The sequence below is a fragment of the Oenanthe melanoleuca genome, chromosome 2, assembly GCF_029582105.1.
Source record: "Oenanthe melanoleuca isolate GR-GAL-2019-014 chromosome 2, OMel1.0, whole genome shotgun sequence".
Lineage (NCBI taxonomy): Eukaryota > Metazoa > Chordata > Aves > Passeriformes > Muscicapidae > Oenanthe > Oenanthe melanoleuca.
The window spans coordinates 95,692,145-95,836,323 of NC_079335.1; the positions used below are offsets into that span (position 1 = coordinate 95,692,145).

A 144,179-nucleotide genomic window follows, 5' to 3' on the forward strand; every position below is an offset into this window, starting at 1 on the left:
CTCCTCCTACCAACAGCCTCTTTGTCTATTTTTCCTACATATAGATATACAAGCTTCTCTAACTTTTCACAGAACTATAGCTGTAGAAATATTTGTGTGTTCAATGATTTTATTGATCTTGGTAGCCTCAGATTGCACAGTGCCTTAGCACAACTGGAGTTTATGGACTACTGCCATGAGGTATATATTTCAGAGTTCTCCTTAGAAGCTAGAGAAAAAATGAGGGCCATATTATTCCTTCTACAGCTTTTATGGTAGAAAAAAGTGCATTGTAGACAATGATTACACAGTATGTTGTGCAAAAATCATTGCCAGGCACCAAAAAATCACTTCCTATACAGTGTTGTTGGCAGCACAACAAACATTCTACACCAGGCTTTTTATAAGCAATATTAATCTTTTCTGCTGGAGTTACCTGCTGCTAATGCACTGTCATAGTACAGTCGTATGTTTAAGTCATTCAGAAGTCCTCACATTTTTAATAAACTGTTTTTCAAGTATATTCTGGCCAAACCAAATGTAAGGACTTTTCCTATCTGCAACTTCTAGAGCCTTTCAGAAGAGATTTGCCAGGTATGCTCATGTGAATACAGAGTCACACAAATGCTAATGTTTATGTGAATACATGCATTTCTGTATTTATATTTGCACACACAAACATCCCATAGACATGGAGTCATATGCATAAAACTTTTCATCTGCAGCTATTGTGGACACATTTGAAGTGACCATTGCTGAACAAATGGTTGACCCATTTAATCTTTGTCTAAAGAAATGCCCTGCTATGTTATTTTTAGTTTCAGTTGCATTTTAAACCACTCACTCCAAAATTAGAACTGGGGAGGTTTCAGGCTTCATAAAAAGGCTAACATTTACTTCTCTCCAGAACAAGAGCAGCCTGTACCCCAAAATAAACCTTCCTAACTATTTTTCTTAATGTGTCTGGTTATTTTAAGGGCTCAGCAGTAGTAGTAGCAGCAGCAGCAGGAGGAGAAAAAGTCAAGTATTTTTGATGATTCCATTCCTTGTACCACACAGCTAATTATTTTGGAAGAGGTTTTTTTTCTTTTCATCTTTTCATTCTGCACAAATATGGATTGATTTTTTTTTTCCTTCTGCCATTGCCTGCAGCAAAGTGAAATGCACACATAAAATAATCATAAAAAAGTCTAACAATTTTTTTCAAAGTGTTTTCTTACACACCTTCCTGGAAGAAAAATCACAGAGATTTGTTGTCAGGGGTGTGTGGGGTGTTGAAAGAGGAGAGGGGATAGGATATTTGTACATCTGCCTAGATTCAGAAGTTTAAAATTAATAAAATTTCTTATGTTTTGTGAAAATAGATTATTAGTAGTTTCAATGGAAGGAAACAACAAGGGGGACTTAAATGAAAACTAGGAAAAAATATTTGTTTGCATACTTGTTGGAACTCGTTAGTGAATTTTGTTTAGTGACCTTTCTGTGTTTGCTTTCTAAAGACATTTGGGGATTTTTGCTGCAGTGCCATCTTTATTGTCCAAGTTTAAACTCAGTCACACTAAGTCTTCAGTGGCAGATTCACTGTCTTCATGAGTTACCTTGAGAGATGCTGCATAAAGCATAAATAAGATAATTAGTGGAAGCATCGTTCTGGGATGTAAAAGAAGCCAGAGGCATATTTAGACTTTTAATTCAGGTGGGGTCTAAGTTCCTTTCAGATGGAGGGGAAGAGTCCAGCTCAGTAGTGAACTGCAAGTTATGATATGAAATGGATAAAATTCAAACATAAATTATCCTGTCAAGACAGTCTGTAACTACTAGAAATTACTCGAAGAAATCTGCACTGGTTCTGAATGATACAGACTGATGGCTTTTCTCCACTACCCAATACAATCTAAAACAATAGAAACATGAAAAGTACATAAATTACTTAGCTATAGAAACATTGAAATTTTTCATCCAAACAGCCACTTGGAAGGTTGCACAGAAGCATTTAAACTCTTTTTGTTTGCATCTGGCAGGGCACTCCTGGACAAAGGCTCATGTACCTGCTCCACCCTTGCTTCCCAGAAGGTCAGATTGCCCTGTTATCTTTCCTCAAAAGCCTTGGCAACAGCTTCCTTGCCACCTGTCTGAACAGGCCAGAACAGGGCACACCTCTGCAGCACTCTCACACAACAATCTCCACCAAGAGCACCATGACTGCAGACCCCTCCAATTATCTCCAGGCATTTAGTTTCCCCCCTCTCTTCCCAAGGGCAGAAGTCACTATAATCTTGGGCCAGATGGCTCCTCCTGGCACCACGAATAACATTCAGATGAACACAAAGCGAGCTGAAACAGGTCTTCAGGGGCTGAATGTCTGACAAACCAAAGCATGCATCTGCTGATTGTCTTTGTCAGCTCTCAGTAGACAATGTTTTAACATTTACAGGTAACTGAACGCTGCCATTTCCAATACATTTACAGAAAGAATCTCTCTCATCATTAATTCTACAGACTTCTATAGATGTTAAAATGGTGCTGACATTTAAAGCATGACAACTCTAATATATGCAACCAACATAGATGTCTACATAGTAAAAAATTAGGTTTCACACTGCTGACAATTACTCTGATATCTTGCAATTAGCATTTGTCTTGGTATGTAACATGCACACACAGAAAACTGAAGAACCAATTTTAAAGTTACTTTACTGCAATTTCTGGGCAACAAAGAGTTTTGAAAACTAGTACCTGTCTCAGGAGGTCTCCAGGAGCAAGGATGGACCCTCCTGGAGAAAACCTACAGGATTGGCAAGATGGCAGGTTGGGGTTTAGGCAACTGGGCATTCTTTCTTCAAGGGGGAAAAATTATGGCTGCATTTTGAGGGTTTATCAACTTGATTTGGGGGTTTTTTTTTCAAGGACGTGGACTTGTGCAGAGACCAGTACAGGTAATGCCCCAATGGCACCAACAGACCCTACTGTCCCTGCCCCTGTCCACAAGCCCATTTTATTGCAGCTGGGGCCATCAGTCCCTGTCTCAGGAGTGCTGACATCCAGCTCCCCACAGTCCTCTCCTGGCTGATGTCCTGAGCTGGCCAATGTCCTGGCTTGGCCTCATATCTCTTATCATCATGAACCTGCCAGACAATCTGATATGAACCCAGTTTCCCAGCCTCCCTAAGCTCGCCCTGCTCACACCTCCCAGGAATGATGGGACCAATTCCTGGCCAGCAAATTCCCCTTCCAGTCTCTTAAGAACCTGCTATGGCTGCCCCCCCCCGACAGGTGCTATGCAATGTTAGCTTTGCTTTGAGAGCTTTGGTGTTTTCTCTCCCTATGACAGAAGCAGTTTGCAAATGTTTCGCCTGGCTCTTGCAGACTGAAACCACCTGAATTGAGGTGCTCATTTTACAGTCAAGGGCAAGAAACCTTTGCTTTAACAGGCTTGTCCTGGTTGTATACTCAGAAATACCTATAGTGTTATACCCAGAAATAGGACTAAGCAAGAAGGCTTAATAACTCACTGGATGCTGACAGAACAGTAACTTTGGAGTGCATATTCCCAGTCTACTAAAAATATGAAATCATCATTAGCACAGCCCTCTGTTATGGAGATCATGGGCAGACCCCAGCAGGAAGAATTGCAGCAGCTTAAGATCCTGATTGCCCAAGAACTGATTCACACCACCTTTTTGCATGCTTTCTCTTTTGTGTTGCACACACCACATCACCACCAAAGGAAAAAAAATGTTTCAGCAATCACATAGCCCATGACTCTGGGTTTAAGTGTACGGTAAGGCAATACCAGCTGAGCACCTCTGAGAGCTTACAGCTTCTAAAAAGGGCTCACTTCTCCCATCTCTACTACCTCCAGTACCTTCCCCTGGCTGTTCAGTCCTTCACTCTGTTTGTTACCAGCTCTGATGCTCATCTAACTGCCCTCCACTCACCCAGATCACTGATCAGTTCAGTGGATCAAGGCTACCTCAGTCAGTTTTCCACTGAATTAGTAAATTGAATTTGGCTAACTATGGTGCCAGAGAAGTATCACAGCCAAAACAAAGCACAAGGGAAATGGGACTAGTCTCTTTTTGTAGCTGCAAACTTCTGGAAAGCTGCTATACATTGTCTAATTACACATAAAGATGCCAGACCTACCACTGGTATGACTAGGGTGTAAGTTCATATTATATACTTCTAAGGGCCTCCAATAAAGGAGATGGAAATAGGCAGCTTGGTGCAATTAACTATTAAAATATCCCAACAAACTTCACAGGATTTTAGTGTACTCTGACCTTTCAATCATGCTAGGATGAATCTAGTGTGTTTTATTCCATCTTTGGTACAAACTTAATGCCAGTCCCAAGCCAGCAGTGCTGATGGCAAACAAGGATTTGTGCCTGCATTCCTGAACCCACAGCTGTGGTATATTGAGTCATGAGAAACAATCATTCTTGCTCTGCAGAAAGTAGCTCTCAAGACAAGGGAATGACAATGAACTGGGTAAATAAAAGGATAAAATGTGAGATAAAAGAGAATAGCAGGAGAAGTCAGAAGGGAGACTAAACATTTGGAGATGTTTGGCAGCCTGTTTTTGAAATTCTTTGTTTTGCTTACACTGTGAGGACTTAAGTTACAGGTTAGTAATGTTAATGAGCAACCAGAGTTTTTAATAAGTTAGCTTGAATTGCTAGAGTACATAGGAGTTAGGATAAATTGCAAGGCAATTGTAGAATTATGCCACACCATAGCTTTACTAAACTGACAATGACCACTTCACTTTTCCACAATATTTTCTTTACATGTATCATGTCATTAATTATTCCATTGCAATTATTTCTTCCATATATGATGCCATGCCACAATTCTTTGGCAAGAATAGAATACCACAGTGCAATTCAGAGTGCCTTTTAGCTGCAAATTGACTTCAACTTGTTAAATAGATATTCTTCTAAATAAATGGCTCACTTTTGGTGTGACACAAAGCAAGAAAGGAAAATTGAAAGGATGCATACAAGAAAGTGTACTCTATTTTTTTGATCTTTTCCCTAACTGGCCACTGTATGGGATATGTCTCATGGTATCTTATATAGAGCATATCTTATGCTTTTTGTATCCTTACAAAGGAGTGATTGATAATAAATTAGAGCACTTAATTTAAGCTCTGAAATCCAAATGCAGGTGTCATACTGCAGCTTCTATGTGAAAGTGAAAAGCAGCTGGTCCTTCACAACTCATTTCAAAAGGAGTTATTAGGGACTCAACCTGCTTTTAAATTAGTTTAAAGTAAGGGTCCTAAATGTGGTTTAATATTTAGCAACACCTTGCTCCCCTTATCATAAAGATTGATGCTAGTTGAACATTCTAGGTGCTGTGTGCAATACCCTGAATAAACACATGGCTGCTTGAAGTAAAGAATGTTAGACTACTGACTCTGAGGTGTCAGATTTTTTTCCTAAGTGTCTGGACTGCACAGATACATTTCTAGATTAAAATCTGAAAACAAGTAAGAACTCTTCACATAATACATAATCGTGCCCACACTTCAAAGTGCAGCAGCAGGAGGCTAAGAAATTACAAAGATAGTAATTCTGTTGAAAAATAATTTTTTTTCCTGTTAAGCTTTGTTAATTTTTCAGAGTTAGAGAAGATCTTGCCTTCTATTAATTGTATAGAGGTCAAGGAACTATTATCAGTAGTCATATTTTGAGAACTGGGAGACTTCAATTTTGATATTATCTCTTCCTGTACCTGCAGCATTCCTTCTCTGTCAGCGACATAGATCCTCATACTGTTGATTCCAAGTTTATGTAGAGGAGATTTTGTCCATGTGGAAGCATCCATACACCATTGAGGCCATAGTACAGGCCTACTGTAGAAATTACATCAGGGGCTCATGTATAACATGTTACTCTGCTTCAAGCACTATTGCTACCCTTGTCAATCAAAGCAAGACAATAACTAGAATATGCTGGTAGCACATGGCTGTGTCCTGACACAGGCCCATAAGCAAATGATAATACAAATAAATAGTAGTGGACAGGAGGCTTCTGAAAAAGAAGACTCACCTTTTAAGGGACTAGAAACCTGAAGAAAACAAGAGGTCACTTCATGGATAGATATTTAAAATTTTAATAGTATTTTGATGGTTTGGGATGTGATAGATTTTTCATTTTATTTGTCCTCTTTCCATTAGCTTTTTATCAGAATGAAATCTAATCATAGTCAGTTGCCAGAGCTCGGCTGACAGATGGTAACTTGTTAAGGCATGGTTGTGTGATTGTGTTCATCATTTGCCCCAGTCTGTACCAGAGCCAGTAGTCCTCATCTGGTCTCAAAGGCTTTATTAATGTAACTCAATTTGTCTCAGAAATCACCCTGGCCACTTCTTTACCCCCACAGTGAGAAATCATCTTCTTTCTGCTTAAGTTAATAACTGACCAACTAAATGGCACTCCTTAAGCTATTTAAGTTTTGTCTTGAAGGATGAAAGATAAATTAGTTTAGAAATAGTTTTGTTACACTGGCACTAAGCAAATCACTATACTTTTCTGTGTGTATAAAGTTTAAGTACACGAAGAACTGTCAAGTTCTAGTGGTTCAAAATTGTATTGTCCTTCGATCAAGCCACAGCAACAGGCTGAGTGCATGCTCCTGTAAAGTAAAATACAACAGCTTAAATCTCTCTTTGCTAGTTAACCTACAGATTAAACTATTTCGTTAAAATGTAAACCACTGTGTGTTACTTGAAGTCAGACTGACCTAAGACTGTCTGTGGTCAGTTGGCACTTCTCAGCAGATAGGGATAATTGGTTAAACCCCTCACTCTTTCAAAGTGGTTTCACATGCTAAGTGCATTAACCATTTCCATATTTTAACCACTTGAAGATTGAAAGGCATTTCAATTTGAAAATTTCTCATGGCTCTAATAAGCTTGATTCTTTTTTAGTCTGTCTGAAAGCACTAGAATTCACCTTTTGGAAGAGATGCACAAATGGATGTGTCTTTGATGTGTTTAGAGCTGCAAAAGTTTGATGTTTTCAATTAAAACAAGTGCTATTTACTTCTATACTTATGGATAATAGAGCACTTTTGACATTTACAAAGTGCGTGTTATTAAAGCACTTCACTAATGTACAAAGGCACTTTCATAAAACAAGGAAGAAAAGAAGCAGTCCTCTTTCAAAGTGTCTCTGGAAAATGAGATGAAAGTAGAAAAAAAACTTGCAAGAAAAGAGTTCTTTAACAATAAGAGACCTATCTTCAACTGTTCCTGTGTATGATTTCAGCCATCATCTTTATGCCTAGGAGCACTTTTATAAACATCTGTAACAATTTAAACATATTCTATCACTCAAAACTTTTCACACAAGGGTTCTTCACCCTAACCTTTTTGATGAGGCCAGAAAACACTTATCTTGTGGTTTCCAAGGTATTCCTGAAATAGTACAATGGAGAAATAATATGCTATTGTTAGTGTTCAGGAACAGCTATTACTGATTTATTACTTAATATCATTACTGAAATTGTATATGGACCTCTTATTTCTGTGTACCTCACTTTATGTATTTTCCACTAACATTTTCTGTATTATGTTCTGGAACCACAGTTTTCAGGAATTTAGGTGCTGATTCAGCCAGGCAGTCTCTTCTAAAGACATTTTCCTCTTCTACACTTTTTGTCCCCTTTTGAATTTAGAACTGACAACAACAGAGGTCCATCGATCAGAAATTTGCACAGTCAGATCTGTCACAAAGTACTATGTGGAATGAAATGTCTAAAACTGTAATTATTATATTATAGTTTTGGTAGCCAAAGTGAAGGAAGAACTAGTGTGTTTTTTTCCAAACCTTTTCCCATTAGGCCAAGAAAAGTTTTTATATTTCTTTTAATCAAAGTAAAGCTGAATGGCTATTTTATAGAGGGGAAAAATTATTTCCAGCAAAATGACTCTCAAATTGTGATTGTCTCTGAAATACCAAAAGAAAAAAAAGTACTATTTTTCAGGTCATATAGCAATGTTTTCAGTAATGAAGCAGTTCTAATGAAGAAATCATCAGCAGAGATGTTGTTATTTTTCTGTAAAGATATTTGTGCAAGATGCTTAAAATCTCTGTTATTTCAGTTTCAGAATAAGGCAAAAGATTGAGCATCTTACCCACTTCTCTTAAATATATGTATTGCTTCTCATTTCTGAGAAAGAATTTTTAACTTGGCAACAATGATTACACTGCATTATTTCACTTCTGCAGTGGTACCTTCAAAAACAAAAACGGCCCATCTTTGTTTTCTGTTTAAAAACAACATCTTGTGGATTCTTCACCACTTGCTCCATCAATCCTCCTGTCTCTAAATGCTTTCTCACTTTTCACTGGGTTTTGTATTATCATTTCATAATGATAGACTTTTCATTTTTTCTTGTTGGTGTAAGTAGTCAAATAAATAGCACAAACAGCTAGGACAGAGTTCAGTAGAGAGCATGAAGAGAAACAGTTCTAAAGAAGCTTGTTTTATAGGAGAACTAAACAGCAAATCTTAGCTATTGGCAGCTGGATTTCTGAGCCTAGAGTCAGAAAACATCTTTTTGGTAAGGGAAGCATTTCTATGCTTCTATGTGTGCAATCTTCCTTTTTTTTTTTTTTTTTTTTTTTTTTAAGAGTAAAATGTCAACTCATAAAAGCATCAGGTGCAACTAGAGATGCTATTATAGTTTTTGTGTTATTAGCATCCAAGAGTGCTGGGGGTGAGAAAAAGGTGGAAGAGCAGCAGGGGACTGTTGCCATAAACAGGATTTCACAGAGTCATGCATCTTTCAGAGACATCTCCACTTACATTACTTCTAAAGTTAGCATTATTTCTCCATTCAAAATAATCAGAAATAAATCATCAGACAGTAAACACTCCCCCAGCGACTAACTTGTTGTTTGGGTCTTTTCTTTCCCCCGCTCCTCTCTCCCCCCACCCTCCACTACTTTGCAGAAAGAAAAGACACTAAAAGTTCCTTCTGTGAGTTGCCAAGGTGCTCCCAGCCCATTGTGCAGAATCATTGTCAGGTTAAATTAGGGAGTACAGACTCCATGAGTGTAAAAAAATCAATACTTGATGGAAGATTGCTCCCCGGAAAATCTGTTTTGATTCCAGGATTAATTCGCGACCAAAGGCTTCTGCAAAATGACATGCCATTAGTCAGAAAATGAACACATTCTACCCTTGAAATTGGATGGAAATATGTCAGGTGATTGACCTATTCATTCTCTTCGCTCTCTGGGCAGAGAGAGTAGGTGTGGTAGCTGTGAATTAGGCCCCCAAACCAGGTCCATTTTCCAAGCAGTAAAAAAAAAAAAAGAGAAAAAATAGTCCGATGTGAATTGCAAGTATTCTCTAGGCCATTGTTGTAAAGCTATTGCAAATGCATTCCGTCAAGGTAAATGCATTTGTCTGGAAGGCCTGACTCTCTTGTGTTTTCGAAATCTCAGAATAAACCATACTAAAAATCTTAAAATAAAGCAGGGATTTTTTTCTTCTGAAAAAAAGGCTTGCAATATTAATGACAGTGTAAATTGTTTGCCATATAGAAAGTAACATTCCACCTGCCTTGCTTTGCTTAGCAGTTTCTTCCACAAAAACTTTCATGAGGCAAACCCAGCACTTGAGCCACGCTGGCTGATCTATGCTCAGGGCCTTCTGAACATTCTCAGTTGCAATCACAGCATTCAGCCAGGGGCCATGCAAGTGTCCACTGCACTGGCCTCCTGGTGCTGTGCAGCCAGTGTGCTTCCTTGTCTCGCAAGGTGCCAAGCTCTAGGACAAAAGGGCATTTTAGTCTTTGTATTTATACATTCTGAGCCTGAACTATGTCTGCTTACACTGTTGAAACATGCTGAATATGTGGAACAGAAAGGTCATGACAGCAGATATTTGTATTTATTTATTTATCTTGTGTGGAATTGCCAAGGTGAATCTCACCTCTTGATAGACAGGGGGTTTCCAGTGGAGAAAGAAGCTATGGGTAGCATCATTAGACCTAGTACTTGGAGTGTGGGGAGCACTGTATCACTCTTGGTGATCAGTCTGGAGTGCACTGAGATTGGAGAAGTTTCTCCCAAACATATCAATGACTGCAAAATTTCCATGGAGATGCAGCCATTCCAGAGAGAAATCACCACTAGAATTTTATTTTTGCAACCACTCCAAAAAACATTACCAGCATGTGCATTGTACTAGGATTCAAGTGATCTGGAGTTTCACTTGAAAATCTGGAGAACCATTTATCAGGAGAAAATGCATGCCTGAGCAGAATGGAAGCAACAAACAAAATCACCAAGAGATATGTTATCACTGACTGAATACTCATTAGCAGCCTAATCTATCAAACTTCCAACTGCTGACATACCAGAGAACTCATTCTCTAAAATATGGGCCCTCTTTGTCTGTATTCCCCCACCAAAAATGTCTCTAAAGTAATTTTTGAGAATTTTTGACTTGAAATTCTGCACCTTCTATCTTCCATTTTAATTGTGAACAGTGTATCTTTACTTTCTCATAAAGGCCTCACAGTAAGGGTTATGGTGTTTCTTTCATTCAAACCTTGAATAATACTTGCTGTGTAAATAGTAATATTTACAATTTACTATTGTGTGATTACATGGAGTTAGTGAGTAGGTAATTCTTCACCATCTAATTCTTCACAATCTAAGCTTTTCAACATGGCCATTAATATCTCCTTTCCAAGCAGTGCCACAGGATTAGCTAGGGATGATAATACCTGGAATGCCCAACTAATCTTTATTTCTTTAATGATTTCACAGTCTTCAAAGAAAACCATTTCGAATTCCCAAACTGAGTTTAAAATCAGCAGGAGATATTTCTCTCCCTGATTACCATGTTCCTCACTTTTCTATTATAAATGTGCACCAAACTAATACTGTAACTTTCTGGTCAAGAACAGAGGATCCTGTCAGATATATTACACAGAATTAATAGTTATTTCTATTTGGTGGGAACCCTGAAGATCTAAAGCCATCAAAACAACAAAAGAGAACGATGATTTATGTTAATATTATAGAAAAATACCAACTCCCCCAGAATCTTGTCTAATCCAAAAGTCAACGCAGACACCATTTCATTTAAAGAAATAATAGTATCTGCCTTTTTCTCATTTAAAAGCAAGATGTCGTGTTTCCTTGTCTCAGAGAGATAGCAACCTCACAGAAACTGTCATGCCTTGCTAAGACAGGAATGGTGTGAACCATTCTCCAAAGTTCCCTTCCTCTGCCTATTAGTTTCAGGAGGGATTTTACGAGATTATTTTAGACCAAATGCCAAAGAGCCATTCTTCAGGCCCATATCCACACACATGTAGAAGAAATAAAAAAGTGACCATCTCTTGGATGAGACATTGAGACGTTTTCCTAATTAAAGACAGTGTCCTGCTCTCAGTGTCAAAAGTGATTTCAGGAGCAAGACATTAAGTGCTCTGAGCCCAGTGGATGCAGGTTAAAAATGTCTGGGAGGAAATCTGGTCACAGGCTCAACCTGCAGCAAACAGATTAAATTGGATGTTATGCGAAAAAAACTTTCAGGGCAAGTCACATGGACATCCATGAATAAGAGCCTATCTAAGCAATCAGGAATTATTTCAATGCATATGATTTTGTTTCCAAACAAGAAATTTTTATAATTCTGTCATAGTTTTAAAACTCTCTTTTGTTCATTGGGATAGTAGGGGTGTTATCTAGAAATTTATTATTGCAGAAGATAAATCATTGCAGGCATAGAAGGTGTGCAACATGATTACAAGTTTCAGTAGCACAAGCTGTCAGATGTTATGAAGATAGCATAACTTTTGGGATGCTACTACATTGTGGATGCATCTTTCCAGACATCTGCTTACACCCCAGTTTCTTAATTATTATGTTCTTCTTTTCTCTAAAGCCATTTTTGCTTTCTCACCCATTTCCAACTCCCAGTTCTCTCGTCTGTATTGCCTGAGCGTTTTACTGATATTTTGTACATTTTGGGCATCTAGTCTCAACTCTAAGAACATCTGATATAGGCTGATAATCAACTAATCTTCGTGAACTATTATGTGAATAAAAGGTTGCAGGAATGAGGAGCTTTGCCCAAACATTTTCATGTTCTTTTGAACTATTCTTCAGTGGACAAAACATAATATGAGCCAAATGAGGTAAGGTTTTTATTTTTTCTTATGAGAAGGGGACCATGACTAGGTTGTACATGAACTAAAAGAGAATAAAAGACTTGCATATGCAGTTCTGTGTCTGCCTGTATTCATCTCCTGTGTTAATGTGTCAGTAGAGTAGCTCCTCCTATTTCAACTGTTGTTAGCCAAGGTTCAGACTTAATGGATCTAGAACTTGAGATAAATTGACAAATTATTCTAAGCCTGTTGGTGGAGCTTGTCCTTCACAGTAAGAACAAAAATTGCTCCTGACAGCATGGAAAAATACATCCAAATTCTGAGTCTAAACTTGATTTATTATTTATTTAATAATTAACAAAATTCTAGACCTACAGCATTTAAGTACATACTCTAAAGAACCCTGAACTACCTCATTTTCCCGTGCACCCTAAATATTGGTGATGGCTTGTGGTCCATCTTTTGATCGTTCCTATAAATGGCAACAGCTATATACTTGTAAGTGTGGTCATTAACCCAAATTTTTTGATGTACTGTCCTGTTTTAGGAATGGTACTCCCCAAGTTAGTGCTCATACTGAGACCCTTCAAACCATGTGCCTCTCACTCACTTCCCCTCTGTCCCTTGCTGAGGTCTGGAGAGGAGAATTGGAGGCACAAAAGGTGAAAGACGATGGACTGAGATAGAAGCAGTTTACTGGAAACACAGCCACCCCACCACTCCCTCTAACAAGCTACCCCATCCAGAAGGAACCCCTTCCCCCAGGAAGACTCTCTTCTTCCCACTCTGGCAGTGTGAGGTTGTATAGAACAACCTTTGTGTCCTAGCCAGGCCCATCCTGGCTACTGCAAAAATTAACCCTGTCCTGGCCAGAACCAAGATATGTACAAATTCAATGAAACACTCCTGTTCCTCCACTGTGAATATCTTTGCTTCTTGTTCTCATCTGGATCTGGCATCTTTTCCACAACACAGTAATAACCCTCCCTTAGGACAATACCTGTCCATGTCAGAATTGTGGTAACCACCTGCATTCAATCCAAAATACAAATTCATCCCTAGCAGGCACTGAGTAGTCCTTCTATCTCCCTCCACCCATATGTCTTCCATGTGCCTGATAATGAAGTCTTGACTTCTCTGGACAAGCACAGGTGAATATGTGACACAATGATCTTTCAATCACAGGAAATTTAGGGGGAAAGAAATTAAACTTTTCTAATGTATATGGCTGAAAAGAGAGGTAAAGCTGGATTTAGCCTGTGAAGGTATCACCTTATTAAAATACTATTAAAGATGCAGACATTTCTTCCAAAAGACTGAAAATAAACCTTGATGCCAATGATCAGCAGAAGAGCAAAAACCCTGTAAAGCCAGAAAATTGACTGTACATTGCAATCAAGTTTCTTTGTGAAGTTCTAAATGCTTTCTTAGAAAAATCCCTATATATTAGTGACTTTACCAGAAAATCTGGAGGAAGGTGAACTCTTGGTATGGCTTCCAATCACAGTTTGCACATATAGTTCATAAGAGTTAATGACATTTTTCTTCTCTTCAATTTCACATAAAAAGATAAAAAGGAAAGCTGTGAGAATTTGTCTATAGCATGATGACTGTGGTCAATATCTTACTATTTGCTCTGCCAATGCCATCAAAATATTGTTTAATAATTTAGAAGCAACCATGTAATTTTCTTCCCCAGTAGCAGCAAATTAGGCACTTACTAAATAATTGACAAAAATACTTAATTCTAGGGATGCTTTGAGGAACATACTATTAGCTGACAGCTTTTAAAACTTTTCCTTGCATTAGTAATTATATTTTAAAATTATTTTCATGTCAATTCTTACCAGTGTAGGAAACAGCATAGCTTGATAGTTCAACCTTTTCATTTTTAATAACTAACAACATTCTCTGACAAAAATAGAGAGAGAATCATGCAGAGGATTAATGAAATACGCATAGAATTCACACAGGTGGGGGTATGCACTCTCAGGCTTCAAATCATAATGTATTAAGTATACACACCTGTTTCTATGAAGATATTGCAAAAATTAGAATTTGAAGGAGAAATTACAACAGTTTAAAACAACAAGTAAAGTTTTCCAAGCAGCTTGAAAAAGACAGTTTTAAATAATGCAGAAAATTATACTTAAAAATCTTTGTAAGAAAAGCATGTCCATTGTTTCACAGAGCTGCCTTATTCAGACAAAGAATCTGAAATACTGGTATCAATATGCATTAAAAACACCTGTATCAGGGAAATGCAAGTTCCACATTCTCAAAAACCAAAGGAGTAATTCCATTATGAAGCAATATCTGATAATTGAGAGTGGTTCATGTAAGATTCTTCTTTCAGGAGGGAAAAACATAACATTTAGATTAATTCAGCTGGGTCCCACCAACAATACTGAAGGATTGCCACCTCCTTTCATTTTGGGTGACTGTTCATTCTGAGGAAACAGCAAGGGAAATTTTATACCATTGTCTAATTGCATTAATGGCAAGTATTTCAGTGAAAAGACTTGTGTAAATGAGTTAGGCAGATTTGCTCAGAAGTAGAAGGCTCATCAGTTATGTTGGACAAATGTTTGATATCTTGCCCATATTTTTGACAAAATCTCTAGGAAGACACTTTAACTATGGTCTCTGTAACTGAGTTGATGATTCCCAGTTAGTCTACAGTTCTTCTTCAGGGAAAGAGATATTGCTGAAGTATTTATTATATGGACTCCAAGGACTGCCAAGAGGGGCTGCAGTGCTGGCATAACCAGCAATGAAACACTCTAGTGTGGTGCACAGGGCAGGTTCCCAAACTGGGGAAAACTCAGGAGAAGATGAGACAGCCACCAGGAGCCCATAACTTGTATGATAGCAACAGAAATCACCTAAGAGGGGCCAGGAGCAATGGCAGCCAAGCCTCCACACAGCTCAGCCAGGGAGTCCTGCTATCCACCCAGCAGAAAGCCATGGTCTCTCTAAGCTCAGCATCCACCAGAGCTGACCCAGCTCCCAGACAGACCGCAGTGAGAACATGCTGCCACCCAGGTGTCAGCTGCTCTGACAGCAATACTGGCCAGCAGCAGTGAGCACCTCTGTGGGACAGGTAGAGGGACCCCTTCACTTAGTGGAAGAGCTCTGAGAGGGGGTCAGTAAGTTGAGGAGTACCTGGGAATGATAAACAGACTACCTTCCCTGAGACAGGCTTGACAGCAGACAGGATACATGCACAGAGGATTCCCTGTCCTCTTTCCACCTGGCTGGACACAGTGATGGAAGGTACAGGGGCAATGGCAGCAAGCTCCTGCCCAGCACAGCAGGCACACGTTCTCTGACTGTCCCACCATCCCACAGGGCCTGGAAAACAGGCAAGAGGCTCTGCAAGTGCAACCAAATAATAGAGGACGATGATTCACCTGGCATGGAGGTGTTGGCGAGGCTAAACTGGATCATGTCCTGCATCAAGCTTGCTTCTGTAAAGAAAAACAGCAGGGTTATGGTCATAGTCACAGTAGATGCCCTTCTGAAGGGAAAAGAGTGCCCAACATGTAGAGCAGGCTTCTTAGGGAAGTCTGTTGCCTCCCCAGGGACCCAGGGTTAAAGATGCAAAAAGAAAGTTCCCAACCTCGGTATGGCACTTAGGGTATTATTCATTATTGACTTTTCAGGTAGGCAGCAATGAAGTGGCAACAAGAAGCCAAGGAAAATCAAGAGAGATTTCAGCACCTTGGGATCCCTTAGTTAAGGGATCAGGACCACAAGCAACAGTCTCAGTTTCAGGGTATGATGAGGAAAGGAATAGGATGATCCAGCAGATCAATACCTGGCTCTGAGCCTGGTGTCACCGACAGAATTCTGGGATTTAAGATCATGGGTCAGTCTACGCAACACCAGGGCATGCTGATGACAAATGGATCTCAGTAGGGGAAAAGGATCTTTGTGGAGGAGTTAGCAGAGCTCATTGAAAGAGCTTTTAACTGGATCTGAAGGGGGAAACGGATAAATCCAGGCTCACTAGAGATAAGCCTGTGGGCAGCACACCAAAGTTTGAGGGATGGTATGATAGTGAGGTCCTTCAGTCTTCTGTATCAGTGGAGGTAGGGTGTGGTGATTCATTTAATAGTAAAGTCATAAGGGTCATTGATGTGTTAGAAACAGCAGAAATACATCTGTATTGTCACACAGGAACTAGAGTTTCTACCACAAAAAAAAGGCAGTGAGCTCAATAGCCCAACTGGACTGTACCTACAACAATGCATGGAGCATGGGCAAAATCCAGGAGCTGGAACTGCAGCAGGAAAATTATGTGCAGAGATGCAGTTGATTCACCTTCCCTGGAGGTATTTATAAGATATGTTTGTGTGGTGCTTAGGGACGTAGCTTAGTGGTGGACTTGGCAGTGCTGTGTTAATGGCTGGACTCCATGATTTTAAAGGTTTTGCCCAACCTAAATGATTCTATGATTCTGTAATTGAACTATTCACTTGGAAATTATTCATTTTCATTCTCATCATTCCATATCTTCTGTTTCATTTTGTTTAGTACATGTAGCATGGTTTTTTTCTGGTCAATGAACCTGTTTTTCTATAAATCGGTCAGTAGGTGAGAAATTATTGTCATAGCTAAGGCCTTCCAGTCTCTGGCTTCAAGTCCAAACACTGAAAAATATTTGAAGCAACTTTCTTCATAAAATTTGGCACTCAAGTGCCTTTGAGGATCTTGACTGGGTACACTAATTATTTTTGCTAGTGATTATTTCTAAGCAATCTTTGAAAAGAATCGGTTATCTACTCTGCAGAGACACTAATAGGAAATTCAAAGAATATTTGCTCAGAGTGGGAAAGAATAAATCAAAAACTCAGTTCCTTCCTGCTCTCAATTTCTCCTGATTTTTTTTCTAACGTAATGCAACTGAATTTATTAGCACAGTGTTGTGGTTTAACCCCAGCCAGAAGCCAAGCCCCACACTGCCACTGACTCACTTCCCACCATTAGGATAAGGGAGAGAATTGGAATGGTAGAAGCTGGAAAACTCATGGGTTGAGATAAAGACAATTTAATAGGGAAAGCAAAAGCCATGCACACAAACAAACCAAAAGAAGGAATTAATTCACTGCAGGCAGGTGTTCAGTCACCTCCAGGAGAACAGGACCACATCATATGCAACAGCTACTTTGGAAGATAAATGCAATCACTCCAAACATTCCTCCTTCTTCCTTCTTGCTCCCAGTTTATATACTGAGAATGATGTCATGTGATCTGGAATATCCCTCTGGTCAGTTGGGAGTCACCTGTCCTGGCTGTGTCTCCTCCCAGCCTCCCATGCACTCCCAGCTTCCTTGCCAGTGTGGCAGTAAGAGAAGCAGAAAAGGCCTCGGCTCTGTGTAAGCCCTACTAAGCAATAACAAAAACATCTCTGTATTACCAACCTTGTGTTCAGAACAAATCCAAAACACAGTGTCACACTAGGCACTGTGAAGAAAGTTAACTCTACCCCAGCCTAAACCAGTACACACAGTAATGAAATTACTTTTCTACTCATGTCACAGAGCTGAGTCCTGCCCTACATACTGTATGAAACCCAGGTAACCTGTGAAGCTCTACTGTTGAAAGCTCAGGTATTTGTATTTCTTCTGTTCATTGCTTTAGCTGTTCTGACCAACTGTCATAGAATTGAAGATGTGTTAGATGTTCCTATGTTTTTTAAAAAGAAATAAATTTCCTAGGCTTAAAAACAGTAGTATCTAAGTGGTACAAATTACCAGCCTTGCCATTCACACCTTACCGAGGTAATGAAGTGGAACCAGGGTAAGTTGCCATCTGCTACAGTTTGGCTCTAGACAGTTTTCTGCAAGACTAAGTTAACTGGTCAGCAGCACATCTGTTTTTCCTGTGATCCGTGATGCCTGTAATTGTCCCTTACAAAAATAGGAAAGCATTATTTTAAGACAACAATTGAGAATTTGCAGCAGATTACTGGAGTCAGTGAAAGCTGGCAGGTCATCTCTGAAACAACAATTTCCAAGGCTATATTATATGCCACCTTTGGCTGGTATCTTGGAATAACTGAGGGTCCATGTTTCAATAAGACATTGTGGTGTCAGCCTTATAGGCTGGAGAATTAAAATTTGTAGTGATTCTACAGCTTAACAGGGATAAGACAGAGGCAGTATTTCTTAGGTTTTTGTTTTTCCAATGAGCTAATTTAAGTGCTGGTGTTTGTCATAGCAGAGTTCAGTTTTAGTAGTGAACTAATAGCAACTTATTATCATAAAACATTCTCAGGAAGAAGCCAGAGCTATTATTAAGATTTAGAAATCTAAGCAGAGTCAGAAGAAATTTTTTTTTCATCTGCTTTTAATGTGGTTTTTTTAGAAAAGGCTTTACCTTATTAATAAAGCATCTTTCCGTGTAATGTTTCAAAGCCCCTCCCTGCTTTAAAAAAATCTGTGGCTATAATAGGGAATTCATTTTGACATAGGATTGGGTTTGGGGGGAATGTCTGCATTTGTTTGCTTGTTTTACCAATATGGATGGGGGAGGGGGAAATACAGCAAATGAGAAGTTTAAAGTAGTGAATTTTCAGGGATTTATGAAGTCCTCTTGAAGAAGAGGTATTATCTTTCATACTTACAGATTTATTTTTTTCCAAAGATAGGAAACAATCTTTTGCTTCACAGACAAAATGTATTTCCAGGAATCTCAGCAATGCTGATTTGAGCAGGTAAAGCTGAATCTATGAGAAAAATTATACATATTGACAACACAACTTTGCTCATCTACATAAGTAAGGTATCCATTTCTAGCAAAAGGAAAAAACTTGGACAAAAGCTGAGAATGAATGATTTCAGTATGGCTGTGTTACTAAAGAAAACATCATATAATAAATAATAATAATAAATACAATATTTGGTCTTTCTCACTGCAAAAAGTATGTACTATATTATACAGGTGTCTGTGACTAACCCACCTCTCTAAGATAAATATGTAGGCAATGTTTGTCTTATTCACTGTAACAACTGAGAACCAAGTAAGTTTGAAAATGGAAATAGCTACAGCCATTCCCTTAGATGTGTTTCTTGTAGGAAAGTAAAATGGCTAGCATATAAGTTTGTCTTTCACGAAAATTGCTAAGGGAAGTTAAACTGAGGGGATCAAATCATAGTCATTTTTATGTCTGCTTTAGACTGGTTTTCACAGGATAGGTCCAGTTGAGGTGTAAATTTCATCTGTCTTATAACTGGTGGAAATCAGAAATGTCAGATCACCGTTGGTCTGGGAAGCAGTGTATTTGTGAGGAGGCCTTGCTTAGAACACTGGGTTGAATAAGAAGGTAAAGCACATGCTAAGTAAAAATTTTCTGTCAAATAAATTATTTAGGAAGCTAGTAAAACACTTTTAAAAGACTTTCAATTAAAGTGTCAGTGAAAACCTATTTTTTTTTCCTAAAAAAGTAGGTTTCTTTTGACTTTTTAGAACCATAGCATAACTTCTGAAGGAAATAATCTGGTTCAATCACCCTGAACATCCCCAAAGCAAGGGCAGCTTCTAACTTTAAGAAGCAAAGTATACACCATTTTGTGACATTTTTAGAAGTACATTAAAAAAAAAAAAAAAAAGAAAAAGGATGTAAAGGAAAATCTAAGGCTCATCTCATTATTGTGACTGCAAAATTATACTTTTTATTATAGCTTATACATTTTATTTCATATTTTTGTTTTCCTCTGACTTTATCCCAAGGTTTTGTAGATAACTGAGCTAGTGGTGGTTTCAGCTGTTACAGTGCATGGGCTGTAGGCCAAATTATATTGACCATATTGGCACTCTTTGTTCTCCTTGCCACATTCTCTTACCCCTAAAAATGGAAATAAACAAGATAGAAAAAATTAAGTCTCCAACCTTTTAGGAATATAGCATATAGCTTGTTAATTGCAGAGAAGTTATTTCAGAATAGAAGGCTAGGAGGTCTGAGGAGTTCTTGATAATAAAGCCAGGAAAAGATAAAACCAATGGCAAAGTCTTCAGGGACACTTGTAACAGACAGGAGAGATGTAGCAGACAGTTATAGAGACCTTGCAAGTATGATGGAAATAGATAGAGAAAAATTAGGACAGACCAGAAGAAAAAAACCCAGTATTCCCTACCAAAAACAGCCAAAATATTTTAGAGGAAAAAATAGGCAAAAATTTCTGGGATTTGTCCACGAGGAAGACCTGAGTGACGGTTAGCAAGAGCTAGCTCCTATTGAGTGCTGGGCTCACAATTAAAAAGACACTAGTGAGATGAAAAATGGCAAAAATATCAAAGATTTAAGTGACTGATTAAAGAGGAAGGGTTGTATGAACATGGCTTGCAAAAACAGTGAATACTTTTAGGAAGGTGAAAACATTCATTTGTGAGATAATCTCTGTACCAGAATTGCCGAGCAGCTGCCTTATTTTCTTTGAAGCACAATGGCTCAAAGAAAGTAGAGTTTGCAGGACGGGAACTGGATAGAAACCACTAATTAAAGCAGATGTTAAGTGACAAGGGAACAAAAAACTTCTAAGGATTATTTAAACTTATGTAGAACATATGCTGTATCATGTATTTTGCAAATAGGTTTGTATGAATACCACAGAAGGATTTGTTTGACCACAAAAAGGAGAAACAGCACACTTAATTTCCAAGCAGATAGTGGCAGCATCAGAAGCCATACAGAGTACATCATCTTGTTACAATATAAATCTTTGCCCCCCACCCACTGATGCTCCTTGTTCCCGTAATCATTTGTAGTGAAATTCCAGGGAGAACAACTAATAGAGTCACAGCAGTACACCTGCATTATAACAGGAGGGGACTGCGATTACTGGAGAAGAATTTAAACAACTCAGGATTATGTGATGCCCTAGCTGTTCTAGTTCACAGAAAGACCTCAATGGACTTAGGTAATTTTTTCAAAATCACCCACCACCCACAGCATTCTTCAGTTCTCTGTGTAGAATAATGCACTGTTGGCTCATGAAAAAAAGGAAAATGATTGGTACTGTCCCAATTAGAGGGTCTCGCTGTCACTTTTGCTATCCACTGATATCCAGTATGACAAGAATATCAATATGACTTCAATTGAACTATCACACTGTATATCTGGGCAGATTAAGCAGTAATAAGAAACACACTGGATGACATCAGGTAAGGTTTGTTCTGCCTGTGCTGTGGAATACTGGAAGGAGGCAGCTCTTCAATCAATACTTGTTCTTTGCAGAACCTGTTGATTGGGAAAGTTGCAAGGGGCATTTTAAAGATATAAAATGTAGGGGCACAAGTATCTACACTTGCTACTTTTAATGTCCTGTTATGCACAGTTAAAGTTAGACTACTAGTGCCGCATATAAATGGACATTTCCACCTCTTCTTATGAATGCAAACAGCTATCTCAATAGACTACGACTAAAAATTCCCCTTTTCACTTCTCACACAAAAAGAAAAAAAGACCTTATTGGAATAGAAGACGAGCAGACTAATGCACCTGACATGAACATAGATATTAATAGGAATGTTCTCAGTACACTTCCCACAAGATCTGGTGAAAATTTTGTGAAAGGTTGAAAATTAAATCTATATTGCAGATATTCTTTTGAAGTGAAACACTATCACCTGCTAATATGATGCAAAATTGACATATTTATATTGTGGGCTGACTCTATAATTCAGCTTTAGTCTTGAGTTCTTTAGTGTATATTAATGGAAAGATCATGACCTAATGCTGAGCAATATATGTATAAATTGATTCATGTCTAATTTAAGTCTAGTGCAGTCTAAAAATCAAAGTTGGAAGGCAAAAAAAAAAAAAGTTTTATTAGGGGCAGAATGCAGAAGTTTAAATTTGTTAAATACACCAAAGTAGTTTGAAAAATGTACCAATAAAGCAGTGCAAGCAGAAAAATTAGACAGAATTAAGAACAGACAATACTAGCATGCCTGTATTTTCCTTTTAAATTTTATATTGAAATGAATGTAATAAGCAAATAATAAGCAAATTCTTGTCATGTCAAGCTAGATATACAATTGTGCCATCCAAATGTTCATAACAAGGTTTTATCCTGACTAAGGCAAAGCTGGATTTCTGACTGCTCATTTGGTAGCCATGAAAGGCCACGTCAGATACCAGTTTCTTCTGAGGCAGTTTTCTATCCAAAAAACTGACAAAGGAAACAAAAGCCAACTGATCCCACTTGCCAAGCCTCATAATTTGTCCATACATGTAAGACTTTCCAACTTAATGGCTCTATAATTTCTACAATGTCAAGGATATATCAGAATACTGTCTATACTGCGGCATTTTCTTCTTCCCTAGTAGCCTATCAAGAGCTACTGAAAGATCATGAACCATTTCTGTGTTGAGCTAGGAACAAAATGTCTAGAGGTGCCATAGCTTTCCAAATTCTTGAGTCTTTCTGTAGGGCTGTCAGATGAAAGAAGATTTGAAATCACACCATTTAAAAAACTTTTTTAAAATTAAAATTATTGTTATTATGAAGATTTGAAATCACACCATCTAAAAAACTTTTAAAAAATAAAAATAAAATAAAAATAAAAATAATAAAAATAATAAAAATAATAATAATAATAATAATAATAATAATAATAATAATAATAATAATAATAATAAATATTAATTGTTGTTGTTGTTGTTACTGAATTCTTAGAGATTTCCTGCCATTCCCACAACTTAACATTGTATTTCCTTAAACAATACTGTAGTCAGCAGAGATTTAGACCCAAAGAAAATCAGAAGCAAAAATATACCAAGGTTTTCTTCAGGTCAGTCTTCTTCTAGATGATCAAAGGAAATTATTATGTGGCAAACAAGCAGACAAGCCACCATTCAAGAAGAGACTATTTGGCAGCTTAAGACTGAACTGAATGTCTATGGTTATACACAGGTTGATGAAAACCATCCTGGAACCGTTCCCTAGCCACTTGCCTATCCTTTTTCCTCTGTTTCTGTTTATGAAGTTGCATGATAGCATTACACATATCAAATGTGCTTTAGTTTGCCATCGACATGATGACAACTGAGAACTCTTCTCTGATTAGCAAGATGGTTTGGGAATGCACTCATGTACCTGCTCTGTGCTGAAAGTCACAATATCATCTTGCAGGATCTATTTATGAACTGCTGCTGACTACATTTTTCCAACCCTTACTTAGGCTCTGTGTATCTAGCAGATTAGATGCAATTCTTCCTCCATAATTCAGCATTTCAAGGAATCTTTGCACCTTCTTATTTATCTCTCAGAGAGATGTTAGTTATACCTTCAGATTTATTGTGATCTACATGTACATTTTACATTTCTTCCACAATACAGGATTTAAGTTTTCTTTAGTTTAGTTCTGATTCTCTTTGTGCCTCCAGCTATGTTCAGCTAGCATTTTTCCCAGATCAAAACGTCATTCCATTAAACCTTCATGCCTTCCATCCCATCAAAATATTGATGAATTTTCCCAGAAAACACCCTGGGAGCTGAATACATGCCAGTTCCACTTGCTGTTTTTGCTGGACTGAAACTTTGAGCTCTGCATAACTTTCTGCCTCAGGTGGCTCTTAGTGATTTGGATTTTCTTATGTCTTCAAGTTCAGAGCACTAACCATCCTCCATAGTATTGTGAACTGGTTGATTTTCTTTGCCTGGTGAACTCAAAATGTTTCATGTGGATTTAATTCTGGTTTTTTTTTCTGTAGCAGCTCCCATAATTTTTTATTTTGCTCACAGGCTCACCTCCTGCTGGGAACATATCTGGTCCTTAAAAATTGCTCTTAGGTCTCAGTTCTGTCACAGACTATTCTCTGTTTTCATCTTCAGTTTGTATTTCTCATGGTTTGCAGCTGTCTGACAACGTACTCCTCAAATTTCCTTATAAGAGTTGTAGCATTTCTTTCCTTTTGTCTGAATGGCATCAAATTAGGCACATAGAGCACTTCAAATACAACTCTTCTAGAAATAGGGCAGCCTTCTAAATTATTTCCTCTGTTGCTGGCATCCTAATACAGATGCTTGCAAGCACAGCGTGACAGGCTATTTAAAACTTCCTGTGAGTTTTCCAAATCTCCAGAGAGTTTTGCCTCCAATGAAGCTTTTAGTTACTTTATTCTTTCACTCCAGCTCTTTTCTTGTTCCATTTTACAGGAGGTGATCAACAATCATTCAGAGCATACCATTCCCACTAGAGTTCTGCTTTATTTGATTGTTCTTGCCAGTTGCTTTGTGCACAGAGGGAGCAAAGAAGCAAGTACTCTTACCATATGCCATGAACGAGCACACAACTGCTGGCATGAAGGAAGAGCTGACAAAAGTTACTGTGAACCCTGAAGGGAAGCAAGCAAGGAATGGCAGCTCTCAGTGGGCAAGGAAGAGGGCAGGTGCTTAGCCCTGGCTCTGACACATGCCCTCAAGTCACTAAAGCATGCAGATCTTGGTGTCTCTTGTTTCATGTACATCAGCTCATTTCTTATCTGAACGACAAAAGATTTGCAGTTCATGCTCTCATCTCAATTCCAAAAGAGACAGACATCCAGCTGCTACCAGCAGGGTCCTGTGAGCTCTAATAGCCCTGATCAACCATTCTCTACATCTTTTGACCTTTGGTCCAGGAGCCTTTGTTCAGTTCAGCTCAGGACAATCACTTCTTGCTTAGGTTGAGTCACAGGAGTGCCTGTCTCTACCTTTGAGTCTGGCCTTGTTTCCTGGATGAAGCTAGGATGTGTGTTGTAGGTAGCTGCCATCTAGCCCTGTGCTCTGGATGACCTGGGACCCTCAGTGCAGCCTTGTTTGCAGCCCTTCTCCAGGCAAACCTGAGACATGGCTGATTTCCTCACAATGCCAGAGGCTGTTGATAATCCTCCAGCTGTTTCAAACCTCCAGCTTTTCTCCTTTAGTTGAGCCCTGTGGGATGGTACCCTGCCAGTGAGATGCTGCCCTGCTCTGGGGTGAGCCATTGTTCCTGGCTTGGCTCCTGCCATGCTGTAGCCCTACTCATATTGTTCCTCAACAGGTACAATCTCTCCTCTCCCTGCAGAGAAGAGCAACCTTACAAGATGAAGGCTCCTCATGAAACGGGTATAAATTGTACAGGTAAGTAAATGCAAGGTGTTTTATCTCTTATTACATACTTTATTTATCCTAGATCTATTCAGGTGCCATACAATGAAAATTTTCATCTGTGCTTTTTCAATAAAAAGATCTAAAGCTGCCACATTAAGTGACCCAGAGCCAGACTATCTGGCCTGTACTTTCCCCCAATTAAATTGGAGGGGAATATGTCCTAAACATATTCAGCTCAAACACTTCCCAGATTACATGTATTGAGTTGAGATATAACACAAATCAAATTAGCAGAATCAAGAAGGCAGGAGAAGTTCCGTGACAATTTTCGAAATCCAAAGCTGTATTCTGAATTACCTGGAGAAGACTGTCAAATCTCACTCCACAAGCATGGAAACAGAAGAAAGCAAGCTGCTATTCCTAATGTAATACCATCTGCAGAAGCTATGGGAACAGTTGAGAACAGCTGAGAGGAAAGTCACATCATATGTAACAGTTTCTTCTAAATGTAGTGGGGAATGATGTTGCAGTATACAGACCACCAATAACAGTGTCCTGTGTAAGGCTCCTGCAAGGAGATGGGTGTTGGCCCAGCAAGGAGAAGCCACAAGCAGTTAAAAAGCTGTGCAAGAAAGCAAGAAAATTACACTTCTCATTTAAAATATCACATCTGAGCATTTAGTTACAGAGCTACCAGAAATAACAGCACACATAGTAGCAGTGGAATTCTGCATTACACATAGTTTTTGGCTAATAGAGGTCTACAAGGAAGTTTCCTATGACATGTAAATAAAAGCAGTCAGACAGATAGACTGGTCTTCCAATTAAGCAATTTTACATTGAAGCCATGTGAAAAACTTCAATGAATGCCAACAAAATTCATAAATATTTTCCAGTTTGTTTCTAATGTCAGAATGAGTATGACTGATTACCTACACTGATGCATCAACATAGGGCAGAAGAATTTTCAGCTGATGGCAAAGCCTGTTAATACTTCTCTAAATTATTGGTTGATTCAGTCTTTTATCACACACAACAAAATTTGAGCAAAGAATGATATTGGTAGTTTTTGCTTGTGAAATTTCCCTGTGTGTTTGTTCTGTAGTTGAGAAGTTTATGAAATTCAAACTTTTCTGTTTCCTTTCTAAGTTAATACCCATTTGAAAGAAACTTTTAATTCAGACTTTGTAAAATAGACATTGAAATTTCTGTGACTGATTTTATTTAAGAACAGAATTATAAACAGTTCTGTCTTAGGGTAAAAGCAGTGAAAATGTTGCTGTACCTCTGTTTTGATTTACTTTTCAATACAAATAAAAACGGACAAAACCATCCCAATCACCACTAAAGCAACCTATGGATTACTTTTATTGGAGTCTACAGATGTTAAATAACAGTTAATAAATCAGTCTGTGTTTTACAGTTCTGCTCCTACAGGCAAATAAATGGAAGATAAAGCAGTGTAACTGTTGCACTAACTGAATGCATTTCTGAATTATTGAAGTTAAAGTTTCATGCCTTTCCCTGTCACTGCCTATGTTGATGATCTATTGAGTGCTACTATCAAAAGAGGAAAACTATTGACTTTTAATTGGCTTACCTATTTTAAGTTACTATGAAACAACATTGGCCAATTGGGTGGTATTCTCTCCTCCACTGCTTGTCTTTATAAAGAATTTCATCCTAATGTTTTGGATATAAATACACCAATTTTAGTATATAAAACTATTATTATGTATGTCCATATAGCATTACCTCTTAAGCAGTTACTAAATCTGCTTTTTTTTTTTCTGAGGTTTTTCTACTTTCTAGTCCACAGAAATAATCTCTGCCTTTTAAAATGTAACACAACATTATTCCACCCCATGTAAAGTCTGAGGGCTAGCTTCATTCCATGGGAACTTGGTGAGGAGCTCAGCAAAGGGTCCTCTGAAGTGCAAATTAAAACGTGATTTTTAATGTGGTCACACAAATTAAAAATCAAAGCATTACATTGTATTGTGAAACTGAGTAAAGGGCAAAACTATAATCTGTATTACACCAGAAATCAGGTGCCTGAAGAGACAGCAAATAACCTCTGTGCTAATAATGGTGAAACAGCAATACTTTTTATGATTGATTTGTTATTCTCCTATGTACCATGGATACAGACAGAAGAACATAAGAGATAGTACAGGAGACATGGAGATCAAAATTCCCATTTATTTTTCACCAGATTTTAAGGCAAGAAATTTCTAATTCTTGTCCATTTCTTTAAGTTTCAATTTCCTAAGTTAAGTTCAGGATTTTGTTTTGTTTGTTTTGTTTTGTTTTGTTTTGTTTTTGTTTTGTTTTGTTTTGTTTTGTTTGCTTGTTTGTTTCTTTTTTTCTGCAGGTAAAAATTCATCTTCAGACTGAGATTACTATTAAACTCAGAATGTCTCCCGGATGAAGTTTTAACACAAGACCAAAATCAGGGAGCAGAGAGGCCTTCTCCAAATTGGTCTGACCCTGTTAACACATTTTTCTGGAGCATTAAATAGACACATAAATTACTAGTGTAAAAGCATTAGCATTACCATTTCTTCAAATTTCTGAGTGCAATCATCCTAGTGTCTATAATATGAAATTATAGCTCTTTCTTATGCAGATAAGAGGAAAAGCTCAGCATCTTTTCCTCACTCTTCAGCAGCAATTGTAGAGAACTGGAGTCAGGAGAGAGCTTAATCCCAAGTCTTATAGCATCACCTACTGTTCAAAATATATATATCCAAAAAAATTCTGTGTAGTTTAGTAGGGGAAAGAGGCCCATACTTAAGGCCTGTATGAACAGGAGCTTGCATTATTGAGAGGCTGGAGTGCAGAAAGTTCAACACTTTTGATAGTCCAGGGTTTTGTTCCTTAGGCCAGCCTTCCAGCCTTGGGTAAGGCTAATGCACTGTGTAAACAAAAGTTCTTCATCCCTGAGCTGAAGGAATTCTAGTACCTGGTCCACTCTCTGCCTCCTCCATCATGTTACTGTGAGGGATGATCACTCAGATCTTTTTGTCCATGAAGTATTCAATGGGACAAAGCACTAGTCTAAGTATTAAAGTCTTGAGGTGCATTCTACTTGCCATGGTTGACTGTCCTCATGATCTAGATAAAAATCTTGGTTTCTTTTTGAGTTAATTCTCTCCTCCGTAAAATGTAGAGTAGGCAATGCTTGGACTTGGAAAATCTACAGTTCCTAGGTCCATCATTTACCAGCTGCTGGATTTTGGGCACTGTCTCATTCCCGAGTTTCCCTACCTGTAAGACATGACCAACAGTTCCTAGTTTGCTAAGAATAATTCAGCTATGCACTGGCCCTTTGCTAACTCTATGGGAGATACGAGATGTGAAAAAGACTCAGATGCTTAGGTAGCCAGGTGCTGAAAAAATCTATCTGCATTTGATAGAATCTATACAGTTGGATACATTTCAGCTTTGTCACTGCAGAAAGCCCTCCCTACACCCAGGATTCATGAAAGGCCTCAGACTACATTATGTTTCATGGCAGTCAAGGACGATGAACCCATGAGATGGGTGAGAAAGATCTGACATAATGAACACTGTAGAGGTTCTGTGAAAAAATGTTAAATGCAGTGGTTCTTATAATCTAATGAATGAATGTGTGTACCTGAGTGATTTTTTTTCTTTTTAAGATACATGTAGGAAAGAGTTAGACAAATAAGAAGTGCTACTTTTCTGCTTTCAAAGGCATTCTTTGCATCCTATTATATGAATTGTATTTTAGTAGGTTTCATTTCTTCATGGCATATGGGCAATGAGATTTTCCCATTAGTATACCCTGTTCAGTGTTTTTAAAATTAAATTAAGAGTCTGCATTTAGTAGCTACAGTAAGAGATGCTGGAAGGATATTTGTTAAAGAAAGAAGCTGTGAAGTCACTGTCTCTAATACTGCACAGTTTCATTTTATGATGGTGCTGGAGGTCAGGTAAACAGTGGCAGGACAACATACTGCATTACTGATTTGAGGGGAAGGGAACAAGACAACATGAGCTACCAAGCATTAGGCGTCTGTGGGGCATTAGTAAAAAAAAAAAAAAAAATCAGTTATAGATTCAAGCATCTTAGCTATCTCGATGATCTTTATTTCTGAAGCAGTATCCTGCTTTCATGAACACTGAAGGTATCAAACAAGACTATTATTTATTCACAGCTAGTTTAGTCAAAGGGTATTCACTTGAAAAGCTTCTTCACATTACTTTTTCTTAAGGCCAGCTTATGAGAGCCTACTACTGGGCTTTTTGCAGTTTTTTGTTGACCACTTAAATTTTCACTTTAATACTGCATTTGCTACCATACAAATACAGTTATGTAAATATTTTCTTGGGTCTCTAAATCCTGTATGGTACACTTGAATTGTCAAAGAGCTTAGCACTCTGCCATTGTCCCATGTCCTTGCCTCTTGATTTTCCTTCATGCACTTGTATTACATTGCTAAAACACAGGGCAGTCACTACTTCAGGTATATTGAAGGAGTGGGAAAAAATAATAATCTTACAACAAACAGATTAGGGCTCGTGACAGCACTATATATTGTGGCTTTTCTGCTGGGAAAAGGGACCCCTTAAGCAATGTTGATTCAGGGCACTCTCCTCTGTATGGCAGCCAGGGACAGGCCCCCGAGGCCAGGGCCCTGGGCAATGTAAAGCCAAAGAGCTGCAGATCCCTCTAGGTTACATGGATGAGCCCCATTTAGATCCTCTGGGGGGATAGAATTCCTGCCATTTGGTGACCTGCAACCAGAGGTCAGTCATTGCCTTAATATCAGTCCAAGTCCATTTTACTGCGATTTAACCCAAACCATGAAAACACACTTCATTTCTTGCAGCTTCACAGGCTCCCTGGCATTGTGTTCATGTACCTATTAATATTTTCTAAGTAATTAAAACAACCTTTGTTTCTCAAATGACAGCAGAAGACTTTGATTCTCTCCTTCCACCTGTGCACATAAAACAACACAAAATAGGGATGATTCTCTTACTCTACTGAAAATCATTATCTACAGACAATCACTCTTCAGTCATTCCCCACTCTTAATACAGCACTTGTCTCTATACAATCCAGCACCTGATCCCCAGCAGTACAGGATGCAATTTCATATTCCATACAGATTTCTTCCACTCTGCAAGTACATGTGCAGTACACATGTGTGGCTCACTGGTGTTTTCATATCAGGAATCCTCTCTTTTTTCAGCAGTAATGGATTCAAGCAAGCTCCTAGATCCAAATAACACAAGGTTCTCCTTTTGTCCTCATGAATTTCACCTAGTGTGTTGTTGCTTTGAACTTGAATAAAGAAACAGAGAAACAGAGCCACACACCAGCATACTTAAAACAGACCTGTCCTTTTGCACCTAAAGCAACAAAACTTTATTAGGAACCTGTCAGATATAGACAGACATATTCAGGAGATTACTGCTTCATAGGTCAGCAGGAGGGAGCAGAAGTAATAAAGAAGACAGATGACCTGTGATACTGCTGATAGTTGCTGCTATATCAACAGAGGTGCAAGTGTTTGTACCACATCTGGAAGGCTGATACCATTGTTCTGAAGGTGTTGCCTGAATGACGAGTGACACCGCCCTAGACAATGCACTGTGGGGTGTAGGTGGGGACAGATGCTCCCCCTAAAGTCTCTCTCTAACACACAGGGCTGCCCTATCCTTTGTGGTCCAGCAGGGACTTTTTTGCTGCTATAACCCTACATGTAAAAAAACGTGTTACAGCAAACATTATGCAGTCTCTTACTGATAAGACCAGTCCCTTTCATGCTCAGTTAGAACATTTTTGTTATGCCAAGAGTTCTGAGAGACACACTATAATCAAAGAGTCTTGCAGGAAACTTCTTCTGTAATAATGATCTTGCTTCCTTTTTTCTGCTCTCCTACAATGAAAGAAGTGACATTTTTCCTTAATAAGAAGGACTGGAGGCACTGAATACCACAGTGTGCTGCTGCTATTGCAGTGGAAGCTTTGTCTCATTGACAGTTGCTGTCACAGGCATCAATAATTTAAAGCCACAGACTGTGTGAAGTTGTAAATAATTTAAAAAATGTAATTCATGTCCATTTTTATTGCTGCATGTTAGTCAGGATCCAAACATTTTTATAGTGGTATTTATACCAAGGAGTAGACACAATAGCCAGCCTGCAGCAGTTCCCTCAAAATAGCTCCTATTACTTTTATTTAGTTAAAATTTCAATATTATGTACTTGAGAGCAGAGGCTCTAACATACTGTAGCACATTGAAACAGCAGGTTCTGAAGTTCATTCAAAGGTTTCTCAGAAGAATGGGAATATCACTAACTCATAGAAAACCCTTAAATAAACAATGATTTTAGACATGCATTCCAAAAACCCCACAATAAAGGCAAGTAAGAAAAAAAAAAAAAAAAAAAAAAAACAGAAATCCAAATTTAGAGTTCTCTTTGCTTGCCAGGGTGTGATACAAAAATATACCAAGTCAAAGGATGACTGAGATGTGCTGCACCTAATAATTCTTCCTCAAAGGAGCATTAAAATAAGCAAAACCTACAAAAACTACCCAAAAAACCCAACCCACAAACAACAACAAAAAAATAATTTTAAAGTTACCTGGCTCTTGAAAGAGCTACACAGAATTTTCCTCTTCACAGAATTAAGAAATACTGGTTGCAAAGACACTTCGTAAATTATGCTTAAGGAAAACTTCCTGACAAGGACTCTTTAGAACAAATTCAGATTCCTTTCCTGAAATGAAGCATTCATAAATTAGATTCTAATTACTTATTAGAATCTTATTACTAATTAAGGTTAAAAGTGCTGGGGCTAGGCAAATCTCCTGAGTGACATGTGCCTCTGAACCACAGGCATTACAGTATTATTGATATATATTGAGGGGTTGCTTCTTATTTGTAAAAGGAAACATCAAGAATAAGTGCAGTTACACTCATGAGAACATTCCTGTCACCAATGTAATTTGCATGCATTAATATTTTTGCCCATACATGTAAAGTTACTGAGTAAGGCTGTTGAACTCATTACTCAGTTACGCTTTTTTTTGAACGAAGATGATGGAAGTCTTCTAATGTGAGCCTCATACAGGGTTTGGGAAAGGTTTTTTGTGTTTATTTTTTTGTTTATCCTTTTCTTTTCTCTCATAAAAGGAAGAAAAAGTTGTGAACTTGTCTCAACATTGATGCTATTGCTTTAATTAAGTATCCTGGGGAGTGGGAAACCTTGTCTCTGGCAGAAAGTCTTTGGTGCATCTCTTTAGTAGCGACAGTTAACTTACTGTGTCAGCAAAAGAAAAAATTACTTGTGTGCTGACTAGCTATAAAAAAGGTAAACTAAAACAGTTACAAGGGGACAAGAAATACCTAGATTCAGAAAGAAAAAAAAAATTTTTCAAAGTTTTTAAAGAAGAAAAAAAGAAATTCAAGCTTTATTTTCTATAAACTTTTTCCAAGCTCTTTTCATTCCACTTGTTCTCCCAGCACCTTATGAAGAAAGCTTTCCCTATTCACCAGTAAGATCTCAATCCTAAAGAGGAGTTTCCATCAACCAGACTTAGTAGGATCTAATTAGATGATGGGGATGTTTTTCATCCTAATATAACTGATTGGTTTTGTTACATTTTTCAAGCAATCAGTCCTTGGTTGTTTTTACTGCCATTTAATCCGCAGCTTGGCCTACTCTAACCAGGCTCCTGTAATTCTTGCAGAAGTCAGTTATACTTTTAAGTACACAAAGATACACTAAGATTCCCATCATCCAATTATTTTTAATGCAGTCAGACTTCCCTGAAGTAAATTTTCCTAGTTATTTCATTGCTTGTGCCTAGATTTTGTTGTTCAGTTTAAGCGTGCAAAGGCAGTTTACCTCTGAGTTAATAGTCTTGATCACCTTTAGAGTCATGGAGGAAAATAGACACAATTTTGAAACAAAAATCTGTGTCAAAAATCATGCCTTTTAATAGTTTTATTTATACCCAATATCTACAAGGTGAGCAAATTATGATTTATTCAGATATCTAAATATCTACACAGAAGTTGTATGTTATATCTACGTAAAGTTGTATGTTGTGAGACATATGGTATCCCTGTTACTCTGAAAAACATGGAGATCTTTCATGGGGCAGAATAAGAAACATGCCTTAGATGTAGCCTTCAAATATAGGCAGAACCCAATATGATTCCTAATGTCACTCATATTTGTAGTTTAGCCAGTGAAACTTTGCATAACAAAGTCAAACACACTTCTACAGCAGATGGACAGGCAGGACCTCTTCATTCAGTCAATATTAGTTTGAGCAATAAGAAAAACTCTCTACAAATCTCAGACCTCTGTATACCATTATGATTTGCCAGCTTTGTGGGCGCATCCAGAACTGACCTCAGATTTCAAAAACTTAAACTGATATTCTTTCCTTTGGAAATTATGGGGTAGTAGCCTTACATCTTGACATTTTACAATTAAAGAGCTGACTTTAAGCACCTTTTTCTGCAACAGCAGTTCAAGCATGGTGACAGTGGCAAGTAAGTTTCAGCACCACTTTCTTACCAGGCTGTCCACCAACAGACTGAAATAAGAGACCACAAGGCAACCTCCCTTCCAGTCTCTTCTTAATAGCATATAGTGTCTGGCAGACACATCTAGTGTCTGGGATGGAGCTACCTTAGAAAACAGGGAAAACTCTCATAATCTTTCAGCACATGGTGCTCTTTGTGTTGCAGCTGACTTATGGGTAAACAGTCAGGAATAAAGTGCTTGGTGAAATGTTTCACTGTGCAATGTGATCAGCAATAAAATTGTTATAGAGCATCAGCTGCAAGCTTCAGTTAGACTACTTTAAGAAGGTTTCAAAATATTTGAATCAGGGTGGAAATATCCAACAATTGAAATTGGATTTGAAAATCTTCTGAAAACATCCATTATTCCTTCCAAATGCAGCCTTTAGCTCTTTATAGGTATGGAAATGCTAAATCCTTTATTCCAGGTAGTTGGAGTAATTAATAGCATTGAGATAAATGCATTCATCATTCCTGCACAAGATTGTACGATTATGTCAAAATACACAAAGAAATTAATTCAATAATAAGTTGATATACAAATCTACATGTCAAAGAAATATCTAGGGTTCTCAGTGTATGTTTGATGGGTGTTTGTTACTCAGGATTACTAAGGCCTGGTTTTATGCTGCAATAATTGGAAATCCTTAAGTTAGACCTTTCTATAAACGAAAATGTTTACAGAAATAAGCATGGAAATCCTTGACTGTGTTATCTAGTAAAGACGACTTCATGGTTCTTGCCAAGGATTCCATTTTTAACACCTTGGGTCCTACAACATAAGTCTGGTACTTTCCAAATGACATCAAATAATGCTTTACCGTTTCTTCTTGCCTTTGAGGAGAAAAGAAGGTTCAAAATAGCAAGTTGCCAATTCTAACTCATCACATGCCTAAATTGTCTTTAAATTAGAATCCTTGCACTGTGTGTGCAGGATATTAAGCTTTCGTTTCTAGCCCCATTTTTTTAGGTAGTTATTGAAGGGAGAGCTTTAAAATAACATTACCAAAATGGTTCCTAAGCATTAATTTTTATGTGTTTAACAAATATCCAAGGCTCCAACACCTTGACGAACAAGAATTCCCACAGAACCTTCTACTGCAGGAAATTATGTCCTTTCTCCAAATTGCAGGAGCTGAGCACTGGCCAATCAGAATAGCTGTTGTACTCCATTTCCAAAGTTGTTTGCATAGCAATTGTAGATTAAAAAACATTTATGTAAGCAGCCTCTTATTGTGTTATCAGATTCACTATATCTTATTGTCGATGTGACACTGGCTTAGCACTACTTCGTGTGACTTTGGGTGTCATGTTAGAAGTTCTCTGCTAGCTTTCCCTGCAGCTGGAGAGAACCTGACTGCTTGGATAGACAAATGCTTTCCTGCTGATGCTTGAATATTGCATCAATTACACACTGTGACAAGGTTTCCAATTTAGGTCTCCAGTGACGGGCTTGAACTTAGACCAGTTAAATTTGAGGCACCATGTCAACAACCAGTTAAATCTAAGGCACCACGTCAAAGGCCTTACAGAAATCTTGATAGATGACATCTGTTGGTCTTCTGTTGTTGACTGTTGCCATCACTCCATCATAGGATTCGTCCTGAACACTGCACTGGGCAGGCAACTTTCCCTAGTATTCACTGGTGCTTCATCCTGTGGCTTTATTACACCTACAGCCCAACACTCTATGCCTAGAATAGAACATGCTGCTCTTTAATATTTTCAGTCATTTCTATGGGTCTTAGCTGACTAAGATACTAAGATGCAAGGCTGAAAGGAAAAATTAACAAAAGAGTGGGATCAAGATAGGCAAGTTGGAGGCATCAGGTTAAGAATTCTAAGAAAAATGGTTTTTTACCTGAGAAACATGAGAAACTTCAACTTCAAAGGTAGAGAATGTGCAGTGAAATCTATTATATTGTATGCTTGTCTACGTACTAGAGTTGTTTCTCCAGTTCCAAAGCTTCAATAACAGTAACAGTACTTACCAAAAGTACATTACTTTTCAGAAAGTTATTTCAAGTATGTAGACTAATATTTATCTATTTCATCCATATTCTGACTATGACACCTACAGGCCAGAGGAGAGCTGTGCAAAAGAATGAAAGTTATTTTTAGGGGAAAAAAATTGTTGCCCATTACAAAACAAGAAAAAATATTTATGATTAAATATATACCATTCCTGTTATTGAGCTAATAACAGTGTTGAATTCACATGCTTTTTTAAATTTCTTTTAATTTGAAGGGGAGCAAACAACTGCTTTCCTAAATCTCGCCAAGGATATCTTTAATAGCATAGCTCTAGATTAGTGAGAAAGAACTTTACAAAAGGATTGTGCAATTCCTGAAAAGTCTACATTGTTCCATATAAGAAAGCACAGAATGTTAAATATAGTGCTTTTCACTAATGGCTATTGAAAAGTTACTGCCTGAAGAGAACTGTGGCAGTTTTTATCTTCAAATTGAAAGAGATCAGGAAAAAAGGAGTGCTTGCAACAGGGTCAGGGATGCTGTAATTTATGTTTGCCACTGGGTCCCACGAAAACAATGAATTTAAGTTGCCTTGGGCTGGTGAGGCATGGTGTTCAACCCAGGTGTGATTACAGCTTTGGTAGTGACTCTACAAAATGAAAATTTGTTCAGGAGAACTTGACAACATGGAGAGGAGGCAAGGTGTCAATACAAAATAAAGAAACAGAAAAGACCTGTTGAAATTTTTATCTGCTGAAGGACAGAAAGGTCACTAGTCTTTTTTTTTCCCTGTGATCTTAAATGTATCACATTATTAGGGAAACTACTTGGATAATACATTGCATATAAAAGAGTAACTTGAGTTAATACCAATCACTAATATATGGTTATCAGCTCTTTATAATGTACAGTACAGACACACAACAGACTTAATTAGGCATCGAGCTGCTGCCAACACTTTTGTTCTTTTTGTTGTACAAGGCAATTATCTGGTGTCTGTTTCCAGGTTTCCAGATCTTCCAGTCTTTGCTTTGTCCTCCCTGTCTTCCTTTCATAGAACAATTTCTGATTCTTCTTAGGTTTCCCTAATACCTCCCAATGGTAAAAAAACATTTCCTGGGAGAGAAAATAGGAAGTTTATATCAATCTACTCTGTGAAAGAAGTAGAGACTACAGTCAAAACTCTATTCATTACAGTAAGAGATTTCTAACCATGAATGCTGTTAATATTGCCATTACCAAAAGACATTTAATGATTGGATATCTTTCACCACCAACTTCATTTACCATCTTCTCTGGTTACCCTAGATTTAATTTTGTTTTCCAGAAAACAATTTTACTCTTCTAATCTACACCAAGTAATTTTTATTCACTGTTAAACTTTAACAAATCGCTCTACATTTAGACATAGCTAATTCCTGTTTGTATTGTCTCTTTTTGAGACAATGGTCTATGGCCTCAAACTCCATTTATTTTAGCTTTCCTTCAGCATCTTGTCTTGAGACTTACAGATTCACATTTGAAGAAAAAACCTCAGCTTTAAGACAGAAACAAAGGACTTTTGGAGCTAATATTTTTGTCTCCTGGGTTTACTAAGGCTATTATTTGCTTTTATTCTCACTATATATATTTACGTAGCTGTGTTAATTATATTTTGGATAGACTTTGCATGAAAGGCGTATCTCTGATTATTAGCTGAATTTTCCAAGACTAACAGACCCAGGAGTTTTTCATGTCAGTTTCCACATCTGTACATGGAAGGATTATCATTTCTAGCAAGGTGTCCTTTTGCTGGAAATTTGTCAAAAGCCCTTCCAGTATCCTCTGTGGGAAAAATATTTTTGAGAACATATGACCTGGCTTCAGTTCATAAAGGTTCAGCCACTAAAGACTGGAAAAGACTATTCCATTATCTGAAATGATGAAAGATTTCTCATGGATTCCAAAATTTCTGTTTGTCTTTCCTATTCCAGGAAGCAACTGGGAAAAGAAGGGGGAAGGGGTGGGGTGGAAAGATAATTATTGCCAAGGGAAACAATACTACAGATGCCAGTGTCCCCTCCTATAAATGAAGGGGTGAAATTTGTTTCTCATACAAGAAGCCACCTTGCTTCAACCAGTCCTCACCTCAACAGTGAGGGCTGAACCTTGGCTCAGTAGATCTAATATAAATCAGTCTACTGTTCTAAGATAGAGAGATTGAAGGAATTAGGCAGATATTGCTTTTTATACAGCTCCTGTATTATGCTTATAATTAGAAGTTATGCACTTAGGGCCTCTCTGTGTACATGTCTTGGGCAATGAGATTTCAAAGGCTTTTGAGGAAGAAAAGAAATCTTGCTATTAAAAAAAAAAAATATTAGAAAACTATTTACTTTAGCTTTTTTCCTAACTTTAAATCCCCAAATTCAACATTAGCATCATACTAAGGTATACATTTTGCTTGAGAATCTTATCCCTAGAGCCAAAATATAGATTATTTCAGGCTTTTCTCTTACACTATTATTTGCAATCATAATGTGCTCTCTTTACACTTAGCAATCACTTGTGTGTGATGTTTAATATTACTCAGTTTCTGCTTTCACATCTTCATCAAACAGACACTCAAACCTGAGATAGAAAAAATATTCCTATGAAATACTATGACAAATAAAGACCATCTGGTAGGCATAAATATAAATGAGATGCAAACTGAAAATCTCAATAAACATTGAATCAATCCAGTTTACATGCAGTCTCAAAACAGCAGAATTATTTTGCTGTGAGTAATGTGTACCAGTGTGGCACTATGCAGAGTGTAATTAATTTTCACAGTCTAATGAATTTCCTCACAAAAAAAAAAAAGCCAGTCCAAATTTATTTTGCAGTATCAGTCTTAAATTTCATTCATTCATTTCCTCTAAAGTACATTTGTTGTGATTTTTATTAATTACACTATACCAGGAAATATGTTCCATAAGCCTAAATATATTCTCATTATTTTAGCTTCAGAATCTGAAAAGTTCCTTTCTTTCTGTTACAGAGTGGGAAAATGCATACAGCAAGAAGACAGTAACATATTCAAGGTCAGGCCACCACTTCTGATCCAGCAAAGGAGTAACACATCAACTGCCCATAAAAATTTGACGGAAGGTTGTTATTTTTGTTGCAGACATAAAAAGCTACTGAGCAACTCCCACCTTAACATCGAGGACTACCCCATGTCCAGCATTTGGTTGGGGCAAATTTGGTTGGGTTGAAATCCTGCCTATTGAGTCAACTGTTCAATTAATGTCAGCAAAATTGCATCCAAGGCCCATGTCTCACTACTACACCTTGCAGCTCAAAAACAGGGCAGAAGAGGTAGCAAAGGGATGACTGGACTTTTTGCAAGTCTGCTAACAGCTAGGTGAAGGGAGGACCTCAGGTCACCTCATGTGTACTCTTCTCTCGAAAATAAAGTTTAGAAACCAGCAGCTAATCTGTCAAAGAAAGGGTTTATTCTCACTTTCAAGAATCTTTCTGGTTTCTATTCCTGATATTCATGTCAAATTATGGTCCATCCACTGATCTTCCATTTTCTCTTAATCAGTGCAAAGCAAAAAATAATTAAATCAAGCATTTAAAACAAAGAAAGCCTATAAAACTCCCCTTACAGGTCTATTAAAAAGAAAAGAAAAAAAGAAAAGAAAAGAAAAGAAAAGAAAAGAAAAGAAAAGAAAAGAAAAGAAAAGAAAAGAAAAGAAAAGAAAAGAAAACAAAACAAAACAAAACAAAACAAAACAAAACAAAACAAAAAAACACACCAAAAAAAAAAAAAAAAAAAAAAAACCACGAAAAACAGCAACAAAAAAAAAAAAAAAATGAAACCCAGGGGAACGGATATAATTTCAGGAGCATGCCAAATTACAGAAAATTTTAAATTATTTATTGATATTTAATGAATGAGTGATACACACTATTACATAATTTAGTAGCAGAGTGCTCTTTTGCAGCAGCTTTAGATTCTCTAGATATTTTCACATAGTATGTCTACTTTTCTTCCCCCCCACCCTGCCCCAAATACTTAGGAAACGTCCATTGAATGGAGTAGAAACAGAACACTTACAATCTCCCTCACTCTTTTGATTGGATTCAGCTACTTTGAATCTACTGATTTCTGGACATACAGCAACATGAGACCCAAGCCCACAGTGGTTATTGAGACTGTCTTTCCCCTCAGCTAGTGGTAACGTGGGCAATCAGGCCTTTCCTAAGTTCTCAGCTATAGAAGTCACAATGAACTTTTTGTTTTACAAATGGTTCTGCTCTCACCAGAAGTCCCCGTGCTCAATAGCATCTCTCAAAGCCACATCATATATGGCATCTGCTGTGAAAACCCACTGACAGAACTCCCTAGTTTTTACCGTGTTTTTGACGCATTTTAGAAATGTGGTAAGCTGTAAGTGTGGAATAAATTACTGGTTTCTTAGCGTTTATCCTAGAATTCATAATTGTCTTATTCCACAATACCATCCCTACCTCAGCTGAGCTCTAAGTCTACATGGTCCCCACAATTACAATCTTAGAAATATCAAAGATAGCTAAAGAAGAGGATGTGTCTTGTGAACAGGAAAGAGATACAAAAATGCCAGGTCTTGAGGAACCATTTGTCCACACAGTCTGCACTATGCTATAAAGAGCTTTCAGTTGTGTATTCAGTATGAAAAAACACCACCTGTACCACATAAAAATGTTACCACATCCTTCTCTTAACACTTTTCCCCATAAAATTGCATTTATCTGGAGTTTATGCATTCCATGTTCTATGCCCTCCCACATAATTGTTCGTGTGCCCTACAGGTAATATTTGCTTTTATTTCCCCAAGTGAAGCAAGATTTTTCCCAATCTGCTTTATTTTATGCCTCACCAGTTCTTCTGTACTAATTTCAAACACTTTTTGGTCCCCATTCTTATGGAAGAACCAGTGGGTACCAGTGGCCCTTTATAATTTTTTTCTTAATGTTTCCCAGTCTCTAGTTAAAGCTTATTGTATCATTCTTGCAAATGATGCATTACAGGAATTCTCCTCCTTTAGTATTAAAATAAATAATTCATGTTGTTTATAAAAACAAGTATTCCTGTTGCTGCTGATTAAATAATATGCCAAAAATACGTAGTTTGCAATATTTTTGCCCATCAACCATTCCATGAATTATTAAAAATTATTTGTATCAGGGTGTATCTGGAAATGGTTCTTTGGAGTCAGAGAGATAGATAAATATCCTCTTAACAGAGTCTTGGAGCTGTAGGTATTATGGGAAATACCTAAGAGCTACAAAAAAGAAAATATGCTTTTCTTGTAATTACAGGATGATTTCTTCTTTCCCTTTCCTTTCAGAGAGGGAAGGTGCTGCAGTTCAGTAATGAATTTGTTGTACGCTGAATCCAGACTGAATCTCCAGGAGAGGGAGACAATGAATAGGCCAGTAGAAAGGATTGAATGCTGATGTCAATTAGACCGAAACCATGAAATAAATGAGGGGTTTCAGGAGTTGTTCTTCATAGCCACTTCAGTTTAGTATGCAAGGGAATACTTCTCTTTTATTGCAACAGTAAATTTCAGAGCCCAGAGAAAGAGAGAATATTGGCGTTTCAATCAGGGCAGCTTCACACACGCAGCCCACTCAACTCAGTGTTGAAAGCTTTATGAAGGCAAGCCTGTAGGATATCCAAGAGATTACTTACAAGATTCTAAAGGATGGATTTTTACAAAATCCTTATAACACTGCCTGGTGCCCTTGTTGAAGTGAATTTGAAATACACTTGTGAGCTCCTCAGAGTCTGCAGACAATACTCATGTGTCAGTGTGTACATGCCTACCTACATTTAGCACAACAAACAGACAAATGCTTGCTTCAAATACAAAGATCAGGTGTCAATATTTGAGATTTTTTTTAAAAAATCAATGGCGTTTGTAAGGGCTACTAATAATTTTCATTACCTCATCAGTCAATCAGGAAGCAATCTTTGTCTCTGTTGTTTTAGCTTCTGAAAGGAAACTGGAAGTATTGTACAGGAATACGGCAGTAGGAATGAAAAACAAGACAAGGTTTTATGGTCTCAGGTAATCACAGACTACACCATCTTATGTCTTAATATATTCTGAGAGCCTTCTTGAGAAGCTAATATTGCATGAGGAGACAATGTAACTCTCAGCACTATATCCTCTTTCTTGCTAGAAAAAAAGGGAGCTATTCCACCTGTACTACGATGATTCTCATAGGACCTGCAGACTTTCCTTGGCCAAATTACTAAATTACAATCTCTTTAATAAACTGGAAATTACTTTGTCAAACATTGTGATAAAGGGTGCTCCTCAATGGAATTCAATAATACACCCAAAAAAAGTACTAATTAGTTGCTTTATGCAGAAAACTACTTTAATTGTGAAATTTTTATAGAGTCCAGGGAACAGAACTGACAGTTAATTTAAGTTTATACCATGTATATAAATAACAGGAATGGACCTTGATATTAATATTCCACAGACAGGTAATACTTTAAAACCTTGCAATATACAATGTGATCAGTTTACAACTGCTATGTAATTAAAATTATAGCACAGTTCCCATTTTGAGACGTATTTTTCACCTGAGTTGATGTATCTGAACAAAGCTTCTCAGAGAAATTGATGTCTGTATGGGAGTTAGAAAGAGAAATTACTGGAATCTGGGTGGAGGAAGAAATAAAACTATGTAACCCATTTCTATAGAGCGTTATTTTCATCTCTGAACACAAATTGCCTCAAATCAGTTTCCCTTACATTTTATCTCCTGTAACTTGGAGTTCCTGACATGTTACCATGGAATTTGATTCCTTGCCTTCACGTGATGCTGAATTAATTCTGTTTTTGCTTCTGTAATTGCTGCATTACTTGCAAAATTGTTTAGTTGCAATTAGTCAGCTGATGCATTGAGTCAATAGTAAAATACAATCCATAGTTTTGCAGATGGGACCTAATTTACTTCACAAAAAGCAAGTATAGTTCATAACTCTTTTTTCTAGTTCTTTGAAGAACTTTGAAGCTCCTTATTGCTATTTAAAATATGAGCCAAGCCTGCGTGGCATGCCTCACTGAGCCACTCATTGCTGGTTTTGGATGAGCAAAAAAAGGCAACTTCAGGCTTTGAATGTATCCTATGTTTACTCTTAAGTTGGGCCCAAGCTTGCAACACGAGCAATGACAGTTTTCAGTTTTCTTGATGAGCTAGCAAGTCTTTCACTGCAGAAGATTTGACGAGAAAGTTCATCTTCTCTGATTCTGCACGCTGAGAACTCTGTTTACCCTGAGTGCAAACCCACAGAAATCAGTAAGTACCTCACTAGCCTCAACAGTTCCTCTCAGTGTAAGTCAGGGTGACAGATACTGACTACAACAATTCAATGAAAAAAAGTTCCTGATGTTACTTGTTTACATGGGAGTTGATTATGGGGTCAAATTAACTGCACTTTTTTGTTCCTGAGCAAGATACTGTGGCAAAGTTTGGGCAGGTAACTGCATGTAAATTTCTCCAGTTAGATTCTGTGAAATAAATTTGGAGTAGCTTTGAGAAACCTTGCTCAGTCTCTTCCAGATTAGTAAGTAATGCTCAAGACATGCCCATGGAAGATTTCATCTTGTTTAAGTGACAAAGTCCCTGTCTATTTAGCTGCATGGCACCCGCACTTCTCTTCAAGATAGCAGCTTCCATGACACCAATAATAAGTGTAAAAGAGGAGCATACCTGTACTTGCAGGTCTGAGAAAATAACACATGGAAGTGATAAAATCCCATCCAAGGGAAGGCAGGAGAACAAATCCCTAATTAGCTTCTATTTGAATGCTATCATCTGCAGATAGTTGAGCATAACTCAGAGCCATAAGCATTCTTGCTCTTCCAGCATTGCTTAAGAGGACAGGACTAAGAATGGGAGAAGAAAAGGAGCTAAGAGAGGGGAAAGTCTCAATGCCAATGGCCCTGCCAGGGATGGTGCAGTAATGTCAAACACATCATTTGGCTGTGCCAGCATTTTTAAGGTAAAAAAGGGCAAAATGGGCACAAACATTTTTCCATGCCCAGCATTTTACTGTCCTGGACAATTGTTTTTTCTCAGCTAGAAGGGTCATCCTCTGAGACCTTAGGTAACCATTTACAGGTGACAATGGCTCTGCAGGAGGCTGTAGCTCCCTGCAGAAGGCAATCCCAAGAGGCCAGCAATGCCAACTCACTTTCTTCCTCAGCTGAGATGTGAACTGCCCAGAAGCTTTTGTGCAAGCACAGCCAGCCAACCAATTATATGCTGCAGATAAGGCATACATGCTGTACTGGAGTTGTTCACAATCCACATGAAAATCAAAAGCCACCATTTAACCACCCTTGTCATAACCTCAACCTTTCTGAAACTGTGCACTGCCACTGAAACAATTGTTTTCTCCAGGTTTCAGGTGCCAAGAAAATCAGTGCAATCCACTAGTTTTATGATTTCTAGCAGTTCTATTCATCTCAGACAATTGGATCAGCATTGTACAGATTCTATTCCTGCAGTTTGTCAGCATTTGCCTGAGTCTATACAAAGGATAACACAGAGAGAGCAATTTGTCTCTTTGCCAAAAGAAAAAAGCTGGAATTTCTATACTGTGGAAGAAATGAGGTGTGACAAAAATTCTTTGCAATTTGAATAGAGATGCAATTCACTGGGGAAATCTATAAGCAGAATAAAGCATTCTCCTTGGATCAATTTCATTTACAGTAAACATTTGCATACTATTTTCAAGTATTATACCAACAAAAAGAGGCAGCTCTGCACCAAAAAAATCTTATTTAAGGATATCTGAGTCAGAAAGCTTTGGAGTCCTGATTTATTGATGATACAAACCCAGTGAGACTCATCTCTAATATTACAATTTCAGCAGACACATCATTCAGTTACACAACTAAAATGTAGAAGTTATTTCATTTCCTTGCCCTTATTGACATAACCTTTTTCGTTCATGGGGAATTTCACATGGCAAAAAGCTCATTGTCAACAGATTGAAGACAATTAGGAATACTCCTTCCTTGCTTCTGTGTTGTATATTCTAAAAAAAATAGTGTTGTCCCACACTACACTCAGTTCTGTCAACATTAATTTTGAGCTGGGATGTGTATACAGCCCATTTTGATCTTAGCCACACTATCATTTTCGTAGTGTTAGAGCCGTTATCAAAGCTCCAGAATGAAAATATGGGTTACTTCTAGGAACAACAAACCTTTCTTACTTGAGGAGCAAACTAAGGAAAATGACAGAAGATAATTGTTTTGGTGTTAAAGTGTACCTTTTGCTCTGCTTAGTATGCAGCAGTGCAGAGCACAGTTTTCCAGACCTCAGGCCCTGAGGACATTCAAAGAAAGCCTGGGGAAAGCAGAGGGGAAAAAATATTCCTTTACTTAGCCACTCCCAGCTACAATTCAGTTTAAACCCAGCTGCTGGCAGTTCATGAAACAGACAGAAAAGGTTTCATTGCCAGGATGTGAAACAGTAGCGATTCTGCAAATAAGAAAACTGTCCTGTTATAATATGTAACTATCAAAGGTCTGTCCTTTGGTTATACAGGTGAAGGAAGAGGCAGAAGAAGTATCCTCTCCCTTCAAAACACTTGCGTAAGAAGTATGACAAAAGGGCTGTTAAGATTCCTGTGGTGCTTGGAAGTGAATATTAGACTTTTACCTTTGATACATTCTTTTCTATATTCTTCCATTTTCATCACACATTAAAAGTAACATTTTTGACCCAAAGAGTTGTTGTTGCAATATTATTGTATGCTATTAAAGAAGAGAGAAGTTATTTCACAAAAGCAGAGAATCAATTAATATGTATTAGTCAGCTTCCTCAGAAGAGGGTGCCAGGGCTTCACTAGTAAATTGTCCTAATGCCCTGTTTGAGAGCTATTACAGGAAAATACAGAAGTGTATGTTTGTTACCATACCCTAGTAATAATCATTGATCCTGGAAGTCTATTTTTAACCCTCTTGTTCAATTTAGGGGCATTATAGTCTCCTATGCTGTGAGCTGCAATATTTAAAACCTCATTAAGCCTATGACCTTGCACTTAACCTGTTTGCTCACTGTTTCCTTCTTTGTAGTAGCAAAGTGTTTATGTGTTGGAGGTCACTGTATTATTATTGAAATTCAGCCAGCAGTACACAACCCCACCACCCCGTGCATGAAGAAAGAAGGCACAGATCCAAGATCAGGACAGAGATGCCAACTGTATGCAAGTATGTCTTTCTTGATGCTGTTGTAGGCATGCCTCGTTATCATAATATTCAAGGAGAACAGCCTAGAATCTGACCAGGCAGTAGAGTCACATACCTGAAAAACACTACAGACTTGACCATTGAATATGTACACATTTTGGAAGAGACTTATGGTTAAGGGCTCTCTGGAAACAGTGCAATGTTTGGTGACAATATGCCATCTGTATTAAATATTGATGGTTTCCATTCTTCTCACATTTTGATAGCTTGCTCTTTTTCATTATGTTTTCGTCTTGTTTACTATAGAAGAAAAGTAAACTTTAAAATGTTTAAATTATTTAAATGTTGTTGAAATTTATTCAAATACCATTTAAGAGCTGTAATTTCTTAAAATGATTATATTACTCCCAAAGTTGGAGTCAATGAAACATGGCTCTGTCAGTCCATAAGCATTGCATGACTGGTGTAAAGCATTGCATTTATGGTGTAAATAGTCCTCTGCCCTGGGTTTTTCACAAGGCTTTACTCAATTCTGCCAGAGACAACAGAATACAGCAACAGAAATTGCTGTAGTGAGAATGAAAGGAACCTGCCCCACAGAGTGGCCCATATCTGAGTCCTGGCTAAGGTAATCAATGACCCATCAAAAAAGCTTGAAATCTTGAGGTGTCTGCATTATGACAAAATCCATTGGATGCTCCCATCCATTTCTGCTTGAGAGAACAAAATTGTATAACAATGATCTGAATAGGAGCAATGCTTTATCCAAAGCATTACATGGAGTAAAAATGGTGCAAAGCAACACCCTATGAAACTATGCTCATATATTTCACTTTTGGAGATCATGTGTGGCTGACTGCTTAATGGCAAACCTTACTGCTAAGATGAAGCTGATAGAATTCCTGTGAAATCTCTTGGTAGTACTAAGCTCTGACTGTGTACTGACCCCTCTAGAAGCACTCCCCAATATACCAGGAAAACAGGGAGTAACTACTGAGATATGTATGTTCATTTTCCAGAAGTACCTTTGGTACATCAGATACCCTAAGCCTAAAATTAGCCTGTTTTAAACTAAGATATGGCACAGGCAAAATTTACAATGGGTCACAAGCCAACTACTTTGTTTTTCACAATTTCAGGTAACTTTATTGAGCAAAAATATCAGAACTGTTTTTTTAGCCAGTGGACCCGTTTTGATCTTCTGGTATCTATCCTGACAGAGTGTCACAATAATATACAGACAATGCCCCATTTGGAACATACGTAAGTGTGGAAAGCATCCACACCCTGATGCACCTCACCTCACCCTCAATCCCAGCACCCCTGTCCAGGCCAACAATATAGGATCAAATTGTCTTCAAGTTGCAACTGTATTTCATATCCAAACAATGTTGCCCTAAGTATACAATGATTCACCTAATTATCCACTCAACTAATAACAGAAAAGGTTGGAAATAGAAGAGTTCTTCATTTTTTTTCTCACAATTATAAGGACTCAAACATCTGTGTGTGATGATCAACTTTTTAAATTTAAGACATTTAAATGATAGTGTGAATCTGGGAAATGCACAGTTTCCCTGAACCATTGTGATCTGTATATCCTCTCCAGAGGAGCAAGAGGCTGAGGAGACAGAGCAGAAGATGATAAGCAAACAATTAACCCAAGTTTAATGGTGTTGTTGCCAGATGAAGAATTGTTTCCACCTGGTGCATTTTTGCTAAAGTCATTATGACCAATTGAAGTTTTTGTTGCCAGAAGGGTTTTTTGTGATGGTGCATTTGTGTCAGTACTGTTATCGGTTTTTTTAAAAAATGGCAGAGGTAGCATCTGCCAGAAGGGAGTTGGAGGTGACAGAAGTGGGCTAGGAAATCAGCAGTCACTGACATGTGTAGTAACTGCTGAGGAACTCATATGCAGCTGTGGCCATCCAGAGGCACCAGTGTCATTTTGACACCTGACACACAAATTTCTTGAAAAATCTGGGCTACTTGGCTACCCACACCTTGGCATCCAACCACCAGCGAGCATCCAAGATGGGCCAGAAGCAGGAAGCCGGGCTGTCTGCAGAGCCCAAGGGAGGAGGGAAAGGGAGTGCAGTGGCTGCACAGTTCGCAGCACACGCGAACCATCTCTGGTACTGCAGAGCACAGACAGGCCCTGCTGCTGTCCGTGCAGCGTCCCAAGCCGTGCTGTGAGGAATGTCACCAGCCACTCCTGGGACAGGAGACGGGACAGCACCCGGCAGCGTCCGGGGCAGTGTGGTCCCAGGGGGAATTGCCTCTTGGATATTCCAGCTGCCAGGGCAGCCAGGGGCACTCAGCGCACGGCGGCGTTCACTGCACAGCCTCTGGAAACCCGAATTCCAGCTTGATGAATTGCGTGTCCATGAAGATTAACCAGCTTTAAACGTGTGCTCATAAGCCTAATGCATCATGCACCAACAGTGTTGTATTGATGTTTTATTTCTGTCAAACATAAATAGGATATTCCTGTTTTCTCTAGTCAAAGTCAGCAATGAAACACTTGACTCCCGCTAGCACCTTTTGTATTAAAAAGGATTTATCATTGTAATACCTGGTCTTGTAGAGAGAAGCTTAAGGGCATGCTTCACATAAAGTGCTTGACGATTCTAAAGTCAACAAGGTAGATTTTTTTTTTTTTTTTAATTCCACCGTTTATGACTGAAACGAGGATGAAAACCTTCGTGCCCCGAGGGACGCGTTTACCCCGAGGCTGTCCTGAGGTCACTGCGGGAGGCCGAGGCAGCCACAAGCCGCTCCCTCCATAGAAACCGGGAGGCGATGATAGGCTGAGGAGATCCCGACTGCGGCAGCAGCTCCCGCCCCGGTGTCCCCCAGTGTCCCCTGGTGTCCCCATGGCGGCCCCCGTGTCCCCCAGTGTCCCCGGTGTCCCCATGGCGGCCCCGGTGTCCCCATGGCGGCCCCGGTGTGCCCCGCTGTCCCCGGTGTCCCCATGGCCGCCCCGGTGTCCCCCGCTGTCCCCGGTGTCCCCATGGCGGCCCCGGTGTGCCCCGCTGTCCCCGGTGTCCCCATGGCCGCCCCGGTGTCCCCCGCTGTCCCCGGTGTCCCCAAGGCCGCCCCGCCCTCCGGAGGCGGCTGCGCCCTCACTCAAGATGGCGCCCCCCAGAGTCCCCGTTGGGCTCTGACGTCAGAGCGGCGGGGTGAAGATGGCGGCTGTTTATTTACCTGCGGCCCCCGCGGAACTTGCCCTTGTCCAACATGGCTGTCGCTGCCCGATTACTTCCGCCGGCAGCGGCGTGCGTTTGCCCTCAGTGGGGATGGCCGAGCGCAGCGCGGAGAGGGCGGGGTGTGCCGGTGGCTGCGGTGAGGATCGGTGTGCGGGGCCGGGCTGGCGGCGGCGGCTGTGCGAGGGGAAGGGAGGCGAGGCGAGGAGAGGGGAGGCAAGGCGAGGGGAGGCAGTGTGTGTGGCCGGGCGGGGAGGAGGGAGCTCCGGCGGCGCGGCCGCTTCTGCGGAGCTGTGCGTGTGCGCGGCCGTGAAATGGCGGCCGGGCCTGGGCGCTGCCTGCGGCCCGGGCCGGCTGCGGGGCCGGGGGATGCCGCGGTTCCCCGGCGCAGCCCGCAGGGTGTGTCCCAGCGCCCTGGGTACTCTGAGAGCCGCCGGTGTCTCCGCTAGGGACGGCGTCTGTGCGCTCTCACAGTTTACAGCGGTGCGAATGAATTAGTTGCGAGACGCTTCTCAAAAGTTTTGGTAGGAAAAGGTTAAATAGTCTGAAAACTTCTGCTTTCCACTGCAGCTAACTTGCTAATTCTTTATTCAAATTAGAAAGGACTGCTTCTGTTTTATGAGGTAGTTAACTATTTGGCATAACCAGAAAGCTGTAAATCAAAAGTGAAAGTACTTTCCAGTTGTTAACTTCTGTAGGTGTTAACCTGTGTGTAGTAAATTGTGTACGCAATACAAATATACAAAACTGTGTGCATACCTACAATCTGTGTGTGTAACTTAGGGCACCACATGGAGGCTGTAGGGACTGTTTGTCAGCTGCTCTTGGAATCAAGTCATAAAGTTGTTTCTGCCAGCTGTCCTTGTACGGGCAGTGTTCAGAAATGCTGCGTTGGCATCCATATGTGTGTCAGTGCCATAAGATGAGAAAGAACTATCATAAGTTGTCCTAGTAAATCTCAGAAGTTACTTCATGAATGATGATCTGACTGCCTTTTCTTGACAGATGCACCCCAATGGCACACAGCACCGAGTTCCCATGTACAGCTTGAATAATCAGCTCCACACCTGGCTTCTCTTTGGAACTCATGTTTTTTGCCAATACTTCTAAACTAACACTTCACCAGAGGCACTTCTGAGAGTTTCTCAGTGTTTTTTTTTACCACATAAACAGGAGTCATAGGCCACTGCTGTTATGTCCTGGGTACAAGTTGCAGTCCGCCAATCCAATGAGGATATATTTGATGAAGATGCAGATGAGATGTATCTACTGCAGAAGGAATGGAACAGCACTATGAAAAAAAGATTGAAGGTATTTCTATAAAAATTATTTTATATTCCTTTTAGCCATTTTACATTTAGTAACACATAACTTGATATATATGTGAATCATTTAAAGGGAAAAATAAAAGTAGTCCCTTAAAAGTTATTGTGGCGTACTTTCTTCTGAATATCATGAAAATAAGGCAGAAATTTGCATAAACTTCTTAGCAGTCACCAGAGCAAAGTACTGTTTTACCAAAATACATTGGCTCCCACTACACAACCATGTGCAATTATGAAAAGCAGTCCTGAATTGTGGTGCAAGCTGCTTGCTTTGTACTTGCAGGTATAGACCTAGTAAATGTAGGGCAACAGAGCTGAAGAGTGCTAATAAAGAAATGTGAGATGTTTGGGGTTTTGAGTAGAGTTACTCATCAGTCAAACTGTAAGATGTGTGACTCCATGTGCAACCACAATTAGGCGTTGTGGTCTGTGTAGGTCTTTGGCTGATTTGTTTTCTTAGTGAAATGTATATTTTATGAAAGCTGCTTTCCATAGCCCTTGCCTCTGCAATTCTGGAGGGAACAAAACAAGTTCAAAAACAGATTAGTTCGACAGATACTGTGTCATTCAGTAGGGGCCAGTAGGGCTCATCTGCTCCCAGCTGAGCAGCATTTGCCTGAAGAACATGGTTGGAAACGGTTGTGTAGGCAGTTGATAAGGAATGGTATTGCAGCAGACCTGGTGTAGTTTCCTTCATCTGAGTTCCATGAAAAGACTGGTTTTCTTAAGGAACTGCTTAGTGTTCTTACAGAAATCCCTCTGACATATTTGAGTAGATACTGCAAGATCATGAAGTATTATGGAAGTTAGAGTTGTATGTTGGGCGAAATAATTTTTTGTGTTCCAGGCTACTTTTCTAGCAAGACCATCATGAGCAAATAGGAGTTTTCACTTTCACAGCTTGCAATTTTGGTGTGAGAAAAGTTAAAAATTATTCTTTGTAATGTTGTTACATGGTTATAATATAAAGAAAGTAATTTGCATTACAATGATTAGCTGTATTTAAATAAAGTAGTCCCAATGTTGTGTATTTATATGTGACTCAGTCAATCACTGTCTCTTTTTCTGGTATGACTCTTAAATGGAATGAGAGCCAGCAAATAAAGGAGCAATGCTTAGCAGTTAGTTTTGTGAAAATAAATGGATTCCATGTAGATGGACTACAGACAGGAGAGTATGTCTGCTAAAGGGGAGGCTTGGCAGCCTGCATATCTTTTTAGATAGAAACACCACACAGACTTCTTTTTTCTAAGTCCATTTCTCACAAAGGAGTTGGTAATCACAAAAAGCAAACATGCTTTCTTTTTTTGATTTTTCTAAAAGAGGTTTCCCTATTTTTTGGCTTTCTGGGGATCCTTTTGGGAAAAGTAAACTGCATCTTTCAGGTCAGTAAATCATAATACACTGCAACAAGCATGTTTTGGTTTGGCAGTGGGGGTGTAGCTGTGAAGGATATTCACATAAAGAAGCTGTAACTTAAGAGAGTGAATACTTGATACTTGTTGAAACTTCCTTTTTATTATTGTTATGTATTTGTCAGAGGTCCACTTTGTCATGTTGTGAACAACCTGTTTTACTGCTCTTGTTACAGGAAGGCTATAGGGATGGAATTGAGGCTGGGAAAGAACTTGCACTCCAGACAGGCTTTAATCAAGGTTACAGACACGGTGCCAAGCTGATGATTACGTGTGGCCAGTTCAAAGGAACCCTGAAGTAGGTTACAAACTCCTTAAGGTCAAGTGTACATGGAGGGTGTGGAAAAGGGAAACACACATGCAGGTTTTTGTTTGTTTTAATTAAAAAACCAACTCAACCAACCAAAAAAACAAACAAAGAAAAAAAACCCAAACCCCAAACAAAACAAAAAAAAGCCCCACGTTTTAAACCTGTCCAAAGTGAGCAATCTGAGAATTCTCAGATCTTGAAAACAGGGAATGCCTACCTGGGTGTAGAAGTATAATTTCTAAAGTATCTCATTCAGTTGCTCTTCCAAAATTGTCTGAAGCTACATATTTAAGATTAATATTTAGTTCTACTGCCTGAATTTTCCATAAAATGTGAATTTTACATAAATTTATTTATGATTTGTAGATGCCTTGTCACATTGCTATCTACCTCCACCAAGTGGAGATCTACGTAGATGAATATAATCACTTTTGTTGTTCACTTTTCAGTGCTCTCCTATCCTGGTGTCATTTTAATGGACATGATTCTGCTTTAAGTACGATAAATAATCTTCTTGATGTGGTTGGAAAGCATGAAGATGATCTGCTTAAGAATCTGAATTCTACTGAAGAACAGAGACAGCCACATCTTGGACACATTTTAGACTCAGTTCAGGACATGGACCTTAATCACACAGCTGTGACAGAGTACAAGGAAGTTAAAGATGGAAAACATGAAGACTGTGGCAGCTCCAGTGAAAATATTTGTAGGAATAATGGTGAGGTTGGTTCCTTGCAATCTGAGTGCAGCAAGGCAAACCTCTGCACAGATCCTGAAAAGTCAACCCTTGCTTGGGTTAAAAAGCAGACTGTTTGGCTAGTAGAGCAGCTGGGCTTATCACTGGATGTACTCCATCATGTACAGCAACTGGAACATTAGTTTTTCTGTCTCATGGTACTTAAAACTATCACAGCTGGTTTTGATTATTAGTTTGTGGGCCATGTACAGGATGATGCATCACTTTTGTTTTAGGAAGATATGATTTTGGTGCTCTACAGTAGAAGTGATTTTAGTAAATTTTCATCATGATTTTGGCTCCTGGCAAAACCCTTCACTTTCAGTCTTAAAGGTAATATTTGGAGAAAGGGGCAATGACTTCAAAGCTTTACAAAGAGTTACTAAACATGTTACTGTTTTGTGTCAGGAGCTCCCATCTCACCCTTATTTTTTTCTTGGCAGCAGTTTGGAAATGAAGTGGGTCCATTAAATAGCCCCTCTAAGTTGGTCCCTTCCAATATCAAAAGAATAAATGCTTAGTGCTATGGAATTGGTCAATGTTTTTGCAGAATTAGCTGCTGTTGATGATATGCTGTGTGCAAAATAGAACATGATATGCTGCTGATTCCTGGAGTGCTGTGACTTTCTAGTCACCTTTTGTCAAATTCATTGTGTTATCTTTTGTACCCATGATGCAATGCACTTATATTGAAAAAAACTATTTTCCCTCCTTAGATTGTTACATTTGTTACTTTTGCTGAAAAAACACAATTTTTTTCAAATGCAGAATTGTTACAATTCCACTTTTTTACTCTTAGACATCTACTCTTACTATGTGAGACCACACTAAGCATGCTTTCAGTCTAATGAACGTCCTTGTGTTATTTTTGTATTTATTTTGTCAGGTCATCTAGCCTGAACACTTTACCACATTCCAATAATGTTTTTCTTAAATTCTTCAAGGAAGCCAAGCTTATTCACTACCTCTTAGAAACACATCAGCCACACATGCCTATTTTTGATTATTTCATATTTTGGTAACTTCTATATTTGACTTGCTTGCCCATTGCTTCCCTTAACTGTAGCTGTAAATTGCTCAGGAAGTTTTTTCTTTGTGAATGCCTGTTTTACATGAATTAAACTGATTTATAAGTTTACCGTAAGTAAGTTACCAGTTTACTTGTTGGAAGTTTCTTGTAATGCTTTCATATTGGAGACAAAGAAAGTCTAGACATAGGCAAAGTAAGATTTTGAACAGTAAACTAATTTAATAAAAAAAATCACAAAAACCATTTCATACTTTGGGCAAGAAAAACATCTAAGGCAAAAATTCCTTGCTTTTCAGATCTTTGAGTTTACAACATTCTTACTAAAGACTGTTACCTGTCAGAGTTGACAGACTAAGTTTGGTTCCTTTCAGTATCATTTCTGATTTAGGGGTAAGCAGAACTGCAGTTCAGAGTCTTGCATTGAATGCATTTATGAAATAGTGGACAAAGAGGAATATCTACGTTAATTATATCTATTAATTGTATGTATAAAAATCGTTCAAGTAACTTTTTCTCAATTTATTTAGCATAATATTGACATGGATAAACTTTACTTTTCTTCAAATGCCTGTGGTGTGTCATAGACTGTATCATGTATGTTAGACAGACTTTTTTTCCATATTCTGGTAGAAAAGGATGCAGTGTTGGAAGTTATATAACTTTCCTAACTAATTTTTAATTAGCTGTTTTAACAGTGCCCACTTTTAGCCAACACCATTAAAGTTTCTTCACACACCTACTTTGATCATTAAATCACTGAAACCTTAAGTTTATTAAAACTAAACCTGACAGTCTTCAATAAACAAAGCCAAAGGAATTTGAAGATTGGGCATTTGGGGTCTTACATTTATGGCCATTCGAAGACACTAGAGTAACCAGAAGATACTGAGGAAATCAAGGCCTGCAAAATTGGAGACTGTCTGAGAAAAAGATAAAAGAAGGAATAAAGGATATGGGATTAGCATGAAGAGAAATCAGTAATTATAGGCCATAGAATACTAATTAAGAGAATTATATAAATTAATGTCTTTGTTCACTAAAAATGCATAAATAAGCAAAAAAGTTTTGTATCAGGGTCAGCGTTGAGGCTGGAACTTTATCAGCCACGAACATCTCTTGACCAAGAATAAAGTAATGCCTTACCTTCTAACAATAAGAGTGTTGGAGGGAATCTTACTTACAAAAACGATTTTTGAGATTTTCAGTAACAAGACGAAGGTTAATAGAACAGTGTTAGACTTTACAGATTTGAGTGTTTAAAAATGTAGATTCAAGGGAATTACTTTCCCATATTTAAAATTTTGCAAAGAGGAGATACCATTCACAAATTACTACGTAGACTTTGTTTTTCCTTATAAAACCATCAGTTTCCTTGTATCAGCTTCTATACTGGCTGTGGAATTACTTTCCTCCACAAAATTTTGATGCATAGTGAGAAGTTACTTTTTTTCCATGTTATCACCCAGACTTTCCAGTTTGGCTGTAGAGATATTTTCTTCTGTGCTGTCTGTATTATTTTGCTTATTTGTCACTACCGAGTCTTGCTCACCAGCCCCAGAAGGGCTTTCTTTGACACTGTTAGAATCTTTAACGTGCTCTGATTGTGGCTCAGGTTGTTGTTCTGTGTCCATGTCTTGTGTTTCACTGTCAGCTTTCACCTTGGCAGCGTTCCTGAAAACAGCTCTCATGACAACTGGGACTGACATGCAACTGCAGGAGGAAATGACACTTTAGTCACTACTACAGACTTCATCCATTCTTTAAAGCAGTTCTGTTTTTTAAATTGGCTGACACCTGAATGAAAACCAGCATAACTTCTTTCTGTTTATGTCTTGTACAACCTGGTGTTACATGGTAACCATAATATAAACTATATGTGCTGTACCAGAAATACATGTTGACACATTGAAATCTAGTGCTGAATCTTTGAAGTTAAGTGTGCAAAGAAGCTTTAACTGAAAGAGTAGGAGGGTCTGGTAAAAAAAAAATTCCCAAAGGTGCTTCTAGTGAAAATCAAAACTAAGAATATTGAAATATATTCATTCTTGTTCAGTTTTATAATCGTAACCTTCATGTTTTGTGTACATAGCTAGGTATATAACATATATTTTCTACAACACTGTCTATACTGGAGTTTTTTTCACACTCTTAACCTTGTTCCAAAAATAGTACCTGGTTTAAAATCAGGTTGAAAATCCCACCTGCATTGAGTTTGTTGTCATCAAACAGACAATACTTGTATACTAGCTTACACCAAATCAATTAATGCTCTTAGACCATGTTCTGAATCAGTTTGTCCAGCTTATGTTCATATATCACAACAACTTGCTCTCTTGGAATTTGTTCAGAATACATGCCAGAGACAGTGTTGTAGACATGCCATATACAACTTACTTTCTGAAGAGAAGGACTGATTGCTATTAAGTAGATGTGTAAAAAGGCCTTTCCATGCTATTCTAAGTTATGCTAGACATGACACTGTCATCAGCTAGAGTCTTAAGAAAAACATCTTTATAAAACTCTTCACTCAATAGTCTTTCCCTGCTTTCACGTGCTTTCTACTAGAAACACTTAATCACTGTTTATGTTTAAAATTTTTGAAAGACATACTTAAGACACTAAAGTAACATATTCCCAGTATTGTATTACAGCATTTTACTAGAGTGAAGTTTTCCAGTTGCTGAGTTTATGGCACTATGAATGCACATGATATTTTCATTAAATGGACCTCTGATGTTCATTCCAACTCATAAAATTTAAGTACTTACCGTTTCACAACTCTCGCTATGAAGTCATCACTAGAATTTAGAGTTGGATCTTCAGGATTTAAATGAAGGTGACATTGGACTTCTCTAGAGGTTATAACATCTATTACCACTGAGAAAGAACAGAAAAATGTTCGTTTTTAAATACTTACAAACATTGAAAAGCATCCTTGCATTTTGATGCTTGAAGAGATGTAAGACTGAAGACAGTGGAAGGAGGTTTGCAGAAATATATTTGCATGACTTGCTTTTACTTAATATAGTCAAATCAGAAATAGTGGAAGTTAAAATTTTTTAATGAAATGCAGGCCAAGACAAAATAGGACTTAAAAATTTACTTTCTGTATTATTCTTGGGTGCAGAACACCTTCTAGTAAGCAGTTGATACATAAGTGTATACACTTTGTGTTTTTCATGGGCTGCACACTGTTGAGTGGCCCTTATAATGTTTGTAAATGAGAAGCATAGTGCAAGAGTCTAGATAGAAACAAGTCCTTTGTCAGCTCAAGTAAAGAGGACAGTAGCAATTATTCCACACATACCACAGGCTAAATTCTCTTTCACAGGATGAAGGAAAAAGACAGAAAAGCTGGTGTTCTTGTGTGGTACCACTTCAAAGTAAAGCAGTTCTGAATAATCTAGAAATAAAATTACTGTTTAGTTATATCCACCATTGAAGTTGGACTCTTTCTTGCTAAATTACATGCCAGAATTTAAAAAATATTGATACAATAGTCCAATTATTCATTACTTTGACAACTTAGTTTATGTTCATAGAATGAGCATAGAATTAAAAAAGAAACCAATACAGTGTTAAGTTTATCATAGTTAAGTTTGTCAATGTTAAGTTTATAATTTACAGTGCTCCACAAGTAATGACAGTTTTGGCAAGGGATCAGTAAAATCTGTCAATACCCAACTTAGAAACCAGTTTGTTTCTAATACTGTGCCATCACTTTCAGCCACACAACTTACCTTCATTTATATGCTTTTCAGAGACACAGCTGCCAATGAGAGTGTTATATGCCATTTGATGTCGAAGAATCTCTATTACACCAGGCACACACTTTGGATGGCTAAACGGGACTTTACTGACCAAGGCTCCTGCTAAATCTGATTTCGCTGAACCCTTGTTTATGAAGTAACAGTGCTTTGGGCAATCTGGAAGAGACTAAGGAACAAATACGGTGATATTTCAAGGACTGAAAACAGGAAAGTAAAGCTTGATATTATTAGGCACCTATCATCAGGCAATCTACAACAAAAATATTTTTAAAAGATACATTTCTAGCATGTCCATCATAATTCTGCATTTCTAATAGAATCCTTAGAGGAAACTAAATGAGATCCACTCTCCCTCCCAAATATATCCAAATTAGGCAGATACACCTAGAGCCAAGTGAACAGGAGTTCAAATATCACCAGCTCTTCCCAGTACTTTTCAGATCCCTATAGACTATAAAAATGTTAGTGACTAAGATAATATCATAGTAATGCTGCTGGATAGTTGCACAAACAGGATATCAATTTTGCTGGAAATCTCTTCTGGACATCAGATGTTGTTCCAGTCTCCATCACTACTACTTTTTCTTTGGAGAGATATGTTTGGCAGAGTATCTGCTGATGATTCACTTGAAGATGAGGAAATAGTAAGAAAAATTTACCACCTATGGTAATTTGTAATTCTATGACAAAATTAGAAGTGCACTATTATGTTATCCACTTCAGGAGGCCAAATGGGAACTGTCCCCTTAAGAACAGGGCAGGGCAGTTAATTAGGAGGATCTACATTGACAAAAGCTGAACAGCTTTTCCTTGTGTGTTCCTAGATCAAAAGGATTTTGCCTATACTCATTTCAAGGTTAGAATTCAATTTAGTAATGCTAGATATAAAATTTTAAACTCAGAAGTAAAATCTTCTCCCATCAAGTACAAATATTTTAGGGAATTGTTGAAAAGTTAAAGAGCCTTTCAGGTGCATCTAACAGAACTGAAAGATTAATTCCATCTTACAGAAGAGAAGAGCTTTGCCAAACATTATTTTAGCATGGTGTAAATTTACTACTACCTTCTGTACCACCACCTCAAGAACTAAGCAGGCAATGGGGTCTACGAACACTGCTAGTAGAACAGAAAAAATGTGCCCTCTTCTTTTGCTGCCATGAATTGCAAAATTAATGTTTCCTAGCAAAAAATCCAGTAGATCTTTGAAGCTTGTCTTGTAGATGTCCTGTACATAAGTCTGGGAGAAGGCATCTTAGCCACAACTTTCTATTCTAAAACTTTACTTCTAATGCAGCCTAAGCAACTGTATTTCAATAATGCAAAAGGAAAGGCTTCTTCAGTTAAACAACTTTGTCTCTAGATAGCAGTTGGCATCAATGTTGTGACACTATATTTTTCTTCCTGCCAGTCCCTTTAAAAGGAATCAATAATCTCAGTGTTACGTAATTAAGAAATCCCTTTTGTTAAAACAGTGTGACATGCAGCATGATAAAGATCTTCAAAAATACTTTATTGGGACTTGCTCCTCACACTAGTCAATAAGTTTCCTTCTTTTTAAGGCATTAATTATAAATTAGCAATTTTTAGGAGAGTTAATATTTGGGTTACACACAGACAAATTAGTATGACTTCAGCAGCCAAGCACACAGTGTTTCATTAATGAGGCTGAGGAGCTCGCTTACATGAAAGGATCTAATGCTGCTTTGTAAATTGTACTATTTCCTAAAGAGCACTTTTGTCGGAATTCTGGGAAACCTACATTGCTTGCTTATGGGGAAATGGTAATTCACTGTGTATCAAATGCACGCTATACTTACCACAAAGAAGCAGTATTCATTTGTAGACAAGTCTTCACTGCATTTTTCTTTAAGAGTAGACTGAACAATTAGCTCATACAGTGGAGCTTGTTTCAAGCAAGAAATCTGAATTCCTGAAATCAGGTCATTATTTTTATTAGCAATTAGGTTATGACAGTAGGTTATGAAAGCTACTATTAAAAACAAACTAAATGTTTTGAAAAGACAAAAATACTGATTTTCTTTCTTATTCCCCTATTTTTTGAGATAGAGTGTTTAACTTTGCCTGTAATTGTCGTATCTTTCTTAGACCTTTGTGTTTTGCACTGGTGGTTAAATGTTACACTTGGACTGGTAGAACAGAATATGTTCTGCCTCAGAAGCAACTTCTTACAACATTAACACAGGGAAGTAAAAGCAAATAAGCAATGCATAGTCACAGAGATACTTAGTCTTAAAAAGCAATTATAACATGCCTGTGAGCCTCTGTATCTCTTCAATACTGGATGAAGACATTGGAACAGGCTGATGAAACTTCAGAACAAAAAAAGCTGGCAAATCCATGCTGAGTTCATCAGTCAGTTGCAAAAAAGCAGGGCTGCTAGGAAAAAGAGTCAGAATGAAAGTTTTTTGACAGAAATTGTCATAACAAGGACTCTAAGTGCAAGACCACTTTCAGGTCCCTAGCATTTTGCTATGTTCCATACATTTTCTGACTTGAGAAATGTTTTGCTTTATAAATGCAACTTTAATAGTTTAAAACATGATTAATGTGAAAACTGACAGGAAAAGTGAGACATAGAAACTGAGTGATATTTTTTACTAATAATTCTAAAGTATTTCAGTTTGGAAAGTTGCTTCAGACTTTTCCTCCAGACAGTACTGAGGTAGAGAAGATGAGGTGTCAGTACCCATAGTGAGATGACAAACTATTTTGTGTATTTTTGGTGTAGTATCTTTCAGTATATGCTTTCTTTACTGTGAATCTATGAAGGACTTGCTTGTTGAATACTAGGAAGTTCAGTAATATTGTTCCAGTGGCTCTTTCTGGTTTCAAATCTATAAATAAACTCATACTTCAATGCAACTGACATAGTTAAATATGAACACAATACCATTGCAGTCAATTTGGGAAACCATAATAGCCACAGATTACAGAGGGTATAGCTCTGGAGCATAAAGCCATAAAAAACCCAGAACTTCCAGTTTCAGCAGAGGCTAAATGTAAGTTATGCTGAAGTCAGTGCCTTGTAAATACATTTCTGTGTTGACAAGTGTCAAGAGCCTTACTTGTTCTCTCCATCCTGAGGATCTACAACTAATGGAGACAGAGGCAGTTTGTGGAGTGTATCCGTGCCTTCAACAGTTACAACTGTTTTAGTTCCACATACCTGAGAACCTGAGGGAGAAGGAGAACGGCATTGTTTTCCTTATTTTAGAGCAAATTAATCATATGCATGCAACATATACAATGGAAAAGACTTGGAAGGTCAGGTCCAACTGACAGCCACAACAGTGTGGGCAGTGAAAAGCCTGCACTGACCACACCCAAAAGGCCAAAGTTGCCCAAAGATGATAGCAGCAATAGGTGAATCAACAACCAAGAAATGGAAAGTAGTTTCCTGATGGACATTAAAACTGCTAAAGTGCATCACATAAACTGTTCTTCTAAACTAGAATTTTACATTTTATTTCTGAGCTTTCAATAATTAACTTTGCTTAATGAAACGGGTGGTAATGAAAAACTTTTCATGTTAGCTATTTCTGCTGAAACAGTAATAGCTTTACCATGATTTAGTTCTGCTTCCAAAACTTGATAGGGAGAAATGTAAAATTCAATGTTCATTGGAGTTCCTGAGGAATAAAAAAATAATGGTTACTACACAGGTCAATAGAGGAAATGTGTTGGGTACCTTGACACAAAGGTGAAAAAAACAACACTGTAGATGGGCAGAGGGGATTCCTTGTAGAGTACATCTCTACTTAAAATATATGTTCAATATATGTTCTATATATTCTTAAAACATATATGTTCAATATATATTCTGGATATCTGTACATTATCTGAGAATACAAGAACTGTAAGCCCCTAGGGCAGGTTTTATTTATATAGAGGATCTTTCCTGTACATTAAGATCAACTCAGTAGTGTTATTTGATTACAATTGTTTGAATTCAAAAAAGGGAAAAGACAAAAATAAAAATGGAGAAAAAGAAAAAAGAAAAAAAAAATCACCTCCAGTTCTTGGCACCAGATGTCCTACTGTTCCATTAAGTACTTCAGTAACTCTGTTTAGATCCTGTGTTCTATTTCAAAACATATCTTAATTAGTGTTTCCTGCAGTTTCCTAGAATTGCAGTGTTAGCTAGGCTAATGTAATTTCTAATTTGCATCCTTAATCAAAAGAAGACAATGCTTTCTTGGAAGTAGATTATATGTCCAATATGTACACCACCAAAACACCACCAAGTCCTGGGACTTGGGCTTCCACTTTCCCTCTATCTGAGCTGTTTCATGTTGCAATTTGGTGTGCTATTCATGAGAAATGACAGGGATCAAAAATATTAGAGTGGCAACTAATTGAGCAAAAAATGAAGAAATAACCTGGATAAACTAACTTGAACAGAACCAGTCTCTGACTTCAAGTGTGTTCATATAGCTGAATACATATAGCCATATATTTACATAGCTGTGTACTAACTCTGCAGTTCATTAACTTACAGCATAGATGGCACAAATAATCTGTTTAATTTATAAATAATATTTACTGAGATATCAGTGACCAGCAAGGATACAGCACATTAGTTCATAGTGTTATTATCCTTCATAAGGGAAAACTGCAAAAATAATCCAAGAGGGTGTTTCAAATTACAGGAGGCCATACCTGCCAAGGTACATATGTATGTAACTTAATAGGCAAGATATCAGAGCAGATATTTCAATAATCCAGAAGGAAAGCACTACCTTCGACTCCAATTTATTTAAAATAATGAAAATCCTTGTAAAATTACCAGAAGGTTTAGGAAACTGCTCCCCATCTATCTGTAATCCTACTCTTTGAAAGGAGAAATGAGAAAAGGAAGAAGGAAAGCTGGCATCCACTACTCCTGATCTAAAACCTGAAGACAAAATGAGATACCCAAACAGCAGATTCCCAAAAGGTCTATTTTCTGCCACAGGGAGATCTGACTTTCAGACACACTGCTCCCAATGGGTGGTAAAGTGCACACACACCAAGCTCTGTAACCACCCAGCTTCCCAGGAAGTCCCTAAGTTAAAGCACAGGAGTTCAGTAGATAGTCTGGTTTGGCATGTCTGGGGCTGACAAAGGCTTCATGCTTCCCAGTGGGAGAAAACTCATTAGCCTTCCACATCCTGCTCTATAATTAGATCAGTTAACTTGTTTTTTAGTGAAACGAGTGGGTGTGGGTAGAGGTAAAAGGATAAAGACATAGACTGTAAATTACCTGTCTAGAAGAGACATTGAATAAAGGTCTTTTTCAAGGGCCTGCAAAGCAAGATATCCCTTAGCTTTCATTTCACTGGGAAAAAGAAAAGACATTTTTTTGTAAGTAAACAAAAGTTAGGCTGTGGATTTCAAAAGTTCTTGAGTAAAAATTAACTGCAACCTGTTTCCTGGAATTTGATACATATTTGACAGGTCTTCTAGAATCTTGCCAAAGGCATCATAGTTCTTCATCCTAACAAAAAGAAATAATGACTATCTCACTACTAAATGAGATTGAAAAGAATCTTTTATACATAACTTGCTAGAAAAGGCAACATTTCAGAGTGACAGTGGCTCCCTCCTTATCAGATCAAGTAGCATAATGACTTTAAATTATCTTAGCATTTTGGTTTTGTTGCAACAAGCACTGTAATTATAGCTGAAACTGGCACTGAAATAAGCATTGAAATTCTGAAAGCAATTAATGTACATGAAATACAAATATGACAGCTCATCAGCTGCAAAACACTTTTCCTGATGTTCCAATAAAACTAGTCATGTTCTACTACTTCCCTAAGTAGTAGTCTCTAAGACCATGCAAGTGTACATTGCTATTTTCATTAAAATATCAAAATTGTACTAATGCTGCACTTCACAGCACCATGTGAGACAGACCTTAAATCTTGCTGATAGATAGATCAATTTAAAAAAAAAAAAAAAAAAAGGGACAAGTGGCTTGGTTTGTAAATGAATGGTTCAGGGTGCTCAAACCCCAGAATTCCTGCAGATTTTGACTTGGTGTGACAGCCTTGAGCTGTGGTCAAACTCACCAGGTATTTACTCACTTGCTTAAGTAATTTTACATGAATTTTAGGAGTCTGACTAGACTCTGGTGCTGCAGTCACACAGACAGCTCATTGACTTTGATTCCTATGCAGATGTGGCTGCAACGTGAATCAGCAGAGACAAAATAAGCCTGCCTGAACTTTGACATTGGGACAAACTCTGTCAAACCTGGAACCTAAAGAAGTTACTCGGCTCTCCTCTGTCTCTTTCCAGCTAGACTAGTGGGGACCCAGGGAAAAAGGAAGGAAGCAATCATGTGTGGTGCAGGAGCAGACACAGCACCAGCCTACGCATTAGCTGACTGGTTCATCTTAATTTTATAGTTACTTTGAGGCTCAATAGGAAACATTACACATATAACAAACTGCCTTACAACCAAATAAAATACTACACCAAGAGGTGTAGAAGGGATACTTGTGCTTTGTGACAAATCTTAACAAAACCAGGAAGGCAGAGAAGTAGCACCCGCAGTACCAATGGTAACTATATGCCAGTGTCCAGAGCCAAACTGCTAGCATTAACATTAAGTCAAAAATCTAGGAAAATGCTAGTTCAAGCTTTAAGTCATAGCTGTTTACACACAGAAAGCTAATATAACTTCATTTCAGAGGAAAAAAGAGGGCTGGAAAAACTGATAATGAATAATATAAAAGAGAGATGAAACACTCAAGGTCAATTATTATGATTTTTCTTTTTACCTTTTCTTTTGGACTAGGGAAAGGAAAGGAATCATTACTTCACCCTTTCTATTATTCAGCCACAGTATTTAAATAAGAATCAAATTTTCTAAATATACTCATTATTATTAAGATATGGAACCTCAATCATATTCACTGAAGAACTTAAAAATGGACTTTTAAAGTAGTGGCCTGACTTGGAACAGCCACTATTCAGACAGAACAAAATGTGGTAATAATGAATATATTTAGTGCCATTACTGCTACATGAGAAAATTAGGGTCACATCTCCTCCTATGTACTTTCAATGAAACTCAGGCCATGTGATAGCATATTGCTTTCATTGCTGTGAAAGAAGCCTGAAGGACATGCATTTAAAATATTTGCATAAGGACAATAAAAAGACTATTTAGTATTTGATAGAAGGAGGAGAGGAAAAGTAATACCTAGTTTGTATCTGTAAATCTGCCAGTTCTGAATTGTCATCATCAGTCCATTGCCAAAACTATGGGTCCACATAGTTCTATAATTCTTGCAATCAATACAAAGGCCAGTATTCCAAGGCTGTAATTGCTGGCAACTACAGCCAATGCATTGGGGATTACTCTTTACCCTTGCTCCGTTGAAGCAGATACATTCAGTGGAATGAATTCAGAAATAAATAATTCTCAGCCTGGAGTATCTTTTCAAAATCCTATTTTCTGCAGTTTTAGCCTAGAATTTACAAATTCGAAGCAGGTAATAATAGTTAAAATGGCAACCAACTTCCAATATGGAGGACTGGAACCAACTTCCCACAAAAAATGGAATCCAAATGGTCAGTTCTTCTGTTGTTTACTGGATTGATATTATTGTTCCCTGATTCTCTTTCCTTTTTTTTTTCCCCTCTTCAGTTTTTACACTGAAATGGTTCTAGCATCAGGAATTCCTTTCCATTCAATATTAAACCCTATACATGATTCTTTACCTTAGAAGCTGGACCAAGTCATCACAAACCTACAGGAATAAGACAGGATTTTCATCTTTCTTGAAGTTTGTGATACATCTTTTATAAGAATTTCATTAGTAATGATAAGCTTGATCCCCATTACTTTTAAGTAGCTGCATGGTTAGAATAAAAAAAAAAAACAACACTCAAAACCAAGACTAACAGTGCAATAGTTAAAAAAAATATTACTATAATAATTGGAAGAACAAAGGCTTTGTGAAAGAGGATAAAATGAACTGAAATAGTTTGTTGATAAACTCTTCCAGAAAAGAAAATGCATCTTGGCTAGTTTTTCTTTTATTGGTTGTGCTAGAATTCTCTTAATATGAATTTTCATTCTAATGATATTGTCCAGCACTCACTGATCAACAGACCTGTGCTGGATAAATGAACAATTTGAAATTCCAGAGCTGACTTCAACTAAAAATAATGGACAAAATTAACTCCAAGGTAATGTAATAATTTGGATACTTACTGACCAAAAACAGAGTTTATGTTCCCCAACCCCCCACAACAGTTTGTTGTTATATCTTTGATCTGAAGGATTATCTGTAATTCTGCAAAAACTGCAGAACATGATATGTGAACTTCAGAATGATATTCTGTGAATAATTTATTAGAAATTTTGCTATAAAAAATCTCCACTAGTAGAAATATATATATACTCCTAAAGAAAGCAGAATAAAAAACAGAATAGCTCCAAGGCATCCATTGAGAATATATATTGCACTTCACCTTGGCAACAAAATATTTTAAACCCCTGTAAATACCGTTATTTACTGTACACTGGTAACATTGAAGCATGAAAATAAAAAATATTTATGCATGATACCACAAAATTCTCAGAAGGTGGGCCTGTGAACTGACCTTTTCTGTAATACTTATCACTAGAGTATTTAGTATCTATAACTGAGTTGTAAGTTTAGATGAGAGATTAAGATGCCTAAAGAGGTAGAGCTGGTGTCATGCACAGGCTTGCAAGTGTGACAAGACCAAAAGGAAGTCAAAACCTTTCTGACATGACAGCTGGAAGCCAGGTGGGAGACTACAGGGTTGTGAGAGACAGAGAAAATTAATTTTACCACAGGAGCTTCTTCAAAGTGAGCCAACTTTACATCCATCACATCTCCATCCTTCTCCAATTGAATTTCTACATAAAACATCATTGATGTTATGTAGCAGGCAGTCCCATTGGGGCTAACATGAACAGTAAGTCTGAGAAAGATGAGAAAAATAAAAACAAAACAACCAAACCTGTAAATATAAAAATTCTGTCACATAAAAAAGGAAATTAGTATAGTTCACTTGGTAGTGGGAGGAGACACCAGGGATGCTTCAAAAATAACTCTTCCTCACTTCAGCTTCTGAAAACTATCCAACCAGGCATGTATTTGTGCTCTGCTCTTTGCATTATCACGTTGTTCTGCTCAAAACTATTAACCTCAGTCTGCAGCTTTGGGATGTAGGCACTTATGTCCTCTCTTTACCCAACAACCTCCTCCACAAAGGGCTAATCAGAATAGCAAATACACTCCATTAGAACACTGAGCTAAAAAATAACATTGTTGACAAGCAATCCAGATGGTATTCCTCTCTGGACTTGGAGCCATGCTTGCTCATTTGCATTAATTCATAAACAAACTTACCCTTTTTGTCTGGATAAAAGTTCCAATGTGCTCATCACAGAAAACATGGATTTAGCTGCAAAAACCAGAAAGGCAATTTAATCAAACTGCAATGACCAAGAAGTAGAACCAGTACATTCTTGCTTTAAAGGATATGATTAAGGTAATGAGAAAATAGTATCTCTTGAATTACTTATTATTAATGACATTATGATTAGTAAGTGCTGTGCTGGGTAGAAAACATTCTCAGGTTTTAAGAATAGCTATAGCCTGAAGGTTTAGCCCAAAGACAAGTGGCAAGTCTCTTGTCTCTTATCCACCTCTGTGTCTGTACATTTGACCTCTTTGTGAAGAACATCAATAGAGAAGCATTGGTAGATTCCACAAAATATTTAAAAAATATACTTTGAGTTATCAATCAGCTCATTACCATTTAATGTCCTTTCTATCTTCTCCATGCAAGAAAGCAGGAGACCATCTGGAGCATTACTGACAGGCTTTCGAAGTGAGTTATCCTAGCACATTTGTGAAAACAAGAGACAAAAAAGGGTTCCTTAATTTACTAGTTAAGAGACACAGCACACAGATACCCCATACAATAAACCCCTGGTTATTTGTTTTTGTAAAACACAGAGGTTACCTACGATTGGAGCTCTCCCTGAAATCGCAGCACTGAATGGATTTGTGAGGACATTCTTGTGCAGTAATAACATACTAGATGCCTTTAGAGCAAGGAGTGGCTTTCCATCCCCCTGTCTTTTGAGCTGATCACTAGATGTGTCAGCTGATTTCACTGTGAAGCTAGAGATAAACTAAGAAAATAATTGTGTTTTTATTTTAGGAAAAATCTGCTTGGGTAAATAGAAGAGACCAGTAAGTGCCACAGGAATACTTGGTTAGATTAGGGTGCAAGTTTTAGCTGAAGATACTTCAGTAGCAAGCAAACTCTCCCAGTTTCTCTTCAAGCTCATCTGAACACTGCCCATACTTCACACTTCAATTAACAAAGAACACTCACTGATGAAGAGTTTTCACTTTGTTCAAATTCAGAAAATTGTTTCCAGAGTAAGGTTCGAGTTAAGCATTAATAAAAAGAAGCATGGAAACAAATGGGAATTTTTATACTGAGCTCACAGCAGTTGTGCTAATCTGCTCTTTACGAAGATCATTCTTAAGTTAGCTACTGGAAGGGCAGGAAACATGGGCTGACTTAAAGTATATCACAACAGCAGAAAGTCTAGATAGAAGATTTCAGACCAGTTTCTAAAATACAGTATTTTCTCCCAGTCCTATAGGCAATAAATTGTTTTTACATACCATGAATATGGTAATGATGATGAATAGAAAGTAATTTCAATTGGTAGACAATAAGTACTGACTCCTGAATAGTTCAAACAAAGCAAGAAACAACTCCTAAAGTGTTAAAATTAGGCAGGAAACTTCTATAATCCATTGTCCTAAGAAAAGTGGGAAGGCAGGCTATATTAGGCATCAGGTTTTTCTAGGGTTATCTTTTAGTTGGTTTTGGATTGCATGGGGTTTTTTGGTTGTTGGTTTTGAAAGTCAGGCAATTTTTTAAATACCATGGAAACATACTCTTATACCACATATCCTTCTCTCACCTAACCTGTAGTTCTTACCATGCAAAAATAAACAAGTTTCAGAGTTTCAGTCCATGGCCTTTGTTGGTATTTTAAACGCAACTGTTCCATTAAAGCATTTGTAGAAATAGCTGTCACAACACCTGAAAAACACGCCAACATTTTCTAAATATAATGGCACATATTTACACTGGCAACCAGAAATGCTGGAGGAGTACAAATGTAAAACCTTGCTAAGGTCACAGATGTTACGCTTCCTTCAAAGAAGGAAGTAATAAAAAAATGTTTTACTTGAATTTTGCACATACAAACATCTAAGTTTTGTAAGACTTTGACAGAATAAGGGTACGGGGAGATCTGTATAGGCAAGTATTCTCAATATTAAATACAGATATGCAGCCCAATCTTCAGTTTGTTAAACAATTAGGCTTTCTTTATCTATGCACAATTGCATATGTGTATTCTTAATAAACACCAGGGCTTTGCCATAGACAAGATATCCAGATAATTCCACCTAGAGCTCATTAAAGCTCACTTTATTAGAGATAAAAAATCAGAGACCATTTTTTATGATGTGGGTGTAAAGACATTGAAACAAGTTGCTCAAAGAAATGGTGAATGCCCCATCCCTGCAAACATTCAAGGTCAGGTTCGACAGAGCTCTGAACAACCTGATCTGGTTGAAGATATTCCTTCTTATTGCAGGAGGGTTGGAGTAGATGGTCTTAAAGGGTTCCTTCCAACACAAATTATCTTGTGGTTTTGCAAAGGATAATCTCAATGCAGGGTTGCAACTTTTTTTGGGGGGGGCAGAGGGGGAGGGGTGGGGAAATGGCAAGGAATGAGAATGGGGCTGGGAGAAGGAACATATTCAGTCCATCATCTGTCTTCTTATAAATATTCTTTCTGGCCTGACACAGAATCCAGATGTACAAAGAAAGTATTTTGCTAAGATGTAATACTTCCATAACCATTACTTCCATCAGGAGAAAAAGAGGAGTGAATTTCCTAATACATTAGACTGAGGCAGGTAGGAAGACTCCAAAGTTATTCATAAGAAGAAATTGAGTCCTGCAACATGCCACCCACTTTGCTCTGCCCTAGAACCAGATGAAATATTACAAAGGGCTTCTTTGACTTAGTGGGCACAATAGGTGTGGAGATATGGCCCCTTTGAGCCAGAGGCATTGTATGGGGATAGTGAGACTGACTAGAAGAGGGGTGTCTATATGTTTTGCATACACACCAAAGAGGGATAGTGAGAAGAGACTGGCAGTTTCTTCCTCCTGCAGGGAGGATTGCAGAGCAGCAACCACAGTCCCCTATAAATCAGGCCACTGGAGGCCAGCTGAAGGAAGGGGAAGCAATGGACCCCAAGCAGCTCTTGCAAGCACACTTGCTGGGAACACGTCCCCACTCACCCACGGCCTTCATGCTGATAGAAAGGCTGCAACCACCCTGTATCTCCATTCACACTGCAAGAAACCAAGGTTCCTATTTGTAGCAGCTGCAACACAGCACCCATAGGTGCTGTGCAAGGCAAAAGTCTTGCTCCTTCAAAAAAATTGGTCCACAGGGGTTAGTGTTTGAACTTGGGGCTTGATAAACACAGCAACATCACCTCTGCTACTTTTTACATGTTCTCCCACATCTAAGACATAATGTCTACCCCCATCTTTTCAGAAGGTGTGGTATTCTCAGAGACTGAATTAAGTTTTTTAAAAGGGGACAAAGCACTCCAAAAGGGTTTTTTTTTTTTGGTCTTGCTTTTTAGTAGAGGGAATTTAAAAAAAAAATGTATTGATAATGTTTGCATTGTATTTGTACAAAATTTTTTATATTTTGTAGCCACTTCAGGTTGCATTCTGCTTGTACATGGGAATCAGTTCACAATGGCAGTGTGAGGTTCAAGGGTTAATCCTGGATTTTTCTATGGGCACTAGCTCAAAATGCACCGGCACTAGCTCGAAATAAACTTGGGAATGTCAAGGTCTGCAGCAGAAGAGCATATCTCCTACATAAACCCTGGGTGGCACTGTTTCAGGATACCTTACAGCAAATCTGCTTTCAGCTGTTATCCATCATGCTGCAAAGCCTTAAATAGTCTCATACCACATAAAACAGAGTGTTTTTGACTTGTATGTAGAAACCTGAGTAGAAACTAAATAGTCCATTGGCCTCACTAAGATTACAGAAAAAAAACTAAGCATGGGCCTAGGAATCCCAGGAGAAGTATATGTCAAAAAGTAGTATTTCAGATAGGTGTCAAGCATACTAGTTAGAGAAAGTCAATGCAGCTGAGAGAGTTAAATATATTTGCACTTCAGCTTTTACAAAGGAGGTGAAATGTGATCAAGTAAATTGATGATGTAATTCCATACTTGTGGTAAATGACACTTCTGTAAAATTATTAGTTTGGTGTGTGGTATTAAATATTAATTTACTTTTTAACCTGACATTAGCAGCGACCATGGCTATAATCATAGCTATAAGCATGAGCTTTACCTGTTAATTGGTGCATGAATTTAAAAATATCTCTTCAGCATCTTTAGGGAGTAATTTTAGCATAGGTTTGTTTGAACAACCTATTGAAATGTTTTCTGCTGAGCAAGAACATGTAGTATGTCCCTTGTAAAGTAGGTTGCCTCAGTCCAGATTATAGGAATGGGTATGTGCAAATATGACATACCACAGCTTACTAGTCCTTAATATTTTTGTGGCATTTTTCTTAAATGTTTGTTCAGAGCTCTTTGAAGTCTCTGTGATCTTGATACTGACTCCAATGGTTTGATAATGTCCTGAATAAGCAGAAAAGTAAATTATTTGCTGATTATCTTGAAGAGAACACTTCCAAAATAATGGAAGGAAACATGTCACGGCTTACCTGGTCTGCATAATAGCTGTTCTGCAAATAAACAGAGGACTTCAGGTTTAATTAGTCACAGTACAGTATGGATGATAAGCCTAAAATACACTTTAACTTTTAAACAAAAAAGCTTTTTCCATTGTGTTCAAATGTATGTATTTAGGTAAATGAATCTGCCTCATTTTTGCAGGATAGAAATAGTGTCAGATTTTCATAACAGGACAAATATTCCAAGACAATTATTAGCCTTCACAGAAAACTGGAGGATTAGAAAAAAAATCACATATGAAAAACAGAAGCTTAAACATTGTCAGAAAGTTCCTCAAAACAAGGTGCTCTTCCAGTATTCAGAATATCGTATCAAATTACTGCACTCAAGAGAAGAGTTAAGAGTGATGAATAATTAAAAATGTTCCAATTATAGCTTACCAGGCATATTAGATACACAAACATTTAACTGGGTCAGGTCATGGAATAAAAAAAAACCCAACAACTGGACAGGCATTATCATGAGTATAGAAAATAATCGAAATTACTGCATGAATTCTGCATGCCCACCTGCTCTGGATTACTCTCGCTTTGACTGTTCATCAAAAATTGCTGCTGAAAGAATATTTTGTGAGCACAGTTACTTAAATTGTCCCCAGATTATATCCTCTTTTGCTCTCAAATAATTGTAGGTTATCTTATTGCCTTTTAAAGGGTAAAACAGGTATGCTTGTTCAGGCACCTTTTGAGAAATTAATTATTATTACTACTTGGTTGATTTTTGTCATGGTCATCTGCATCTTGCTAAATTCCTGACTCTGTAATATGCTTCATAATGCATGGCCTGGGCACATTGTGTTTCATATGAAAATAGCATTTTCTAATTTCATACTTCTAACATTTCTGATGATTTTTCCATTTCATTGAATGATAATTTGTTTTTTTTGAGAAATAAGAAACATATTTCTCATTCATATTCTTGCATGAATTCAATTATTGTTTTCAGTGAAGATACTCTAGATTTATTATAGAACATAAGAAACCTTGGATTACTGTTGATACATTTTAGCAACACAATTTCAGAAAATATTCCAGGTATTCTGTCATCAGTGGAATATTGGTGGATTTTTTTGTTTCTGGTTTCTTCTGGTATCTTTGCATTTTTTCTGTTAATCCTATATCTAGTCTTGATTCTTTTTCATCTAAATAATAAAATCAAAATAAACCACCAGCAATATATCTGCAATTGCCTGCATCCAGCACTTTACTGGAATTGCATCTTTCCAGAAGCCCTCAGCTGAACTGCTGACCAGAGAAAACAGTAGCTACATAACAGCCCACAGTAAGTCTAAATACAGAATTGGGTAGCCTGTGGAAAACCAGTGGATCCAGTAAGAACTGCAGGATGTATAAGAGATGTTGCTGTAATTATGAGGTCAGAGCTGTGTTCTTTCACAAATGCCATGGGATTTCAGAGTGATCAGCAGTGACAGAGCTATAAAATGGGCACGTAACTGGAACATGAATCAGTGTTTACAAAAAATGATGAGCATTCAAACAATTCCTTCATCTATCCGAGGCGCTCTTCCATCTAAGGCAGGATGGAAGTGCTGCTTAACTTTTATGACCTATGGTTTAGTCTGATATGGTCTATAGTTTATGGCTTTTAACCCATAAAAACTACAGTGTGCTTTGTCATCTTTCCTTCAGTCTCTACATCATCTCCACAGTCGCAGTGTGAACATTTAGCTTCTGCAAGTAACATCAGAATGTTGGTGGCTGCATTTTATTTCACTACAGCCATATAGACTGAGCCAATTTTACTTCACAACTTACTGAATAGCACTTGTGGCACTTAGTCTGAGACACTTAACATTGAGGCTGACTATTTCCTGCTCCTTCACTAAAAGTGATTAAGATTCTTCAAAATCAAAGGCTGTATAGACAAATATCAGAAAAATAGGTTCATAGCAAATGACCGCGGATGTAGAAACACATTGACACAGACAGGGCATATCTTTTTCTCATAGTCAAGATATGGCTAACATTTGATTTCTGCTTGACATTAGGACTATAATCTCCAAGTAGTTCTTGTCTAAATCTTTTCCCAAAAGCCCTAGATCCATATCACCACAATTTCAATAACCTCATGAACGAACACATGAAGGCTGCCTTAAAGCAAGTGCATTTGCTCTTTACATGGTTTCATAGGACACTGTGATTGCTATTCATAACTGAACATTTGTTGCTTTTTCTACATCTCTTATCTTCCCAAGAGTCTTCTGAACATTTTTATAACTAAAACCAGGTGTTGCACCATCACTCATGCTTTTACTGACATCGGTCAGCATGAAATCAATGGAACCAATCACGAGAGCTGCTACAGTTCTCCCTGAAGAGGGACATAAAGTGAATGTAGCTGACACATAATCTACACAAAATGGCAAAATTAGTAATACCCATACTATGCTGAAGGTCTACATGGAAAATGTAACTGCTAGAAGAGGAGGAGAAGAAGGGAAGGAGAAGCAGAAGCTAAGAATTAGTTGAGGAGCTGAAAATAAGGATGAGCACTTAGGTAGAGAGAGGTGTAATACAAAAAGATAATAATTGTGCCTAAAGGAGCTTTCCACCGGTGTGTCTCAAAGCTAACCACACAGCAGCCATCTTATTATCTTGTTTTTCCAGACTGGGATGCAGAGAGATGGGGAGAGGAAGTGACTCCTGAAACACTGTCTACAGAACTAGAAACCAGATTGCAATGTACCTGACTCTACTCTAGCACATTCCCATTATAAGAAAGAAGGAAACCAGCAATGAAAGAAATAGGTGGAGAAAGGGACCGGAAAATCACAAGGAAAAAACATGGAAAAAAACATGATATAAGTATGACATTTAGCATGTGAAAAACAGAATTAATAGGGAAAAAAGGATATGAAAAGTAAAAAGTACATTAAAATGAAACTATTAAATAATTATATAGACAACACAGAAATTTGAAAATTATACAAAATTATGTGTTATTTTAATTAGAGAAAAGTGAGATGAGCTAAGGTCTACTTTGAGCTATTTTAAACCAATATTGGTTTGGAGACAATTGTTCAGCTTAAGGGTTCTGATTGAATATATCTAAGGATATGGATTATACAACATTCAGACTAAAAAAAGAAATAGCACTCAGTGGCAAATACTGATTTCAATAAAATAGCATGTGGGAAGGGCACATTTTTCAGGAAAGGCAATACCATAAAGGAGCTCAATCCCAACACATGCCATCTGAAGATATTACAGCAGTGCCATGCAGACAGGAACTCCATATAAAGTACACATTTTACATCATTCTAGTTTGGTTAAGCAATTTGACACTGCTTTTCATATCCTATGTTTTAAAACTGAAGCTAATTAAACTATGAAGACTTGTTATAAATATGTGCAGTACACATTAAATTATACATTTTAATGCTTTTATATTTTTAGACACTTGGTAATTCCTTAATTATGTTCTTAAAAATGTTCTTGTCCATTCTTATATGTTATGAACCAACTTTGCTCTAACCCTCAACTCTCAGATTTCCTGATTCCTAGTCCCCTAATAGAATGATACCATTTCTCCCAGCTCTGTTGAATGACAAGATAAGCGGCTGCAAACTCATCATTACTCATTAATTCCTTGTTATTCAAGTCACTTAACCTCACTTAACTTTCTCTATAGGGATGATACATTTGGGCATGAACTTTTTCAAACAGGTAAGAAAGCTCTAAGTGTTAAGAACTCTGACTAGCTCAGATGGAGTACTGAGAATATTGTTATTTGGACAGATAATAGAGCTAAGGAAATGCAAGTATCTCATTACTCAAAATCTTATTACAGTCATCCCACTATAGGTTTTTTAGGGTGTACATATTTGTTTGCAAATGTAAGGATACACATGTGACAGGTCTGTAGGCAGCCACAGATAATGTGAAGCTTTTGGAAAGCTGATAGATTAAGATATCCTTGCACTGAGGAAGAATAGAAGGAACAACTGTCCACACAACCTCTGCGTGTGTGTTGATTTGTAGCATTCAGACTCTGTACTGCATTGCATATTTATTTATCTGCACACATCACAGAAACATTCCCCACACTGTATGTGCTGAATAAAAAGGATAAAGAAAGGCTGTGCCTACAGAGCTTAACCTCTAGTTGTAGAAAGCAGATAAAAGCTGGGATGGAAATGGAGGGACTGGCCAAGATCAGAGCAAATTAGTGACACTGTGAGGGTATGCCTTAGTTTACCCTCAGATGGCAACTAAGTACCTTGCAGCCCCTCACTCACTCCCCTGCAGAAGGGTGGGGGAGGGTGGGGAGAACCAGAAGGTGAGAAGGCTCGAGGGTTGAGATAAAGACAGTTTAACAGGGAAAGCAAGGGCCGCGCACTGCAAGCAAAGGAAAACAAGGAATTATTTCACCACTTTCCATGGGCAGGCAGGTGTTCAGCCACCTCCAGAACTGCAGGGCTCCACCATGTGTTACTTGGGAAGAGGAACGCCATCACTCCAAACGTCCCCACTCTTCCTCCTTCTTCTCTCACTTGTTGTTGCTGAGCGTGACACCGTATGGTATGGGTCATACAGAACATCCCTTTGGCCAGCTGTCCCAGCTGTCCCAGCTGTGTCCCCTCCCAGCTTCTTGTGTACCCCCAGTCTCCTCCCTGGTGAGACAGTGTGAGAAGAGAAAAGGCCTTGAGGCTGTACAAGCACTGCTAAGCAGTAACTAAAACATCCGTGTGTTATCAACAGTGTTTCCAGCATAAATCCCAAGCATAGCCCCACACTATCTACTGCAAAGAAAATCAACTCTATCCCAGCCAAAACCAGCACAGAGTAAAACTAAGATTATATTCCATTCCAGTGGTCTGTCACTTAAGACCTGGAGTTGTACTGCCTAACAGCAGGCATCAAAATAAGCTTTGTCACATCAGATTTTCCTGCTAGTTTTCAGAGAGAAACAGGCACTGAGGGAGATCTGACCACCCCCCAACAGTAGCTGCACCACTGCCTCAAGGCAGCCATCACTCTTGATTGTGTGAAGTGGGAGCTATGTCCCAAATCTGCCCTTGGGCATGCCAGTTATATACCTCAAGAGTATTATGTCCTTAAAACCTGACTATTCCTTACACAAAAGCACAGAAAAGCACACCAAGCTACAAACTTGAGAAGTATGAATATGTTAATAATTAGCCAAGTAGTTACTTAGCATATTCTTCACTCATTGTTATTTATGTTTTCTCACAACCGGTACAAACTGAAGGTGGGTAAAAGATTCTCGCTCTTTCCTTTTATTAGGGGTGGGTGATACTCCTCAGAATACATGTGGATTTGGGCTGGGTGATTTCCTTTCAACTGGCCTGCTACTTAGAAACTCTATTATTTCACAAACATATTTTATGCATCCTTACACATTAGTAATAAAATGTTGTCTAATAAGTTTTAATACAGTTGTACCACCAGCCTAAAAGAGAAGAAATTAACCATAATACCAGGAAATCATACCTCCTTGTATTGATTTCAGTTCAGCAATACCTTACAACACAAAGGCCCACACACCCACAGACCCAGCAGATGCCGGGGTAATCAATTCTGGGATAAAACAGGAGGGTGCCCTCAAGAACGAGTAAGTGGTTTTGTTCGTTTTCTCTTTTGTGCCTTCAAAAAATTAAGTCTCTCTCACCATGGAAGATTTATTGAGCACTTGAAGGAAGAATGGATGTTTTATGCATGATAAGATCGTTTCCCAAAGAATGTGGTTCATTTATTCATGTCAACAGAAATCTTAGATAAAATTACAATGTTAAATTATGAATACTTTAAATATAAATTGTGTGCTACTAAATGTGTGCTAAAGTAAAGGGAACAAGTATTTTTTTGCTCTGTGGGAATGGAAATTGGCCATCAATGTTTTTCCCAAAGATTCAGACATGTTTTGTCTGACATATCCACTATATCTTTAGCTTTTTGAAATAAATGAAAACTTTGTCATTTGATTTCTTAGTTATATTAAGGTACATAATGCAAGTACTACTAGCACACAATTAATTACATCTCTACCTAACTATTCTTTATAATTTTTCCCTTCAAGAATTTTATGTGCAGAGCTCTACTGGCATATATACAAATACATAACAAAGGACATTCATGACCTACACCCTTTATAGCCACATTGCAAATGTCTACTACGCTGCCTGGTGTGGTTTTAGGTACCTGTTGTAGCATTTAAATACCAGAGAGCAGTTCAAACCTCATGTTGCCTTGGGCTGTGAACCCTAAATTCTTGTACAGTTAATGGAGTGAAGTAGTTGCAATACCTACTCTCCTCTGACCAGTTGCTCTCTTACACTGAGGAGCCAGAGTCATGCTGTAAAATACTCCAGCTGCTCCAGAGATGCTCTCACTATGGTCACTTGTTAGCAATTGAACAGGAATTATTAATGTAGTGCATTTTCATGGAAATACTTCTTTTAGTTTTGGGTTAAAGAGCTCATTCATTTTCCACTTGGTTTAGGTAAGGTGCAAGGGGACACATCCAAGCAAAAAATGAAGGGCATCCTATAGACTGTTTTTTATTGCATTACAACATGCAGTTTGGGCCACAAAACAAAAATTCAAAATGTTTTTTCTTTTTGTCTTAAGATAGCTCTAAAGAGAGATTAAAAGGATAAAGACCACATTCATTAACAAGCAGCATGGTGCTAAATAAGGATGAAGTCCCTCCCACTGTAAAATGAAGAGCAGGTTCAAGACCACCTGATGAAACTGAATAGCCACAAGTCTGTGGGGTCTGATGAGATGCATCCCAGGGTCCTGACAGAACTGATTGATGTTGCCAAGCTATTCTACCCTATATTTGGAAAACCCTGGCAGTCAGGTGAAGTCCTCAGTGACTGGAAAAAGAGAAACATCATTCCTATTTCTTAAAAAGGGAGAAAGAAAGACCCAGGGAAGTACATGCCAGAGATCCAGGGAACTACATACCAGAGACCTTCCCTTTCCTGGGAATTCTGTGCAGCAGATACTCATGGAACAGTGTTAAGCACATACAAGACAAGGAGATGATCCAAGACAGCCAGCATGGCTTCACTAAGGGCAAATCATGCCTGAGCAATCTGGTGGCCTTCCATGATGGAGTGACAGCAACAGCTGACAAGGAAAGACTGACAGATGCCAAGTACCTAGACATCTGTAAGTCCTTCCTTAAGGCGGTCCCACATGACATCCTTATCTCAAATTGAAGACATGGATTTGATGGATAGAATATTCAGTGGATAAGGAATTGGCTGGATGGATGCAGCCAGAGTTGTGGTCAGTGCTCTTATGTCCAGGTGGATGCTGGTGATAAGTTGTGTCCCTCAGGGGCTTCGTCTTGGTACCAGGGCTCTTTAATACCTTTATCAGTGACACTGTCAGTGGGACTCGAGTGCACCCCAGCAAGTCTGCAGACCCGTGAAGCTGAGTGGTAGAGCTGGCACAATGGAAGGAAGAGATCCTATCCAGGTGGAACAACTTGAGAACTGGGCCCATAGGAACCTCAAGTTCAACAAATCCAGGTGCAAAGTACTGCACTTCAGTCAGGGCAATGCCAGACTGAGTCCAGATTGGGAGAAGAACTTGTTGAGAGTAACTCTACTGAGAAGGACTTAGAGAGTTCACTTGCAGCGCAGAAGGCAAATGGTATCCAGGGCTGTATCAAAAGAGGGGTGGCCAGCAAATCAAGGTAGGTGATTGTCCCCCTCTGCCCTCATGGAACGCCAAGTGGAGTGCTGTGTCCAGGTATGGAGTCCTTAGCATAAAAAAGATGTGGACCTGCTAGAGAGAATCCAGAAGAGGTCACGAAAATGGTCAGAGGACTAAAGCATCTTTCCTACAAAGACAGACTAAGAGAGCTCAGGTTGTTCAGCCTGGAGAAGAGAAGGCTCTGGCAAGAGCTCATTAAGGCTTTCCAGTACCTAAAGGGTAAAAAGAACAATGTCTTATGTGGGCACATGAGTGATAGTACAAGGGGAAATGGTTATAAATGAAAAAAATAAATTTAGATTTGATCTTAGGAAGAAATTCTTTATTTTGAGGGTGGTGAGGCACTGGAACAGGTTGCCCAGAGGTGTTGTGGATGCCCCATCCCTGGAAGTGTTAAAGGCCAGACTGGATGGGACTCTGAGTGGTCTAGTGGGTGTCAACCTTGCCCTTGACAGGGGATTTGGAAGTAGATGATCTTTAGGGTCTCTCTCAACCCAGACTGTTCTATGCAAAGGGGCATTTCCAGAGACTGAAGCAGTTGCTGCCAACATCCAAGTAAGTACTGTATGTCTTAGAGGACAAAGCTTATTTTGGACTAGCTCTAGTACTGAAGGAAGTACTAAATGGCTGCAGACATCAGTATTAATGAGACCTTAACTATGACTCACCGAATCTTGCAACAGAAGGGTTCTGAAGTAAGTATTAAAAAGTAATACAGCACAGAGATACTCAAAGGGCTGCAGAAGTTGGGTCAGGATTTGTGAGGACTCCTGAATCCTTATTTGTACAGGATCACCAAAGACTCTTCCAACCTTTTCATGGTCTCATGAAATGTCTAATCATAGATACCATGAAAACTTTTCTCTGTCATGAAATATCAGAAATGTTTTGTATTTTATTTTGGACATTTGGTTGACTCAGCGTTACTAGCTTTCCTTCCCTTTCCTCCTTTTTTCCCCGCCCTCTCCATTTAACAGAACCCAACATCTCTTTGTGTAAATGGATGTATTTTGATATTTTAACCAGAATTAATTGCATCTGGAATGCTATCAGTTTCTCAAACTCTTTGACATTTGCAGAAATTTGCTCATACTGAAATGTGAGGCCAACAAAACTAAATTCTAGAGGAACACTGGCTAAATTATGTCAAAACTCAAAAATTTCAGAAAACAGAGCAGAGAGAACAACAATGAAAATTTTAAAGTGCACCTGCTGTGCAAGAAAAGTGCAATGAGGTGAACACCGAGGTCAAAGTTTGCCATCTGAGGTGATAAAATCTGGAATTTCCAGACTTGGAAACTACCTTCAGCCAAACAATTATGTGGAGGAGATGCTTCAAAACAATTTGTATTGTCTGTGAATGGTTACAGTGTGAAAAACAAAGATGCACACTGAGTAGTCAGTTTTGATATAAGCATATTATGCTTAGCTTTCATTACATCACTTACGTCATGAGTTTAAATCATGTTATGTTTGCACAAAGCACCCCTTTATGTCCATAATTTAGCAGGAAAAGATACAATTAAGACACTCTTGTTATTATTATTTGAATGACTGTAATTAAAATGTAATTAGCATCTATAAAATCCTCTGTGCATGGACTGGCCCATTACTATTAAAAAAAAAAAAAGATAAAAAAACCAAAAACTCTTTAAGAGGCTTGCTGTTTCATGTTCCCTTCTGCCAGTGACCATTTTCCTTAAACTCAGTATATTAAATGCTTTCTCAGCTTACACTTGTGCCTTGATGAAAGCTCCACTAAAAATAATCGTGTTCATAAACCTAGCGACAGATGTCGGGAATTTATCTCCTTACCATGCCAGGACACGCCTCCTCTACTCTCCAGATGGGGGATTAGCTGGGGGAAAGGAGGGACAGACATGGAGCTACAGTGTTTTCTACCTCCCTCAGTTTCGGCTGAGACAAAGGAGAAGCAGCAGGAAGGGAGAGCAGCGCCGTTTGAGGCTCGGAGTGACGGTGCCGCGGGACGGGCGGGACGCGGCCCCGCACCGCAGCGACCCGCCCGCGGTGGCGCCGGCCCCGCCCCGCCCGTTACCCCGCCCGGCCCCGCCCCGCGCGCGCCTCAGGCGGAAGCAGCCGCCCCTTCCGGGACCGGGACCGGGCCCGCCCGCGCGCGCACCGCCGACCCGGGCCCGGCCGCGCCGCCCCGCTCTGCTCCGCTGCGCCTTGGCCGGCACTGCGCCTGCGCGCCTCGGCGCCTGCACCGCGCCCCGCCCACGGGGCGGGGGCGGCGGGGCCGCGCCCGGTGACGCCGCTGCGGCCCCTGCGGCGGCGCTCTCCGCCCCGCCCCGCCCCGCCCCGGCCGGGCCCGCCCTCCGCCCCGGGCCGCGCGCGCCGCCGGCCGTGCGCGCGGGGGCGGCGCCAGGGCCTCACCTCGCGCGCCCCGCCCCTCCCCGCGCGCTCCTCGGGCGGGCAGCGGAGCGCGCGCCGCGGGCACCACCGCCGCAGGTGAGACGGGGGCGCGCGGGCCGGGCCGGGCAGGGCTGGGCCGGGGTGAGGCCGTCGGGGCTGGGGCTGGGGCCGGGGCCGGGGGGAGCGCAAGGAACCGGCCCCGCCCGCGCCGCGGCAGCTCTCCGGTGTGGGGGAAGCTGCCGTGCCGTGCCGGGCGGGGGCTTCCGGCGGCTACCCGCCCGCCGCTCTGCGCCGCCCGGGAATTGGCGTCGGGGCGCGGCTGCCGCCCCCGGCCGGCCGTGCGCGCCTGCCGGCCCCACCCGGGGCGTGGGTACGGGCGAGCGGCGCCCCGACCCTCCTGCGGGGCCCGCTGGCAGCTCCCTGAAGGGTGCGGGCGTCGACCTTGGCGACCTCCGGCCGCAGCTCGGCGGGCGCGGGAGCAGCGGGGAGGGGCGGGGGGCCCGGCGGGGTCCGGCCGCCTGTTGCGGCGGGGGCGGGTGCGGCTCCCGGGTGCGGGGCGCGGCGGGCGCCGCCCGTACCTGCGGAGGGCGGGGCGCGGGCGCGGCAGCGGCGACACCCCGAACAAAGGGGCCGCGCCCCGGGGCTGGCGGGGAGCGGGGTCGGGGCGCTCACCCAGCGGGACCGAGCGGCGGCTGCGGCGGCGGTTCCTGCCCCGGCCGGGCGCCGGGGACCCTGTGCGTCTTTGTGGGCGCTGCGGTTCTGGGGTGAGTAAGAGCAGGGTTTCTGTAACATTTAATTGCTGCCCGCTTTCATGTGCTGGGCTTTTCTGTAGTAACTGGTAACTAGAGCTTGCGTTTGCTTGTGACACAAGGGAGAAGTCCGAAGTATGCTATTAAGTTCCCCAAATAAAAGAGCCTTTCGATGCTCACTCATTTGGTTAGGTAAGCGATTTGGTGTTTGGGTTTCTTTTAAATGGAAGTCAATAGCTTTAGCTCCTTCCCCTTAACTGAGTCTTTAAAATGAAAATGTTAAGTGGGCCATGTGTATCCCGAGAGTCACCTGAAGAGCAATCTGTGTGTTTGTTTTTTAGCATCCCCAAACCATCCGGGCAGAAAGATTGCTGAAATGGTTTTTTTTCAGACTCAAAATGACCCTGATTTCATGCATATATTTCCAGTTCTTATTGGAAAGAGATTTGCATTCTACCCTGCAAAACATTACCCTTGAAAAGTGCAAGTAGTATGTTGCCTCTGCAGGCTTTTCAGTTTACATACAGTTTCATGTTCAGATCTCTCCATAACCTCTCTGTTGTTCTTTGTCTTTTCCACTGAAAGTTAAACTGAAAAGAGAGGAGCTCCTGAGAGAGGTGCTGGACTGGGAGGAGATGCTGCTCTTCTGTTAGTTTTCAGGATAATTTATAGTGATTAGAACTGGATTCTTAATTTAAAATCCACTTTCTTTCAGCTGACTTATTGATCTAATAGCATGTACCTCAACATTCAAGTCCTGGGAAACTATGAGCATTCTTAATAGGATGAAGAACAACTGTTTGAAAGGTCACTCTCTGATGGAGTTTTAAGTCTTTCAGTCTGTGCTTGTGTGTCCGTTTGTCAAACATTTTTTTTGTGGAAAGCTCCAAATGGTAGAAATTTGAGGGATTGATCGTGCTAGTCATGTTTACCCTTTATTCTTTTCTGTAGGAATAGGAAAATATGATGTAGTGTTGCACAAAAAGATCAAAAAAAGCTTACAGTCCACTGCATGAGAGGTCAACTGTGAGGTTAAATAACCTGTGATGCTGGATAGTGAATGTACTCCTTCAGTATTGCAAATTCCTTGATCTCAGTCTTTGCTTTTTAGTGCTCTTTTGAATTTGAGGAAGGGAAAAATTACAAACATTCTAAGGTGAAGTATTTTGAATTTCGTGTTCTTTGACATTGTTGTAATAATGTTGTCTTAATTTTTTTTTTTTTTTTTTTTTTTTTTTGGGCCTTAAGGAGCGAATCTTTAGCCATGAAAGTGAAAACTGGAATGTGTCTTAACTGTGCATTCTTTGTAATCTCTGTCACCTGTGGTCATGTACTCTTTAGATAAATAACCCAGAGATATAGTAGGCTATTGAGGGGAAGGGATGGGCGTGCGGAAGTGGAGCAGGGAGAGATGTGGCCATGAGGATAAGGCACTGCTGGATAAGGACCAAGGAGGAGCACAAGACTGTAAGTGTAGTTGGAGACCTTGCCATGGTCCATGTGTCTTCTGTATTCAGACTGACTTACAGTTTCCATAAGACCGGTTGTGTTCTTAACCTCAATTGCTAAGTCGTGCACTGACATCCCTGTATCTGCTTTTTCTAAGGGATTACCCTGAAACAAAGGTGTTCCATCTAAGTGGTTGTGCTCCTGTTAAATTTCAGCTATATCTGACTTGGATGAAGATAATTGCTGAGACAAAAGATGCTACTGTCTTAGAAACTGATATATGGCAGTCTCTGATTTCTAAGGATACTATAGATACGGTGTCTTATATAAAAAGTAGTTTAGGCACCGCATTTCAGCCAACTGACAACAGCATTATTTTTGCTGCAATTTTACAACTGAAGAGGAAATAATTATATGAGAAAAGTCTTCTAACTTTGTGATTAGAATTGGTTGCTTTGCCATCCCTAGTGAGTGCTGTAGGATACAGTGGTCCTGGGAATCAGTGGCTGGTAACATCTTCTAGACAGGGAACTCCCCACCCGCTTGAAAGTGCTTATAGCCAGCTTCCATAAACTTTTAATGGCTCCAAGCTATTGAAATTACTTTGCATCTAAAGTGAAATCTATTTTATGTGAGTTTGCTAGGCTAGTGACAGCATACTTGTGAACATATTGTAGCCTGCCTGCCTAAAACACACAATTACAGGACAACTGTGATAAACCTCCTTTCTACCTTAAAAAGAATTTATGTGTGGAACCAAGAAAATAGAACAGTTGGTATTATGTATGTCCATGAGATGTTCTGCAAAATATTTTACATTTTATAACTTGCTAAGTAGGGAAGAAATTGTTACATTTTATTAGTCTGTTGCAGTACTTAAAATCAGCTCTCAGGATAGTTATAAAAAGTTATTTTTAGGGCTTATTGTCTGCAGAACGTGAAATTAGTTGTAGTCCTTGTGGATATAAATAACTTAGAGTCACTTTATAGCAAATGTACCTTGCAGACCAGGGGATTATTAAATCCTATTTTGCTACTCATCCTGTTTTCTTAACTAATGTGAGTCAGAGTCAGCACCTAAAGCCCAAGGATTTATCAGTGTTTACAGCTGCTTGTTGAATCTCTTTGGTAGTTGTGTAACCCATAACCATCAGGTTAGGCTTATAGGCTGGAGCCTTAGAGACTCCTTACAGCAGGAAGGAAAATTCTGAAATTCCCATAGAAAAAACAATATTGATTTGAAAGATAGGAACAAGTTGGAAAGAAATGTAGTATAGATTAAGTAATGCTGCCTTAGAATGAGCCAGTGAGAGAATTCATTGCCTTTTCCCGGAGTGGGGCTTAGTATTTGCTAATTGTATTTTGTTTAGGATTCAAAAATTCCCAGCACCTTTGGGACAATAGATTAGCATATTGTGTGTCCTGGCTTTGCGCAGAGGGGTAATAACAGAGAAGATGTGTTGAAGATTTTAGATTACATAGACAGGTACTACGGAGAATTCAAAGAAAGCTATACTGTAATCATTTTGTAACGGAAGGGAGCCAAGAATGCAAAGAGGGTAGAACAAACGAGATATAGAGTTGGTTGCATGGTAACTCTGTAATTGTTACTGGAGTGGAATCGATGATGACTATTTTGTGATACTGGCTCCTTAGTTGAAGTAATTGCAATGTACATTGAATTCCTACCAATAAAGTTCATGTATTGTATGTATCTATAATGCATTGTATTTTTATCTATAACAGTGGGTTTACTACATCATTTAATGCAAGAGTGTGGAAATGTCTGGTAGCAGTGGCCCACAAGGTTTCATTAAAAATTGGCATGTAAACTGTATAATGTATACTGCATCACTGAACAAGTATTTCTGCAAATTATGGAAAATGCTGTTTACAAAGGCGCTTTGCACCTGTGCTTAGTAGGTGGGCAGCAGGGACCAGTCATGCATTCAGGCCTTGGTACCTGTTTCATTTTATGCTCTCAAATACTAATTTAATAGCTTTCTGTACTACTGTAAGACTTGATCTTTAACTCTGATCCTTGTTTCTGAGAGTCTGAGAATGCTCTACATATAGCACCCACATACAGACAGGCAGAAATGTTTTTGTCAACATGAAATAGATTGGAATCAACACGAAAGTCTTGCAAAAATGAAACATCTGTGGAGAAAATAAAAAGCCAACTATGTGTGGTATCGTCCTTTGCTTTGCTAGTTCTCCCGTTCAAGTCCGTCAGATGGTGTAGAGGAAAGAAAGTCTGTCATTTCAAGATGTAGCAGTGTAGTCCTGTTGGTATAGCTGTGTTGTCTCCTGACAAGGCTTTTAACATGGAATTAGTTAATACCAGCAACACTTGCCTAGTGGGATTTGTTTCAGACCTCAAAATGAAAGAAGCTATACAGACGGGGAAACAGTGTTAATGTGACAGATATCTGCAGACATGCTATGTCAGTCACAAAACCCACACTCGATGGGTGTGGTCACATAATGGGAGATGTTTAAGTAGATGGACCTGAAGGCCCTACTCTAAGCAAGGCTGGTGGCAGCTCATCATTAACCATCTGTCAGTGTCACCCTTGGAGATCAAAGTTGGCAAAATCAATGAATCCAAGCACTGAGTCCAAGTGACTGTTGTGTGGAAGAGCTATTTTGGGATGACACCACTAAATCATTAAGTTCTTGCGCACTTAAAACACCTGAATTAACTTCACCTATGTAGTGTAACATGCCAATAAGCTTCATTCCAATCCAAACACTCATATTTTAACAAATAACACTGCACTCTGCACTGCAAAATTTTTGTAAAATTTTGTCAAAATTTATAATGTCCAAGTTAAGAGTTCATTGCAATGCTTCAGTGAGTGGTCCAGTAGAGTCATGACTTGTAGCTCATTGTACTTTATTTCAACTTGAATTCTCTGATTTTTAATAAGTTTACATTTTTTAAGTTGTCACTGATTTGAAAATGAATGAGAAATTTATTTCACATTGATGTAGTTTATATATTGAAGTCAATGATATGGCATGGGCCTGTATGAGTGTGATTTATTACAGCGTCTTTCTTTACTGCTCCAGATTGTGTATTTTTTTGTCTGCTGCTGATTAGACCTGATGGCTTGGAGGTTCCAGACTTTATATTCAATGGAAGTAAAGTACATAATAAACTAGGAAAACTTAACCTAGAAAAAAAAACACTGTACTTTGGACTCCTTCTCTATACAGTCCAGTGTTGTCACTCAAAATTTAAGGAGCAGATGAGTTAGACTAAATATCAGAAACTGCTTTCAGTTCAGCAAGTTTTCTATCTAAAATGTTATTAAATGGTTAGTATTGTAAGAAAGAAAATATAGTTACAGGTAACATTCCTAATTCCAGGTATTCTGCAACATCTCAGAGTACACTGTGGGAAGAGACCCACTAATTTAAGATGTGTGAAATGCCAGAACTTGATTGTTTTTTCCTGTTTAATGAAGACTGTGATAAGAAAAATAATGAGAAGTTAAGGTACTGATAAAGAACAAGAAGGCTGCTCATCTGAATTATTAATTTGGTTTGCATCAGTGCTCATGTTAGTGGATAGTGTAACATAAGGGACTGCTTTAGAAAAAATAACTAAAGAAATATTGGTGCATTTGTTTCAGAAATATTAAAGAGTTAACCAAGTGTTTTGCTAGGTGCAGCATTCTTTCTGCAAAGAACTTGTCACAGGTGTGGTTTTATAATAACAAGCAGGAGCTGTTGCTGCCGTTTGGACTTAGAGGAGTTAAATTCAAAGTCTTAATTCAAGATATGTGTTTGTCCTATTTCTCACATCTTGTTTTGATAATAGGTTGGATCTTAAGTCATGATTACAACTTTTTACCCTTGTGCTTCTGCTTTTAGGGGAAAATACTCCTTTTGACTTATATATATTCCACATCTTAAATGCCCCTGTCCTTTGTTAAGAAATCCTTTTGCAGGCATTACCAACTGGTTTTTCTTGAGTTGAGAGTGTGGGAGGTAAAAATTTGTAGATTGATAGTGTTGAAGAGGCCAGTAGCTGATCCACAAAATATTTTAGGAAAGCCTGTATGTGTACACCCATGCAACTGTTTCCCTGTCAATCACTAATTTTGGCCATGTAGTTATTAGCTTACTGATGGCCTAAGAGTTACAATTACACTTAAAGATTGTATAGTGTAGCCACTCACAAAAATGCTGGAATTTTTCAGCTCTTCTTTGCCCAAGAACCAGAGTGAGATGAAATGTTTCAGTTTGAAATAATTCTGAAACCTTTGGAGGTCCTGATTTTTGAGAAACTTCTTCACTGTTCTGTGTCTTTAATGTTTTTTATTGGATCTTAATGAGAAAGTTGTTTATTTTTAGGTAACTTTGTTCAATACATGTTGACTTTTAATAAAAGAGCATCTTTTTTCTAAAAGTTAAGTGAAAGTTAAGTTGTATCTGTTGTATTTACTGTCTTGCAAAGGTTGAATTTTATAGCTCTTGCAGTCAAAGCAGATAGAAGAATTAAGTAAACTAACAAAAATATTTCTCCAAGCTGCATGAGATAGAACTGAGACCATGTTTGTAACATGCAGAGTTTGTGATTTTCTTCAGACTGGAATATTTTGAAGAGCATTGTAAAAGCAGTCTTAAGATCAAATGATCTTAAGAGTAGTTTGGAAAATTTGAGGAAAACAGTCTGTTGTTTGAGGAGTGAAGTTTTATATTGTAATCTTTCTAATAAATTTTGCTACAATTTTAGGAGAGAATACTTTTTTTACAAATATGGGGGAAATATGTTTCGCTGAGGGAAAACTGAAACAGAAACAATCTCATAGCTGAGTACTAGGACTTCTTTTAAGATAGTATGAACAATGAAATAAAATATGATAAAATACTGAAACCTAACCCAGTCAGAATAGCACAGTTAGATGGTTGGGGGTTTGAAGGCGATATTTTCAAGAACATAATTCCTGTTTTACAACAAACTAAGACCAGTCATACTATCATCTGTGAACAACAGGAACAGGTTTTAATAATACTAAGTTTTCCAGACTTTATGCAGGACTCTGACTGCTTGTGCATTAAGGTAGAAGAAATAAACCTCTTCAAGAAGAAAAGCGGTAAAATTAGCTTCTGACTGTGTGGTGAACTGATGCTAGTAGAAGTACTGCCACTGAATTGAAACTTCCAAGTGACCAGCTGAAAAGAAAATGTTTTCATAAGTCAGAGGTAGTGAAGGTTTCTTAGGCAGGAGAAAACTTTGCAACATTGAAAAGGTATTAGGTCCCATACTTCTCACAGGAATTTAAAAGGTTGTGTGTACAGAAAGGAAAGCAGTCACACTTGGTACTGTTTAGCATTGCAACGTATGTTTAATTAATTAAACACAAAATAATTAAATTAGTTAAATGTTGATAAAGATATTTGGTTTCACAAAAGATAGACTTCTGTAGTGGCTTTTTCCATGGGGAGACTGACTTCTAAAATAAACCAGGTTTGGTCTGTGACCACTGCTGGAATGCCTTTTGCTTTTACGTTCCATGTCAGGTCCTCATAGGAAGAGAGAGACACTTGAGACCCATCTAGTGATGTACATCATTCTTAACGGTACCTTTTCCAAGAGTCTTTGCCTTTGGAGTAAGATTTAAAAACTAATTTTTAGGTTGTTTATCAGAAGTTTTTGATAGCTGCTTCACTTGATTCCCCAGATAGTCAGAAATTAGTGTTATGCTTGCTCCTGTGTTCTGAATTGATCTTTGATTTTAACATACATTGCTTTTTAAAGAACTTTTTTTAGATAGCCTGCTCTGTTAAAACTTGGAACTTACACACTTATATTCTTGTGAATTTACATTCATTCACCAGCTCCGAGTTACTTTGTGCATTGTAAGATCTGTAAGAATTGAAACAGGAACGGAAAGCAATTTTAAAGTTTGTGAACATTCAATTTGAAGATCCCTTCTGTGGTACTGCAAGAAAAGTGTGATAAGTATTTTAAACAGGAAATGATGAAAACCACCTTGCACTGGCACTTGAAAATTGTTAAATTGGCTTGAATATTGATAATTTCATATTAATTTAATGAACAGAATGCCCTCTGTTTCTAGCCATTGCAAATTTAATGCCCATCATATGTGAAATAGCCATGAAAGTCTATCATGGATCATATGATTGGCAAGCATATATCATATAATTGGCAAGGATATATTGAACTAAAAGACAATTCATTGCCTGATTGGGTCTTTTAGGTCTATTAGATTAACTCTATAAATTTTTCAAGTCATGTATCTAACATGATTAGGATAAATGGCATCTAAAAATGGGGAGAGGTCTGCCTAACAGTGTTTCAGCTTTATGAGTGCTGCATTACTATGCAATATCAGGTCTATAACTACTTCTTGAATCACCTATTCAAAAGGTTTTTGTGTATTTGCAAACCAGTCTCATTCAGTGAATTGTGTATATGAACTAATTTCTCTCTGAATAAAACAGAATAATTATTATTTTAGGAGGAGAAATTTGCACTGCATAGAATATAAACAGAAGGAGACATTACAGGAACAAAATATGGCTACAAAAGTAATGCTTCTGCAGTAATACTACAGAAAAATACTTGTGCATTTCTAATTAGGTGGTAAAAAAGCAAAGTCATAAAATTAATGAAATAACTTACTTTGCCAAGTCAGATTTCACTAAAGAAATTTGCTGCAGCTGCATGTTTTCTTAGAGGAACAAAATAAAATTTTTGAAATGCAAAATTCAACATGCTCATATTTCATTAGGTTCCATTTAGCTGGTGTGTTGATGCAATTTGCCTGTGGGGAGAGAGAATGCTTGCCTGTATTTGTGAAGAAGAGGCGAAGAACTTGGTGGTACCTTCTCGGTGTCTCTTAATGCCCTGCATTCAGTCCTATGTGCTTGCATCATTTGTGCTGCGGCCTTTGATGTAAACATGCTTGCACTTGCTGGAGCACTCATTTCCTGCATCCTTCATTGTTAGAAGCTGTTTTATTAGCATGGGATGTGAAGGATCTACTCAGCTTTTGCTTAAACTTCATTCACCCAGGCACTGACTTGTGGAAGATGGCAGTGCCTGCCTCAAAAATGCTTTATTTGAAAGCTTAGACTTTTTCAAGAATTTCATAGGAGTGTTACTCAAACAAGGCTCCTGTGTTCATTCTGTCCGTACTAATACTTGAAAGAATTTAAGGGTGTTCATGTGAGTTTTCACCGTAGTACTATTATGAGTGGCTAACAGGGAAAAACAGTTATTTGAGCAGGATAAATTCCCTGAGCTATCAGCATTGGAACTTGTCTTGGTGTGACAAGAGATGCCTGCAAAACAACAAGGCTGCTTCTAGTGGGCAGAGCCCTAACCTATGCTGTCTGCATCCCTTCTGTAGGGTCCGTAAGATGGTTGGGTGCAGCCTGCCATGGGCTTTACAGCTGTTTTGCTTTGTAGATACCATTTGTTTCAGGATTTCTCTGTCACAAGTGAACTTTCCTGCCTGTAGAGCAGTGAAACTGTCTGAGTGCAGTTTGAGTTTAGTCAATATGTTTCTTGATTGTCATTCTTTCTGGCTGTAAAAATAACCATGCAAATATTTGCCATTTCTAGAAAATGCATGTCTGACATTCTGAGCTTCCAAAGGAAGACTAGGGTTTATAACAATTAAAAAGATACTTGTGTTAGAGGAAAACCTATGGTTTTTCAAGTATGTCTTTGGGAAGCCACCTTCAGACTTGTTTCAAAGAATTTACTTCATCAAGCCAAGTCAGTATGCTTACATTTAAATCTTCCTTTAATTTTTGTAGTGTATATTGAAGTGTAAATGTACAGGGGTAAAAAGGACATACGTATGTGATTGAGATTCCTTTTGAAATATGATTGACCAAAAAAACCTGAATTTTTGATACTAAATATGCTGTGAACAAGTTTTGAATGCAGTGCTCTTGAACTGCTTTTAAAAGTGCACTGCTGAAGCTCATGCTGCAAGCTCTGGCATAATGCCTTCAAGTGAACTCCATTCTTGTTGCTTTCTAGAACAGCTGGAAGCAGCAGCCCTGTGCAAATGTCAGTGAAGACTAACTTATCATTAATCAAAAGTTAGCTTCCAGATGTGCTTTCTTGTACTTGAAACACAGGATAAAAAATGGCTGTATCTCATATGTCTTAGATGACACTACTTTAAATGTGTTTTTGAAATGTTTCACTGAGTTCTTAGTAGAATAGCACTAGTTAAGAACCTGAGTTGTTAATTTTGCATTACTAAAATTCATCCTTGTAGGCTATATGTTTACTCTTACATTTTGGGTGGGGGGGGAATGAAGGTTTGGAGAGTGTCTTTGTTCTATATCAGATGCATCTCCCATGAATGTGACTTGACTTTTGATTATGGATAACTCAGATGTGAGAGGCTCATCCACAGATGTCCCTCTCATCTGTTTCAGCCTTTCATGGTAGAAAATCAGTTGTAGTATCATCATACCTGTTTGTCTGCCTTCCCTCTGAAACCATGCAAGTCTGTGATGGCTTTGACAGGCTGGTTGCAATTGTTCATTATTCTATCGTGTCTGCTGTGACTGTTAATTCTCTCCTCATTATGTATAATCTTAAATCAATACAAAATGAATGCCTTCTGTTTACAGAAGGATCTGATTACAGATCTTCACATTTACAACTTGAATATGAAAGAAGACGTGACCCTTACATTTTGTGTTAAAGCACTTCAGCACCATCAGTTCCCTCAATGATTAGAATAGACTGAGAGAGGATACCAGCCACGTACTGAACTTGTAGAAGCAGGAACAGTATTCTAGACTTTTATGTAAATGTGTGTATTACCGAAATTATTTCACAGTGTAACTTTAGTCCATTGAACTATGAAAGCAAGCTTTGACCTTGTGTTAACCTTGGTGGCGGGCTTGAGTTTGCTGTTTTTCCCACTGATCTTTGGATCAGTACAGATAAACCATTGCAAGTATCTAGAATTCTTCCCAATGTTTTGTAATAGCCATTACATAACTTGAAAAAAGTGAGGAATCTTCAATAGGTGCCAGATTATGTTTGAGGAACCCTAGAACACTTGCATTGTTTTGCCACAGTTGTTTATAGGCTGGAAGTGCTGTAGTTTTGTTTTACCTGTGTTCGGCTATGTGCTGTTCTGGGCTGTCTTTGGTACCAGCAGACTTGTTTAGGTAACAGATCTGCTTAAAAAAAAAAGTATAGGTTATTTTTTGTCTAGAGCAATTTAAGTGCTTTACCACCTAATAGTTGCACCAGAGCTATTGGGAGAAAGGATATGGGAACATCAGGCAGACTGTCGCAGCTTCGGTTTGTATCAGTCTTGCAGACACGCGCAGTTGGGCTCAAGGGCTGTATGTTTGGTCAGCTTTGTCAGTTTTGTTTATGTGGACAGTGATGTAGCTGGTTTTTTTTCAGTACACTACAGGGTTTGAAATCTTAAGACCTTGATTTTGTTCTAGACTGTTTCTGTTGTTCAGTTTGTCAGGGTTTTCATATGCTGTTCCATGTGGGTTTCAAGAAATGTCCTTTTGGAAGTACTTCCTCAGAAGTCATCTTGCAGGAAGCCAAAGGGGCCTTTTGATAAGAAAATGCTGAAATGATGACTCAAAGCATATGAAATACATATCTGTTCTCACTTCAGAAAGTGCTGTCTAACTCATGGCCATGCTCTGAAGTCAGCACTAAGGCCCTGTGGAGCCGCTGGAAGTCTGTGTACTTGTTTCTTATGTTTTAGTGACTTCTTGTTGGAGAGGTCACAATTCTTCTGATGTCTCAAGAATATAAAGCTGTGGGCATGTGGGAACTGCTGTTCTTTACACCAACACAATGAAATTTATGGGATGGATGAGCCTCTGTTAATGGTGGAGAGTTCACTGGTTGACTTTTCCAGTTTAAGTACCTAGATATGGTTATGATTTGAAGTACTTGTCTTAAGGAACTGGGAAATTTAGGCCTTTTGCCTGAGGAGATTTGCTTTTGCTGAGAGATAGAACTGAAGTTCAGTCTTCTACCCTTGACTTTTGTTAGTATATGTGTAGTCAGTCACCGAAGTAAATTTGTTCTGTGGGTGTGGGAGGCACAAGCACCTTCTAAGGTGTGCCCCAGAAAGCTTTGGAAAGAAGGGTTCTTATGAAACCTTGAATGTGATTTAACTGCATGTTAAACTAATGAGAAGCTCCAAATCCTAATTCCTAGTTAAGCATGTTTATGTCAAAGGATTCTTTTCAGGACATAGGGAAATACTTGTTGTGAAAGTTTCTAACTTTCTTTGAGGCTGAGTTTCAGGAGACCTGCCTCATTATCTAATGAGATTAGTCATTTCTAAGATAGGTCTGAACATTAGGGTTCATTCTTCTTTCACTAGTCTACTACTTAAAGTTTGTTGTGATTATTTAACATTCTAAATACTTGTTCTACCTTAATAAAATACTGATGTTATTTTGTGCAGAATTTGATGGATGTTGTGCATTTAAACTGTAATAAAACACCAGTCAAACTTGATGACAGAACAATAATGCTGATTTAACTTTTAAAACTTCGTTATTCTCTAGTTTGTAAAGCAGCTGGTATCATGTCCCATCCAGTGTCCTCACGTATCCTATCAATTTCTGGGTCATGGGGTGTTTCTGCTGATCTGGTTTGAATGTTGTAATTGGAACCAGATGATGGGAGGGTTAGATTCTGCTTGCCTGGGGCTGCTTCCCTCCTTTTCCAGGAATGCTTTTGTTGCAGAAATATCTGAATCATTTGTGAGGTGTCTTCCAGATATTTGGCACTTAGTATGCTAGTGCTATTTTCAAACAATACATTCTCAAGTGTACTTTTGCTCTTGTTAACTATACTGAAACTGTGGGACTCAATAAACCATGAAGTAACTGGTTGAATTTGTGATGTTTTCACAACAGATTGTAACAGATTATATTGCTTCATGGTCCTTGGATATGAAATACATTGCCATTTTTCAAACTTCTTTTCCCTGAGCTTTTTCTTACTAAATTGAACTTGTAATTTGTAGGTCATATGAGGCAATAGAGTTTTCACTTTGGGGAATTAAAAAACTTTGGAGAATTTTTAAACTCATTTTAGAAAATACTGTCAAATAATTGCCATAAATTTTCACTTCAGCATAAAATAAGTTGTGGCTTGTTTTTCTAGCGGTGATAGATTAAACTAAGTATGAAGTGCAGAGTAATGCAGGTATTAATTTCTTCACTTAAAAAGAAGTTATTTTTTTAGAGCAATGTGCATTTCCATTGCTAAATTTTCTTTAATTGTTCAGTAAGTAATTGATAATTTTGCAAGTATTTTGGTCAAAGCTTATTAACTACCTCTTAATATTGTGCAGGCAGCTCATGTACTGCGGTTAAATTGTTCCTTCAAATGTATCAAGTTCTATTTCTCTTAAGGGGAGTAAAGATGGGTGCTATAATGTATCAGCCAGCAGTTGTAATTGATGCTTATTATATAAAATAGTCTTTAGGGAAGAAAGTTACTCATCATAAAAATGAGTGGGTAATGAGGTTAATATGACAGACTTTCAAATCTTTATGTAATCATCTCGTAAAGGAAGGGAAACAAACTAGGATTCAGTTTTGAAGTATTAATTTTATGTAGGCTGTAAAATTGACAATAACAAATTGTTTTGCAATTGAAGAAAGGCACCACTATCTCTACTTATTAACTAGAACCAACTATGCTAACTGTACCAGCTATCTGTAAATACAAAACTATGTTTAACTAGTCTCCTTCAAACAAATTTATGCAGCAAATCAAAGTCCTCCTGTTAAGGACAACTGCATATTCACAAGGCCTGCATTCAGCTTTATGTATAGTAGTGCAGAAGATGCCAGCTGAATTTGTGCCTGTAATGATGTGACTTTGGTGTAATGCTTTTCTTTTCCTGGTTCTTTCTCCTTTACATTGCATTTACGAGACTCCAAGGAATTAAAATGGATGGAACAGCTTCTTGACTTCTTTTGGTCATCTTCTGTGTGAAAATGATACTGATCATATGCTCTGTTCTTTGTTAGTTTTTGGCCTCTTGGCCAGTTTTGGGTACATTTTGACAGACATGTAGGTGTCTTGGATATGATTGTTTCTATAAATTTCTTCAATATTTGATGCTGGCTAAATATGGGGAATTCTGTACCCTGTGATCTACAGCATTCCTGTGAAGGAAAGGAAGCAATCTAAATCTGTTGCCCTCTTTGGATGGTACACAGTTGTTCTGTTGGCCATTTTTTTGCTCTCCCTTAGTGTATGAACCTTGGGATTATTACATTGGGGAGGAATGTAGAGGACAAATGGAATAGGTATGTGAGGAAGCCTGCTTGGATTGGTTTGGAGCAAGTTATAAGAAAATGCCAACTGAGGAACAGGACAGCTTAAGAAGAGTCATCTCAGTTTAATCAGATGAGCAAGATGAATGAGGGATAAACCCCATAAGGGTTTTTCACCCATAAGCATATTTTTATCTCAATTTATTTGGCTGAAATAGTAAATAGAGAGACAAAATAAAGAGTAATAAATAGAGATCAAGGATTCCTGCTTTTTTTTTTTTTTTTTTTTTTTTTTTTCCCTTCTCTTTCCTAACATGTATTTGCAGAGATTTCTCCTTGAAAATATTGTCCCTGAAGATTAAAACTATTTTTTGTGCTGGCACCTATTACCTATCTTACTCTTGCTGATCTGGAGGTAACCATTCTGTTTTCAAGGTTGTATGTGGGAGTTAATGTGATATCTATTGTGTCAAAGTTGTGTTACACTATCCAGCTCACTCCTCTAGTGGGTGGAGCTGCGTGTTGTGTGTAAGTCCGTAAGGGGCTAAAGTTGTCTTTTTTGTCCAGAGGACCTGTGCAGGCTGTGATGTATAAAACTTAGGAGAAGTTAAGTATTGATACAACTAGAGGCCAGTCACTCAAGATAACCAACAGCTTTACAACTCCAGATAGGAAGTTCGTTAATGATCTCAATAATAGAAATTAACTTAAAAGTTATTTAGCTACTTACTCTCCTTGGATCAGAGTTCTAGACTGTTGGACAAGGTGCTATCACTGATGTTAACAAGAATTATAATTCCTACCCCTGCAGTTCTTAGTTAATATAATTGCTCCCTAGCCTGGCTCAAAAAAAAAAAAAAAAAAAAAAAAATCCTAGCTCCAACTGGAAGCCTGCCATTAAATGGAGCACAGAATCATGGGTGTGTTTATCTGCAAGCAGGCAATAAAATAGCTGTAGGAGCTTTGAGAACTGCTTACTTTGAGCAGTCAGAGATTCATTTGTTTGTATCTTTATGTGCTCAAATATTTTGGAAAAGAGCAGCTTCCTGGGAGTTTATCTGCAGTGGAGCTGGGGACTGATCTGTAGCATGGTGCTTAGACAATGCTCGTGCCCTTCTGACTGAAGGCATTACAGTACGTTGCTGAGCCAGTTAAGCTTTTGCTTCCTTTTCAACTTGTTGAACTGCACAAAGAACTGTTTAAGAATAAAGCTTTTGTATATGTTACCATCTGAATTGATGTGATGGGATTTCCAATGGGTGTGGTAAAAAGCTGACCTGTATAAATGGATGATATAGCTGTTGACAACACTGTGCTTGGCTCTTTGTGAACATCTTTCTGCTGTAGGTGACGTAGGATTTGTCTGTAGGATAATCCTGTGTTTGTCTTCTGACCTGCAAATAATTTTGCACTGCGAAGATGAAAATAATAATAAACCCCATGGTATACTTAATAAGGAAGTAGGTTTTTTTTGAGCTTCATATAACAGGTTCTTGCAGTCTGTTTTATTGTAATTATAAAGTAGGACAGTTCAGTAACTAGATGTGACCCAAATTAATACTTCTTATGAAAATAAGTCAGGCTAGATAAATTACAGGCAGAAAGACTTTGCATGAAATTTCATTTCAGGCGCTTTACTGTTAAAATTGGAATCTAGGTTCCTTTTTGTTTTTCAAAGCACATTGAAACAGGTAGAATAGTGCCAATAGCTTAGAACAAGGTCTTTCTTCTCTAGCACAGTATTTGCTCTGAAGCAGTCTCTTTGGATTAAGTGTTGTTTTCACAGTATCATACTGTATTGTACTTGAACTGTTTGTAACTTATTTCTCTCCTTCCACATTGTCTAGTACTCAGCAGGCCTGAGTTTTGCCAGCATTATATCTTTATTGGCTTGTGAACAACTTGGGAGCAAACTGACATCCCTCAGCTGCCCTCCTACTACAAAATGTGGCATAGTGTTTATGACAAGCTTATCTTGAAGATTTGAAGTCTGTGGTAGTGTGAAGTTTTGCTCTTTTCAGTATCTTAATGGAATGTTGTTTACTGACGATTATTTGTCAGGATCAAATCAGAAATGGAAATGTTTTGGGTTTTTTATGGGTCAGCTGCTGCAGAGAATACAAAAAGAAACAACTTGTTTATCACACTGGAATACTGCTTGTTGAATTGTAAGTTGAAGTAAAATATGAATTTTCACATTGCTCAATCTACTTAATGACTGGAGATTAATTTAAAACAGATGTTATGGTGAAATATTGCTACTGTGCATTTGAAATTTTTTTAGACTGTAGTATTGTTAGCCTAAACTCACCTGAGTGAGTTCCTGCTGAGTTCATTTGGACTTGTTCCCGTACTGGATTGCTTATGGAAGAATAGTCTGTTTTCTTGCTCAGTAGGCTTAGAGTAGGCCATATCCAGGTACCTACTGTAATCTGAGCTGTGCAAACTGAGCTGTTGTCAATTGATAGTGGAATCCACATGAATTTTCTTTCTTACTTGTCTGACATACATACTAAGAAGCATGACTTTCAGGATATGTTTTTAAGAGAAAAGTGCACGAAGACAAAACAATGTAGTAGGTTGAAAGCATGCACATGGCTTTAAACTATTTTCATGTTCTCATACTCCCTCTTGAGTAAAAAGAAAGCAATGCTTCTTTTTTAAGCCAAAACAGAAATGTGTTTGCTCTTTTCCATCTCCTTTCTAAAAGAACCTGTAGCATGATATCAGTTGTACCTCTCTGCTATATCTCTGTAATAAGTATAGCACCTTACTTATGCTTATTTTGCTTAGATAATCTTCCTGGGGAAAAGAATCTGACTTAATTTTCAGTTGCATTTTCAGAATTCTTTGATGACAGAATGGGTAGCAGTGCTGATGTGATCTGAAGAGTTTTTCATATAGCTTGTGGGTTTAGCTTGGTAGGCAAGTAAGTCCCACTGCCTGCTTGCTCCCCCTGCCACTTGTGGGAGAGGGGAGAGAACTGAAAGGATAAAAGTAAGAAAATTTGTGGGTTGGGATAATGATAACTTCCTAGTATTTTTTAAAAATAAAAACAAACCCAAGAAAAGTTAAATAAAAGAAAATTTGCTCACTGCTAGCTGACCAATGCCCAAGTTCTTGAGCAACAGCAGTGCTGAGAAACTTTCAACCTGTCTGCCAACTTTTTTATTGCTAAGCTATGGTGTGGTGATATTCCTTTGGTCAGCTGGTCCAGGCATATCTCTCTCCTAGCTGCTTGCTCATCCCCAGCCTGCTTGCTGGCATGGCAGTGAGAGAACTTTGATGACATGTATTTATTTTACTTCCAGGAAGGTTTGGCCTAATCTCCAATGAAGCTTTAGTCATCATGCTTTTATACTACCTGCGTCATTGATAACAGAGCCTTAGTGCATGCCCTCAACTAGGGTTTTTAATACAAGTTTTAAGAAAGTTGTTGTGCTTCACATTCTGATTGTTTAAGCTGCCAAGAAGGGTAATTCATTATGCAGTAGGATGTAATTTTAGTGTGCCATTGTCAAATAATTATAATGGCTAAAGGTAACAAGGTAATCATGCCAAGTCACTATGATGTGTTATTATCTGGTAGTTACATAACTGAGCTGTGCTGTCATGCAAAGTTTTATTTTGGAGTTTTTAATTAAAGAAATGAAAGTTAAATTTGCTTTTTAATTGCTACCATAAATCCTTCTTGCATTTATATACGTAATGTAGATGTCATTGTCTCTTTTGTAGTTCAGACCTTGTTTTGACCTTAAGTCTCTGGAGGAGAGTGCATTCTGTCACTGTACAGGGATTTTCCTCTGTTTTAAGAACTGTGCAAGCATTCACAAGTTTTATTACTATGGGGATAGGTAGAGAATGAAACAAAAGTGTGGGAAAATAGAGATCCACTAAAACTATAGCATGTGTGATTTTTTTTTTTTTTAAGTTAACAGAATAGCTACAAGTGCTACAAAAGTGCTTGTGCACACATACATTAAACTATGTGAATTAGCTGTCACAGAGCCCTTTGGTGTTGGTGAGATGCAGGGATTTGTGTTTAAACAAGCAGCCACGGGACTGAGACAACTAATCCAAATAAAACAAATAATTGCATTTGTAGGCAAATTGAATCTTTCCACTCTGTATAAACTAGATTGTTATTTGTTATTTATTGAACCTGGTATTTTTATATTTTAAGTTTGCTTGCTTTTCCTTTAAAAGTGTTCAATCTAATCCTTACTGCTGTGTCTTAGTGCTTGCCATTTAAACTGGAAATCCCTTCAAAAGTCTGTTTCCTTCCCCTGCAGCGGTCATATCATGTTTTCTTATATTGTGTTGACTCACTGTGGCTTCCTTTTTCAATTCTTGTGTAATAAACTATCGAGAATTTTTGACACCTACTGTGCCACTGAAAGAAAATGCTGTATCCAAATGGTGAAGGATTTCTTTGCTTAATTAAAATAGAGATGAGCTCAATATAATTTGTGGAATGATTTCCAATGAAAGAGCAAGTAGCTTTCACTAAAGCAGGACTGAAATTAAGTCATTAAATATGTAGGGATTTGAAAAAAATCAATTTTATCAGTTCATGTGGGACAACTAATAGACAACTAATGCAGAAATATTATTCTTCTAGATTTTTCCATTTGATACGTGTGAATTTTCTGCAACCCAAAGATGGCAGCAAATAAACCTAAAGGACAGAATTCATTGGCTTTACACAAAGTCATCATGGTGGGAAGCGGTGGTGTTGGAAAATCTGCTTTAACACTACAGTTTATGTATGATGAGGTAAGAGTCTGTCTTAGAATTTATCTCAGGAGGTGCCTTTTACATAGTGTTGTTTAGATTACATTTGTAGAATTATTTTCTGAAAGGATCTAAATGAATGTGATGTGATATGAAATTCAGCAGTTAAATGGAACAAAAACATGTTTTGAGATTACTGATTTGCCCTGTAGAGGTAACCATGGAGGTAAAATTTGGTCTTTTTCAGACTTCTCAGCTGTTAGATACTCTCTTATATTACTGGAATATTTTTGCATGCTGACTAGACCTATTAGAACTTGGTTATTGTAGCTCAAAGCTTCTTCACATAGTTGAGTTGCATGACACCTTAAACAACCAATTTCTTCCATGTTTTTTGTGCTGCTCTTGAAGACAGGAAGGAAAATCAGTTTCTCTTTTCCTTTTTTTTCCAGTGAAAGTTATTCCTTTTTATTAAAAGACAGAAGTTAAGCATTCAGTGTACTTTAAAAGTTGGTACTAAATAAATCTAAAATGAAAACTAACTTATTTCATAATGGAACACAGACAGTTGTGCTTGAACCAGAAGTTTGGGTAGTGTACAGACACTGTTGTTTTGAAACTACCTCTACATTTCCTTATAATGTCTGAGGAAAGCAAAAGCCTTAAAACTGTTTGTGCTGATGAGGAGTCTGCATTAACTGAGTTGCTTGAGTACTTCTCGGGGCCTAAATGCACAATGCTTAGTTATTAGTTCCAGTACCCATTTCATGTTTGCTGTATCCTTATGTGCAAACAGAAGCAATTGCCTTGTACAGGCATGATTTTACATCATGAAGGTTTTTTTTCCTAGTTTGTTGAAGACTATGAGCCCACCAAAGCAGATAGCTACAGGAAAAAGGTGGTTCTGGATGGGGAAGAAGTCCAAATTGATATATTGGATACAGCAGGGCAGGAGGACTATGCTGCAATTAGAGACAACTACTTCCGAAGTGGAGAAGGTTTTCTTTGCGTCTTCTCTATTACAGAGCTGGAATCCTTTGCAGCAACTGCAGACTTCAGGTAAGTTACAGGGCAAGATAATCATTCTAATTACACTGAGATGATGGAAAGTGGTTTTTGTGTATGTGTTTTGTAATACCCTTTTGCTGGTCCAGACTGGACAGCAGCTCTTACTATTGTCACATAATGTTTTGAACAGATGCCTAGCTGGCCTTTGCTATCTGTGCTACTTCAGATGTCTTAGACTTTCTGGTATTCAGAAACAGAGCAACTATTGCCACAGAGCAGATACACAGCAACATTCAGAAGACAGCTGCCTCACCTTGGTCTCAGCCACAGACTGCATCATGATAGTAAACTGTTATGATAGTAATAGAATATTGTGCAGGTAGGAGTGTATTACAGGTGTTTAATTTCAGTTGAGAGAGAAAGCATTTAAACAACTGTATTTTAAAAAAAGACAAAATATATCAGAAAACTGTTTTATAGTTCCAAGTGTAGTGAAATAGGAAAGGCTGTAATATTTGAAAGAAAATTAAGGACACATACATAAAAAGGAGTTATCTGCATCCCATTGAAATTAGTCTTCTTGAAGATGCTGTCACAGTTCAACTCAATTAGCACTAACTAGCAGCATATATTAAATATCTCTAAGGGAGGAGAAAGAGGTATGGAGAGGAGAGAAAGTAAATTTTTCATCTTCTGTTTTTTTTTGTTTTGTTTTGTTTTTTTTTTTTAATTTGTGTTTCTATATGTCTGTGTTTACAAATTTTGAGAGGGGGAGGAGCAGGCCTTTTTTGTTTGCAGGCTTCTGCTGGGTACAGTCAATCATGGAGGACAGTTTAGTATAGTTCAGTTCCCCTAGACTGCAAAATTACCTCTTCAAATCTGTTTAAAATCATGCCAATACTTCAAAGTACTTTGGCCTTAAAAAAGTCATACTTTCCAGTAAAGGTGAGAGTTAACCGTATATATATGTTAATACAGGAAAAATGAAAGAAAAAAATCCCTTCAATAAAGACATTAAAATTCTCCCCAATCCAAATATGAAAGTGAACCATAGAAGACTAAATCCTAAAATGTAACACAGAAAAAAAATATTTTTCTGCTCTGTGTAAAAGTAATATGTATCTCTTGAAGGCACAGTTAAAGTACTTTTGGCACTGTTGAATAGTCTGAGGGTATACTACCCTAATAATTTGAAAGCAAACCAGTAAGAGATTCCAAGTCAGAGCTACAATTTAATGGGAAAATTAAAATAAAGGCAGAAGATACTGGCTTAAACTGACAGTCAGAATAAAGCCTGATATCCAGTTGGTCAGGGTGTTGGCTGCTGTCCTGCTGGAGTGATAGATGTGGTTCTATTGGTGCAGTGATCCTGTAGAAGGGTCTGGTTTTCCTTGTCCTCTGGGAATTCAGTAGGAGGGCTGCCCATGGTGTTCCAAACCTCAGATTATATCCAGATAGGAATGCTTGGTTCCTTGCCCTGGGCAGAGCATCTCACGATGTGATGATGTTATTTTGAATCACGCAGTGAGACTTGGTGGCCCATTAGCAGAAAACAATCCCCAGAGGGAGTTATCAGGGATGGGTCATGAAGAGATAAACAAGACTACCCTACCTGTTTTTAGGGCTTATAAAGATGTGGTGGAACACACACTTCTGGTTACAACTTACATTGTAACCTAAGACAACTACTTAAGAGCCAACTATTAAAGAAAGTGACAAGAAGAACTTGGATGTTTGTTTTCATGGAATTTTGTTCTTCTGGAATGGCAGACCTCCAACAGGACAGCTTTTTACTGCAGTTCAGTGGGGTTCCTGGTATGCTCTGAAATGCCATTGCTCCAAGTAATTTTTTTAGATAGAATACAGACGTGCGATGACTATATCTTAAATACTTGAAAGGTTGTTTGTTAAAATTTGGCCTTGCTTTGAGTAGAATTGATCTGGCTGTCATATCGTGGATTTTTTTAAGTTCGATTTCAAGCTGGCACACCATAAATTAGGTATTTCTTGTTTAGCCTTCAGAAGGGGCTCAAAAGAGAATATGAATATGATCATCTGAATTGCTGTTTGCTTAACTTTTTACATGGTGAAATTGTGTGTGGCATCTGTGGTGGTTTAACCTGGCATTTATCCCAAGTACCCACCAAAGCCCCTCTATCTCTTCCATCCTCAGCTGGACAGGGAAGACAAAATACAATGAAAGGCTGATGAGTTTAGGAGAGGAAGAGATCACTTACTGATTTTTGCCATCACAGGCAAAACAGGCACCACTTGGGGAAAGGAATTGAATTTATTGCCAATCAAAATCAGAGCAGAATAATGAGAAGCAAAACTAGCCTTAAAAATGCCTTCCATTCCACCCCTCCCTCCTTCCTGGGCTCTACCTTCTTCCTCCCAGTGACGCAGAGAGAAAGGAAATGGGGGTTATGGTCAGTTCATCACACATTGTTCCTCAGGGAGAGGAATTCTTCCCCTGCTCCAGTGGGGAGTCCCTCCCATGGGAGACAGTTCTCCATGAACTTTCCAGTATGAGTCCTTCCCACAAGCTGCAGCTCACTAACCACTTCAGCATGGATTGCTTTCCTGCAGTCCTTCAGGAACAGACTGCTCCAGTGTAGGTCCCACACAGGGTCACATTTCCTGCCAGTAAACCTATTTTAGCATGGGCCCCTCTCTCCAGGGGCCAACAGATCTTTGCCAGGAGCATACCCCAGCATGGGTGTCTTCCATGGGTTGCAAGGGAATCCCAGCTCTGGTGCCTGGAGCACTGCCTCCCCCTTTTTCACTGACCTTAGTATCTATATAGTTGTTCTTCTCACATATTTTCAGTCCTTTCCTCTCTGAGTGCAATTGTACCTGTGCAGTTTTACTTTTAAATAAGTTATCACAGAATTGTTACTACCATGGGCTTGGGCTTGGCCTTGGCCAGCAGTGGGTCTGTCCCAGAGCTGGCTGGCATTGGCTCTGCCAATAATGGACATTGGGGAAGCTTCTGGCAGCTTCTCAGAGAAGCCACATCTATAGACCCACCACTAACAAAACCTTGTCATGCTAACGCAGTATAGCATTGCCTGGATAACTAGTGTTGAAAGCTACTAGTTTTTACCAGAAGTCTTATTGATTGCCATGATGCACTGAGTTTTCTTCTGGCCACCTTCCTGATGCCCTGGCTATTCAAACTACTTTTTGGTAGCTGCAGACTGTTAAAAACTTTGCACTGATATTTGTGTGGAAGAGGAGAAATGTTGCTGTTTAATTATATCCCATATATAAATGTGGTGCCACAGATTGCCTCAAATGTACAGTTTAAAAAAAAAATTATGAACTATCTGCAGTTTCTCAGCTCTGGGAGTAGGCTTCCTCCACAAGACTGCATGCTATTCAGAGATTTTTGTAATGTGAGCATCCTGCCATATACCAAATCAAAGCTCTTTAGAATACCAATTACTTAACTGTCTTCAGCTTCTCTCCCTTCAACTTTAAATTTGGTTTCACCTCAGCCATCCAAAGAAATTTACTTCTCGGCGCTTTTTGTCAGTCTTTCTGGAATTGCTCCATGATAAAGGGCTACATTTCACAAGTAACTTTATGCTCATTTTTTCATAGTCAAAATACAGAATATTCTTGTTTTTAGACAACTCTTTTTCCTGATAGTATTAATGCATTTTCAATTAGAAGAAAACTTTCATTATTTTTTTAAGTGTTGAAGACTTGAGTACCAAACTATTTATAGTATTGAGTTTTATTTATAGTTTCAAACCTTTCATCCTAGCAGTTAAAACAGTAGAGGGGTCTGTCCCTAAAAATCTGATGCCTTGTGTCGATACATAGGTTTGTAATTAAATTAAGATCTCTTGAGAAACTGAGTATAACTAACTTGAGAAAAAATCCTGAAAGGAAGAGATTTTCTCTTGATATGCTTAAAAATGGCACATTTTGTTAGGAAAGAATCAACTGTAAAACTGAAGCTTGGATAAATTAAAAATGGCCATCAAAAATAGTAAAGATAATGGTAGATGCTCTCAAATAACACTGTTAAAGGGAATGAATTAATAGTATAAATTCTCACCTAAACCAATCTTGTTCTGTTATTTCATTTCTTACTGACTCAACTCCTTCCGTCCTCAAGGACTAATCGTCTATCTCTGTCTTCATTCTGTATAATGTCACAATGAGGTTTAAGACTTTCCTGTTTTACAAGCTGTATAAAAGGAATAAGTGGCTTTTTGTTGTAAGATATACAAGTATTTAGTCTCAACTTCTTTTTGTGTCCTAAGAATGGTACTCTATGCAAAGCTTCATTTTCTTTTACTTTTTTTTTTTTTTCCTTCTCCAGGGAGCAAATCTTAAGAGTAAAAGAAGATGAAAATGTTCCGTTTTTGCTAGTTGGTAATAAATCGGATTTGGAAGATAAAAGGCAAGTTTCTGTAGAGGAAGCAAAAAACAGAGCTGATCAGTGGAATGTTAATTATGTGGAAACTTCTGCAAAAACACGAGCTAATGTTGACAAGGTAATAACTGGCCTCTTAAACAATCTGTTCATCAGTTTTTACTTTATCTCTTTTTTTCATGGGTCACACTCCTTATATTCTTAATTTTAGCAATAATTTTGTGGAATTTTAATCAAATACTTTTCTTCTTTAGCTTGCCAGGAGTGCATGACTCGGTGACTACTTGTAGAACAGTAAAAATGTTAGTAATACGTTTATCCCACTCTAAACTGCAAGGAATCATTATTATCCAAGACATGATACAAGACCTTGTATAATTTTCTTGGGTCAGCTCTTTTAGCCTAGACTTAATATTGCATTTTCTGTAACTAGAGGAAAGTCTGCTTCTGAACAGTGAAGAATACTTTCTGATCCTCAGTCAGAATAAAGCACCTTATAAAAACAAGTAAGGGAGGGATTTGAGCCTTTCCTACCCTCATTTAACTATCTGCCTCTTTGTATATTGTTTTGAGTGGATGAACCCAAAAAGCTATGAAAAGCCCAGAAGTGTCTCATGAGTTTTCAGAGATAAAACCTGGTTGAGAAGCTCATAAGATAAAGAGAATATTTGTCTCCAAGAAAAGAAAATGCTGCTTAGTTTTTTTAGAATGCGAGGTCTTGCAATTCAGAATAACTGTCAGCCTTGTAGACTGTAAGAGTCACAGTTGAGTGGCAAAAGAAGTAGGTTTATTGCAATGTGCCAACCTTTCAGAGCTGTTGAAAAAGTTGATCCCACATTGCATCACAGGTTTGTGTTGGAAGGAACTCTAAAGATCATCTAGTTCCAACTGCCCTGCCATGGGCAGGGATACCAAAGTCAGGTTGCTTGGGGCCCCATCCAACCAGGCCTTGAACACTTCCAGAATTAGGTCATCCACAACTTCTCTGTGCAACCCTTTCCAGTCCCTCACAGTAAAGAACTTTTTTATAATAAGTCATTTAAATCTCTCCCCTTTTAGTTCAGAATTGTTTCTGCAAGAGTCTTATGACAAGCTGCCCATGTAAAAAGATGCTGTCTTTTTTTATAAGCCTTCTTTAAGAAATGAAATGCTGCAATAAGGTCTCCCTGGAGCATTCTCTTCTTCAGTATGAAGAGCCACAGCTTGTCTTCGTAGCAGAGCTGCTCCAGCCCACTGAGCATCTTTGTGGCCTCCTCTGGACCCATTCCACCAGGTCCATGTTTTTTCTTGTGCAGACCTGGGCAGAGCACTGCAGGTGAGGTCTCATGAGAGCAGAGTGGAAGGGGACAATCACCTTCCTCAACCTGTTGGCCCATCCTCTTTTGCTGTAGCCTTCTGGGCTGTGAGTGCACATGGCCAGGTCCAGTTTTTCATCCATGAAAGTCCCAAAGTCCTTGTGTACAGGGTTGCTCTCAGCAAGCTCATTTCCCAGTCTGTACTCACATCTGGGGCTGCCCTGATCCAGATGCTGCACCTTGCACTTGGTGAACAATTCTCTAATGGAAATCCATATGTATGAGCTGTCAATTGCAGCATAAGAGCTGTGATGCAAATTCTTTTGCAGTAACTTAAACTCAGCTGTTGTTGAGTCCTGTCAGTTATCTTACTGAAGAAACTGATTGTTCAATACTACAGTGATTTACCCTACAGAACAGCAAAGAGTTCTTAATCAAGTATAGCAGAACTCATCCTCATTGTTGAATAAAGCTCTGATTTTTTTTGTTATAAAAACTAACACATCTTTTAGTTTTGGTGTGTAATTGCAGTTAACAGCCATCTCTTACAGTTGTTATAATCTAACTCTTCAAATCCACTTCATTATTGTTTAGCACCTGGGGGAAAAGTGCATGTGATATATTTTTTTCAATAGTTCTTGGATCAATAGCCTTTGCATATACATGGTAAGCTACCAGAGAGCTCCAGATTTCTTTTTGGAGCTGATGGCATAATGGATCTGGATTAGCATGTGTCATATAGATTTAAGGTTTGGCAGGCCATAAAGGAGACCTTCTTGGCACAAGTGAATACTGGGTATTCTTAGTTGCTTGAAGCATATGAAGTTTTGGAGTTTACTACACAAACTTGGATTACTATTGTATAAGAAATCTCGTTTCTCTGAATTCCAGAATAGTGCTTTAACTCGAGAAAACACAGCCTGCCTCCACTCATTTTGGCAAAGGTGACCCACTAAACATTTTCTCAGAAGGTTATGTATCCTAGACAGCTAAATACTGTTGTACAGTATCAGTACTTAAGCAAGCTGGCAGTTGCATCTTGCCATTAGCACAGATTTAAATACAAGCAACTTAACGCACATTTAAAAATCTAAAGGCAATCTCATTTCTTGGTGGAAATGCTTAGTTTCCTCGATTTTCTTTGGATTTTGTGTGATGACAGTTGATACTTTTCCTTCAGTCAATATGGGATTAGTGTCATAAAAACGTACTGAGCTCCGTAGAGGAGCTTTTCAGCCCCTGCTCTGTCCATGTTTCACAGAAATTGATCAAGTCCCTTTGACATAGATGTATTGCTTTGTTCAAATTTCAAAGTATCACAGAATATTCTGAGTTGGAAGGGACCCCAAGGATCATTGAGTCCATCTGTTAGGTGAGTGACCCATATAGGGATCAAACCCATGATCTTGGTGTTATTAGCATCATGTTTTGGTCAATTGACTTCATCTCAGGGCTGAAAAAAGAAGCCTAGAACACCTGGTATTCCCAGGTAGTCTCCCATTCTAGTACTAACCAGTTCTGATCCTGCATAGCTTCAAAGATCAGATAAGATTGGGCATTCTCATGGTGATAGGGTATCTAGAGACTCTCTCCCAAGGGAGAAGTTTTAGAATTGCTCAACTGATTTCCTACAGTAAAATTATAAAGGTATATATATATTATTTGCTGTAATCTTCTGTAAGTCAAGTCAATATCTGCTGTTCAAATTAGTAAAGTAGCTTTAAGTGGTCCAGTCATAATGCCTTAACTGTCTGGATTGCTTTTTCCTAAGTTACTGGTGTATCTCCAGCTTTGTCCTAAACCATTTGATGAAAGTGAATTTAATGTGTACTTTAAGATTGTAATATGGTAGCTGCAGCCGAGATTACCTGATCTAAGAAATTGTTTATGTTAGTTGTAAACTTTGCTTTAAAGGAAGTGCTGGGGTTTGTTTTGGTTTGTTTTTTTTTTCTCTAGTCACTTTATGCCTAGACTTGCATCATGGAGCATACCATGCAACATACCATATGTACATTTCAGTCTATGCTACTGCTCCATTAATGTTTCTAAAATTGGATGTTGCACTTTTTCAACTTTTGCAGCTCATCATTTAAAATACTCAAAAGTAAACTGATTTCCTTAAGTTTCCTCAGTAGGATGTACATACAACATCTGAAAATCTTGGCTGGTGATGAGCCTCATTTCAATTCTTGTTTAAAATTGCATGACAGGATGCATAAGTGAATATCAGAAGACAGGGGAACATGACGGTGCCATGAAACAAGCAGGATTGTATCATATCAACTTGACCTTCAAAACCAGTGACAGATTTGTTGGATTAATATTTGTTTGCTCAAACTGGTTGCATGTAATTGATTCTATTTAAAACAATGGAACTGGATGTCAGTGATAGCTTAAATTAACTCATGTCTGTGATTTGTATTTGCATTTATCTTCTTACATCTTTTTCAGGTGTTTTTTGATTTAATGAGAGAAATTAGAGCCAGAAAAATGGAAGACAGCAAAGAAAAGAATGGGAAGAAGAAAAGAAAAAGCCTAGCTAAGAGGATCAGAGAAAGATGTTGCATTTTATAATCAAAAGCTTGGATTCCTTTCCTACCCTGACCATACTAATAAAAACCATAATTTATAAGCATGCCATTGAAGGCTGAAGTGACTGAAATTACCCTAACATGTTGGAAAATGTAATGTACCACTAAAAGCATGATTTGGAGCTGCACTGAAAGTCAAATTCACTGAGAACAAATTATGTGGCTTCAAAAGAAGCAAAGTTCAGTCCATTTCATAATTGCCTACCTTCTCACATTTCTTCTGAATGTAGTGTTTCATAGTAGTCTTTTCTTTAATAGTGAACAGAGGGGCAAAGTATTACTTTGTGGGTTCTTATAGAGCATACTTTTTTATCACTTGTATTTGTCAATTCATCTTGTTTTTTGTTGCCTTGAAAATTACAATTGTGAACATGATACCTAACAAAGCAGTATGCAGCTGTTTTGCCATGGAGTTATGCAAATTAGAAAAGAATAATGTATATGTGAACAGCTATGTTGAGGAAAACTCTGTGTGGTTCTGCATTACCTGATTAACTTAGAAGAGCGATGTAATCTTTTACACTGAAACATTTGAATATGCCTTAATTTTAAAACCCAAACATAGCAGGTTGCTTAATCAAGGGTGTATTTTCAACTCTGTTGCATGGAGACTGTCCCTGTGCATCAGTGCAAGACTGCCCTCTCTGTGGGAGCGCAGTTATGTGGATGATTTCACTCCCTAGCTGTCTGCTAGCAGTGTCTGTTCTTTAAATGTGTGCCATACTCTGGTAATGTGAATAATACAGAGCATATTCTGTCATCTGTATCTTGGTAGACAATACGGTATCTTAGAACTAGAAGGTCAGAATACACATAAGACTGAAGTCATAAGCCTATGGCACATCTAAGCCTGGAATGGTTGTTTAAAATTTAATGTGCTGGTACCTTGAAACTTCCCTTTTGCACATAGATTTTTGTCTATATGTTCCTTGGGTTTTAACTCCCTGGAATTGGGTGGAGTGGGGCTGATCTAGTAGCGCTTATGTGTTTTGAGTTAAGATGTTGTCTGGGAAATTCTGGTTAATTTCTTTTGTGTTCCTAATACTTAGCTATTGGAACATGGTGTGTTATGCTGAAGCTCTTTGCAGGTTTTGTATTGTTTAGTCTATGTTGATTTTCAAATGGGGAACAGTGTAGCTACTTTTTCTAGTTAATGTTGATATCAAACAATCAAACGTGCTTTGCAATACAGAAACCTTTAATGTGCACATCCAAAATCCCCAAACAGAACATACTGCCTCAGTTGCTTCAGAACAACAAGAATACTAGTACATGGTTAGTGTGCTACATCTTAACTAAAAATATACCAGAATGTTTGAGGGTTTTGGACTCCTCCGGGATGAGACAGGCTAGATCAATTCCACAAACTGTTATACTTTTTATACATGTATAAGCCTATAACTGACAGTTTAAAATGTGCTCAAGCAAACTAGGTAACAAATATTTAACTTTCATGCTAACAGAAGTTTTAGGGACTCAAGTCTTAGAAGTTATATTTGTCATGTTCAATATTTATCAGTAGGAATTTTGTATGTGCATTTAGTAGACTGCCAAGTGCAGAATAAAAGTTACTCATGTAACTGGCAAGTATAAGCCAGTCTTCATCTTACTGTGTACTCATTTGGGTCTATTTAGCCAGGGAGTCTAACCACTAACATTGTGACTTTGCTTTGGAACCTGTGTACTGGGAACTGAGGTGTTATGAAGCCATTGGACATGCAAAACTTGTCTTGGCTGATGCCTTATCCTATCTTTTATTTGCTATTTGAGCCATTGAAAGATGAATAAACTTCCATTTTTCTAAAATACTTGTGCAGTGTTAATTGATAACTCTGTTATTCATAAACTTAAGTACTTTAGAAGACTGGTTTGTGTGCATAAAGAAAATTGTTCATTAAACCAAATTAGTATGATAAAAAGACACTTTCTAAAAGCTGAGACTGTATGTGCTACCTTCTATCCATAGGTAATTTGCTTAGTTGCTACAAGTCTACCTGAAAATGGGCAACAGAGGTAAGCTTGTTCCAGAATTTCTCTTCTATAAGAAATTCTTTTCATTCATAAGAATGAAAAGGGAGAATTAAAAAATAACAAACAACACCAGCAATAACTAAAAGCTCCAAACAAAACCCCAAATCAAAATAAAAAGACAACCTACGTAAGTTTTAATAAAATAAAAATACATTCTAAGTAATTTTCTTTTGGCACGTTCCAGAAGAACCTGTGTTCGCTTCCTCAACCTTCAGGGAATATAGCTTGCATCATATATTACAGGATTTGGATATATCTTGTGAGAGTCATCCAAAGTGAGTGTTGCATTTGCTTCATAGAGGAGTGTTTTGTTTAGCCTACTTGAGTGTCTGAAATTCCTAGGTCTAGCTGCTCAGAGTGCTTCTATGCCTGAGCGCAATTTTAATCCCCTATTTCTACCAGAAGCTGAAGAAACTCTTCTCTGGCAAAATCAAAGCCTTCAATGGTAGTTGCCTCCAAGTTAGCCTAATGCTGGCAGTTCTGTTGCTCCCCTTTGTGAAATGCAATGTATGGTAAATCTGCAGACCAGAGAGATGCCTTAATTTGTAAAAAGCTATGAAGTTGAGTCTTCTGTTATGTATGAAACCAATGTTGAACTTTTATGCTAACTTTATTTTATTCTGTAGCTTTTCATAGCTTTAAAAACTCAATTGACTTTCAAAAATGTTGGCTAAGAAATCTGGTGTGTATTTGGTAGTTTGTGTAGCCTCCTGCTGAATGTGCAGTAGCTTAACAACAGCAGCATCTAGCACTATTACACAACAGCATGAGGGTGTGCAGGAAGTCCTTTCCCATGTGTTAGCATCACACTAGCATGCAGAATGACCCTTCTGGCAATTCCAGTAGCAACCATAATGCAATAAAATATACTCCATATATGAGACTTGGGCTCACTATATTCATAGGTAGGAACCAAATCTTTTATCTAAGTATATGTAAAATGGGCTTGCTGAAAATCCTGGCTCTGTTTTGGGACACCAAGTGCCTCTATGAAACTACAGAATCAGAATATTCTGAGTTGGAAAGGACGCACAAGGATCATCGACTCCAACTCCCGGCCCTGTACAGGACATCCCAGGTCACATCATGCGCCTAAGAGCATTGTGCAAACACATCCTGAACTCTGCTTGATGCTGTGACCACTTCCCTGGGGAACCTGGTCCAGTGCCCAACCACCCTGTCAGTGAAGAGTCTTTTTCTAATATGCAACCTACACCTCCCTGACACAACTTCATGCCATTTCCTCAGGTCCAGAGAGGAAAAGAAACAGTACCTCCCCTCTGCTTTCACTCGTGAGGATGGTGAAGAGTGCAATCAGGTCTTCCTCCAGAGGGGAGGTGTCCTCTACTTGATTATAGTTCAGTGCAAAATGTGGAGCAGCAGAGCAGTTTCTGGTATCATGTAAGTCCATACAACACATTTAGTTGTGTCAGAATTGGATGAGTGTCTTGATTTGAAAGACAGGTGTTTCCTAAGAAAGGCAGGAGCTTCTCTTTGAAATGGAGAATGTAAACCCCCTCCAAACTATAATTTTGAAATTAAAGGGCTCTCAGGCAAAGATATGGGAATAGGAATAACAGTTCTTTATTAGGAAAATTAAAATAGAAATACAGTATTACAAAGAACAAACCCAAAACACTGACAGAGTCAGAATACAGCCTGACACCCTGTCAGTCAGTCAGGGTGTTGGTAGCAGTCCCATTAAATAGTGGCTATAGTCCTCCTGGAGTGACAGATGTGGTTCAGTTGAAGCAGTGGTCCTGTAGAAGGGTGCAGTTTTCCTCTGAAAGTCCAGGGATGATGTGGAAAGGTCTGGTTTTCCTCTGGGATCCAGTGGAAAAAAGGCTTTTTTGGTGTTCCATATATCAGTTTTTATCTAGGTAGGAAAGGCTTGGCTCCTCCCCCTGGGTGGAGCTTCTCCCAGTGGGGTGATGGAATTTTATCAGTCATACAGTGGGACTCAAGGGGCCATTAACAGAAGATTTCTTCCTGGAGGGAGGATGGGTTGTGGAAAAGAGAGATGACTGCTCCCCCTGGTTTTAACAGATAGCCCATTAGCAGAGAATATCTTCCATCGCGATAGTGCTCACTCCCCACCTGGTTTTAACAGATGGTGATAGAATACATACTTTTGGTCACATCCTGTATTGAAACCTACGACAATGAGAAGGTAAGACTGAGCCTATGACAACTGAGAATTGAAAAGGAAAAACTAATAGCACACCTTAATTTCTAAATTTCTCATTGTTAAACATGTTGGCTCTTACACCCACGTGGATGCATAGTCAGTCATGTGCATTAAATATTTCTTTCCAAAATCATTCCTACCAACTTTTGGCTGTAATTTATTTTAAAAAATGGGGATGTTTTTAAAGAACTGAGTTATGAGAGAAACTTCTTGTCTATTTTTGTGGTAACTTCAGCTTGGGACTAAAACTGAATGGTAGCAAATGTGCCTGTGTTGCTATTACTGGAGCAAATGTTAATCTTTGATCTAAATACATTGACCAGACTAGAATATTTTGGTTGAAGTTTCATTGTCAAAAAAATGCTGAAATGCATACCACTTGAGATCTGTGTTGGATTGGACATATACCAAGGCTCCTTCCATTCTCAAAAGACCCTGAGTAGATCTAACCATCTGTTTAACTGGTACAATCCATTTTTTATATAATTTTGTTTGTGTGTGCTCTAAGGTATTTTCTTTTTTTCAGTTTGTTCCGGGCAACCCAAAAAATGCGCATTGTATTCCATTTTTCTTCTACATCCATCCATGCAGTTTGTGTTAATGGCCCTTTAAGACCTGGGAGCCAGAAGTGGACCCGAAATGTTATACCCTGGAGGGGTCGGTTCTGGCCAGGTTGGGAGGTTCGAGGGATCCCTTTAAGAGAAAGGGAACAGGCCCTTTAAGAGACAGGGAAAGACAGTCTCATCTTTCTTGTTTCTTGCTGAGATGCCAAGGAAGTTGCCTGGCATAGGTCTTCAAGAAACTGCTTTTTTTCAGTCCAAAACTGTTTCAGAGGGAATTTCAGAATACAGCTGCAGCGCTGAGCTGGAGCTGTTGGGTCCAGGGCTGTGGGTTTCAGTGCCCAGTGAGTCAGTTTTCTTTCCCCACAAAGCAGCAGCAACTCGGAACTGCAGTGCCCAAACCAACTGGGTCTGGCTGGCCAAAAAGAAGCAGAGGCACTGACACTGGACAGTGCCAGTCCCAGGGAACTGACACTGCAGGGGGAAGGCTTGAGCCACGTGGGGCTTCTCCGCCATCTTGTCTTTGTGCCCTAGACCATGCCTCTTTGGAGGCTGCCATATTGGGATGGGGCTTCTCCACCATATTTTTTACTTTGCTCCTGGGGAGTACCTGTGATTATTACTGTTATCTAGGTTATGGCTATTTTGTTTTTTAGTAAACTGTTATTTTTTCACTTATGCCTTCTCACATTCATCTCTCCTTATGGGTGAAAGGTGAGTGATTAAAACTAAAGGGGAGGTAGCTCATTTCTCAGGCTCCACCCCATAATTTATCTTAAACTAAGACAAGCTGTTTAGAAGGTCGATTTAAAAATATGCATCAATTCACTTAATAAACTTGATAGGAATTACATTTTTTTCTAGTCTATTTCTATTTGATTTGTCCATATTTATGGCAGAAGAGCAAGGGGAGGAGAGGGGAATCTGATTTCTGCACCACCTAAGGGCAAGTGGCCATCATGCATGGGCAGCTGTGGAAGCAGAGTGGGCAAAAGGAAGTGTCCAGAACTCCGATGAAAGCTCAATGGGTCTTTGCAATGCTTTGGGAGGTAAGATGAGGGTCAGGAACTAAAACTGTGCACAATAGGGATAAGCACAAAGCACTGGCATGCTCTTGGTGCCAAAAGCAAGGTGGGACAAACAGCCAGTGAGGCCCACGAGGCTGACAGTGCCAAACTGCAAACTGCATATGTGCCTTCTTTTTGTTTCCTCTTCCTGGCAGCATCAGTACTGATTTTAAGGTATTTTCTTGTTATCTGAGTAAAAGGTGAGATAGCACCTGCAGCAGTGCTGGAATTACATCTGCTGTACTCCTCTGCTGTCCTCTTCACAGACCTCACTCTCATTCCTCTCAGAAAGGGAGTGGGCAATAAATGGTTACAGAGTGTGAGCCACTAATCTGGTTAATTTTGCTTCCTGTGCTTGTGCTGTGAACATAGAATAAAAAGAGGTTGAAGGCAGGTAGGAAGAAACTTCGTCCACAGACCCAATGCAGCCATGATCACATCTGTGACAGCACCCTTGCATTCTTTTTCCATGGAAAGTCTGAAGGAGGATCTGGGACCTTGAGGTCCTGCAGTGTTATTCTTCTCTCTATGCTTCTTATGGGTTGTCCATTTTTCACCCTTTTGTTATTGATTGATGCTGTGACAACTTACTATTTGTCAGTATCCTAGGCACAAAGGAGAGGATCTGGTAAGTCTGAGCTTATGCTTCATGGATGTCCTGGCTAAGAGTGGAGGCATCAGGTTCTGAAAGTATGGGTTGAGGTTTACCTTCAACTGAGCTCAGCATGCTTGGTATGCTTCTGTTGGAGTTATTTTTGCTTTTTGCTTCTTCTGTGAAAGAAAATTTATTAGATAGGGTTGGGGTTTTTTCAGTGCAACAAAGCAGACCTGATAGCTAAAATGCTGACAGACTAATGTATTAAATATTTGTCATCTCTAAGAATTAGTCTAAAACAGTAATGCTTCTGTTTTATTTGATAACTGCCAAAATGCCTACTGAAATAGATGGGGGAAGTGTCAAAAGAGATGTTAAAAATAATGTACTGTATCTAGAGATAGCACTTTGCTATGGGTGGTTGTAACTCCTGTGAATGTCAGAGCTGGCTTGAGGAGATAGGTGCTAGATAGTGTCTAGGTGAGGAACACATTCTGCATCAGACTGAGGGCTTGATCTTTTAGCCTTGATATGTCTGAGGTGTGGGGGTTTGTCATCCTGTGGAAACCCAGCGAAACTGGATAAACCCAGCAAGAGTTTAAATTACACTTTTTTCAAGTTTGTGCAGATGGTAGCATTATCTTGAGACGATCCACAGCTCTCATCCCCCTAAGAAGGTACATGCCTTCTTCCCACAAAGTGACAGAGCCAATGACTAGACTGGGAGATGGTTATGGGTATTTAGTGTCTTCTGCTACTCCAGACGTGGGAAGAAACATCATCAGAGGAAACTTCTCCATGTGTACTGGTCTCCAATTTCTTGACATGATGGCCATCCAAAAGTTTCACAAATAGGACCAGCAGAGCATCAGAAGCAACACAGAGAAATTAAAAGATGGAAAAAATAAAACAGAGGAAAGATTCTTTTGTTTCAGTAGCAGGAGCCCAGGAGTCACAGAAATTCAGCCAGGGAACTACAATGGCAGAGCCAAAAAGCACTGATAAACTCACAGAACCAGAAATAGGTATGACTTGGCTCCCCTTTCTCTAGGAAACACAGTCTACAAGGAATCTTTTACGGCCCAGAAGAGAGAGCTAGTGCTGGCATTGGTGATGGGCTCCCTCTAGTGCCTCATCCCCATGGGGAATAATGGCCTTAGAGACCAAAGCATGTGCTGCCTCGTGGCAGAACTTGCTGAGGGGACCCTGGGGAGCTGCCAGAGAGTTCCTTCTAAACCGTGCAGAGCACCATCCCTGGCCACCCCTTGCTATTGAGCCAGACTGATTTAGAACAGTGTGGAGAGTTGGGAAACATGGGCAGGGTAGACTGGTATGGCCACTTCTGGGGCCCACCCACAAAGTCTAGGAAACTTCTTCCCCCAAGATGCGGGCCACAAAGCCCACTTTGCGGAGCATAAGCCAAAATGGCCCAAAGGCCTCATACCAGGCCATTGCTCAGTGCTGCAGAGGAAGGTAAAAAAACACCTGAGGACACTTGATAATGCACCATGGGGAAAATAAAAGCTATACTCTCCCAAGCTGCAGGGTATGAGAGGCCATCTTCCTGGGGCATGAGCAGCAGGCAGCAGCCCAGCCAAAACAGACTGAAGAAGCCCTAGGCAGTGATCAATCTCACTGCAGCACAGGAAGATGAAATAAGCCCAGGTACCATTGACTATCTGTTCCGGGAGAAAATTCCTTCCTGACCTCAGTGCTGGCAACAAGCTATTCCCTGAGCACTTGAGTGAGACCTTTTTCACTTCCTTGTCATATAGTGTGATAAACCACCGAGGAGATGTCTAAACCATATTCTGACTCAGCATAGAGGCATCTCAGGGGCTTGTGAGAGTAGCCACATGCCCTCAGTCTAATGGATCTTGGAGACAACATTTCTTCCCGTGTCTGGCAGGACACCAGTGGGGACTCCAAAGTATTGGAATCCCTTGCAACATCTCTGCACCCTATATATCTTACAGCTGCTGCCCCATCTCTTCAGGGCATGAGAACAGAAAGCTCTGCAGTGCTCCTCCTGAAAGGATCTCCTTGGTCTTGCCAGTGTTTTCCAGCAGATAAGGGCTGAGAACCCTGGGCACCTCCTCATGTTCTAGATCTTTGCACTGGCAGCAGCCCCATGCAGTGACCTGTCCCCTTCCCTGTAGCAGCATGCGGTGATGGTGAGTTGCCCTCACCTTCCCAATAGCATCTCCAGGCAGAGGAGATACAGCAGGCAGACCAGCACACAGAGGCACAAGCACACACGCACAAGCTCGCTACGATGATGAAAAGGAAGTGTCTTTTGCATGGGGCTCTGATGGGATTTATTGCACCCACAAACTGAAGGCGACCAGGAGCAAAGAAGGGTTTAGGTTTAAATATAGGAAAAGAGATGTGAGTATGGGACCAGGGGATCAATGGGAACAGGGAAAAGTGGTGCATAGGTGGGGCAAGGGACCGGAGAAACCAATCAGGTAATAGGGGTGGAACACTGCAGCAAACTGGGACCAGTGGGGACCAGGGGAAGGGAGAACATTCTAGGAAGAGGCCATATAGGGGAAATAGGGGTGGTCTGGGCCAACGGGCCAATGGGGAAGACAGAACACAGGTATATTAAAATAAAAGAGCAAAGGATTAAGGGGAGTAGCATTTGGCCTCCATGATCTCAATGCTCTTCAAGTACTAAGGATCTCTCATTCCCAAGCATAGAGATTGTAGTTTTCTCAACAGGCCCTTTCCCTTCCCTTGCTGCCACCCACATTAGGATGTGAGGAGAGAGGGAAAAGATGCCAGGAGAAGAGAGAATCAACCCTCAGAGACTGTGTCAAAGAAGCAATAACTCATTTCCTACTTCTACAATTTATTTCCTACTTCTACAATGAGTGCTCCTCCCTTGGCTTGTGCTGCCACCGTCGGGCCAGCCTCTTTGGGGGCTGGGGAGAGTCCTGAGGGCCAGAGCCCTTCCTCTTTGCGGGGCGCCGGGGCTCCTCGGGCAAGCAGTCCGTGTGCCGGCCAGGAGCGCAAGGGCTGCGGCTGCAGCCCCGGGCAGAGGGGCCGGCTCCTGCTGCTGCTGCTGTCCCGCCGGGCTCCTCCTGGGGCTGCTCCTGCTCTGTAGGGACGGGCACGGATGGAGAGCGGCCGAGGCTCCCGTGAAGGGTGGCTTCCAATGTTCCATTGTCCGATTCCATATTGGAGATGACTGGGCTGTGGGAGGAGGGCAGGATGGGGGTGGGAGACCCCTGGATGGAGGCACGGATGACTGTGCAACCCTCCTCCTCCTCCTCTTCATCATGGGCGTTCAGGATGTCCATCAGCCGCAGGATCTCAGCACTGCGCCTGTCAGCAGCAGTGTCGATGAGCCGCCGCACAAATGCCACCGTCTGCTCCTGCAGCAGGGGTTGCAGCTCCCGCACCAAGGCCTCCTCACTCAGCCCATAGTAGCACAAATTGGCTACGACCACACTCTGGGCCAGAGCCACCTCCCACCAGCGGGTCCTGAGCAGCTGCTGGTTCAGCCAGGGCAGCAGGGGCTCCAGGATTTCTGAGCGCTCCTGGAAAATGCCTGCCCAGAGCTCAGCTGGGAAGCCAGCTACATAGGTGCTGGCCATCAGCTGCACAGCCCCCTGCTCATCCTGCTGGCCAGCAGCCCATGGGTCTGAGGAGCTTGGGAGAACGAGCTCCAGAAAGTCTTCCTCTGAGCGAACAGAGTAAATGATGGTGTTGATGGGCTGCCTGCACAGGGGGCAGGATGGTTTCCTCTTGACCCAGCGCACAATGCAGCCCAGGCAGAACTGGTGGAGGCACGGTGAAACAGAAGCCTTTTCACCGGCACCGTCACGGCAGATGGGGCAGTTCCAATCTGTCTCCGTGGCCATGGTTGTGGGTTGCAGCAGAGCTGGGCACAGCAGCTGGTCCCTCTTGCTGGTGTGACAGGCTGCAAAACAGGTCACTTGCTGTCCCAGGGAAACGGGCGGCTTGAAGGAATTCTCAGGTCTCTCAAGAAGGACACACACAGAGCTCCCCAAAATTCAGGTTCTTTTTCTTCTCCACAGCGCTGTAATGGTTTGAAAGAAAAGCTAGTGAGAAACTCCACGTCATGAATACAATTACAAAGGAGAAAAGAGAAAAAAATAAGAAAAAACACGGACAGAATCATAATACAATCTGACACCCTGCTAGTTAGGGTGCTGGTACCAGTGTAGATGACGTGGTCTTGTTGAAGCAGTGATCCTGTAGAAAGGTCTGGTAGCTATTTTTCTCTGGAAACCACTGGGTAAGGGCTGCCTTGGTGTGCCAAACCTCAGTTTTTATATAGGTAGGAAACGTTTGGCTTCTCCCCCTAGGTGGAGCATCTCACAATGGGATGATGGAATTTTATCAGTCATGCAGTGGGACTCAATGGCCCATTAACAGAAGACATCTTCCTGGAGGAATCATAGGTCATGGAAAAGATAAAGAACACTGCCCCAGTGTTAACAGCCCATTAGCAGAGGATATCTCCCTCAGAGATAAGAATCACTGCCCCACCTGATTTCAGCAGATGGTGGTAGAATACATACTTCTGGGTACATCTTTACATTGTAAACTAAGATAAGTCCCACTGGACTGGCGTTAACGGGCCCAATGGTGTGGTCCTTAGTTCAGTGACCATTAAAAAACTTTGTTGCTTTCATCCCATTAAGAAAAAAAAGTTAAAAATTGATAGATAACTGAAAAATAAGTATCAAATACAATTTTGGGCAAACAAAAATGGTCCAAAATGTGGAGAAAATGTATAAAGTAATTCAGTATAATGTTATCTGGGGTAGTGGTTAGAGACAGACACACAAATCCTGTTGATCCTTTATCACAGTGTGACTTGGGTTTGCCAATTTTAATATATTTAATTTCTTTTAGAGATAGGATTTAGGAACAGAGATAAAGCAGGCTTAAAACTTAAAGGGTATAAGAAGAAATTTATTAATAATACGAGCAACAAAATAAATTCAGAATAGGATTTTTAGATTATTCCCTCCTTCCCCCTTCCCTCATTTTTCACATTTCTTAACAGCAACATACAGAGAACACTTCAGTCAGTTATTTACTTAGTTATTTCAGTTCACTCTAGAGAGAAAAGTTCCTTTTTTTTTTTTTTGTTTAGGTTTATGAGGGTGTATTCACTATCATAATCCACATCCGCCGGAGAACCACTGCAAATTATGAATTTCCTCCCATTCCCCACAGTCCTTCCAGAACCGTGTTATGGGTTATGATGCACACTTGGGGTATTATTTTTAAAGGTAGGCTGCTGAAAAACAAAATTTTCTTCATCTCTTTTTCTATTAAATGTCTCTGTCCGTATTTCCAGTCCCAAAACAGAGAGCTCCATTTACTCGAGGAAAGAGGTCCTCCTCTCAAGCACCCAACCTCCCCAAGTATATTTCACAGTTTAAAGGAATTTCAGTGTAATCACAGTCCCCTCATAGCCAAAAAAAAAAAAAAAAAAAAAAAAAAAGGGTTTTCAGCTACCTATCAGTGGCATCTTTTCAATCTCTTCTTATCAGAAACTTTATCTTCATTTTGCTGACTTCTGTAGACTCCATGCTTTATTTTTCTCATTCAGGGGAGCTCAGGAGAGCAAGAATCTTATCCAGGCATTAAAAGAGTTAAAATTGCATCCAGTACATGAAGATGCCACGTGGTCAGCAGGAGGCCTCTCTTCTCAGAACAGGGGGCACGGAGAGCCTCGGTGGCTGTCCCATCCCCCCGCCTCGGCCATGCCGCATGGAGAGGGAAAGCCGGGCCAAGCTGGGCCAGTGGCTCCCCGCAGAGCCGGGCCTGGGCCAGGGCCTCGCTGGACAGCACGAGGCCACTCAGGGCCAGGGTGCTGGGCCAGGGTGCCGGTGTGTGCCCTGCAAACCCAGGGCTGGGGCCAGGCCGGGTCCCCCCCACCGGGGCCAGAGCTCCGCAGGCTGCTGCTTACCTCCTGGCCGGAAGACAAAAGAGACTGGTTTAGCTTTTACCAATGTGATTTGTGGAAGCGAAATAACATTTAGTTGGTTACCCGAGCTGTCAGCCCACAGGCGAAGTTCTCAGAGTGGGGACAGCCCTCCTGTTTTCCAGGCCTCGTGCTGCTTTACTCGGATGGCTTCCCTCACGCGGCTTCTCCCCTCCCCCCTCCATGTGAAACCAGCACATCCACGAGACAAAATCTCTCTTTATTGTTCTGAACCCTCCCTAAAAAGAGGGTTTGGATTTCTTTGGTATAAACATGTCACTGGTTGAGTTCTTACATCACTCATTTCACTTGGCCATGGATACATCTGCACTTAGGGTTGAATGCATTGGCTGGGATCCTGTGTATTTGTTCAAATCCATCCAATCATCTCTCTCTCAGAGACCTGCCTACTACCAGGCTGGTTGAGTTTCGAGGCAGCAGCTTTTACACCAGCAGCAATGTGACAGTTGAGTTTTAACCTCTCCTTTGTGGTGGTGCTTGCCACAGACTGGCCACCCAGGCAAGGGCAGGTCTCTCTGTTCTTGCTGTGCTTCCCAAGCTGCATTGCCTACAGCTTTTGAGAGGGCTGTAAATCACTCCAGCCAGGCTTGCACCTGGGCATTTTCTGCCTTCTTAGCATGATTTACTAAAACCTGTGGGAAGTGACCAAGTGAGTGTTGTGATTTTAGTGCCCAAATATTGAGATTTCCCAGAAATCACAAAAACTTATATCAAGGATTTAGCATTGGCTAAATTCCTAGTGCACCCACTAGAATTATTTAATCATTTTCTCTGGTGAGATAGGAATACGAGGATGACAAAATTGTTCTTATAGAATGAAAAATTTTACTATAAACTAAAGAAAAAACATAAGAAGAATCAGAATAAAACATTCAGAACACTCGTCCTCCACCCACAACTTCTTTTCTTTCACACTGACAATGTAGAGAAACAAATCAGTCAGTTCACCATCTCTAAAAATAGACTTTTACCAATTTTCTTGGGAGAGGAGACTTCTACTCAGTCTATGGGGACCTCTTCACAAGAATCAGTTTTCTCGTGGCTTCTATGTGACAGTGAATCAGCCACCCGGGAGATTGGCAATCTGATCGCTGTGTAGAAATTTGTTCTTTGACCAACAGTCTTCCCACAATTGTTATCGAGAACTATGTCAGCTTATGGGGCACACTTTAAGGATTACAGCCGTTCAAAGAAAAGTGCTCTTCATTTTAGAAAACACAGGTCCTCATTCTCCTCCTTCTCCTTCTCCTTCTCCTTCTCCTTCTCCTTCTCCTTCTCCTTCTCCTTCTCCTTCTCCTTCTCCTTCTCCTTCTCCTTCTCCTTCTCCTTCTCCTTCTCCTTCTCCTTCTCCTTCTCCTTCTCCTTCTCCTTCTCCTTCTCCTTCTCCTTCTTTTTCCCTGTGGGGTGATGGGCATATTCATCTCTACCCTCTCTATTCAAATTTTCGTATTAGATTACAGCTACTTCAACATATGCTTACTTTAGCACTAATGCCTCTGCTCAGGTCTACAGTTAGAAAATTATAATCCACTCCATAATGCACTTCTCTAAGTCATAGGAAAACCAGACTCTCTGATACACAGCTTACAAACAAAGAAATTTCAGTCCAAGAGTGAGGCATCTCCATCAATCCCTTCCATCTGGGACCTGACTTCTTCCCTTTCTCTGACCTCAATATTTTCACGCTCTTTCTGTGCGTATCTCCATCTCAGTCCTCTTCTTTCCCTCACAGAGAGAACAAAGTGTCTGTAGGTCTCATTCTGGGCAGTGCAAGAGTGAATATCTTGCCCAGGCAGGGGCTGGAGCAGTTGGGGTGGAGTATTTCAGGCCGTGCTGGGGCTGGGCCAGGAGAGCGGGGCCCAGCGAGAAACGGGGGTGGCTGCTCTGGCTGCAGGACTGTTCTCTGCCTTTTGACCGCATTCAGTTCCAGCCATGGCTGATGCTCTTCCCTTCCCCTGCCCAGCAGGCAAGGCTTGGGGCGCACAGGCCCGGCCAAGAGCTGCTGCCAGCGCTCGGCCAGCGCTGGATCAGAGCAGGGGCTGGTGAGATCTCAGCAGCCCAGCGGGCCTCCCGTCCCCCTTCCATCAAACGCCGGGATCTCAGCGGTGCCTCAGCAGCAGCAGCAGCATCTCAGCCGTGCCCTGGGCCCGCCTGGCCGCGCTGGGGCAGGAACCCGACCCGGCAGCGCTGCAGCAGAGGCAGAGCCCAGGGCCCGGCCCAGCCCTGCTCGGCCCGGCCCCACCAGGCCCGCAGGCCGGGGGACGAGGAATAATTACCTTCTGAGAGGGGGAAATGAAAGAGAGCTTCAGGGGGTTTGTTCATTTTGAAATGTGAATTTCACAGAGGCGTGCCCAGCTCTTTCACTCTTTTACCGGGTTGTCAGTTCTCAAAACCCATCACACATTGGTTTTTGTCAGACATAGAGGAAGCCCAGCTGTTCCTCTCAGGTAAAATCACTTCCATGGGTTGTCTTTAGTGCCAAAGCAACTCAGTGAGTTACAGCTGGAAACCAACTGGGGGGAGAAGGAGATTTTTAGAAGTGTTTTCCTACCTCATCATTACCATCTTATCAGCAATATCTTCTATGGAAAAAGCCCTAGGCATGTCACAGTATGATCTGAATCTTCTTGAACCCTGGAAATGAGTTAGAATAGAACCAGTAGGGACCCAGGGAATTCAGAACATTCCAGGGGAAGTACATAAACGGGAGATGGCAGGCTGAACTGGGGTGGTCAGGGCCAACAGGAAAATGGGACATTTGAACTATGGGGAAATCAACATAGGAGTGCAGAAGTTTTGAGAAGTAGACTTTTCTCCCCAAAACCTCAGGGAATATTGCTTATGATTTTTTCCAAGTTTGAGAGATAACTTTAGACACTGCTTCTTGATCCCTCACAAGGGACATGAACAGCCTTGCAGACTCTATTATGCTACTGGCACTTGGCCTGCCTGAGCCTGGGTTGTGCTGTCCTGATGTCTCCAGTTAACATGGTAGGATGGGATATGGTTATCTAAGGAGACTGGTGTTTCCACTGGGTCCCTTAATTCCAGAGGCACTTTTTGGGATGACAAATCAATAGCACTGGGGTCAGGAAGAAATTTTCCTCCAGGGCAGATTGCCATTGGCTGCTGGGGAATTTTGCCTTCCTGTGCAGCACTGAGCATGACCACTGTTCAGGGCTTCTTCAGTCCTGTTGGCTCAATTGCTGCCTGCAGCTCGTGCCCCATGAAGATGGCTTATCCTGCCCTTCAGCTGGGGGCAGGAAGCTTTCCAGAGTTTTAGGGTAGCCTGTGTGTTGCAGCCATCTGCCAGAGATCCTCTGGGCCCCTGTATCTCCATTTCTGCCTACCACCCTGAGTGTGATGTCAGAAAAGACACCATGGGAAGGGGGAGAAAGCAACCCACAGAGACTCTTTCAAAGAAACAACAATTTATTTCTTACTTCTACAATTAATTACCTACTCCTACAATTTCTTTCCTACTTCTACAATTCATTTCCTACTTCTACAATTTATTTCCTACTGCTAGTCCTACTTCTATAATCGGGGGTTTTTGGCTTGTTCTGCCGCTGTCGGGCCGGCCTCTTTGGGGGCTGGGGAGAGTCCTGAGGGCCAGAGCCCTTCCTCTTTGCGGGGCGCCGGGGCTCCTCGGGCAAGCAGTCCGTGTGCCGGCCAGGAGCGCAAGGGCTGCGGCTGCAGCCCTGGGCAGAGGGGCCGGCTCCTGCTGCTGCTGCTGTCCCGCCGGGCTCCTCCTGGGGCTGCTCCTGCTCTGCAGGGACGGGCACGGATGGAGAGCGGCCGGGCCAGGGACACAGCGTGTCATCTGATATTCCAATGTCAGCTACCACATTGGAGATGACTGGGCTGTGGGAGGAGGGCAGGATGGGGGTGGGAGACCCATGTTGGGAGTCAGGGATGGCTGTGCGACCCTCCTCCTCCTCATCCTGCTCCTCATGATGTTCCTCCTGCTCCTGCTGCTCCTCCTCCTCCTGCTCCTCCTCCTCCTCATCATGGGAGTTCAGGAGGTTCATCAGCCGCAGGATCTCAGCACTGCACCTGTCAGCAGCAGTGTCGATGAGCCGCCGCACAAATGCCACCGTCTGCTCCTGCAGCAGAGGTTGCAGCTCCCGCACCAAGGCCTCCTCGCTCAGCCCATAGTAGCACGAATTGGCTACGACCACACTCTGGGCCAGAGCCACCTCCCACCAGCGGGTCCTGAGCAGCTGCGATAGCTCCTGGTTCAGCCAGGGCAGCAGGGGCTCCAGGATTTCTGAGCGCTCCTGGAAAATGCCTGCCCAGAGCTCAGCTGGGAAGCCAGCTACATAGGTGCTGGCCATCAGCTGCACAGCCCCCTGCTCATCCTGCTGGCCAGCAGCCCATGGGTCTGAGGAGCTTGGGAGAACGAGCTCCAGAAAGTCTTCCTCTGAGCGAACAGAGTAAACGATGGTGTTGATGGGCTGCCTGCACAGGGGGCAGGATGGTTTCCTCTTGACCCAGCGCACAATGCAGCCCAGGCAGAACTGGTGGAGGCACGGTGAAACAGAAGCCTTTTCACCGTGCACCGTCACGGCAGATGGGGCAGTTCCAATCTGTCTCCGTGGCCATGGTTGTGGGTTGCAGCAGAGCTGGGCACAGCAGCTGGTCCCTCTTGCTGGTGTGACACGCTGCAAAACAGGTCACTTGCTGTCCCAGGGAGATGGGCGGCTCGAGGGAATGCCCAGGCCCCTCAGGAAGGACACACTCACTGCTCCCCAAACACCATCACCCACCCCAGGGACACCCTGCAGTCATGTTTCCTGCACCCTCACCTGTGCTGCTGCAAGCACCACTCACAGCACTTGGCTTCCTCAGCCAGGTAGGGCTAAGGAAACAGGCAAAGGCACAGGAATCACACTGAGAGTTGCCCACAGCAGCTCCCAGTGACCTCGCGGGCTTCCAGTCCTGCCAGGCACGCTTGCCAGGAGTGCAGGGGCGAGCGAGTCTGAGCCAGGCTCTGCCTGTGCCCTGACATAAGCAGTGAGTGTTGTGAGGTCACAATGCATTGCTCACTGAGGTTGCCATCCATGGAGTCTGTGGGCCGCTGATGTCTCTGTCATCTGTTCTGTACTGGCAGCCTTGACGGCCTTCCAAATCTGCCATAGCAGGCCTTTCTCCCCTGCAGGTACACGGCCTCAGGAGAAAAAAAGGGGCATGTGGGCCATGACATCATTCCTTCATGCCTCTAAATATTGTAATTTTTTTTGAGTCTTTAGTCCAAGCACTTCTCCTTTTAGAAGCACATGACTTGCTAGTTTTATGGTTTTTTCACATGAGGTTGCAGTATTCAACAGTCAAATGGGTTGGCCTATTTAAATCTGGTGAGGTGACAGCCTATATTCTCTATTCTCAATGTTTCTTGCCTGCACCATTCAGACAGATAACCATATTCTGAGATTTTATGCCTGTCTATGCTCAAGGTTCTTGCCAGGTTGCTTTTTAATTCGGATCCTTTTCTTCTTCTCTCTGGCCCCTTTGCATTGGCATTGGCGGGCACAATGGTGTGGTTTTCAGTTCAGTGACCATTAAAACCTTCAGTGGCTCTTATCCCATTCAAAAATAAAGTTGAAAGTGCATAAAGAACTGAAAAATAAGCATCATGAACAATTTTGAGTATACCAGAAATCGTCCAAAACATGGAGAAAATCTATACAGTCGTTGAGCAACATGTTATCTGGGGTTGTGGTTAGAGAAAGACATAAAAACCTCAGCGATCCATGTGACAAAAGCTCTCTTTATTGTTCTAAACCCTCCCTAAATTTTGGATTTCTTGGGTATACACATGTGGCTGTTTGAGTTCTTATGTCACTCATTTCGCTTGGCCAGTGACACATCTGCACTTAGGGTTAAATGAATTTGCTGGGATCCTGTATATTTGTTCAAATCCATCCAATCATCTCTCTCTCTCAGGGACCTGCCTACTTCCAAGCTGGTTGAGTTTCAGGGTAGCAGCTTTTAGAACAGCTGCAATGTAACACCTGAGTTTTAATCTCTCTGCCTTGTGGTGGTGCTTGCCACAGACTGGGCCACCCAGGCAAGGGCAGGTCTCTCTGTTCTTGCTGTGCTTCCCAAGCTGCATTGCCTGCAGCAAATCACTCCATCCAGGCTTGCACCTGGCCATTTTCTGCCTCCTTAGGATGGTTTACTAAAACCTGAGGGAAGTGATCAAGTGAGTGTAGTGATTTTAGTTCCCAAATTTGAGATTTCCTGGCCAACGCATCAATTTATATGGAGTATTTAGCATTGGCTAATTTGCTAGTGCACCCACTAGAATTAATGAATCATTTTTGCTTTGAGATAGGAATAGGAGGAAGGCAAACCAGGTTCTTTCAAAAGAAAAATTTTATTACTGGAAACTATAGGAAAAAATAAGAAGAATCACAATAAAACTTCTCTTCCCCCCACTAAAACTTCTTTTCTTTCACACTGACAATGCCCAGAAAAAATCAGTTAGTTTACCATGTCTAAAAATAGACTTTTGCCAATTTTCTTGGGAGAGGAGACTTCTCTTCAGTCTACGGGGTCCTCTCCACAAGAATCAGTTTTCTCGTGGTTTCCATGTCACAGCAAATCAGCCACCCGAGAGAATGGAAATCTGATCGCTGTGTAGAAATTTGTTCTTTGACCAACAGTCTTCCCACAACTGTTATCGAGAACCATGTCAGCTTATGGGACACACTTTAAGGATTACAGCTGTTCAATGAAAAGTGCTCTTCATTTTTGAAAACACAGGTCCTCATTCTCCTCCTTCTCCTTCTCCTTCTCCTTCTCCTTCTCCTTCTCCTTCTCCTTCTCCTTCTCCTTCTCCTTCTCCTTCTCCTTCTCCTTCTCCTTCTCCTTCTCCTTCTCCTTCTCCTTCTCCTTCTCCTTCTCCTCCTCCTCTTTCCTCCTTCTTCCTTCCTCCTTCCTCCTTCCTCCTTCCTCCTTCTACTTCCTCCTTCCTCTTCTCCTTCTCCACCATTTTCTCGGGGCAGGGGGGGCGAAAGAGATCTTCATCTTCTCCTCTCTATTCAAACTTCTTCATGGAATCAAAGCTACTTCAACATCTACGTCCTTTAGCATTATTGCCTCTGTTCATGTCCACACTTAGAAAATTATCATCCACCCCATAATGCACTTCTCTAAACTATAGGGAAACAAGGGTTTCTTATCCACACCTTAAAACACAGAGAAATTTCAGTCCAAGAGTGAGGCATCTCCATCAATCCCTCCCGTCTGGGACCTGACTTCTTCCCTTTGTCTGACCTCCATATTTTCACGCTCTTTCTGTGCATATCTCCATCTCGGTCCTCTTCTTTCACTCACAGAGAGAACAAAGTGTCTGTAGGTGTCATTCTGGGCAGTGCAAGAGTGAATATCTTGCCCGGGCAGGGGCTGGAGCAGTTGGGGTGGAGTATTTCAGGCCGTGCTGGGGCTGGGCCAGGAGAGCGGGGCCCAGCGAGAAACGGGGGTGGCTGCTCTGGCTGCAGGACAGTTCTCTGCCTTTTGACCGCATTCAGTTCCAGCCATGGCTGATGCTCTTCCCTTCCCCTGCCCAGCAGGCAAGGCTTGGGGCGCACAGGCCCGGCCAAGAGCTGCTGCCAGCGCTCGGCCAGCGCTGGATCAGAGCAGGGGCTGGTGAGATCTCAGCAGCCCAGCGGGCCTCCCGTCCCCCTTCCATCAAACGCCGGGATCTCAGCGGTGCCTCAGCAGCAGCAGCAGCATCTCAGCCGTGCCCTGGGCCCGCCTGGCCGCGCTGGGGCAGGAACCCGACCCGGCAGCGCTGCAGCAGAGGCAGAGCCCAGGGCCCGGCCCAGCCCTGCTCGGCCCGGCCCCACCAGGCCCGCAGGCCGGGGGACGAGGAATAATTACCTTCTGAGAGGGGGAAAATGAAAGAGAGCTTCACGGGGTTGTTCATTTTGAAATGTGAATTTCACAGAGGCGTGCCCAGCTCTTTCACTGTTTTACCGGGTTGTCAGTTCTCAAAACCAATCACGGATTGCTTTTTGTCAGACATAGAGGAAGCCCAGCTGTTCCTCTCAGAAAAAATAATTTCCATGGGTTGTCTCTAGTCCAAAGCAGCCGATTGAGTTACAGCTGGAAACCAACTGGGAAAATGGGATTTTTAGAAGAGTTTTTCTTCCTCATTGTTACCATCTTATCCGCAATGTCTTCTAGGGAAAAAGCCCTAGGCACATCACAGCCATCCAAATGGGATTCTACATCATAGAGATGCAAGGCTGATGTGGTTGAGCTGCTGCTGGCTCACGCTGTCTGTGACAGGAGGAGCAGGATCGAAGCTCTGGAGCTGCTGGGGGCCTCGTTTGCCAATGACACAGAGAACTCTGACTTTTTGAAGACTTTTCACTATTTATATTTAGCTGTGTGGAGAGGTACCGTGACATTGAGAACCTCATCAAGAAGGAGGTGTCTCCTCAGATGGAAGCTTACGGGAGCAGGTTGGAATGCAGGACCCCTCAGGAATTAGAATCTATTAGGCTCGACAGAGATGCCCTTCACATGTAAGGCCTCATTGTGCGGGAGAGAATCCTGGGCTCAGACAATTTCCACATCTTCCAACCCTATCATTTTCCGGGGTGCTGTTTGCGGCTGGCACGGACTTTGAGCAGTGCATCAAGCTCTGGCTCCATGCCCTGCACCTGCAGCAGAAAGGCAAGAGGAACACCCACAAGGCCCTGCTGAGGTTCACTCAGGCCTTCTCCCAGATGATCCAGCTGAACGAGCCCGTGAAGGCCAAGGACATCGAGAGCATCCTGCACTGCAGCTTGCTGGAGATCGAGCAGGGCATGGCGTACATCAAAACCACGCCGGACGCCAACATCCACGCGGCTATGGACAACTACGAGTGCAACATCTTCACTTTCCTCTACCTGATGTGCATCTCCACCAAGATGCAGTGCAACGAGGAGGACCAGTCCCGCATCAACAAGCAGATCTACAACCTGATCCACCTGGACCCTCGCACATGCAACGGCTCCAGCCTGCTGCACCACACCATCAGCTCCGGCACGCCTGTGGACAACTTCCACACCAACAACAGTCCAGCTTCCCCAGTGCCCTGGTCACTAAGTGTCTGCTGGGTTGCAGCACTGACATCAATGCTGTGGACAGCACAGGGAACAGCCCTCTGCACATCATCGTGCAGTAAGTACCACCAGCCCATCAACGACTTCTTCACATTGCACTTCATCATCATCAGCCTGGTGGAGGCCGGTGCCCACATGGACATGACCAACAAGCAGAAGAAAACTCTGCATAAAAATACCTCCAGGGTGTCCGCAATCCTCCTTAAAACTCAAATGAAATTCAGTCTCAAGTGCCTGGCTGCCCGTGCCATGCGGATCAGCAACATCAACAACCAAAACCAGATTCCAAGAGCTCTGAAGGAGTTTATCCAGTTCCACTAGGCCCTGTCTAACCTTTTGTGGTGGGGCTATCCTGGGACAACAGCAGACAGCAGAATACAGTCGTGTCCATGAAGTTGTTTTTGTCTCTTCCTTTGGTTTTGGGTTCCTCTGGATTCCATCTGCAGCCTCAGTTCTCAGGTGGAGATGGTGGAGGGCAGAGGCAGGAAAAGCCACATTGTTGTCATCTAGTCGAATCTGATGTTTGAGATTTTGGTCCTTTTTTTTTTTTTTTTTTTTTTTTATTAAAAGAATTCCTTCATTAGCTCTTGGTTTTCTAAACACTACAAAAAGAATCCCCCAGGTAACTCCTGTCAAAAGTTTTGTGTCCAACACAATTCACAAAATTGGATTTCAAACTCCTTGCAGTGAGGTGGGAAAAGAAAAACTGGGAATTCTGTCAAAGTCATCCCAACCTTCATGAACCCTCAAAATTCCTCACCTCAATCAGTGCCAGCTTAGCAGGAGTTTAGTTCATGATCAGTGTGAACTAAAAAAAAAATGCCTTGATGAATGAGCCCAGTATGCAGGGTTCTCTGTTTGGGGGAAGGTGGATGTGTGTGTCAGTCTGAGCTTTTTCCTGTCTCTTTCCCTGCATTGTCCCCATTCAGAGCTGAGGGCAGCACCAAATTGTAACCTGGCCTCTGCCTGGGCCCAGGCCATTGTCATTTATAAGGTCAGGATCTTTTAAAAATCCCTAGAAGAGATTTGGTTTATGATGAGAGGCAAAGGGTAAAAATTCCATCCAACCATCTATCTCTTTGGATCAGGGTCTGTAGTGATGCTCTACGAGCAGGTCACGAAAGCAGCCTGCACAATTGGGTCTGGAGCACCAGCTCCTAGGAGGCTGAGGAGCAATGTAGGGACACTTTCTTGTTTGGAAATCCAAAGGCTGCTTTATTGACATAGGGATTCAAATAGAAGTCCAGGACAAGAACAGGCATGGGCTGAGGGTACAGGATTATATATCTGGGGCAAGAGGGGCTGGTTCAAGGGTTAGGGTCAAACGGGGACATGGCAAGGCACTGCACAGGAGGGGTCAGGGAGAGGAATAGCCAATGGGCATTAACAGGCTGGGGCAATGAACCAGAACAGAAACCAGAGAGATCCAGGGAATTGGGAACAGTCAAGGGGATGTACATAAATGGGAGATAGGGGGCTGACTCAGGGTGGTCAGAGCCAAGAGGCCAATGGGACACTGAAATTATGGGGAAATTAACATAGGAGTGAAAATGATTTGAGAAGCAGGCTTTTCTCCCCACAACCTCAGGGAATATTCCTTATGGATCTTTCCAACGTTGAGACATAACTTTGGCTACTGGTCCTTGATCTGCCACAAGGGACATACTTAAGCATACTTGCAGACTCTTTCTATTGTGCCACTGGCACTTGGCCTGGCTGACCTTGTGTTGTGCTGTGCAGCTGTCTCTGCTTAACAGGCAAGTTAGGATGTGGTTCTCTAAGGAGACTGGTGTTTCCAGTGGGTCCCTTCATTCCAGAGCCCACTTTTAGGATGGCAAATCAGTAGCACTGGGGTCCAGAAGGAATTTTACCCCGGGGAAGATTGGCACTGGCTGCTGGGGAGTTTTGCCTTCCTCTGCAGCACTGAGCATGACCATTGTTCAAGGCTCCTTCAGTCCCTTTTGGCTCGGTTGCTCCCTGCAGCTCATTCCCCATGAAGATGGCCTGTCCTGCCCTGCAATTGAGTGCAGGAAGCTTTCCAGACTCCCAGGGTGGGAACAAGGGTAGCCTGGGGTTTACTTCTTGTCTTTCTGAAGCACTGGGCACAGCCCACTGCCAGGGCTCCTCTGGGCCCCGGTGGCTCCATTCCGGCCTGTTGCCACCCCTCCCATCCCAAGATGCCACCCAAAGTGGAGTGAGAGGGGAGATGGGAAAGACACCGGGAGAAGGGGAAGAAAGCAACCCACAGAGATTGTGTCAAGGAAACGATAATTTATTTCTTACTTCTACAATTAATTTCCTACTTGTAAAATTTAATTCCTACTTTTACAATTCATATCCTACTTCTACGATTTATTTCCTACTTCTACTCCGACTTCAAAGTCCAGGATTTTTGGTTTTGTTCTGCCGCCGTCGGGCCGGCCTCTTTGGGGGCTGGGGAGAGTCCTGAGGGCCAGAGCCCTTCCTCTTTGCGGGGCGCCGGGGCTCCTCGGGCAAGCAGTCCGTGTGCCGGCCAGGAGCGCAAGGGCTGCGGCTGCAGCCCTGGGCAGAGGGGCCGGCTCCTGCTGCTGCTGCTGTCCCGCCGGGCTCCTCCTGGGGCTGCTCCTGCTCTGCAGGGACGGGCACGGATGGAGAGCGGCCGGGACCCCCGTGCAGGGTGCCTTCCAATGTTCCATTGTCCGATTCCACATTGGAGATGACTGGGCTGTGGGAGGAGGGCAGGATGGGGGTGGGAGACCCATGGTGGGAGGCAGGGATGTCTGTGGGACCCTCCTCCTCCTCATCCTGCTCTTCCTGCTCCTCCTGCTCCTGCTGCTCCTCCTCCTCCTCCTGCTCCTCCTCCTCCTCATCATGGGCGTTCAGGATGTCCATCAGCCGCAGGATCTCAGCACTGCACCTGTCAGCAGCAGTGTTGATGAGCCGCCGCACAAATGCCACCGTCTGCTCCTGCAGCAGGGGTTGCAGCTTCCGCACCAAGGCCTCCTCGCTCAGCCCATAGTAGCACAAATTGGCTACGACCACACTCTGGGCCAGAGCCACCTCCCACCAGCGGGTCCTGAGCAGCTGCGATAGCTCCTGGTTCAGCCAGGGCAGCAGGGGCTCCAGGATTTCTGAGCGCTCCTGGAAAATGCCTGCCCAGAGCTCAGCTGGGAAGCCAGCTACATAGGTGCTGGCCATCAGCTGCACAGCCCCCTGCTCATCCTGCTGGCCAGCAGCCCATGGGTCTGAGGAGCTTGGGAGAACGAGCTCCAGAAAGTCTTCCTCTGAGCGAACAGAGTAAACGATGGTGTTGATGGGCTGCCTGCACAGGGGGCAGGATGGTTTCCTCTTGACCCAGCGCACAATGCAGCCCAGGCAGAACTGGTGGAGGCACGGTGAAACAGAAGCCTTTTCACCGGCACCGTCACGGCAGATGGGGCAGTTCCAATCTGTCTCCGTGGCCATGGTTGCTGGTTGCAGCAGAGCTGGGCACAGCAGCTGGTCCCTCTTGCTGGTGTGACACGCTGCAAAACAGGTCACTTGCTGTCCCAGGGAGATGGGTGGCTCGAGGGAATGCCCAGGCCCCTCAGGAAGGACACACTCACTGCTCCCCAAACACCATCGCCCACCCCGCAGTCATGTTTCCTGCACCCTCACCTGTGCTGCTGCAAGCACCACTCACAGCACTTGGATTCCTCAACCAGGTAGGGCTAAGGAAACAGGCAAAGGCACAGGAATCACACTGAGAGTTGCCCACAGCAGCTCCCAGTGACCTCGCGGGCTTCCAGTCCTGCCAGGCACGCTTGCCAGGAGTGCAGGGGCGAGCGAGTCTGAGCCAGGCTCTGCCTGTGCCCTGACATAAGCAGTGAGTGTTGTGAGGTCACAATGCATTGCTCACTGAGGTTGCCATCCATGGAATCTGTGGGCCGCTGATGTCACGGTCATCTGTTCTGTACTGGCAGCCTTGACGGCCTTCCAAATCTGCCATAGCAGGCCTTTCTCCCCTGCAGGTACATGGCACTAGAAGAAAAAATGGGGGACGTGGGCCTTGCCATCATTTGTTCATGCCTCTGAATTTTATATTGTTTTTGACTTATTACTCCAAGCACTTCTCCTTTAGAAGCACATTACCTGCTAGATTTTTTTTTTTCACTAGTGGATGCTGTGTACATCAGGCATATGTGTTGGTCATTGAAAATGTTGTGAGGAGCCCATATTTATTATTGTCAATGGTGCTTGCCTTCACTACTGGAAGAAGGAAGCGCATCCTGAAATATCATGACAGTCTCTGCACAAACTTGCTCGGTTGTTTTTAAAATCAGATTTTTTTCTCGTTTCCAAAGCCCCATTGGATTTGCCTTGACGGGCATTGTAGTCTGATCATTAGCTCACTAGCCATTAAAAACCTCTGTGGCTCTGATTCCATTGAAAACTCAAGGGCAAATTTGATAAATAACTGAAAAATAATCATCAAGCAAAATTTTGTGGAAACAAAAAAGTGCGCTTCATTTTTCAAAACGGAGGTCCTTCTCCTTCCTTCTCCTTCTCCTTCTCCTTCTCCTTCTCCTTCTCCTTCTCCTTCTCCTTCTCCTTCTCCTTCTCCTTCTCCTTCTCCTTCTCCTTCTCCTTCTCCTTCTCCTTCTCCTTCTCCTTCTCCTTCTCCTTCTCCTTCTCCTTCTCCTTCTCCTGCTCCTCCTCCTCCTGCTCCTCCTGCTCCTGCTCCTGCTCCTCCTCCTCCTGCTCCTGCTCCTCCTCCTCCTGCTCCTGCTCCTCCTCCTCCTGCTCCTCCTCCTCCTCCTGCTCCTGCTCCTCCTCCTGCTCCTCCTCCTGCTCCTCCTCCTGCTCCTCCTCCTGCTCCTGCTCCTGCTCCTCCTCCTCCTGCTCCTGCTCCTCCTCCTGCTCCTGCTCCTCCTCCTCCTCCTCCTCCTCCTCCTCCTCCTCCTGCTCCTCCTGCTCCTCCTGCTCCTCCTCCTCCTCCTGCTCCTCCTGCTCCTCCTCCTCCTCCTCCTCCTCCTCCTCCTCCTCCTCCTCCTCCTCCTCCTCCTCCTCCTCCTCCTCCTTCTTTTTCTCTGGGGGACAACAGGTTTCTTCACCTGTCTCCTCTCTGTTCACAGCTACTTCAACATCTGCCTCCTTTAGCACTAATGCGTCAGCTCTTCTCTACAGTTAGAAAATTAACATCTACCCCATAATGCATTTTCCAAAGTTACAGGGAAACAAGAGTTTCTATACCACACCTTAAAACACAGAAAAATTTCAGTCCAAGAGTGAGGAATCTCCATCAATCCCTTCCATCTGGGACCTGACTTCTTCCTTTTGTCTGACCTCCATATTTTCACGCTCTTTCTGTGCATATCTCCATCTCAGTCCTCTTCTTTCCCTCACAGAGAGAACAAAGTGTCTGTAGGTCTCATTCTGGGCAGTGCAAGAGTGAATATCTTGCCCGGGCAGGGGCTGGAGCAGTTGGGGTGGAGTATTTCAGGCCGTGCTGGGGCTGGGCCAGGAGAGCGGGGCCCAGCGAGAAACGGGGGTGGCTGCTCTGGCTGCAGGACTGTTCTCTGCCTTTTGACCGCATTCAGTTCCAGCCATGGCTGATGCTCTTCCCTTCCCCTGCCCAGCAGGCAAGGCTTGGGGCGCGCAGGCCCGGCCAAGAGCTGCTGCCAGCGCTCGGCCAGCGCTGGATCAGAGCAGGGGCTGGTGAGATCTCAGCAGCCCAGCGGGCCTCCCGTCCCCCTTCCATCAAACGCCGGGATCTCAGCGGTGCCTCAGCAGCAGCAGCAGCATCTCAGCCGTGCCCTGGGCCCGCCTGGCCGCGCTGGGGCAGGAACCCGACCCGGCAGCGCTGCAGCAGAGGCAGAGCCCAGGGCCCGGCCCAGCCCTGCTCGGCCCGGCCCCACCAGGCCCGCAGGCCGGGGGACGAGGAATAATTACCTTCTGAGAGGGGGAAATGAAAGAGAGCTTCAGGGGTTTTGTTCATTTTGAAATGTGAATTTCACAGAGGAGTGCCCAGCTCTTTCACTGTTTTACCGGGTTGTCAGTTCTCAAAACCAATCACGGATTGCTTTTTGTCAGACATAGAGGAAGCCCAGCTGTTCCTCTCAGGTAAAATCACTTCCATGGGTTGTCTTTAGTTCCAAAGCAGCCGATTGAGTTACAGCTGGAAACCAACTGGGGGTAGAAGGGGATTTTTAGAAGTTTTCTTACCTCATCTTTACCATCTTATCAGCAATATCTTCTAAGGGAAAAGCCCTAGGCACGTCACAGTATGATCTGAATCTTCTTGATCCCTGGAAATGGGCTAGAACAGAACCAGTAGGGACCCAGGGAATAGAGAACATTCCAGGGGAACTACATAAACGGGAGATGGCAGGCTGAACAGGGTTGGTCAGGGCCAACAGGCCAATAGGACATTTGAACTATGGGGAAATCAACATAGGAGTGCAGAAGTTTTGAGAAGTAGGCTTTTCTCCCCAAAACCTCAGGGAATATTGCTTATGATTTTTTCCAAGTTTAAGAGATTACTCTAGACACTGCTCCTTGATCCCGCACAAGGGACATGAACAGCCTTGCAGACTCTTTCTATTATGCTACTGGCACTTGGCCTGGCTGAGCCTGGGTTGTGCTGTCCTGATGTCTCCATTTAACATGGTAGGATGGGATATGGTTATCTAAGGAGACTGGTGTTTCCACTGGGTCCCTTAATTCCAGAGGCACTTTTTGGGATGACAAATCAATAGCACTGGGGTCAAGAAGAAATTTTCCACCAGGGCAGATTGCCTTAGGCTGCTGGGGAATTTTGCCTTCCTGTGCAGCACTGAGCATGACCACTGTTCAGGGCTCCTTCAGTCCTGTTGGCTCGGTTGCTGTCTGCAGCTCATTCCCCATGAAGATGGCTTATCCTGCCCTGCAGCTGGGGGCAGGAAGCTTTCCAGACTTTTAGGGTGCCCTGTGTGTTGCAGCCATCTGCCAGAGATCCTCTGGGCCCCTGTATCTCCATTTCTGCCTACTGCCTCCCCTCCCCTTCCCACCCAGGTTACCACCCTGAGTGCGATGTCAGGGGGGAGAGAAAAGACACCATGGGAAGGGGGAGAAAGCAACCCACAGAGACTCTTTCAAAGAAACAACAATTTATTTCTTACTTCTACAATTAATTACCTACTCCTACAATTTCTTTCCTACTTCTACAATTCATTTCCTACTTCTAAAATTCATTTCCTACGACTAGTCCTACGTTTACAATCAGGGGTTTTTGGCTTGTTCCGCCGCTGTCTGGCCGGCCTCTTTGGGGGCTGGGGAGAGTCCTGAGGGCCAGAGCCCTTCCTCTTTGCGGGGCGCCGGGGCTCCTCGGGCAAGCAGTCCGTGTGCCGGCCAGGAGCGCAAGGGCTGCGGCTGCAGCCCCGGGCAGAGGGGCCGGCTCCTGCTGCTGCTGCTGTCCCGCCGGGCTCCTCCTGGGGCTGCTCCTGCTCTGCAGGGACGGGCACGGATGGAGAGCGGCCGGGCCGGGGACACAGCGTGTCATCTGATATTCCAATGTCAGCTTCCACATTGGAGATGACTGGGCTGTGGGAGGAGGGCAGGATGGGGGTGGGAGACCCATGGTGGGAGGAAGGGATAGCTGTGCGACCCTCCTCCTCCTCATCCTGCTCCTCCTGCTCCTCCTCCTGCTCCTGCACCTCCTCCTCCTCCTGCTCCTCCTCCTCCTCAGCATGGGAGTTCAGGATGTCCATCAGCCGCAAGATCTCAGCACTGCACCTGTCAGCAGCAGTGTCGATGAGCCGCCGCACAAATGCCACCGTCTGCTCCTGCAGCAGGGGTTGCAGCTCCCGCACCAAGGCCTCCTCACTCAGCCCATAGTAGCACAAATTGGCTACGACCACACTCTGGGCCAGAGCCACCTCCCACCAGCGGGTCCTGAGCAGCTGCGATAGCTCCTGGTTCAGCCAGGGCAGCAGGGGCTCCAGGATTTCTGAGCGCTCCTGGAAAATGCCTGCCCAGAGCTCAGCTGGGAAGCCAGCTACATAGGTGCTGGCCATCAGCTGCACAGCCCCCTGCTGATCCTGCTGGCCAGCAGCCCATGGGTCTGAGGAGCCTGGGAGAACGAGCTCCAGAAAGTCTTCCTCTGAGCGAACAGAGTAAACGATGGTGTTGATGGGCTGCCTGCACAGGGGGCAGGATGGTTTCCTCTTGACCCAGCGCACAATGCAGCCCAGGCAGAACTGGTGGAGGCACGGTGAAACAGAAGCCTTTTCACCGGCACCGTCACGGCAGATGGGGCAGTTCCAATCTGTCTCCGTGGCCATGGTTGTGGGTTGCAGCAGAGCTGGGCACAGCAGCTGGTCCCTCTTGCTGGTGTGACACGCTGCAAAACAGGTCACTTGCTGTCCCAGGGAGATGGGCGGCTCGAGGGAATGCCCAGGCCCCTCAGGAAGGACACACTCACTGCTCCCCAAACACCATCACCCACCCCAGGGACACCCTGCAGTCATGTTTCCTGCACCCTCACCTGTGCTGCTGCAAGCACCACTCACAGCACTTGGCTTCCTCAGCCAGGTAGGGCTAAGGAAACAGGCAAAGGCACAGGAATCACACTGAGAGTTGCTCACAGCAGCTCCCAGTGACCTCGCAGGCTTCCAGTCCTGCCAGGCACGCTTGCCAGGAGTGCAGGGGCGAGCGAGTCTGAGCCAGGCTCTGCCTGTGCCCTGACATAAGCAGTGAGTGTTGTGAGGTCACAATGCATTGCTCACTGAGGTTGCCATCCATGGAATCTGTGGGCCGCTGATGTCACGGTCATCTGTTCTGTACTGGCAGCCTTGACGGCCTTCCAAATCTGCCATAGCAGGCCTTTCTCCCCTGCAGGTACATGGCACTAGAAGAAAAAATGGGGGACGTGGGCCTTGCCATCATTTGTTCATGCCTCTGAATTTTATATTGTTTTTGACTTATTACTCCAAGCACTTCTCCTTTAGAAGCACATTACCTGCTAGATTTTTTTTTTTCACTAGTGGATGCTGTGTACATCAGGCATATGTGTTGGTCATTGAAAATGTTGTGAGGAGCCCATATTTATTATTGTCAATGGTGCTTGCCTTCACTACTGGAAGAAGGAAGCGCATCCTGAAATATCATGACAGTCTCTGCACAAACTTGCTCGGTTGTTTTTAAAATCAGATTTTTTTCTCGTTTCCAAAGCCCCATTGGATTTGCCTTGACGGGCATTGTAGTCTGATCATTAGCTCACTAGCCATTAAAAACCTCTGTGGCTCTGATTCCATTGAAAACTCAAGGGCAAATTTGATAAATAACTGAAAAATAATCATCAAGCAAAATTTTGTGGAAACAAAAAAGTGCGCTTCATTTTTCAAAACGGAGGTCCTTCTCCTTCCTTCTCCTTCTCCTTCTCCTTCTCCTTCTCCTTCTCCTTCTCCTTCTCCTTCTCCTTCTCCTTCTCCTTCTCCTTCTCCTTCTCCTTCTCCTTCTCCTGCTCCTCCTCCTCCTGCTCCTCCTCCTCCTGCTCCTGCTCCTCCTCCTGCTCCTGCTCCTCCTCCTCCTGCTCCTGCTCCTCCTCCTCCTCCTCCTGCTCCTCCTCCTGCTCCTCCTCCTGCTCCTGCTCCTGCTCCTGCTCCTCCTCCTGCTCCTCCTCCTCCTGCTCCTGCTCCTCCTCCTCCTCCTCCTCCTCCTCCTCCTCCTCCTGCTCCTCCTGCTCCTCCTGCTCCTCCTCCTCCTCCTCCTCCTCCTCCTCCTCCTCCTCCTCCTCCTCCTCCTCCTCCTCCTCCTCCTCCTCCTTCTTTTTCTCTGGGGGACAACAGGTTTCTTCACCTGTCTCCTCTCTGTTCACAGCTACTTCAACATCTGCCTCCTTTAGCACTAATGCGTCAGCTCTTCTCTACAGTTAGAAAATTAACATCTACCCCATAATGCATTTTCCAAAGTTACAGGGAAACAAGAGTTTCTATACCACACCTTAAAACACAGAAAAATTTCAGTCCAAGAGTGAGGAATCTCCATCAATCCCTTCCATCTGGGACCTGACTTCTTCCTTTTGTCTGACCTCCATATTTTCACGCTCTTTCTGTGCATATCTCCATCTCAGTCCTCTTCTTTCCCTCACAGAGAGAACAAAGTGTCTGTAGGTCTCATTCTGGGCAGTGCAAGAGTGAATATCTTGCCCAGGCAGGGGCTGGAGCAGTTGGGGTGGAGTATTTCAGGCCGTGCTGGGGCTGGGCCAGGAGAGCGGGGCCCAGCGAGAAACGGGGGTGGCTGCTCTGGCTGCAGGACTGTTCTCTGCCTTTTGACCGCATTCAGTTCCAGCCATGGCTGATGCTCTTCCCTTCCCCTGCCCAGCAGGCAAGGCTTGGGGCGCGCAGGCCCGGCCAAGAGCTGCTGCCAGCGCTCGGCCAGCGCTGGATCAGAGCAGGGGCTGGTGAGATCTCAGCAGCCCAGCGGGCCTCCCGTCCCCCTTCCATCAAACGCCGGGATCTCAGCGGTGCCTCAGCAGCAGCAGCAGCATCTCAGCCGTGCCCTGGGCCCGCCTGGCCGCGCTGGGGCAGGAACCCGACCCGGCAGCGCTGCAGCAGAGGCAGAGCCCAGGGCCCGGCCCAGCCCTGCTTGGCCCGGCCCCACCAGGCCCGCAGGCCGGGGGACGAGGAATAATTACCTTCTGAGAGGGGGAAATGAAAGAGAGCTTCAGGGGGTTTGTTCATTTTGAAATGTGAATTTCACAGAGGAGTGCCCAGCTCTTTCACTGTTTTACCGGGTTGTCAGTTCTCAAAACCAATCACGGATTGCTTTTTGTCAGACATAGAGGAAGCCCAGCTGTTCCTCTCAGGTAAAATCACTTCCATGGGTTGTCTTTAGTTCCAAAGCAGCCGATTGAGTTACAGCTGGAAACCAACTGGGGGTAGAAGGGGATTTTTAGAAGTTTTCTTACCTCATCTTTACCATCTTATCAGCAATATCTTCTAAGGGAAAAGCCCTAGGCACGTCACAGTATGATCTGAATCTTCTTGATCCCTGGAAATGGGCTAGAACAGAACCAGTAGGGACCCAGGGAATAGAGAACATTCCAGGGGAACTACATAAACGGGAGATGGCAGGCTGAACAGGGTTGGTCAGGGCCAACAGGCCAATAGGACATTTGAACTATGGGGAAATCAACATAGGAGTGCAGAAGTTTTGAGAAGTAGGCTTTTCTCCCCAAAACCTCAGGGAATATTGCTTATGATTTTTTCCAAGTTTAAGAGATTACTCTAGACACTGCTCCTTGATCCCGCACAAGGGACATGAACAGCCTTGCAGACTCTTTCTATTATGCTACTGGCACTTGGCCTGGCTGAGCCTGGGTTGTGCTGTCCTGATGTCTCCATTTAACATGGTAGGATGGGATATGGTTATCTAAGGAGACTGGTGTTTCCACTGGGTCCCTTAATTCCAGAGGCACTTTTTGGGATGACAAATCAATAGCACTGGGGTCAAGAAGAAATTTTCCACCAGGGCAGATTGCCTTAGGCTGCTGGGGAATTTTGCCTTCCTGTGCAGCACTGAGCATGACCACTGTTCAGGGCTCCTTCAGTCCTGTTGGCTCGGTTGCTGTCTGCAGCTCATTCCCCATGAAGATGGCTTATCCTGCCCTGCAGCTGGGGGCAGGAAGCTTTCCAGACTTTTAGGGTGCCCTGTGTGTTGCAGCCATCTGCCAGAGATCCTCTGGGCCCCTGTATCTCCATTTCTGCCTACTGCCTCCCCTCCCCTTCCCACCCAGGTTACCACCCTGAGTGCGATGTCAGGGGGGAGAGAAAAGACACCATGGGAAGGGGGAGAAAGCAACCCACAGAGACTCTTTCAAAGAAACAACAATTTATTTCTTACTTCTACAATTAATTACCTACTCCTACAATTTCTTTCCTACTTCTACAATTCATTTCCTACTTCTAAAATTCATTTCCTACGACTAGTCCTACGTTTACAATCAGGGGTTTTTGGCTTGTTCCGCCGCTGTCTGGCCGGCCTCTTTGGGGGCTGGGGAGAGTCCTGAGGGCCAGAGCCCTTCCTCTTTGCGGGGCGCCGGGGCTCCTCGGGCAAGCAGTCCGTGTGCCGGCCAGGAGCGCAAGGGCTGCGGCTGCAGCCCCGGGCAGAGGGGCCGGCTCCTGCTGCTGCTGCTGTCCCGCCGGGCTCCTCCTGGGGCTGCTCCTGCTCTGCAGGGACGGGCACGGATGGAGAGCGGCCGGGCCGGGGACACAGCGTGTCATCTGATATTCCAATGTCAGCTTCCACATTGGAGATGACTGGGCTGTGGGAGGAGGGCAGGATGGGGGTGGGAGACCCATGGTGGGAGGAAGGGATAGCTGTGCGACCCTCCTCCTCCTCA

At 41.0% G+C, this 144,179-nt stretch overlaps 3 protein-coding genes and 1 pseudogene across 10 annotated transcripts; 3 read left to right on the top strand and 1 right to left on the bottom strand.

The window, feature by feature from the left end:
- Positions 1–48,322: 48,322 nt before the first annotated feature.
- On the top strand, positions 48,323–56,661 carry YAE1 (YAE1 maturation factor of ABCE1). 4 transcript variants are annotated; one of them, XM_056484223.1, is made up of 5 exons: positions 49,207–49,346; positions 50,213–50,518; positions 52,124–52,245; positions 52,707–52,975; positions 55,690–56,661. In XM_056484223.1, the coding sequence occupies exons 2-5, from the start codon at positions 50,402–50,404 to the stop codon at positions 55,755–55,757; spliced, it is 576 nt and encodes a 191-aa protein (XP_056340198.1). In that variant the 5' UTR covers positions 49,207–49,346; positions 50,213–50,401; the 3' UTR covers positions 55,758–56,661. The 4 variants fall into 4 exon arrangements, with proteins under 4 accessions (XP_056340195.1, XP_056340197.1, XP_056340198.1 ...); XM_056484220.1 differs by lacking the exon at positions 55,690–56,661 and having other exon boundaries at positions 48,323–49,346; positions 50,381–50,518; positions 52,707–53,708; XM_056484222.1 differs by lacking the exon at positions 55,690–56,661 and having other exon boundaries at positions 49,121–49,346; positions 52,707–53,708.
- LOC130249434 (mediator of RNA polymerase II transcription subunit 1-like) lies at positions 55,645–81,442 on the bottom strand. 4 transcript variants are annotated; one of them, XM_056484216.1, is made up of 15 exons: positions 68,814–74,460; positions 67,604–67,688; positions 67,195–67,249; positions 66,631–66,763; positions 65,528–65,556; positions 63,219–63,290; positions 63,057–63,131; positions 61,825–61,895; positions 61,378–61,443; positions 60,880–60,988; positions 59,611–60,190; positions 57,764–57,959; positions 57,331–57,426; positions 56,792–56,900; positions 55,645–55,733 (listed from the first exon to the last, which is right to left on the bottom strand). In XM_056484216.1, exons 1-11 carry the CDS (start codon positions 68,934–68,936, stop codon positions 60,055–60,057), a joined length of 954 nt encoding a protein of 317 aa, XP_056340191.1. In that variant the 5' UTR covers positions 68,937–74,460; the 3' UTR covers positions 55,645–55,733; positions 56,792–56,900; positions 57,331–57,426; positions 57,764–57,959; positions 59,611–60,054. The 4 variants fall into 4 exon arrangements, with proteins under 4 accessions (XP_056340191.1, XP_056340193.1, XP_056340192.1 ...); XM_056484218.1 differs by lacking the exons at positions 67,604–67,688; positions 68,814–74,460 and adding an exon at positions 81,217–81,442; XM_056484217.1 differs by lacking the exon at positions 63,219–63,290.
- Positions 81,443–81,739: 297 nt separating this feature from the next.
- Positions 81,740–112,092, top strand: RALA (RAS like proto-oncogene A). Of its 2 annotated transcripts, none has more exons than XM_056484361.1 (5): positions 81,740–81,870; positions 100,888–101,042; positions 101,851–102,059; positions 106,345–106,519; positions 110,145–112,092. In XM_056484361.1, the coding sequence occupies exons 2-5, from the start codon at positions 100,929–100,931 to the stop codon at positions 110,265–110,267; spliced, it is 621 nt and encodes a 206-aa protein (XP_056340336.1). In that variant the 5' UTR covers positions 81,740–81,870; positions 100,888–100,928; the 3' UTR covers positions 110,268–112,092. The 2 variants fall into 2 exon arrangements, with proteins under 2 accessions (XP_056340336.1, XP_056340337.1); XM_056484362.1 differs by lacking the exon at positions 81,740–81,870 and adding an exon at positions 82,431–82,538.
- Positions 112,093–127,506: 15,414 nt separating this feature from the next.
- On the top strand, positions 127,507–132,160 carry LOC130248809 (protein fem-1 homolog B-like; annotated as a pseudogene).
- Positions 132,161–144,179: the final 12,019 nt, after the last annotated feature.

Coding starts and splice junctions, on each gene's coding strand:
- YAE1 (XM_056484220.1), top strand. CDS start 50,402: ATGTCCTGGGTACAAGTTGCAGTCCGCCAATCCAATGAGGATATATTT. Junction 50,519..52,123: donor CTATGAAAAAAAGATTGAAG/GTATTTCTATAA, acceptor CTCTTGTTACAG/GAAGGCTATAGGGATGGAAT. Junction 52,246..52,706: donor CAGTTCAAAGGAACCCTGAA/GTAGGTTACAAA, acceptor TTCACTTTTCAG/TGCTCTCCTATCCTGGTGTC.
- LOC130249434 (XM_056484216.1), bottom strand. CDS start 68,936: ATGTTGGCGTGTTTTTCAGGTGTTGTGACAGCTATTTCTACAAATGCT. Junction 63,291..65,527: donor GACTTGGTCCAGCTTCTAAG/GTAAAGAATCAT, acceptor TCTTTTTGTTAG/GATGAAGAACTATGATGCCT. Junction 60,191..60,879: donor CCTCAGGATGGAGAGAACAA/GTAAGGCTCTTG, acceptor TCTTTTTCCTAG/CAGCCCTGCTTTTTTGCAAC.
- RALA (XM_056484361.1), top strand. CDS start 100,929: ATGGCAGCAAATAAACCTAAAGGACAGAATTCATTGGCTTTACACAAA. Junction 101,043..101,850: donor TACAGTTTATGTATGATGAG/GTAAGAGTCTGT, acceptor TTTTTTTCCTAG/TTTGTTGAAGACTATGAGCC. Junction 106,520..110,144: donor CACGAGCTAATGTTGACAAG/GTAATAACTGGC, acceptor CATCTTTTTCAG/GTGTTTTTTGATTTAATGAG.